The following is a 144179-nucleotide window of genomic DNA, read 5'->3' on the forward strand; positions in this document are numbered from 1 at the left end:
TAGCAGGCAGATTCTTCTCCAATGAGCCACCAGGGAAGCCCTAGAATATTATTATTATTGCTATCAATTTTACTGCCCGTTTCCATTCAGATGCACTTCAACATTAGCGATGTTGCAGGCAACATGGAGAATACAGCAGTAATTTAAAAAAATTACTCTAGTATTTTGCCATCTGGCAGTTGGTTAAAAAGCAACCTTCTGGTAAGAGAACAACTCGCACTGCGCTAAACCTTCGATCACGCTACTTCCTTTCAGATTCGCGCTGACGTATGCAGACGTCACGACGTAATGCGTCGTGCAAACGTCGGCGAGCGGCGCTGTTCTAGGTTGTCTGGTCCCAGCAGCTAGATGTGGGGTGTTACCTCCTCACGTTTTTTCCGCGGGTGGCCGAAGTGTGTTTGAATCTTGTCCGCCAGCTCTTAGCGAGGGGCAGTTCTGAAGAAAACGGAGCCTGGGGTGATGGCGCCATTGCGTCCCGGAACCTTCTCCTGACGCCTCGGTTGCGCGGGGGAATGTGGACGCTTGCAGGTCAGGGTTGGTGGCGCGGACGCGCGCTCGCGGCCTGGGTCACCGAGGCGGCGCGTAAGGGGCGTCTCTGGCCTCACCTCGCGCCGGCCCGGGGGACTGCAGCCGAGTCCAGGGCTCCGGACCGGTGCTACAGCTCTGCAGACCGCAAGGTGACCGCCTTGAGTCTCTTGTCATTCACGTTTTAAGCCTAGGGAGGGTGTTCCTGGTGAATTTGTGAGGGCTTCTTGGTACTGACTACTTGTGAATGCAGGTTGCACTGTTGTGAGGGAGACAGGGCTCGGAGCGCGGGGGTGCGCTTCGGTTTCGGACTCCAGTGCTCACCAGTGTGATCTTGGACAAGTGTCCTCACTTTCCTCATTGGTAATATCAGGATCTTTGTTTATGCGAGGGATTGTTCTCAGTATGTATTTAGTTTTAAAAGCGTATCGAGGAAGCTGCTAGTTCCATTTTCTTGCGACTTTAGCCACGTGACCTAGGCAAGTTACCTGACCTTTCTCTGTTTCTTCATTTGTTGAATGAGATGCTTATATTAAAAAAAACGTTGAGTGGCTGTGAGACTTGGCGCGAAGTGAGGTATAGAACTTTTAGTTCAATACCGAGAATCTAAGAAGTGCTGGGTATGCCTTAACTTCTCCTTATTATTTCGCCTTTTTTTTTTAAATTTTATATTTAAACTTTACAAAATTGTATTAGTTATGCCAAATATCATAATGAATCCTATTATTTCGTCTTAGCTAGAGCAGACGCATGCTCATTCTGTCCCTGTAGTTGGAGGAGGTGGGGCTTTTTGCTCCTCGGTCACGACGGACTCTGCGGTCCCACGGACTGTAGCCCGCCAGCTTTTCTGTCCACGGAATTTTCCTGGCAAGAATCCTGGAGTAGGGTGCCATTTCCTACTCCATGGGATCTTGTTGAACAAGGCATGGAAACCGCGTTTCTTGTGTCTCTTACACTGGCAGGATTCTTTACCACTCCACCTGGGAAGCTTCAGCGACCCTAAAACTATACTACGTTATAACTGTGAAAAGAAACAGTTTAGGCAGTAAAATAAAGTACTTGAATGAAAGTTATGAGTAACTGGAGAAAGAAAAAGACTGTAATTATTTAGTTTTACTCTTTTCTAAAATGCCTGTAGAATGGATTTATGTTGCAATTGTAAGACTAAAAACGGTGCAGTGGATGGAAAAATCACAGAGCAGACAATTCAGGTTTAGATTTTTGCAGAATATCTTTCAGGTATAGTTGCACTTGTATTGAAGCGCTTACTGGAAAAAAAAAAAAGGAAACAACCTCATGAAAATTTTGTATTTCGTTGTAATTTCACTTTTTTTTTGTTCATTATGAGATATAAATTTGATTGGAAAAATGAAACGTTCTGGGTCCAAAAAATGACGCATTCTATGTGCAACTGAAAATCACAAATTAACATTTTAAAGTATTTTAAAGATTTAAGTGAAAAGTGAGCCTTTTTTTTCCTGATAATACAATATTTTCCCCTTCTCTCTCCAGAGAAGTTGTTGTTAAGTAACAAAGTCATCTAAATTAAACTTTTGAAGGCTCTATTAGGAGCACAAATTTTTAAGTAGACCTGACTCTGTTGATTAAATATGTGATGGGGGCAAAAAATATTTTTTTTCATTCAGCTTCTCTGTAGCTTTTTTTATTTCAAGAAATTTTGTTAAACCAGGTGCTCCAAGGCTGTAGAGGAGTTCTAGGTATCTTGTGTTCTCCATTTGTGAAAATACATTCAGCTCCTCAGTGGCCTTTGAAATGGTAAAAATATTATAAGGGACTTTTATTTAGCCATATGGTCTGAATATGGTCATATAGCCTTTGTCAGTGAAACTAATGTATTTGATGAGCCCTGTTGTTATCCATGGAGAAGGCAATGGCACCCCACTCCAGTACTCTTGCCTGGAAAATCCCATGGAAGGAGGAGCCTGGTAGGCTGCAGTCCATGGGGTCGCTAAGAGTCAGACACCACTGAGCGACTTCACTTTCACTTTTCACTTTCATACATTGGAGAAGGAAATGGCAACCCACTCCAGTGTTCTTGCCTGAAGAATCCCAGGGGTGGGGGAGCCTGGTGAGCTGCCGTCTGTGGGGTCTCACAGAGTCGGACACGGCTGAAGCGACTTAGCAGCAGCAGCAGTTGTTATCCATTGCTTGTAATATGACTTTAACCATACATCTCTTTACTGTCAGAGAAATAATACAAACAGTATGAATGCTTTAAATAAAGTTGTTTTAAGAAGACTAAAAGAGTATTATTTAGTGTACTTGTTTTATATTGTAGACAATTTATACTCATAAATGTAATATTTCCCTCCCCTTTTCTAGGAAAAAATTGATATGTCTTGTTTTCCTGTTGAAAACACTAGAAATTTCAGTATCATTGCACATGTGGATCATGGCAAAAGTACTTTAGCAGACAGGCTCCTGGAACTAACAGGTATTTTCATTTTATAGTCTACACCTAATTAATGGCAATGAGTAGTTGATAGTTACTTTTACTGGCATACTTTTACTATTTTTTTTTTTTAATTTTGGTTTTAAGTTTATATGCAGTATTGTCTGTTTTTAAAAGCTTATAGAAATATCAATACACATTTCTATTTTTAGGGGCAATTGATAAAACAAAAAATAATAAACAAGTTCTTGATAAATTGCAAGTGGAACGAGAAAGAGGAATCACTGTTAAAGCACAGACAGCATCTCTCTTCTATAACTATGAAGGAAAGCAGTACCTTTTAAATCTTATCGATACACCGGTAAGTTTTTTAATATCAATTTTGTCTCTGTTGTTAAAGTCAGCTTTGTATTAATAGTGCAAGCATATCCTTTTTTTCAGTTTTTAAATTGAACATTAAACACTTCACTTTGCCTTTTTTTCCCCTCTGTGTTCTTAGATTAGTGAAATTATTTCACAAGAACAGGCTAAAAAGAAGGTTAATCACTTTTTATTCAGTGAAGTCAGTAGATTTGCCAAAATGCCTCTCTATAAGAAACATTTAAACTTAACATTTAGAGGTTTTAATATTTTTTGTTTCTCAGGGTCATGTTGATTTTAGTTATGAAGTATCCAGGTCACTCTCTGCTTGCCAAGGTGTTTTACTTGTGGTTGATGCAAATGAGGTAGGTACATTTAATTTTATATGATGTGATATGCTATTTCGTTGTTCCAAGATTTTTCTTAAGATGTTTGGAAATAGAATTTTTGTGTTTGAAGAAAGTAAGAATTATTTTATTATTTAACCAAAATTATGTTTTGGTCCTGTTAATTTTAAGCTTTATTACACTAAAATGGCCTGTGAAATTGACTAATTCATCCTTTAAAATTTTTAAGCTGATCAGAGGAATCATTCAAAAGATTTTTGAAGTATGTCATATATACATCTTACCAAAAAACCCCCCCAGTTTTAAGCACTTCTTAATCTGTGGTGTCAGTTTTTAGCAGAACTAGAAAATCTATCTTTGATGTCATTTTGGGTGTTTTTAAGGTAATAATTTGAGAAGTGCTACATTTAAAGAAACATGTCAATAATATTACCAAGTTCTCTGTTGTGAACATAACCATGAAAACATACTGAGATGAAAGTATAAGAGCCATGATATACTATTTATAGTAAGCTTTTGACATACTTCAATTTTCATGGACTTTTCATTCAAAACCCAAAGATTTTTTTGTTGTGTTAAATCCTCCCTAATCCTGTCAAGGACAGTCAGTCTCTACCTTAACATCCATATACTTGGCTTTATAAAATATGTCTCATAGTTCTTTAGGAGGCTTCGAGGTCCTTAAGGATCCATGTATTACTGCTTTGTTCCCAAAGCTTAACACAGTACCCTCTAAAAAATGTTTCTAGAACTGAAAGGAATTTTCACAGGGAATGATCCAGATGCATGGACTTATAGATACCATAGTTTGCCTTGTACCTTTGCTTTTGATGAAGATGTGTGGAATGGTCTTGAATTTCAGCTTTTGTGATGGATAATAGAATGATTATCTTAGTGTCTTGTGTCTTCTTCTTGTCTGCTTTTCTTCATAGGGTATTCAAGCCCAAACGGTAGCGAACTTCTTTCTTGCCTTTGAAGCACAGCTATCAATAATTCCAGTTATAAACAAGGTAATTTGTTAGCGCAACAGTGCCATTTATTTTTTTACTTTCTAAGGGTAAATTTACTGTTTGAGTATCACTTGTACTATTTTTTATATGAGAATCTTCAGGTATTTGTTAAATGGAATTGACTATTGAACATCATGGAGATTAAGGACGCAAAACCCCTGCGCAGTCAAAAATCTGCATGTAACTTTTGACTTCACACACAGTTAACTATTAATATCGTCATATTGACTACAATCTTACCAATAACTTAAACAGTTTGTTAACACATACTTTGTATATTATATGTATTGTATATAGTGTTCTTACAATAAGATAGAGAAAATGCTAATCAAATCATAAAGAGGAGAAAATACATTTACAGTACTCTGTTTATCAATACCCTGAGTTTACATCATCTTTTATAAGGTGAATCATCTCTCAGTACTTACATCAGTATTGTCTTATGTGATGACAAAACACCATAGATGTTATATGTATTACTGACACTAAACGTCAACAATTAAAAGATAGACTGAAAAGGAACTTCATATTTATTTACAGGTAAATGATTGATGCATTGATAACAATGAAGCATAAATATTGCTTTATGCTATGACATTATGTGATTGCTTCATGGTAACCTAGTCTATACACTAAGGAAAGATTCATTAAAGTTTTTATAGTGTACAATATTATAGTCATATTTATAACAGTATTGGAAACATTGTTACAGTAAAAAATGTTTATTTCTAATTATAGGCTGATATGCAGTTTCTCTAATTATGAGAGTCATACCGTATGGTAATGTAATTCTTTGAAAGCAAATTATAAAACAGAAAGCCAATACATTATTAATTTTATGTTAAATATTACTTATGCCTTTGTTAGGGATAAGTTATCCACCTCAATACTAGTCTTGCACCTGGTATTCTACAAGTGTAGTTTCACATATTTATTGAAAAAAATCTGCATATAAGTGGGCCCATGCAGTTGAAACTCCTTGTTGTTCCAGGTCAGTTGTATACTGGGATTTCTTTGAATTGCATACGATAAAATTTCAACTCAAACTCCTCTACCCTGGCATGTAATTGAGAAGATCAGATCAGATCAGTCGCTCAGTCATGTCCGACTCTTTGCGACCCCATGACAGCACGCCAGGCCTCCCTGTCCATCACCAACTCCCGGAGTTCACTCAGACTCACATCCATCGAGTCAGTGATGCCATCCAGCCATCTCATCCTCTGGCGTCCCCTTCTCCTCCTGCCCCCAATCCCTCCCAGCATCAGGGTCTTTTCCAATTAAACAACTCTTCGAATGAGGTGGCCAAAGTACTGGAGTTTCAGCTTTAGCATCATTCCTTCCAAAGAAATCCCAGGGCTGATCTTCAGAATGGACTGGTTGGATCTCCTTGCAGTCCAAGGGAGTCTCAAGAGTCTTCTCCAACACCACAGTTCAAAAGCATCAATTCTTTGGCACTCAGCCTTCTTCACAGTCCAACTCTCACATCCATACATGACCACAGGAAAAACCATAGCCTTGACTAGACGAACCTTTGTTGGCAAAGTAATGTCTCTGCTTTTGAATATGCTATCTAGGTTGGTCATAACTTTCCTTCCAAGGAGTAAGCGTGTTTTAATTTCATGGCTGCAGTCACCATCTGTAGTGATTTTGGAGCCCAGAAAAATAAAGTCTGACACTGTTTCCACTGTTTCCCCATCTATTTCCCATGAAGTGGTGGGACCGGATGCCATGGTCTTTGTTTTCTGAATGTTGAGCTTTAAGCCAACTTTTTCACTCTCCACTTTCACTTTCATCAAGAGGCTTTTTAGTTCCTCTTCACTTTCTGCCAGAAGGGTGGTGTCATCTGCATATCTGAGGTTATTGATATTTCTCCCGGCAATCTTGATTCCAGTTTGTGTTTCTTCCGGTCCAGCGTTTCTCATGATGTACTCTGCATAGAAGTTAAATAAACAGGGTGACGATATACAGCCTTGACGAACTCCTTTTCCTATTTGGAACCAGTCTGTTGTTCCATGTCCAGTTCTAACTTGCTTCCTGACCTGCATACAAATTTCTCAAGAGGCAGATCAGGTGGTCTGGTATTCCCATCTCTTTCAGAATTTTCAATAGTTTATTGTGATCCACACAGTCAAAGGCTTTGGCATAGTCAATAAAGCAGAAATAGATGTTTTTCTGGAACTCTCTTGCTTTTTCGATGATCCAGCGGATGTTGGCAATTGGATCTCTGGTTCCTCTGCCTTTTTTAAAACCAGCTTGAACATCAGGAAGTTCACAGTTCACATATTGCTGAAGCCTGGCTTGGAGAATTTTGAGCATTACTTTACTAGCGTGTGAGATGAGTGCAAATGTGCAGTAGTTTGAGCATTCTTTGTCATTGCCTTTCTTTGGGATTGGAATGAAAACTGACCTTTTCCAGTCCTGTGGCCACTGCTGAGTTTTCCAAATTTGCTGGCATACTGAGCGCAGCACTTTCACAGCATTATCTTTCAGGATTTGGAATAGCTCAACTGGAATTCCATCACCTCCACTAGCTTTGTTCGTAGTGATGCTTTCTAAGGCCCACTTGACTTCACATTCCAGGATGTCTGGCTCTAGGTCAGTGATCACACCATCGTGATTATCTGAGTCGTGAAGATCTTTTTTGTAGAGTTCTTCTGTGTATTCTTGCCATCTCTTCTTAATATCTTCTGCTTCTGTTAGGTCCATACCATTTCTGTCCTTTATCGAGCTCATCTTTGCATGAAATGTTCCTTTGGTATCTCTGATTTTCTTGAAGAGATCCCTAGTCTTTCCCATTCTGTTGTTTTCCTCTATTTCTTTGCATTGATCTCTGAAGAAGGCTTTCTTATCTCTCCTTGCTATTCTTTGGAACTCTGCATTCAGATGTTTATATCTTTCCTTTTCTCCTTTGCTTTTTGCTTCTCTTCTTTTCACAGCTATTTGTAAGGCTTCCCTAGACAGCCATTTTGCTTTTTTGTATTTCTTTTCCATGGGGATGGTCTTGATCCCTGTCTCCTGTACAGTGTCACGAATCTCATTCCGTAGTTCATCAGGCACTCTATCTATCAGATCTAGGCCCTTAAATCTATTTCTCACTTCTACTGTATAATCATAAGGGATTTGATTTAGGTCATATCTGAATGGTCTAGTGGTTTTCCCTACTTTCTTCAATTTCAGTCTGAATTTGGCAATAAGGAGTTCATGGTCTGAGCCACAGTCAGCTCCTGGTCTTGTTTTTGCTGACTGTATAGAGCTTCTCCATCTTTGGCTGCAAAGAATATAATCAATCTGATTTTGGTGTTGACCATCTGGTGATGTCCATGTATATAGTCTTATCTTGTGTTGTTGGAAGATGGTGTTTGTTATGAGCAGTGCATTTTCTTGGCAAAACTCTATTAGTCTTTGCCCTGCTTCATTCCGTATTCTAAGGCCAAATTTGCCTGTTACTCCAGGTGTTTCTTGACTTCCTTCTTTTGCATTCCAGTCCCCTATAATGAAAAGGACATCTTTTTTGGGTGTTAGTTCTAAAAGGTCTTGTAGGTCTTCATAGAACCATTCAACTTCAGCTTCTTCAGTGTTACTGGTTGGGGCATAGACTTGGATTACTGTGATATTGAATGGTTTGCCTTAGAAACGAACAGAGATCATTCTGTCGTTTTTGAGATTGCATCCAAGTACTGTATTTCAGACTCTTTTGTTGACCATGATGGCCACTCCATTTCTTCTTAGGGATTCCTGCCCATGGTGGTAGATATAATGGTCATCGGAGTTAAATTCACCCATTCCAGTCCATTTCAGTTCGCTCTTTCCTAGAATGTCGACATTCACTCTTGCCATCTCTTGTTTGACCACTTCCAATTTGCCTTGGTTCATGGACCTGACATTCCAGGTTCCTATGCAATAATTGAGAAGATAGTCTCCCTGAATTACATGGAGCAATGGGGCGCTGTTTCTGTAGGAAAGGGCAGGATAGGCCAAATAGTCTGTTATACTAAACTGTAGAGGAAAAGAAAAGGACATTATGAAGTAGGATGAAACAGTGTAACACAGGCCGCTTAACAGTTAAGTGCTAAACTGAGAACAGTGTTGATAAAGCTTAACTTTTATATTTTAAAATTAATAAATCAAGAATCTTAATTAAAAATTTGCATTGCATTCAGTTTTATTTTTTGATATTGAAGATAGGTTTAAAGGAAGCAAAGAAAGACAGTTTGTTGTTATAAGTTATATATAACACATAAAATCAGTGTACATGATGTTGTTATTGAGCTCTTCGGCTCTGAGTAGCTAATGACCTCAGTTTCTTGCTTGCTTTGCTGTCTGCCTTCTAATTTCAGTGGCCATGAGTGTTAAAATTTTATTACCTTTTTGTCATTATTTTTCTTTTAATACTTTTGAAAATAAAATTGTTAAGGGGTCAGTTAGTTCAAAAGCAAGTATGCGTCTATCTCCAAATATTAATATGTAATACATTTTAATTTCATTATATTAAGACGTGATTTTTTTCTTTTAAGATAGATCTGAAGAATGCTGATCCTGAAAGGGTTGAAAAACAAATTGAAAAGGTGTTTGATATTCCAGGTGACGAATGTATTAAGGTAAATTTTTTTTTTTAGAAGACTTGATTTTACTTTCCAAAATCTCAGGTAATTGGCTTAAGTAAAATTTCATAGTATTTGATAGCACATCATTATTATATTGTGAAATTATAATATTACAGCTTTACAAAGTTCTTTTTACTGATATTTCATTTGATCTTTGCCAAAAATCCTTACTACATGGTTAGGACAGATAGAAATTTCTCATGATACAGTTGAAAGGACGAAAACTGAAAGATTTTGTCACTTTAAGATTATAGATCTAGTTAGCTAATGTGCCAGGACTAAAATGTAGGTCTTTGGCAACTGTTTGTTATAATATGCCCTTTTGCCTCTATGGAAATGTTCTCCTTGAAGAGTAGGGTCAGACTAATTTCAAGGCATTGTAGATATCATTCTTAGAACTATATTTAATGTAAATCAAAGTTGATAATATTTTAAATTAAGATTTTTAAATTTACCTTTTAAATGATCAGATCAGTCGCTCAGTTGTGTCCAACTCTTTGCGACCCCATGAATCGCAGCACTCCTGGCCTCCCTGTCCATCACCAACTCCCGGAGTTCACTCAGACTCACATCCATCGAGTCAGTGATGCCATCCAGCTATCTCATCCTCTGTTGTCCCCTTCTTCTCTTGCCCCCAATCCCTCCCAGCATCAGAGTCTTTTCCAATGAGTCAACTCTTTGCATCAGGTGGCCAAAGTACTGGAGTTTCACCTTTAGCATCATTCCTTCCAAAGAAATCCCAGGGCTGATCTCCTTCAGAATGGACTGGTTGGATCTCCTTGCAGTCCAAGGGACTCTCAAGAGTCTTCTCCAACACCACAGTTCAAAAGCATCAAGTCTTCGGCACTCACCCTTCTTCACAGTCCAACTCTCACATCCATACATGACCACAGGAAAAACCATAGCCTTGACTAGACGGACCTTTGTTGGCAAAGTAATGTCTCTGCTTTTGAATATGCTATCTAGGTTGGTCATAACTTTCCTTCCAAGGAGTAAGCGTCTTTTAATTTCATGGCTGCAGTCACCATCTGTAGTGATTTTTGGAGCCCAGAAAAATAAAGTTTGACACTGTTTCTACTGTTTCCCCATCTATTTCCCATGAAGCGATGGGACCAGATGCCATATTCTTCATTTTCTGAATGTTGAGCTTTAAGCCAACTTTTTCACTCTCTACTTTCACTTTCATCAAGAGGCTTTTTAGTTCCTCTTCACTTTCTGCCATAAGGGTGGTATCATCTGCATATCTGAGGTTATTGATATTTCTCCCGGCAATCTTAATTCCAGCTTGTGTTTCTTCCAGTCCAGCATTTCTCATGATGTACTCTGCATATAAGTTAAATAAACAGGGTGACAATATAAAGCCTTGACGAACTCCTTTTCCTATTTGAGGCCAGTCTGTTGTTCCATGTCCAGTTCTAACTGTTGCTTCCTGATGATAGTTTAGTGTTAAACCTTTTAAATGATAGTTGAGTGTTAAATCAGTTCAGCTCAGACTCTCAGTCGTGTCCAACTCCTTGCAACCCCATGGACTGCAGCACACCAGCCTTCCCTGTCCATCACCAACTCCCAGAGCTTGCTCCAACTCACGTCCATTGAGTCAGTGATGCCATCCAGCCATCTTATCCTCTGTCGTCCCCTTGTCCTCCTGCCTTCAATCTTTCCCAGCATAAGGGTCTTTTCCAGTGAGTCAGTTCTTCATATCATGTGGCCAAAGTATTGGAGTTTCAGCTTCAGCGTCAGTCCTTCCAATGAATATTCAGTACTGCTTTCCTTTAGGATTGACTGGTATGATTTCCTTGCAGTTCAAGGGACTCCTAAGAATCTTCTCTAACACTATAGTTCAAAATATCAATCTTTGGCGCTCAGCTTTCTTTATAGTTCAACTCTCACATACATACTTGACTATTGGAAAAACCATAACTTTGACTAGACAGCCCTTTGTTGGCAAAGTAACGTCTCTGCTTTTTAATATGCTGTCTAGGTTGGTCATAGCTTTTTTTCCAAGGAGCAAGCGTCTTTTAATTTCATGGCTGCAGTCACTATCTGCAGTGATTGTTAAATAGCCCTAGCTAAACTGTGCTATTCTACATGCTTGTGTAGTAAGTATATCAGAGTAATAATGTCTAGCTTTTATTTTCAAGCTTGTTTAATTTTTAAAAAAGCAAGTTTCAGCTGATAAAGTGGATTTTTTGCTTATTTTTTAAACTTTAACACATTGGTTGGTTATATACAACTTGGAAAAAGCAATAGTTTTTTTTCCTTGGATACATACATAGAATTTAATGTTTTTTATTATGAAGAGGGACCTCATTGTAAGGCAGTCCTGAAATTATGGTATCATGATTGGAATTATGTTAAAATATATTTAGCTGAAAATTCATTCATACACTTAATTTGGTGTGTGCCAGCTAGGGATGCAGCAGTGAACAGTACAGGCAAGACATCTGTCTCGTTGTTTTTATATTCTACTTGGGGAGGCACTCATTAAATAAAAAAAGAAGGAAGTATAGTATTTAGTGAGTGAGACCAATGTTTTCAAGGGACATTCAACAGAGTGTATTGTTCCAGGTAGCATTACCATACCTAACAATGAAAAAAAGTCTTTTTCTTAGAGAAGAGCTATGATGCAGAGTAACTTAGGGAATTTTTCTCTGATGAACTGAGACTTGAAGAAAAAAAGAATGGGGAGAAATAATTTCTGAAAGAGCAAAGAGCAAGTGTAAAGGCTTGGAATGTTTGGGAAGGTTTGACATGTTTAAGGAACAGAAAGAAGGCAAGTTAGATGAGATGGCTTTGTAGGGAAAGGCAGGGGTCAAGTTATTCTGGGATTCTTGCTGTGCTAAAGAGTTTGAAAACGTTAAGATAATGAAAGGATTATAAAGCAAGAGAGGAAAACTGATCATTCAGAGAATGGATTAGAAAAGGGTAAGAAACTATACAGGGAAACCAGTTTGCAGTAGTAGTCCAGGGGCAAAATACTGGTGGCTAAGTATGTGATTCCGATATTTTAATAAGTGGCCAAATTTGATGTGTGTTTTGTGGATATGGTAGATTTTGCTGGTGTGTTATGTGTTCAGGTCAGTTGTTCACTTCTGTCTGATTCTATGGGACCCCATGGACTGCTGCACACCAGGCCTCCACATTCTTCACCAACCCCTGGAGTTTACCCAAACTCATTTTCATTGAGTTGGTGATGCCATCCAACCATCTCATCCTCTGTCGTCCCCTTTTCCTCCTGCCTTCAATCCTTCCCAGCATCAGGGTCTTTTCCCAACAAGTCAATTCTTTGCATCAGGTGGCCACAGTATTAGAGTTTCAGCTTCAACATCAGTCCTTCCAATGAACACTCAGGACTGATCTCCTTTAGGATGGACTGGTTGGATCTCCTTACAGTCCAAGGGACTCTCAAGAGTCTTCTCCAACACCACAGTTCAAAAGCATCAATTCTTTGGGGCTCAGCTTTCTTTCTAGTTCAACTCTCACACCCATACATGACTATTGGAAAAACCATAGCCTTGACTAGACGGACCTTTGTTGGCAAAGTAATGTCTCTGCTTTTTAATACGCTGTCTAGGTTGGTCATAACTTTCCTTCCAAAGAGCAAGTGTCTTTTAATTTCATGGCTGCAGTAACCATCTGCAGTGATTTTGGAGCCCAAAAAAATAAAGTCTGCCACTGTTTCCAGTGTTTCCCCAGCTATTACCATTAAGTGATGGGACCAGATACCATGATCTTAGTTTTCTGAATGTTGAGCTTTAAGCCAACTTTTTCACTCTCCTCTCTCACTTTCATCAAGAGGCTCTTTAGTTCTTCTTCACTTTCTGCCATAAAGGTGGTGTCATTTGCATATCTGAGGTATTGATATTTCTCCTGGCAATCTTGATTCCAGCTTGTGCTTCCTCCAGCCCAGCGTTTCTCATGATGTACTCTGCATATAAGTTAAATTAGCAGGGTGACAATATATAGCCTTGACATACTCCTTTTCCTATTTGGAACCAGTCTGTTGTTCCATGTCCAGTTCTAACTGTTGCTTCCTGACCTGCATACAGATTTCTCAAGAGGCAGGCCAGGTGGTCTGGTATTCCCATCTATTTCAGAATTTCCCACTTTTTATTGTGATCCACAGAGTCAAAGGCTTTGGCATTGTCAATAAAGCAAAAGCAGATATTTTTCTGGAACTCTCTTGCTTTTTTGATGATCCAGCGGATGTTGACAATTTGATTTTGGTTCCTCTGCGTTTTCTAAATCCAGCTTCATGATTCACGTACTGTGGAAGACTGGCTTGGAAAATTTTGAGCATTACTTTATTAGCGTGTGAGATGAGTGCAGTTGTGTGGTAGTATGAACATTCTTTGGCATTGCCTTTCTTTTGGATTGGAATGAAAACTGACCTTTTCCAGTCCTGTGGCCACTACTGAGTTTTCCAAATTTGCTGGCATATTGAGTGCAGCATTTTCACAGTATCATCTTTTAGGATTTGAAATGGCTCAACTGGAATTCCATCACCTCCACTAGCTTTGTTTGTAGTGATGCTTCCTAAGGCCCACTTGACTTCACATTCCAGGATGTCTGGCTCTAGGTGAGTGATCGCACCATCATGATTATCTGGGTCGTGAAGATCTTTTTTGTACAGTTCTGTGTGTTCTTGCCACCTCTTTTTAATCTTCTGCTTTTGTTAGATCCATACCATTCTGTCCTTTATTGAGCCTATCTTTGTATGAAACGTTCCCTTGATATCTCTCGTTTTCTTGAAGAGATCTCCAGTCTTTCCCATTCTATTGTTTTCCTCTATTTTCTTGCACTGATCATTGAGGAAGGTGTTCTTATATGTGTAAGGATGTGAAATAAAGAATCATGATGAGTTTGGGTTTGAGCAACTGGTTGAATACTGGTAATCTGTTAATGCAGAGAGGACTTGGGGAGGAACAGATAGTGGGAAAATTAAAAGCTCTCTTTTGCACATAGTGTGTTTGAAATGTCTAATAGACATCCAATCAGGATATTACATAAATCTACACAATTCTGGCATTTGTGGAGAGGGCTGAGTCAGAGATATTTAAGTCATAGTGTGTATGTGGCATTGATGCCATGGGAATGGATGCCATTTCGAAACTAGGGAGAAAATGTAAGTAGAAAAAAGATCCTAGAAACCATTCTACATTATTCTCAATTTGTAGAGTGTTATGAATAAGAATTTGAGAAGGATTAGAGAGGATTCAGAAGATGAGGGTGTGAGGATTGAGTTTTCAGAGAGGTGGGAAAACAAATTGTAGCAGGAGAGAAGGCAAAGAGGTTGTGGATATAGTGCAGATGGATTTGTATATTTGAATAAAGGAGTTTTTTATGTCTTCTATTTCCTTGAATGAAGTAAGAGGCAACGTTATCAAATGAGAGTGAATTGGCCACAGGGAAAGTGTGTAGATTGAAAAGGAAGGTGGTGTGAATTATCTTAATTAGTGTTAATGTGAATTTAGTAAAGGATGTGTCCTTGGACAGCCAGCAAATCTTAACTGCATATTGAGATCTGTGTCATGAACTTACAGAAACCAACCAAACCAGTTACTTGACTGTTCTCCACTAATGTTGAGCTGCTCTGATTATAAGCATAGAAAAGGCACATAGTCGGATGCAGTTGCAGTTAAGGTTTTATTAATACGAAGGGCTTATGATAGAGAATAGAAAGTAGTTGGATGGAATGAGTACAAATAGTGGGCCCTTGGAGTCTCAGCTGGGAAAAGAGGCAGGGGGCTAAATAGATAATGAAAAAAAAGTCCATTCAATAAATTAGAAAATGTGATCTTAAAGGATTGTTGTAAAGAGTGTACTAGAGTCTAAAGCATCATTCTTATTAGGAAGTAGTTTTTTGCCTCTCAGGAAACATTTGGCAATGTCTGAAGACCTTTTTTGTTGTCACACTGGGGAATAGGTGCTACTGGCATCTTGTGAGCGGATGAGAATCCATGGATGCTGTTATGCATCTTGCAGTGAGCGCATAGAACAGCCCCCCAAACAAAGAGTTATCCAGGTCAAAGTGTCCTTAGTGCTGAGTTGAGAAACTCTGATCTAGAGGGACTTTGAAGGGCAAGAGGAAGAATTCAGGGAACTGAGTTTGAATAAAGATTTCAAAGATAGTTCAATTACTGGTAATGGCAAAGGTGAGTCAGATGAGCATGTTTTGAGTGTTTTGGCTGCCTTTTCAGTGTAAGAACAATAGTGGTACTATACCTTACAGTTAGCCTTAGCTGTATGCCATCCACATATATTGTTTATTCACACAGCAGCCTTGAGGTTTATGTAAAATATGAATAATCACTTTATTTGTCGATGAAGAACTTGAAGCTTGAAGAAAACATGTATTGGCTAAAGTCATGTATTACTCATAGAGTCATAATTATAACCCAGATATTTTGAACTCTTAGTCCAGTGCTCTTTCAGTACCACAATCAGAATGCTTTTGTAGAGAAATCAGAGAATCATCTAACCGTAATCTAGAGAATCACCTAACTAATGGAAGGGCAGTTGTCAATAGATAATACGGTGTATGCTTCCTTTTACCAAGCTTTTCAAGCAAATTGATGACTTTTAGAGTTGTTTCTTTTTTCTAATCATACACTCAGTCACGGGATAGAAAAGTAAAGTCTTAAGTGTTTGTTTCATATACATATTTTCAGATTTCTGCTAAACTTGGAACGAATGTGGAAAGTGTTCTTGATGCAGTCATCAAAAGGATACCCTCGTAAGTATTCTGCTGCTCTTTGTATACTATTTATCTTTAATAGTAAAAGTCCATCAGTTTGATCTGTTATTTTAATTTACTTGTTATGACAAATATACTCTTTGTGGTCAGTGAGAATACATATTTAATTTATATCTAGTAACACATAGAAGGCAAATACAGATAGAAAAAAAAGATAATAGGGATCTCTTAATTATTGTAACAGACTTGAATACATTGGTAATTATTATTTTTGTTTTAATCCTGAATAAATATATTTCATCCATTTCATAAATAGTTTAAAAATGGTTATTTAAAATGTATTTAGGGTTTTCCTGGTGGCTCAGAAGGTAAAGAATCTGCCTGCAGTGCAGGAGACCTGGCTTCCATGCCTGGGTCAGGAAGATCCCCAGGAGAAGGAAATGGCTACCCACTCCAGTATTCTTGCCTGGAGAATTCAATGGACAGAGGAGCCTGACGGGCTATAGTCCATGGGGTTGCAGAGTTGGACATAAATGAGCAACTAACACTAACAAAATGTATTTAAAACTCAAGGGTGAATTAAAAGGAATATAAATATAGGCATTATACCTTACAGAAAGGTCCTTTTATTTGTGCTGTCAGTTAATCTTTCTCAAGTATTAGAGTAAATTAAGCATAATATTTGAATTAGGCATTTTGTTAAGATTTTATTATTTAATTTTAAATTATTAGTATTTGTTCTTTACTTATTTTTAATAGTCCTAAAGCGCATTGCAGAAATCCCCTGAGAGCCCTAGTATTTGACTCCACCTTTGACCAGTATAGGGGTGTGATTGCCAATGTAGCATTATTTGATGGAGTGGTTTCGAAAGGAGATAAAATTGTATCTGCACACACTCAAAAGACATATGAAGTTAATGAAGTAGGAGTTCTGAATCCTAATGAGCAGCCAACTCATAAACTGTAAGTAATATGCATTAGTAATTAAAAGACACTCGGTATGTGTTTCTGTTGCTGATTTTCTTAATTTGGTGTGCTCAGGATATTCCTAATTTGGTAACTTAGGAAAAAAAACAAAAAACAAAACTTGATTGTTTAATGCAACTATGTAGTGAATGCTCTTTCAGAATCTCATGGGTGAGGGACAGTAGGAATTTGATGTGTTTTTAATTTTTTGGCCATAACTGATTTTATTTTCTAGTTGCGACTAGGTCCAACATTGATGTATTTGATTTGACAGTGAAAGAGAGAGTTCTTTCATGCATATCCATACTTGATATCAATCTTTGATATTTAAATTTTTTGTAGTTAGATTTTCAGCATAGAATAGTGAAGAAAATTCGGTAATTATTTTGTTTAGTGTGGAATTCATGGTAAAACTTTGATTAGAATTATGACATGAGGTTAGCATAGTAGTGTACATTATTATAAAACTGAGTTCTGAGTTCACTTATAAAGTATTTATTGAGTGCCTATTCCATCAGTACTCTAGATACTAATAACATTGATTACCTTGGGCACATAGTTTTCTAAGGTCTTTATTTCCTCATTTGTCAAATTTAAGATTGAACCAGGTCTCATTTGATAGCTTAATGTTGTATGTCTAAAACTACCACTATTTTGTCATTTTTTATGTAATTGAAAGTCATAAGGTTTATTGTAATTTTACTCAACTATTTCTAAAGTTTGTATTCTTATTTACTTAAGTATAGTTGACATCACAGTATCACATTAATTACAGGTATACAGCATTGTGATTCAGTATTTTTATAGATTATACATCATCAAAAGTTATTACAGATAATAGCTAGAATTCCCTGTGCTATACAAAGTCTGTCTATATTCTGTCATATATATTGATCATTATTGCATCTTCAGTACGAATTTTGTATTTCATCCTAAATGGAAATTATCATATAGGAAATTTGCTTAAAAAAAAAAAAAAACTCTGAAATCTTTGGATTTGCTGTTTTCCTGCAAGAGGTACATCAAATAGGTATCAGATTTGTAGAGTTCACATTTTTATTTGCTAGGTTAAAAACATTGTTTTTGCTTTTTCTTCCTTTTTTAAAGGACATTTGTAATGTAATTCACTACTAAATATCACAAGGAGTGTTTTATGTTTCTGTATCTATCAGTTTCACTATTGTTTTATATGCAGAGATGGGCAGTCATGAAGACGGTCCCTAGGCTTGTGTTGCAGAGGTCCTTGGTCATGGATTGTAAGACTTGGAATGTTCTTTTGCTGACAGTTCTTAGAGCTGAGAATTAGAGAATTAACTAGAATGCAGCACCTAGTTTCAGCTTGGTGAGGTTTTGTTTGGAAAGTACAATCATTTCTTGGAGAAGTAGGGCTAATTGTGAGTATGCACATGAAACATTAAAATAGTAAATATTTCCATGTAATAATTTTATTCAGATATGCAGGACAGGTGGGCTATCTGATTGCTGGGATGAAAGATGTCACTGAAGCACAAATAGGAGATACATTATATTTACATAAACAACCAGTGGAACCCTTGCCTGGGTTTAAATCAGCGAAGCCAATGGTATTTGCAGGTGAGGAGCTCACATATTCAAAGGATAAGGGCCAATTTATTCTAAGCTGAAATAATAATTATTAGGAATACTCACTTTAAATAACAATCAATTCCTGTTTAAATAACAGCTACTCTGTTTTTAAAAAAATTTTTGTGGGTATGATATTTATATACCAGTTAATTATATATGGATGATACAACTTTATATGGGAGATCATTTCCTCCTAAATTTAAGAACTTCTTAAAAATATAGCCTCTTGAAACAAGCCCTCTGATAAATTAGAGGAGCACAGTAATATGCATTTCTTTCTTGTTTCACTAGGGAGTAGGTCATTATATTTGAAATACTCTTCTACATAGGGTGTTTTCATTACTAATTATCAGTGGACATTTACTGAGTGCCTTCCCCTTAGCTGGCCTTTCTTTAACAGTGTACTATTGTACTAGTGTCGACATAGCAGAGAAGAGTGTCACCTCATGTATATATAACTCCAGAACCTGTTACTTTGTGTGATATTACAGACATTTGAAAAAGGAAGACCTGATTGAAGGTTATTGGATTACTCTGTGCTGGGTATCCAGTCATTGTTTTTTCCCTTTTGTATCTCATTGGGAATTACAAATATTAATTTGTAATTAATATTAATGCCCCTGTTAAGACAAAGTCAGTCAGTCATTTAGAGTTTGAAGGACTTAAGTGGTGAGGACTTGGGTTTGATGTGAAAGAGAAACTGATGAATCAATTTTTGTTTTTATTTCTTCCTGTTATTTATCTGCTAATGGGATTTTTCTTTGTGGTTGTGGGATATCTTGCACTTTTGTTTCTTAAAATAAAGATGATGTATTTTCTTGATAGGTGTAATTCCCATTGTTCTTTTTTGTTTTCCCTATACTTTTTGCAAAGGCAAAAACATCACTTTGAATATGAATCTAGTGGTAAATTCATAGTTTATGAAACTTGCAAAATACTTTGAAGCCAATTTAATTTAATAGTCATAGTTTTCTTAGCAAACCAATATTTTGGTCAGTGAAATACAGAAAGTAATTTAAAAGCTAGCTGATTAATTTTGAGCTTTGCAGCAATGCATATTAGGTTTTCTGGGCAGAGTGTCACATATAATAATTAGAAATCATTGTGTCCCCAGGAATGTACCCTGTAGACCAATCTGAATATAATAACCTGAAGAGTGCTATAGAAAAACTGACACTAAATGATTCCAGTGTGGTGGTTCATCGGGATAGTAGCCTTGCTCTAGGTGCTGGCTGGAGGTAAGATTCAATTATGTTGTAGGATTCCATTTTTATTGAAAAATAAAGTTTAAATGGCTTACTGGTCTTGACCATTTCTGAAGATCAGTTCATATTAGTGTAAAATGAACTAAAACATGTCTGTTTGTCATTGTGGATGCTTATTGTATGGATCAGTTTTATAGCTACTTTAAATAGAATCCCAATGGAAGATTTTATCTTATTTAATGAATTTATGCTAGGTTTTAATTATGATGTGAATTGATTAAATGACTTTTGATTCCACCCCTCCCCCACAAAATAGTAATATCAAATCAAAGAAAATAGAGCCCATGGGACATAAACATTTTGGAGTCTGGCTTTTTCTCCCTCAGGTTAGGATTTCTTGGACTTTTGCACATGGAAGTTTTCAACCAGCGACTAGAACAAGAATATAATGCTTCTGTTATTTTGACAACCCCTACTGTTCCATATAAGGCTGTTCTTTCATCAGCAAAATTGATAAAGGTACTGTTGTGAACTAGCATACATAAGAAAACTAAATAAATGAATGTGTGTGTATGTATATGTAGAATATGAGAAACATTTTAGTATACCAGTAGCTGACTAGCTGTTAAAACTAAATATTTCTTGATTGGTAGTAATAAAAGTTGAATTATCTTATGATGGACAAGTTTCTTCAGAACTAATTATGCATATTTTTCTTAACCTGATGAAATCTCCACATTATCAATACTAGTCTGTTACTAAGAGTAAAAAGTAGAATTAGTTCTGAAAATACTGTTCTAATTTCAGCACAAAAAATAAGAGTGTGATTTTGGGCATAAGTAATTCATCTTATGATTAGTAAGGCATTCTTTCCTATATGGTTGTGGGAAATTTTAGATTTCAGGTTAACAGTAGAAACAATATTGTATTCAATCTAAGTTACAATATATTTGTTTTAAAGAGATATTAACTTTGGCATCTGTAAATATTTTCCAACAAAATTGTTAGGAAACTAATTACAGTGACATACATGGGACAGATTGAAATGTATTCTTACATCATATTCTAAGTGGTGTATAAAATGATTTTAGTAAATATCAATAATCAGAATATATTAATAATTGTTATTAAATGTTATTTTGGAGAGTTTTTCTCTTTTTAATCTAAAGTGTGTTAAGATAATATTCTAACCTTTAGGAATTCTTTTGTTTTTTATTAATTCCAACACATTCAATAACAAAAATTCTAACCTATGTTGGTAGAAAATTTAGAAACATGGTAACTACTAAGATTTCTTTTTAACTATTGGTGACTTTACTTATTTTTTAGGAATACAGAGAAAAGGAGATTACAATCATCAATCCTGCACAATTCCCTGATAAGTCAAAAGTAACAGAATATTTGGAGCCAGTTGTTTTGGGCACCATTATCACACCAGATGAATATACTGGGAAAATAATGATGCTTTGCCAGGTATAAATGTAATACAGTTTGATATAAAAGTACACTTCAGTTTTCTCAAACAGTGGTACCCAGCTTAGGTTTTGAATGGTTTCTGTCTCTATGGAGCCTGTCAAATTGAACAATAAAGATCTTTATATATTTATCTGTTTAGATATACATACATATAATTACTGTATTTTGACTTTTAAATAAGAAAACAGAGCCAGAATTTTTGATCATCTTGAATTTATATTTTAGCTTAAAGCAAAGAAATTTGATGCTTTTTTTTCATCTTGAGTAGCTAAAAATATAGTTTCCTTTCACCTTTTTTGACTATTTGAAATTGGGTATTATTTGAAAGACAATTACAATACTTTAGAGACCTTTGATTGAAAGGTATTCCTCATTTTGCTTTAGTTCTTGACACATTATAATAAACGATTTAATCCACAAATTTGATATAATCATAGTCAGCAGAAAGTACATATTTAAAATATTCTGACACATATTGGAAAGAACTCTCAAGTGATGACTAGTGGACTTGAATTTTTATTGTCTTGTACCAAAAAAGATGTAACTTTAGTTGCTTAATTTCTCTGGATCTAAATTTCTTTTATTTGTAAAATAAGAAATCAGAACTTGACTCCACCTGTAGCTAACTTGGTTTATTCATAAGTGAAATATTGTATAATTAAAAAAGAGACTTACTTGATTAAAAACAAAAGATTAAAGTTTTGGTAGGAAGTATATTATAATTGAAATACAAAATGATTCTCCCTGTATTATAAATATTTGTCAGCTGTTTTTATTGGGCCATTAAAGAAAGATTCCTTCATTTTGCCCACTCTTAAAAGTTGATAATTGACATCTGTCTATATTTATTAAATAAATCATTATGTGAATTATTCAAGCCATTTTTTCCTTCCCTTTTCAGGCTCGAAGAGCAGTTCAGAAGAATATGATGTATATTGATCAAAATAGAGTAATGCTTAAATATCTCTTCCCTTTGAATGAAATTGTGGTGGATTTTTATGATTCTTTGAAATCTCTGTCTTCAGGATATGCTAGGTAAAAATTTAATGGGAAACTCAAATATCTGGACAGTTTTTTTTAAAGTATTGTCCAGCAGGTGTTTACTGATATTCCACTTACTTAATCTTGGTGATCTAGTGACAGAAATTTTAGTGCCCTCTTCATAAGAAGAGATGTACTCTTGTAAGTTGATTAAAAATTGCATGTTATTTGAAAAAGCTACTGTGACCTAAGTGGCACTTTTAAAATGTATTTGAATGTTAAGTAATCCTAGGAGTATCTGTGTACATTTGGAAAATAGAAGTACTTGTTTAGAGAAATGCTAGGTGTGTCCCTATATTTGTGAACACTTCAATAACTTGGTCTTCCTAGGACTAAGTAGTCTGCATCATGAAACCCATTATCTTATCCCATAAAAGTACATGGAGGAATAGCCTGTTAAAGGAAGAGTATAGCATTGTGGGGTGTTTTTTGTTAGGGCAAATAACTGGATGCCCTTACTGTCCTAAAATCTTACATTCAGTTCAGTTCAGTTCAGTTCAGTCGCTCAGTCGTGTCCAACTCTTGGTGACCCCATGAATCACAGCACGCCAGGCCTCCCTGTCCATCACCAACTCCCGGAGTTCACTCAGACTCACGTCCATCGAGTCAGTGATGCCATCCAGCCATCTCATCCTCTGTCGTCCCCGTCTCCTCCTGCCCCCAGTCCCTCCCAGCATCAGAGTCTTTTCCAATGAGTCAACTCTTCGTATGAGGTAGCCAAAGTATTGGAGTTTCAGCTTTAGCATCATTCCTTCCAAAGAAATCCCAGGGCTGATCTCCTTCAGAATGGACTGGTTGGATCTCCTTGCAGTCCAAGGGACTCTCAAGAGTCTTCTCCAACACCACAGTTCAAAAGCATCAATTCTTTGGTGCTCAGCTTTCTTCAGTCCAACTCTTTGGATTTTCTTCACAGTCCAACTCTCACATCCATACATGACCACTGGAAAAACCATAGCCCTGACTAGACGGATCTTTGTTGGCAAAGTAATGTCTCTGCTTTTCAATCTTACATTACTGGATAGCATATACTAGGATATAAAGGAAATATATAATGGGGAAGTTGACAGAAAAGTGAATGTTCACATCTGGTAAAACACATGCATACATGAATGTGCGCATGCATACTTAAAATTATAATTCAAAGAAAAATCCCAGCATTTTGAAGAATATGCTGCAGTGACCTGGACGTTTACTTTGTGAAATGAGCTTTTCAATGAAGCGAGTCAGCATAACTCAGGATACAAAGTTATTTTTTCTAATTGGTCACCCAATTTTTTTTTTATGTCTTCTTTCAGACAAGACCTTGAGCAAATAAGTAGCGATGTAATTTAAAATGAATCTAGGCAGCATATTGTTAAAGTTACTATAATTAAAAGGATAATTACTAAGTGTTTATAACAGTTAACAACAGTCTTTGAATTCTAGCTTGCATTTGGGCACCGCTTTCTGAGTTAAGTGGTCTTAAAATCTTTTAGCTGGGAAACAACTTTCACATTGAGAGAACATGGCTTATTTTGAACTATTTAAAAATAATTCCAGCTTCCAAAATTAAGTAGTCCTTATGTTCAGGAATACATGAGTATATTTTTTCATATTCTAAAAAAATTCAAATTATAAAATTTGGGAGCATAGAAAATTTTAAAGCTGTAAACACAGTGAAAATCTCAGGATTATGTCTATGTCTTATCTCTTTATATTTTGCATAGTACTTAACATGGTACCTTTATGTAGTATATGATTAATGTTTATTGAAAAAAGAAAGGATTTGGGGAACACTTTAGGCAGTAGTCAGGTTTTAGAGACTATTAGTGTCACCTTGCGACCTTCCTGCTGAAAACCTTTCGAAGCTAAACATTTGCATTGTTTGTTTTAGAATTACGGCAGTAGGAATACACATGTTCTCATACATAACTGCAAAGACACGAGAGCATAATTGAAATTTTCTTTCTCATCAGACATTAGTTTTGTAAAACCTGTTTTGATTATTACTGTAAGCTTTGACCATATTGTTAGAAATAGTTGACACTTATTAAATGCTTATTGTGCTTAGGTAGGCTCTGTTAACACTTTTAATGTTCTAACTCATCATTTTAATGTATTAACTCATCATCAAAAATGCTCTGTGAAGGTTTATACTAAAGAGCCATATATGAAATTCAGAAGTCTCATTTATTAATGGCTACTTAGCACTGCCCTAGCATTTATTTAACTTGTAATAGAAAACTTAACAGAAACCCAACTCATGAGTCTGAGACTGTATATATATTCACTAGAATATACATTGTCTACAGCCAGCCTGCTTCTAGGAAGGAACATTGGGAAGGTGACATTTCTTTCAATGATGTACTTTCCTAGCCTGGTTTAGCAGTTTTTTTTTCCCCTTTCCTCAGTGGAGCATATTGATTTTTGTACCTGATTTCATAAATGTAAAAAGATAAGGAAGTTTGTTCTTTACTGTGATCAGGTCGGCCCATTTATCTGAAATTTATATGTAATTCGTTTGAAAGTTAAATTTTTGGGGAGTGATACCAGAGGAGGTAGAAAAAACATATTTTGAAAAAAAAAAAGTAATCTCTTGGGAAATATAGTGCTTATCTGTAACTTGGATATTTTTCTTTGTTAGTTTTGATTACGAAGATGCAGGCTACCAGACTGCAGAACTTGTAAAAATGGATATTCTACTGAATGGAAATATTGTAGAAGAGCTAGTAACTGTTGTACACAAGTAAGTTGAATAGTAACTAATTACAAAATGTGAAAGTTGCTATTTCTTTTTACTTTTTTATTTATTATTGGTTGCTCATTTTTATTTGACAGCTACATTTTGAAAATTAAAAGGTGTAATTAATTTCCATGTACTAGTTTTTCCTCCTTTTTCCATGCTTCTCTTACCAAACTGTTGACAAGAGAATAGAATTAAAATAGCCAAAAAGGATAGTGTCATGGAAAGAAATGTTGCCTTTACCATATAAAACAAAGTAAATGTTTTCTAAACTATGGTAGACTTAGAATTGAGAAATTAAAGTTTTTTTTTTTAATTTCCATTTCAAGAAATAGTGGTTGGGTAAAATAAATTATGGAACACCCATATAATAACCTATTATTTTAAGCCATTAAAAGTATAATTGTAGAGCAATATTTAATGGTGTAAAAATGTCTATTAAGTAAAAAGGTAGAATATATCACAAACACTGATCCAAACTGTGAAAAATATAAATATGTATTCAGAAAAATAACTATAGGTATGGATATATGTTTAAAAAATATTCAAGAATGTTTAACAGTGGTATTCTGTGGGTGAGGGAAGGGCATTAAGAATGGTTTTTATTCTCTGTGTTTTTCCAGATTTTCTGTAAGAGATCATGTTATTTTTGCTGTCAGAGGTCACATATGATTCAGAGATTAAGTGGTGTTTATTAAAGAATCCACCTGCCAATGCAGGAGATGTAGGTTCAATCCCTGGGTCGGGAAGATCCCCTGGAGAAGGAAATGGGAACCCACTCCAGTATTCTTGCCTGGGAAGTTCCATGGACAGAGGAGCCTGGTGGGCTACAGTTCATGGGATCACAGAGTTGGACACAATTAAGCTATTAAAAAACAACAACATGATAAACAAGTTCTATTTGTACCTCCTTAGTAACCTTTACATTGACTATGCATATTAACTATAAAACTACTTTTATTTAGAATATATGAATAGCTGCATTTTTTTCTGTCTCAGAGACAAAGCATACTCTATTGGCAAAGCCATATGTGAACGTCTCAAGGATTCTCTTCCTAGGCAGCTGTTTGAGATAGCAATTCAAGCTGCCCTTGGAAGTAAAATCATTGCAAGAGAAACGTGAGTTGAAATTCATTTTTGTTCCTTGGTTGGTTTTAGCAATGATATACATAAAAAATGAAAGAATATTAAAAAATTTAACATTGCCCTAAACTTTATTCCTACTTATAGAAATGTTAATCTCTTAATTCCACTAATTTAAGTGATGACTGCTACTTTGAATTACTTATATGACACTTTTGGGTGATAATTATTTACAGTTATTACTCTAATGTATATGGTTTAAGGAATTTTATTTCCACTCATTCAGTGACCCCACTCAATTTTCTGGTGAAGGAATTTCTGTAAAGTTTTATGGTTTGTTTTATGTCTTCAAGTAGATTATAAACCAATAGGAACTGGAATTAAAAATTAGGTTTTAGAGATATTCTTCCAAAAGAGAAAACTGAATTGATTTTTACTTGAAGCATTTAATATCACTTCCTTAGAGCTAGTCAGTGCATAGAGGGAAGGGAGGAAAGCTGATACCATGTTAGGCTTCAGGGGTTTGCAGCAGTCTTTGGGTGAGTTGTGTGCAGGTATTTGCAATGAATTTCATTTCCTAATACTATTTTGTGTTAGTTATTTTGTGTTTCCTAAGTACTCAGATTAGGCAGAGTGGAGTTTATAATCAGGGAACTTCCAGGAAAATGCCATTTAAAATAGCAAATAATCATTCAAACATAAGTGTGCTGAGGTAGAAAAAACCTTAAAGAAAAATACTTTTATATCTTCATTTGGAATACAAAAAAAGTGGAGTTATTTTCAAAGTTTTGATCCTCCATATTTCTCAGATACATTATGGAAATAGATTAGTATAGCTGCTTGAATGGCTGTATTAAAATTATTTCATTTCCCTTGAAATGGGTTTTATAAAATATATTGTTCTTCATATTCCTAGTCACTCTTGACCCACATTTGATAGTCAGTGGTGAGATAATTGGAGAAGGCAATGGCACCCCACTCCAGTACTCTTGCCTAGACAATCCCATGGATGGAGGAGCCTGGTAGGCTGCAGTCCATGGGGTCGCTAGGAGTTGGACATGACTGAGCGATTTCACTTTCACTTTCATGCATTGGAGAATGAAATGGCAACCCACTCCAGTGTTCTTGCCTGGAGAATCCCAGGGACTGGGGAGCCTGGTGGGCTGCCGTCTATGGGGTCGCACAGAGTCAGACATGACTGAAGCGACTTAGCGGCAGCAGCAGCAGTGAGATAATAACCATTTTAGTATTTCTGAAAGTAGTAGTATTTTTAAATTGAACTAGAAATGCCCTTATATAAATTTTCATCATCAAGGTCACACCAGTCTTTATTTTGGCCTCTTTGAGACTATCCACAAACCTCTTTTTTTAATTCTTAATAAAATCTGTGTTGATTTTCATTTTGAATTGTCTATTTTATTCCAAATACATGAAATACAAGAGCATGTAAGCTATCTAATGATTGTCTTTTGGCAATTTTACATAAGTATGACCTGATCTTACTATCTTTAGTAAAGGGGGGATTGTTTTTGAAAATAAGTACTTTTAAATAGTATAATTGTGTACTTAAGGAAAATTTTCTCTTTTACAGTGTGAAAGCCTATAGGAAAAATGTTTTGGCAAAATGTGTATGTATCTACGTGTGTTCTTTATCTATTTTGTAAGTTTAAAATTAGAGAGGGTATAAATACCTTGGGTTTCCACTGTTGGTTTTTGTAGTACTTTTTATCCCATCTATGTTTTCTTTTTAAACAGGTAAATGTCAGCTTGACTTTAATGATTGCATATTCATTTTGCTCACATTCTTAAGTATTTTCCTATCTTATTTTTAAAAATTTCCTTATGTGCAACTACCTAAGAATGTTTTCATAAGTTATGATCAGGATAATGTTTTGATTTTTAAGGAAGAATCTGAAGACAATGCCTGTCTTATAATGGGAGTTAAAATTGAAATCCACCTCTCCTACATTAATTTGCGAAGTTTGCTGTTTCTTCGGTTAAAAAAGATTCTTAACTCAGTTATTTTGAGAATTAAATGATAAATGCTTTTTCTAAATCTTTAACATTGGACTGACACATTTAAGCCTATGCAAGTTTCTGTATTAGACTACAGCTATATAATCCAAAATTTCAAGGCCTTGAATCAGTAGGGAGATTGATAGCTTTTCTTGACTTGCATAATCTAGTATTGGGGTTCCTTGAGAATCTTCATCTCCTTCAAAAACAAATAAAGCACTTATCATTCTTTGAGAAGATACTAATAGTAAATTTAGGATCTGCTAGGAAGGGTCTTAGAGGTAACTTTCCAAGTGTCTAATGGATAATAACTATAAAGTTGTAATTGTATTGATATCTCTAATTAATTGTAGGGTTATTTTTCTATGGAGTGATTTGGACTTCAGTTTCTTAAAATGTTTTTCAGTATGGTGGTGATATTACCCGAAAAATGAAGCTTTTGAAGAGACAAGCAGAAGGAAAGAAAAAACTCAGGAAAGTTGGCAATGTTGAAGTTCCAAAAGATGCTTTTATAAAAGTTCTGAAAACACAATCTGATAAATAATTGGTGGGAAAATATAAGGAATTTTCATAAATTAAAAATTGTGTATCTTTTAATTTTCCTTAGTAATTATAACATGTTGAACACAACAGAAGGAAAATTATAAAATTTGCTTGTTACCTTCAAAGTTTTCAATTTTAAATAACCTCTTGGCTTTTCTTTGAAAGACAGTAATGGGTGGATAAGAACTTAGATTCTGAAACCATATTGCATGGTTTCACATTTCTGTTCTACCACTCACTAGGCAAGGTGACCTTGACCAACTTACCCTTTCTTCATTTACTCTTCAGTAAAATCAGAATTATACTATTACTTCATAGGCTGTGAGTATTAAATAATATGTTTAAAATGTTCAGAAGACTACATGACACATAGTCAATGTTAAGTGATTCTTACTAGTTTTCAAACATGTTCTTTACACTAAAAGGGCTCGTACTTAAAGATTTGATCTCGTTCCAATCCCACAATAAGCTTGTTAGATGGATATATTTAGATGATATATATGAATCTGTTATTAAAGTCAAGTAACATATTATTTAGACCTGTGATCTAGTTTTTCATAAAATTTTTACAAATGTTATTTGGAAACCAGATAGTTTACATATATATTAAAATAAGGATATGAGCTGCCTTATTCTGAGAATTAAAATGCATTTATATAAAGGGATAGATGTTTGATATTAATAGCAACTGTCATTAATGACAGTCTAATAATTATTGTCTAGATTTCATAATTGAAACTAATTGAGACTGACTGAAGCTTTAAATAACTTAGTTAAGGTCACAGTCAGTAAATGGCTGTCTTACTTCAAAGCATGTCTTCTTAGTAAATAAACAAGAGGGCATACTGTATTATAGTAAGATAATTTAGCCATTGATTTTTGTCCTTTACTTTGAATGAATTGAATAAGGATAAGACTGTCAGTGATAAATTTTATACAAGGTTGTTATGAGATAATTATAAATTCAGATAGTGGCAACTTAGTTAAAATTGTGAATAGAGGTTAAGTTAACATGTGGCTTAGTCCTAGTTACATAAATTAGTCAACCATCTTCTTCTAGCTCTGGTAGATCAGATGGATTATGAGATCTCATGACAGTATTATTTTAATATAATTTCTGAGATGTTCTGTCATACCATTATGGCCGGGGGAAAGTTAGAAGTTGGTACCTGGCACATAGTATGTACTGTGTGTCTGCTATTTAACTTGTATGCTTACTGTACAAGACCTTGATGCTGGGAAAGACAGGATGACATGGCTTCATGGCATCATCAACTCAATGGACATGAGTTTGAGCAAACTCTGGGAGATAATAAAGGACAGGGAAGCCTGGCGTGCTGCAGTCCATGGTGTCGCAGAGTTGGACACAACTGAGCAACTTAACAACATAAGTATTTGTACAGCTTGATACTTTTTCTTTTCCCTTTAACCTCTGACTTTTTAGCAAACAGTTTTAGTAGTAGTACAAAAAGTATTTTTCAGATTTTTTTTTTTTTAGCATACTCTTCTCTCCCCAGCCACTTTAATGAAACATGATTTAGAGTTGTGTATTCCCCCAGAGTAGCAGTCCCCAACCTTTTCGGCACCGGGGACAGGTTTCCTGGAAGATTTTTCCACTGCTAGGGGGTGACTTGTGGATGATTCAAGCGCATTACATTTTTAATAAAATTTTATTTTTATTTATTTATTTTTTTTGGCTGTGTTGGGTCTTTGTTGCTGCATGGGCTTTTCTCTAGTTGCAGTGTGCAGGCCTCTCATTTCAGTGGCTTCTCTTGTTCTAGTATGCAGACTCCAGGGGTTCAGTAGTTGTGGTTCCTGGGCTCTAGACTGTAGGCTCAATAGTTGTGGCACCTGGGCTCTGCAGCATGTTGATCTTCCTAGATCAGGGACTGTATCTGTCTCTTCTGCACTGGCAGGCAGACTCTACCACTGAGCCACCAGGGAAGCCCTCATTTATTGTGTACTATTATTACATCAGCTGTACCTCAGATCATCAGGCATTAGATCTCAGAAGTTGGGGACACTGCCCCAGAAGACCTTAATTACTAAGATTTTTCTGTACATCAAAATATCATAAACCGTTAGTATTATAATAGACACCATTTATTGAGTTTAGCATGTTGACAGCCACTGTGCTGAGCTCTATAGACATTCCCTAATTCAATCTACACAACAATGGAGGTACAGGCAATATTACCCTATTTCATAGGGGAAGAAGCTCAGACTTATGTATTCCCCAGCAACATCAAAACAGTGGTTTCTTTCTTCAGACCACAATGCTTAGCTACCGTGCTTTATTGCCTCTTGTGGAAATATCTTCAGTAGACTTAATTACCAGGTATGGGACTGGGAGATACTACTGATTTCACCAATTATTCAAAACGATTTACAATACTCAAGTCTATTAAAATTTCATTATCTAGAATTAAAGCAGCATATTTTATCCTAACAGTCCTATTTATTTTTATTTTTTAATTTTCTATTTAAATATTTTTAAGACTATATTTCAATCACATAGGCGATTAAGCAGGTATATAAGTGATGCTTCTACTAGGTGGACTTATAAAAAGCAAAATATGAAGAGTGAAAAGGAAGTATTTTTTACTCCCTAAGAAGCAGAATTAAGAAGCTGTATAGGCAGAGGCATTGTCTCTTAAATCTAATTGCATGATGACAACAAATAAAAAGTATTAATAAATGCAATCTCATAGCTACTATTAATTGTTAGAATATTTCAGATGCATGTGTTCAATTTTACTTCTGGAAATAAAATTTAGATAACTTAATATTTGTTTATTACAAGCTTTATTTGAGTTATAGAAAACAATATACTTTTATTTGTAATTTAATGATGCAAATTGTTACGCAATCTAAAATAGTTTACAGTAATTCCTTTTATATTTCATCATATCCTTTTATACAGTATATATATGTAAGGAATAAAGCTAATCGTTTAATAGGTTTAATAATTTTTCTTAAAAAAAATTTCCTTCAGTGTGTTTCTAGGTATAAAGCTCATAATTGCCAAAATACATATATTAAGTGCATGAACCCAAGTCATTAAATAAAACTAAGGTCACATTTGTAAAAAGAGAAAAAAAAGTGCTAAAGACGACAGTGCACAAAAAACATGCACTTAATACATACGTTCCAAAAGGACATAAACTGTAGTTTTAGGCACTGCCATCTCTTCAAATTTTCTGTACCAACAATATCTAATAGGACTTTTGATGTCCAGATGCTACTGTAGAAAGATGACCAAGGCAACCACGTGCAGAAAGCTTGTGTGTAATGCAGAGAAAATAAAGACAGCATTCGGAAGTAAAGGCTTGCAATGATAGTTGCATGATACCTGAAAGGCTTGGAGTGTCCTGTTATTAAAAAGTTACAGTCTAATAATGCCACTGGAGTCATATGAATGATACTTGATGTACAGAAGTCACCTTTAAAATGATTTACAATTTGTAAATAGGCAGACATTTCTGTGGTGTTACATTGACAATGTGGCTTCTGTAACAAGTAGCTGATCAACCATGAGAGCCAATTATTTCTCCTAAACCCTAGTATAAAATGGACACATTTTAAATATGGAATGTTTAACATAGATATTAGACTTCAAAAATGACAATATTCAAAAATCCCCCAAGTTTTAATCATATTGCATAGCTGAAAATTCATATATGTATAAAAGTGTTCTGTTCATTCAAGCAGAATTTTGATCCAATCTCCTTCAATTTCCTTCTTTCATACTGTACAGTGGATCCACAAGTTTATTGTGCACATGCATTAAACCTTAAAGAAAAAAAGCACATTTCTAGTTTTATTTCTAATTTGAACTGTATCTCATTTACTTTAGAAAAAGAAAGACTTAATAAAATACAACGTATATTAGCTACCACCTAATACAAAATAGTTGTATTGGAAATATGCAAACAAAAATGTTTCAGACTGTTTAGTTTTCCCTTCTCCAGAGGATCTTCTTGACCCAGGCATCAAACCTGGGTCTCCCATATTGTAGGCAGATTCTTTACCGTCTGAGACACCAGGGAAGCCCCCAGTACAAAATGGTTGTATTTATTGGAAAGATGCAAATAGAAATGTTTTGGAATGTTTAAACTACCTAGCAAGTATCAATTTATGGTTATGAAGTCGTAGATCTAGAATGGGGTATAGGTTCTTTGTAAGTAACCAAAAGTAAGAGCAGTTTTGGCTTTAGAATTTCAGTATGACAAAATAAAAGATTTGAATACTAATTACATCTAAAGTCTATTGAGTTTGACTCTCTGAGAAGCTTAGAGTCAAACTCTAGTCACACTCTATTGAGGAGCTCAGAACTGTTGTTACGTTAGTTCTCCAACGTATTACCCTATTCACTCATATGGCAAATTATTTTTCACTTTTTTACATGAGTGTTTACAATAGGGGTTGATGACAAGTCACTCAGACAAATTTACCAAAACAATGTAGAAGATAACCTACATTAAATATTAATTTCCAAGTAAATTTAAATTTCATCTTATAATTGGCATGCTTGTAAACTCTCCTTAATTATTAAAGCTTCTTGGGGAAATCTTCCAGTTACTCATGTCTTTGGGGAAATAAATGGTCCCAATTAATCAACTAAAGATTTTATTTGGAGGTCAGAGAAATCAGTTAAATTTACCACGCTGTTAAGAACATGTAGACTGGGAAAAGGGACTAATGTGGTTTTCTTAAGAAATGGAATTACTAGATTGAGGACACAGGGTACTTGCTAGTAAGGAAGTATTGTTTATCAAAAGACTGCAGAATCACTCTAAAATTCAAACTGTGAAGACCCATTTTTAAGAGCTAAGTAAAGGGACATGTAAAGAACACTAAAGTCCTACTACATGTAGTAGGAGAAAAACCAGGAGTGGAACAGTCCTGAGAGAAATATTCACTAGTGCAGTTGAAAGAATGTTAATTACTCAACAGCTTACTTCAGTGTCTCATGAGCACCTCAAACTTGTTGACAAAGTCCAGATCCATTTTCCCCTTCTATACCATTTCTTTAAAAATATTAGTATATGGTATCATCTATCCTTTGCTGAGCTGCTAACAGCAGACAACTGAAATTCACTGGTGATGTTTTTTCTTTTAAACTCAGGAGCAAGACTGGTTGACATTCCTTTCAAAATACATTGCAAATACAAATACAAATACAAAATACATTGCAAAGTAGCTATATTTCTTCATCTCCATAGCTAGTTGAAGCCACTTTCCTCTCTAATCTTACTACCAGCTCAACACCTATTTGCTAATTTTCCCTTGTCTAATTAAAGGAAAAAAAAAAAAAAGAAACTAGATTATACCATTCCCCTACTTAAAATTCTCTTATTGCTATGGTTACTTAGAAAATAATTTAGATTTTAATCTATTGTCTTTGTTTATCATTCTGATCTCATGTCCTTCCACTTTCCCCCTTTTATGTCACACTCAACCCTGCTTTGTTGCTATTACCTCAGAAAGGCTAAGCTTGGTCACAGTGCCCGGTCTTTATACTTGCTGTCTCATTTAGCTGGGAATGCTTTTCTCCCTGAGCAAAGCATGATTTTTCTCCTGTAGGCTTACTGGGTCTCAGCCTAAATGTCACCTTATAATGAACTACTATTTCACGTTCTTTAGAACAATTTGCACTCTCAGAAAATAAACAGGTTCAGGACCTTAAATTTACTGCTCTAAATTCTGGGTCTATAAAGATCATGATACACAGTGGAAGCTCAGTAAACATTTACTTTAAAAAATCTGTGACGGTTCAGTGAGATGGCTTCTGGGAAGCTTTTTTTTTTAATATAAACAAAATGAATTTAGAATATATATTGTTAAAAAGGAGAAAGGGAGAGAGTGGAGGCCAAGATTCTGTAACTCAAGGTCCTTAAGACTGAAAAGTATCAAGAGCAGTGGCAGAATGGCTAGACATGGAAGGATGCTTAATCATTAACGATAAATTTAGAATCTTGGAGGTAAGACTGGAGGGACTGAAGTTAAAGTGTTCCACGCAGCTGGAGAGAGAGAAGGGTCAGAAGGTTAAAGTGAGTAATGGGAACAGTTGGAAGACAGCAAAGCAAGGAGCACAATTAACCCAAGAAATGAAAGAATTATGTATAAAAAGAACTAAACTAAGCATAAAGGCACTTGATAGGTTCTGCCACCACCTCAGGAATATGACAGCTATTTAGCTATCTGGCCTTATATATAAAATGAAGTAACCTCTGCTCAAAAGTTCAAAATAGGAAGCAAGGTACTTAGCATAGCGCATAAAAGGCCTATAATGATGTTTGGTTTCTATGTCTTAGATAATGTAATCTCTAATACTTGAATATAGTTTCTATAGTGACAGTTCCGTAAGTTATTTAGCCTTCCCTTCCATGCTTACCAGTGCTTTGAAGATAAAAAAGCCTATGATAAAATCCATGAGAATGTGGACAAACCAACAAATACTTCATTCATTCAACTGTTTCATGCAAACTATCTCTGAAGCTAGATTTTAAATTACTTATTTACTGGCATGTGTTATTTGCTCAAAAAATGTTAATACATAAGAATATTTTTCTCAGGGCTAGTAACTCCTCTCCTCCAATATTCTTTTGAAAGGCCACTGACATGTGAGACCTCATTTGCCTTTTCACTAAATTTTTAAAGTATAAGTGAGCCCCATTTTAGCTTGTACTTTCAAAACAATATACTTTGTTTTCTATTCTATTAAGAGGAACTTTCTCTGCTACTGTGTTAGTTCATCCTTGCACCTGTGCTGTTGATTATGCCATTTTCTTGAAAACTAAATGCTAGGCATCTTCAACAGCTCTCAGTCCCATCAGCTCAATTAAAGTTTTCTTCAAGTACTATAAAAATATAAAAATCTCCTCCTTAATGTACCTTGGATTTCACAGTGATTTACATAATTTAGGTCTTAAACTCAAGTGGTATCAGTGTCACGTGTTTATCCATCTACCTGCCCAACTTCCTAGAATTTACCAAGTGTCTCCAATGTACTAGGTATCCTTTGAGATGCTGAACTAATGCAGTGAACCAAAACTAAAGTCCCTACCTTTATGGCACTACATTTTATTGATATTTTCTCAAATCACTTAATGAGCCAGTTTTTATGAAGAATGCCAACTACCTTCAGGCAGGGAACCTTATACTTCTTTTGAGTAATACCACAGGAGACAATATTTTTGAAGGCACTGTAACTCATGTTTCCTGGCTGATGACATTAACTGGAAAATAAAATTTACATTTCCTAAAAATGAACATTAAAGGGTAATTTTTTATACTGCAAAAGTTATCTGCTCATGAAAAAAATTTACCAGATAATTATGACTAAATAGAACCAATCTTATTTAAAACAAGATTTAACTGAAAAGTTTACAAACAGTATGTAAAAAGCAGCAAAGTGGAGACTGGAGAGACCTGAGAGGAGACAACAGAGACAATGGTAATCTCAACCATGTAGTTTAGAAGATACATGTCTTCTAGAGTATCAGCTCTTAGAGGATCGTCCTACTTGATATAATTCACCTACCATTTGCTTAAAGCTTTGACCATGGTAAGAATACATCAGAGCTTAAAAATGCACAATTTAAAACATCAGGATAAACATTACAAAGCCAAGTCATTCATAGTTTTTTTTTTTAAACTAAACACTAAGATAAAGCAACTTGTACATAAGATGACTTGTACATTAGATAAAGCAACTTCCTATACAAGAATGTGATAAAAACAAGTAATTGCCACTTAAATCATAAATAGAAATAAGTAAATTCTAATGAGAGAATGATGAAAATGTATAGACTTCTGACATGTTGCCTGAAGAAGAAAAGCTAAATATAGATTTTATGGTTTGGTTCAATCTGAACTCATTCAAGATCTATCAAGCTATTGGAGTAGGGCTTAAAAAGGATAAAACAAAACAAAATGTTCACCATGATGATAGTGTCTTGAAAATATATTACTTCAAGGATATAACACATAGGTTTTATTTAAAAAAAAAAAAAAAAACTGGAATAAAATTATTAAAATGCTTTCCTGTGATCTATATCTTTCAAAAGATATACTGAAATAAATTTCCATTTGCTAATGAATTTTATTGTTTTAGATGTAGTTAAGATTTCTTTAGGAGCTAATAATTAGAACCCTTTAAGATTCCTATTGATACCTTTAAAGGGATGGTAGAAGAATAGTGGTATGAATGGTATTTGAAGAATTAAAGATAACTATGCGATTCATTTCCTTCAGTATATCTAGCAATAATCTAATAATGAGGACATGACAAATATATAAAATTACATTTATAACGTATAGATTTATGAAGTCAACCATTCTACCTTGTATCAAAATTCCTTACTGTAAAATGAGGTCTATATATAGCCCAGAACAATATCTCAAATCTATTTTTCTCCATATTGAAGGAGGCATCCTGACAGAGGCTGATGTCCTCAATCTCTTCAGAAATATGTTCAGCTTCATAATTTGTAAGTGACTTAACATCCCTACTAAGCCTGTTAATTCACCTATAAGTGGGATTATAAGAGTAGCCATGTCATAGAATTTTGAGAATTAAGTACATCAGTAAGTATATTATGTTTAAAATAGCACCTGGTAATATAAGTATTGGCTGTTATTATTTTCTGATAAAAACCAGACCGATCAGACAAGGGGGGTTTATCTGGGAATTACTCGTGCTAGAAAATGGCAATGTTAAATGAATCTCCTCTAAACTGGCATTAAAGTATGTGGATATTGAAGACTGCTTCTGTTAACTTTGTCAAGGAATCTAATAATTGTGATGAAACCTGGACTACATGGAAATATATGGGTAAAATGCCATCAAGAGCTCTATCTTATTCATAACCCATAACTGAGCTATTCTCTGTTTTTATCTGTCAAATTACTAATTACAATTTTCAGTTTAGTTTGGTATATTTGTGACTTGGTAAAAAGCTGGTAATTTAACTGATAAATATATAAATGACTAAAAGTAATCTAAGTGTTTAACAATAAGGGAAACATTTAAGTAAACTATATAGCCATTAAAAATACTTCTGAAGAATATTTAGTAAAACAAGAAAATTCTCACAACAGGTTAAGTGCAAATACAAAGTTCTATATCTATGATCAAAATTTCATGTTAGAAATGAGACTATTTTCCCTGTTTGCCAAACTTCATTTGTATTACAGTCAAGATTTTTTGACATTCACACACTCGCATGAACCATGAGTTACTGATTTCCTTTAAACTGAATTTTCAAGTTATTACTATATTTCATGAATATGAGATGCTGAAAAAGTATAAGACATGCTATTATTTTATGTACAACTAAGGAAAACTTGCGCCCAGATAAACTATATGAAGTCAACTTTAAACATCCCAATTTCAAATTAGATAAATGTGAAAAAAGCAGTATCTTAAAGCTAATAAAATACAGTAACCTCTTTAACCTTGTCAAAGCAACGATATCCATGAAATACAAGTTTGGTTGGTTCAGTATATATTTTTTCTAATATATATTAAACACCTAGTTATTAGAGTAAAAAGATTAAAAATATATTTTCATTCATATAATATCACCAGTACACTTACTACATACTTTGTGAATTACTGACCTATATATATGACTAATTACATCATATTCAGTCACATTAAGTTTTAATTGTTATCTACAATGGAACATTCGCCCAATCTACTTTTGAAACTTCAATGCTCACCTTTAAAGTATTTCACAGTTTTAACTCTTAATTCTAAAGTAGCATCTTCATCACATACAAAAATAGTTCGGGGATGCTGCTGGAAAGCTGAAACAGTCCACATGTGATTGACTCCTTCTTCTATTGCTTTGTAGAGAGCAAATGCCTTGTGTGCGCCTGTAATGAGGATCATTACCTGAAAAATCATGAACAATTCTTAAAACACGTTCAAATGACTAAGAAGCTCTATTTTTTAAAACAGAGAATTTAGCACCAATATTTTTCTGAGGATTGAAATAAAAATAAATAGCTCCGTATTTCTTCATAGTCCAAGATTATTTATTTCTACTCTTTAAGGTAATAGGCAAGCACAAAGTAAACAAAGTAAAATAGTATCTTGTAATGGAGTATTACTAAATATACCATAATGCCTATGATATTTAACACATACAATAGTGATGTGCAGAAGAAACCTGGGAGAATAAAGAAAAAGAAACAGGCTGTTTTGTAAAAGCAGAGTTACATAAATTACATAACCAGGAATGATTTACCAAATTGCTCTAGTCCAGATAAGTAATAGATATTACTTTGGAAAAGCAAAGGACTCTAAAACAATAGATATTTTAAAAGTAATCTAGAGTCTGAAGACTGTTCACTGAATAGATTCTATATAAAGCTATTTTGGAACAAAACTAGATTTAAAGAAGGATTCAGAATCTACTTAAATATAGGAACTATCCTTTTTTTCTCTTAAGACTCGTATGTGTTACATAATTGAGACCCATCCTTAGGTACAGAAAACCCAAGCTCTTGGTCCCAAATCCCTAATAGCCTATGAGATAATTCAAAGAACATGTGCAAAAGTGATTAAGTGTACAGATGTCTTAAAGAATCATTTAACATTTTTAGCAGTAACTCAATCCTATTTTACAAGTTAAAAGTTTACAAAATAAACCTTTAAACATTTTTTCTCTTTACAATTGTTAACTAAAAAATGAATGTTAAGGTGGTTATAATTCTAAAATATCTATAATGACGTAAAAATTCTATATTTCATATTTTATTGCCAGACCTTCTAAAACATGGAGGAAATTAAAGATTAATAAACCAGATATTACTGTATTTCTTTTATCAAGATTCACTACTTTTCATTTTGGAGCTATATCTTGAAAAATATCAAAGCCCAAAAATGCATTTAAAATGCATATGAATTTCTACTGTTTTTATTGATACTTCTTATTCTTAAGTATAGAAATCTCAGTTCAATGAAGAATTAATATGCCTATAATTAAAGGCATTTTTAAATTAAAACCACCTATAATTAAAAGCACCTATGATTAAAAGCATTCTTTTAAACATTAAAAATGCTTGATATAATAAAGTAAGCACAACACTGATTAGTGGCTTTATTAATTAGTTTTCCTTATTGGAAATTAAAGACACAGGAGTTAAAACAACAACAACAAAATATTTAAGTTCTTTGCCCTGTCTTCTATTCAGCATCTTTGGAATTAGAACCCAAGAATCAGGGTCCCTCAAGTGATTATTATGCAATCTGGCATAAATCCTTATACTAGCATTTGGAAAGTCTGTTTAAAGCAACTTTAACACTATTAAATGGGAATATGTAGTGATAATTGCATGATAGATATTTATTGAAATGGACATTATTTCATTTCAGGAGTTTTAAGATGATTTGGTGGTTTCAAAGTTAAACACTGAACATAGCACTTTCTATGAATCATCTCATTTAACTCCTCAAAACAACAGCATGAGAATAAATACTATTCCTATTTTCCTATTTTATAGATAAACTGAGGCACAGATACTCAGTACCTTGCTGAAGGTCTTGGTAAGGCTACTATATAAACAAGAAGTCTGATTCCAGCAACCACATCCTTAACAACTACAATAAGACATATATAACCTTTAATTGAGAATTATGAAGACATATCTGGAGAATCAGGAATTGAAAAACATTGTTCTCATAATGTAATCTGATGTTGCTAATGTGATCATTTCTACTCTATCTGTTCCACTATTTTCAAGGAATAAGAATAAATGTGAACAAGATTTAAGAGTAGCTCCTGTCTGAAACCAAGCCTTTAAGGATAAGCAGAAAAGGGGGCATTTCAGACAATTATGGGTGGTCAATGAAAAGCTAGAAATTTGGTAAGGCTGAACCATAGGGTAATGAATGGAAGTGGCTAAAAACTGACTGAAATTTGAATATGAGTCTTTTCATGCCAAACAAAGGGGCTGGATATCATCTTGTGATGAAGTAGCAGGGAATCAGAGACTCATTACATACACAAGTAATAACTAAATTATGTTTTTTTTTTTTTTTTAAATTGGGCTGTAATATAGAGAATGGGATAGGTAAAGAAAGGAGATAGGCATGAAGTTTACGATGGGTTTGCAATAATCCTAAAAAATAAAAACTGATATAGACCAGAAGTAAGGCAGTTCTGATGAGAGCTGGTCCCTTAATTTATCTCTAAGTTAAATGGTGGAATGTAGTGATTGATAAGATGTGAAGAAGCCTAAATGACAAAAGTTTCAAGCTCAGATAATTTTCATGGAGAGTGTTTCTATTCACCAAGGGAGGCAAAGACAATTTTGGTAAAAGATGAATTTTGAACAATTAAAGGAGTCACTTGAAGATATGAATTCTGCAGCTTCAGAAAAAGAACTGGCTAAAGATTGGTAGTTATCACTGTATTGAACACAGTTGATCTTTCTGGAATAGTACTAAACCTGCTGAGAAGAGTATTACAAAGTGAGACTGCTATTGATGTGTTAATTAAACAAACAAACAAAAACATGCACACAAAGAGGTCACTGAAAAGACTGCCCCAAAGTATGCATAAGGAATATACAGTGCTAGGATGAGAACCCAAGGCAGATGGAGGACTGACTGGGAAACAATGGGTCAGAAAGGAAGAAGAATAGTAGTTTTATGACAGAAGAAATAGGAATAGATGATGAAAAAGAGGCCCAGTAGGATAAGACTTGTAAAAGGATGATGGTTTTAACAGTTAAGAAATCATTGGTGATGTCTCATATTCAGTAAGTCAACAAAATCAAAAGTGGATTTTTAAGTTTTAATGGTCATCACAAAAATAAATATTCAAATTATTATATATAACAATTTTAAAGATGCTACAACAGTTAAAAACAATTTTGTGTCTTTTCTTTTTGAAACATCAAGGTTGTATATTGTCACCCTGCTTATTTAACTTATATGCAGAGTACATCATGAGAAACGCTGGGCTGGAAGAAGCAAAAGCTGGAATCAAGATTGCTGGGAGAAATATCAATAACCTCAGATATGCAGATGACACCACCCTTCTGGCAGAAAGTGAAGAGGAACTCAAAAGCCTCTTGATGAAAGTGAAAGTGGAGAGTGAAAAAGTTGGCTTAAAGCTCAACATTCAGAAAACAAAGATCATGGCATTTGGTCCCATCACTTTATGGGAAATAGACGGGGAAACAGCGGAAACAGTGTCAGACTTTATTCTTTTGGGCTCCAAAATCACTGCAGATGGTGACTGCAGCCATGAAATTAAAAGACGCTTACTCCTTGGAAGGAAAGTTATGACCAACCTAGATAGCATATTCAAAAGCAGAGACATTACTTTGCCAACAAAGGTCTGTCTAGTCAAGGCTATGGTTTTTCCTATGGTCATGTATGGATGTGAGAGTTGGACTGTGAAGAAGGCTGAGCGCCGAGGAATTGATGCTTTTGAACTGTGGTGTTGGAGAAGACTCTTGAGAGTCCCTTGGACTGCAAGGAGATCCAACCAGTCCATTCTGAAGGAGATCAGCCCTGGGATTTCTTCGGAAGGAATGATGCTAAAGCTGAAACTCCAGTACTTTGGCCACCTCATGCAAAGAGTTGACTCATTGGAAAAGACTCTGATGCTGGGAGGGATTGGGGCAGGAGGAGAAGGGGACGACAGAGGATGAGATGGCTGGATGGCATCACTGACTCGATGGACGTGAGTCTGGGTGAACTCTGGAAGTTGGTGATGGACAGGGAGGCCTGGTGTGCTGTGATTCATGGGGTTGCAAAGAGTCGGACATGACTGAGTGACTGAGCTGAACTGAACTTTTTGAAATTACCTTAAAAATATAAGCATTACCTTAAATCTCAGTAAAAATCAATTTTAATACTTCGAGGGTAAATTTGGCTTTTGTCAAACAGCCAAAAGTTAGTAAAAATCATATCTGATAGGTTAGGGAGATAGCCAAGCTGTGGATAGAACCTGTCTAAAATGAATTATGGGCAAAAATAACTCATTTAAACTGTTTCTAACAGTAACTGAATAATATATGTGACAGGCAATGTACTATGTTAGACATACATAACCCAATAACGCTTGGAGATTATAAATTAGTGAGGAAAAGATATTAAACAACTAAACACAAAAAACAATTGTAAACTGCAAAAAGTGTTATAAAGAGAAAGAACAGTACAGTAAAACAGAATAAAAGTAATTTTGATTATGAGGATTATGGTCAGAAGAGGGAGCTCTGAAAGCTGAAAAGTGGTGCTATTTTAGTTAAGCAAGGACTACAAAAAGTATAACATTTCACAATTAACATCAGTGTAAGGCCTCAAGGTAAGAAAGGAGTGAAAATTGAGGGCAGTGACCTCTGTGGTTCACGATCTAGTAGATAATTCCTAAGTCTTAAGAAATCTGTAATAACTCACAGGTGTCACTTCCAACATGTGTATGGAAGGTCCTCATTATCTGAGCTGCCTAAATGTGAAGATACTCATTGATGCACTGAAGACTTAATCTCCCAGTCAAACCTACTTTCCACTCAACAGAGGCATGCCCCACACATGGATCCAAATTTTACATGTACTTGCAGTTATTGGAAACAACATTGAAGAATAGTTCACATCAGAGTTAAAACTACTAGCAGATGAAAATCTATACACATTAAGCTCATTAAAATTGAAGATAAGCAAATCATTAAGTATAATCATGTGATACTTCTTTCAAAAGAATGTTATGAAAAATCTAGCGGCATTATTTACAATAGCCAAGACAACAAGAACAACCCAAGTGTGCATCAGCAGAGGGTTGGTGTAAGAAGATGTGGCTTGAGTGTACACACACACACACACACAAATATTACTCAGCTATTAAAAAAAAATGAAATGGTGCCATTTGCAGTAACATGGATGAACCTAGAGAATATCGTACTAAGTGAAGTAAGTCATACAGAGAAAGACAAATATAGGACTCATATGTGGTGCTAAAAAATAATACAAGTGAATCTATATAAAACAGAAACAGATTCACAGACACAGAAAACAAATTTATGGCTACCCAAGGGAAAGGGGGATAAATTAGAAATATGAAATTAAAAGACACAAACTATGTAACAAGGACTTACTCTATGTAGAAATGATCTGAAAAAAAAAAAAAAAATATATATATATATATATATCCGAACTGAATCACTTTGCTGTACACTGGAAACTAGTACGATATTGTAGGTCAACTATACTTCAATTAAAAAAAAAAAAAGAATGATATATGATAAAGCATTAAAGCCCTTAGGAAAATGATGAAGCCCTAGTTTTGTCATAATTTTCTCTATAATCATGCTGGGAATAAATACTATGAAGTGAATGGCATCATGTAATTTTGTTGGAAAACATGAACAAAAGAAAAAAATGTCTGAAATAACTCTCTCTTCTAAGAATTAGTGTAAGAATTGCATTATAACTTAAATCTTGCTAAATATAAGAATCTTTTCCTGTAACTCTCAGTTTTATATTTTAGAACTGAGATTGCTCTGAATTATTTTCAATTTATTTACTAGGAAAAAGGTGTTTTTCATAAACCAGTTATTATTTTCACATGAAAAACTCCTACATTCTGAATGACAGTTCTGTTTATGTATTCAAGCCTAGATATATTTATATCAAGATCAGTTACTTATTCACCATACGTCGTCGATACTCTTTCCCTTGAACCTATCCAATCCTGCTGCCAGAAAGGGATGGAGTTTTGAGGTTTCCATATAATTTAACTACTTATAATCATGAGCTGACTATAATTTGGTCTGTTATTCTCAGGGCAGGAAATAAAAGATGAATTAAAAACTAAAAATATAAGAGTCTACTGTTCAGAACTCTTACCTTCTTAAACATACCAAATTTAGAACAGATCACATCTTAGAGGGGTTCTTTATCCACTGGAAACCAACTAAGCTATGCTTCTACAGTCAAGAAGCACATGACACTAAATTACTTTCAGCCTCCCAAAGCAGTTTAATGTTAATTAGAACTGCATCTTTCCTGTAACAAGTCCTTTTATATAAAGTGTGATGTTAGGACCTCAAATTGTGAAACAGGAAGAGGCAACTGAAGCAGTACCTCCAAAGAGGTGGTGCCTAATTTTTAATTTCCAGCTCCAAAGACTTAATTTACTTGAATTCTAAACATGGCAATGAGCCTGACAGCAATCACTGAAAGCTAAACAACAATTTATATTGCAAATATGATTAAATCAAAACATCACTTATTTGACAACATAGTTTCTCCAAAATCTACAAACATCAAAGGAAAAACATCAAAGAACATTTAATTCTTACTTCTCTAGCATCCATCACTGTCCCCACACCAACTGTTAGAGCCATAGTTGGCACTTTTGATAAATCTCCGTCAAAATATTTAGCATTTGCCAAAATGGTGTCCATTGCTAGAGTCTTTAATCTTGTTCTTGATACTAAACTGGATCCTGGCTCATTGAAAGCAATATGACCATCTGGACCAATTCCTTTCAAAAGAAATACATACATACACACATATACACATAAGTAAATAAGGTTTCTCACATAAAGTAAATAAGTTTTCTCAAAGTTAAACGTGATTTTAAGACCAAAGAAATAGTCATAAACACACTTACCTTATTTTATCTGACAGCTGAATTTCTAATGCTGCAGTAAGATATCTGTTCCTATATTTGATTCAACAAGTATTTCAATGTTTTCCATATGCTTAGCATTGAGCTAGCATGATTCTAATAGCAAAATTAAGTATCACTTTATATTAGAATAATACTTTATAGTGTATAAAGCATTTTCACATGCATCATCTCAACATCAGACATATTTAACAATCTTGTAATAGAGTCAGATTATGCATATCTATTTACCTCATCTCCCCCACCTATTTTTTAAACTCAAAGGAAACTGATGCTCAAGGATAATATATAACTTGTTCAAGGTAATAATTTAGTAAATAACTAAGACAAAACTCAGTCTAAATCTTCTGATTCCTAACCTAGTAGTCTTTATAGTCACACTTTAACTTGCTTGCTTCTTAGTCTAGATAGGGCAATTAACTACAGAACCTCTCTATAGTACAGTTTATAAAATGTCTACATTGGACAAGTTATTATCTAAGGCAATAGTTTTCTTCAAACTTTTTTTGACTGTAACCTATAGCAAGAAATACATTTGACATTGCAATCTAGTACACATATAAATACAATTAAAATAAGAACCGCATGAAATACTTACTCTTACTAGGAGTCATTCAAGCTACTTTTGATTCCATTCCATTTCATTTACAAAAGGGAAATGCTGAATGTGACTGACCATACTGATTTCATTAGCTAATAATCTGTGACTACCACAATTTGAAAACACTACTTTGAGGAGATCTACTACCAGCTCTAATACTCAAAACTGTCTCTAAAATATAGGTAAGAATATGATATTTCTTATTTGAAGGAAACTGGAGATAAATCTTTTTATAAAATTAAGAATCTTTCTGTGTAGTTATTACTAAATCAAGTTTTACATACATGGACCCTACTTGCTAGTCAGATTTCTGGCAACTTCAATCAAAAAATAAACCCACAAGTTCTCTGGGTCAAAATATCTGTCATATTTATATTCTGCATATTTAATGATATACAACCCACTCCAGTGTTCTTGCCTGGAGAATCCCAAGGACGGCAGAGCCTGGTGAGCTGCTGTCTATGGGGTCGCACAGAGTTGGACACGACTGAAGTGACTTAGCAGCAGCAGCAGCAGCAGCAGGTGTATCTTATTGATTCTTAATACATAATTCTAAAACTTTTCCACAGGCTACAACAAGGTAAAATATGACAAAGAGTAACCTGGTTTTGAAGGAAGAAAGAAATGAAAACCTTAGGAAGCAGGTATCAACTTATTTAGTCGCTAAGTCATGTCCAGCTCTTTGCAACCCCATGGACTGCAACAAGCCAGGATCTTCTCTCTGTGGGATTTCCCAGGCAAGAATACTGGAGAGGGTTGCCAATTCCTTCCCCAGGGGATCTTCCCAATCCAGGGATGGAACCCACATCTCCTGCATTGGAAGGCAGGTTTTTTACTACTGAACTACCAGGGAAGTCCAAGATACGAACTACCAAAGCACAATGCGTGCTAAGTTGCTTCAGTCGTATCCGACTGTTTGCAAACCCACAGACTGTAGCCTGCCAGGCTTCTCTGTCCATGGGCTTCTCCAGGCAAGAATACTGGAGTGGTTTGCCATTTCCTCCTGCAGGGGATCTTTCCAATCAAGGGATCAAACCTGGGCCTCTTACGTCTCCTGCATTGGCAGGAAGGTGCTTTATCACTAGCACCAGCTGCAAAGCCCTTAATCTAAGGGAATCTTTAGTAATACAGGATTAACTTTTAATCTAGTATATAAAGCCCAGACCTATATGTGGTTAATATGCATGCTTTGTTTCCACTATTAAGTATGTATGTGCTTGGGAATTTTAAACCATAGATATCTCTCTCTCTCTAGATTTGTAAAACTGTTCTGCCTTTCCTCTTCAGTATAAATCTGCACACTTTTATTTATTTTTCTCTATAGAGGAAAAGATAGAAATAGGAAAACAAAGAGTTCCAGAAAAAATAGAAGTCCTCCAAGATCAATTCTAGTGGTCTCACTGGTGATTTGAGTCATACAGAAGTGTACAGCAAAGCTGAAATTAACCACAAAGGCTCATGATGGAGAGGAGTCAATACAGCCCCTTAATGACCACGAGTAATTACCAAAAATTGAACTTCCGGATATAAAACTGTATTTTTTAAATATTCAGAATTTTTTATAAAGCTTTATCAAATTTTCTTTAACATAATCATCAATTCTAAAAACCATGCTTAATTTTTATTCAGTCTTTGAGTCTATACTAAGATATCAACACCCTTATGAAACATCCCTAAAACCTCTGAGTCCGAGTTGTGTGTCTTCCTTGTGTCTATAGTTCTGTGGGCTAGAAGGTAAACTTCATGAAAGTAAAGACTTTTTTTTCACTACTATATCCTGATATTTAGAACACATGACACATAGAAGGCCCTCCATAAGTAACAGATGAATAAATGAAAGGAGGCTGGTATTCTTTGGTATGTTCAGTATAGTTTTTTCCTCCTCCTTCCCTTCTCTGATCCCCCTACAACAGGGCCTAGATCAATTATAACACCCTATATCTCATCTCTTTTAGGCAGAACTATAGTGGTCTAGAGATAAGTACTTGTGCTAAGCTGAAACAATCAGAATTTCTCTCTAGAAATCTGAAATTTGACCAAGGGATACAAAAAGAAAGAAGTCATCTAGAGCTGAGGCATTTGATGATAGCACTGCAGGAGAGGCTCAGGTGAGTCCTTGCTTCGGTGATCTGAGGCTCTTGGTTCTTGTTCTTCTAAAGACGTATTTTTTCAACTCTAGTATCAATTCTGTGAATTACTCCAGAATCATCCCAATAAACTCACTTTTGGTCCCATTAGCAGATTATAGTTACTTGCAAATCAAAGAATCTAATCATGTAACCAAAGTAGAGGGTTAAAATCTTCCCATCATCTTTTAATTTTACCTTTTAAGCACAAATTATCTTAAGATCATTTTAAAGTTAATAATGCATTTAGAATCTATTTATAGATTTCCATGTTTGTGTATTTTATTGTTGGATCAGAAATTGCATGATACACCTTATTCTTTCTCCCAACACTCTCTCGTCAGAGGAATTTCTGGGAGTGTATTTTTCCTCCTTTCTCCTATCTATAGAGGGACAGGAAACTCTTGTTCCATTTCCTAGGAGTGAGCTATGGTGGGTTACTCTGCAGCTCTTCTCTGGTCGTCTTATTTCCAATTCAGAGGGGAGAAGTAGGCAACCCCATTCTAGCCTCAAGCCCAACCTGCCATCTCTAATTCAACTTTACCTTCAATAAGGCTGATATTTTGATCCCATTTGGCTCAGTTCTTAGTGTTTTTATTAACCAAACCCTGGAACAAAAGAAGGGTAAGTGGTAAGACCCAGATACCAAGCCTCATCTTGAAAATCCAATGATAACAACCTAGATCAACAAAGGCAAAGAATCAAATGAGATTCTTTCATGAGACACATCCAGTAATGGGGTATTCCAAACAGGGAAAAGTCCAAAGAACATGTAATAAGCCAACTCTTCATTCTCTACATACTATGTCCCTTGGATGATAAATACGAACTGTCAGACCCTGGACTGGCCCATGACTACAGTGAAGGTGTTAATGGAAGAGGAAAGGAAATCTTAGATTCGGTTTTGTTTTTTTTTGCAAGGGGAGAACTAGAGGAAGTTTAAGACAAAAATTGGTTAAAAAACAATATTAAGTCATTTTTAGTAGTAAGAGTCATTAATAAACAAATAATTATGATTATGTGCTATTAGTTTCAAAGGGAGAACTAAGGTGGGTTATTTGAGGAAATGCACCAAAAAATTTAGCTAAAAAGAAACAAGAAGTGACTTAAAGCTATGAGGAAAAAGGAAAGTTCTACTAGAAGTATCTGAAAAGCAAAACTAAACGCTAAACATTACATTAAGCTAAAATATTTTCTGGAAAGTAGGCAAAGGGAAAAAATGGACTTAAAGAGTTCTTATCAAGTTTTTCCCCCCAGTAAATTCTATTTCCTGGCATTAAGATGCCAAAGGATTTGTCTCAAGAAGCCTTTTGTAAGATCAATGAATTAACAGGAAAAAATAAGCCCTCCATTAAAGTAAAAAAATACTATTTATGTTATCCATGTAGTCATTTTTTAATACTGAAGTTTTAATAACTGCTGTATCATTTTGTATAATGGTATGAGTGAAAAGTCGCTCAGTCATGTCTGACTCTTTGTGACCCCATGGACTGACTATACAGTCCATGGAATTCTCCAGGCCAGAATACTGGCTGCTGCTAAGTCACTTCAGTCGTGTCCGACTCTGTGTGACCACATAGACGGCAGCCCACCGGGCTCCCCGGTCCCTGTGCTTCTCCAGGCAAGAACACTGGAGTGGGTTGCCATTTCCATCTCCAATGCATAAAAGTGAAAAGTGAAAGTGAAGTCGATCAGTCCTGTCGGACTCTTAGTGATCCCATAGACTGCAGCCTACCAGGCTCCTCCGTCCCTGGGATTTTCCAGGCAAAAGTACTGGAGTGGGGTGCCATTGCCTTTTCCAAGAATACTGGCGTGAGTAGCTGTTCTCTTCTCGTATAATGGTAAATGAGTGAAAATGCTTCTTGACATAACTAAGATGAACAAGTTAGGTATATTATTTTATAGTAATTTTACCTTATTTTGGTATACAGTATAAAATCTAAAGAATACATCAGTAGTGCACACAAACATTTCAAATGTCTATTGTCTTGCCTTGGTATTGGTAGGTTCAAATGATAATTATCCCAGAATTGAGCCATATGGACAAAACTAGAATGCAAATATTTTCCAGGAATACTGAAGTAATATTAGTAAGTTTTATTTAAAACATAGATATTTTCTATTTTGGAAAGCAAGAGTCTAACTTGAATTCTTGCTCAAATAAAAACCATCCCCTATATTTAAGGCAGTAATTGATATTAGTTCTGCTTGGTAGATAACAATTTCCTCAATGAGAAAAACTTCATTCTTGCCAGATATCCTTAGAGGTAAATCAGTAAAATAGCAGGACATTCAATATGTTAAGAAAAAATTACTTTACAAACTATACCTCAGAGATAAAGAGTAGAGTAACACTTAATGGAATGCCAACTATATACCAAGCACTTCACTAGGCATTTTACACATTATAAGATGGTTAATTCTTATCAATTTTGAAATGGTTAATATTAATCCTATTTTACAAAGGATGAATTATACTTAATTAGTATACTGAACTAATTTACTGAAGTCAATAAATTTCCCAAGATCTTACAGATAGTAGGTGGCCAAAACTGGATGCTAGTTTTTGTCTAACTATAAAATACAATTTTCCTCAAAGGCAACCAAACACCCCAAAAATACCTGACCACCTCAACCATAAGTTAACCTCAATACAGGCCTAATTCATACAATTTTGAGCATCTTCTAATAAATCATAAGACATATCTAGATCTAACATATGTCTACCTCTAGATATCCAGTGTTAATTTAGAGCTCTTAGTATGTCTAGATGAATACTAAAGAATCTGGCAAAAAAAAAATTTTGGGTTTCAGTTTACATGATGTTGTACTATTCAGATGCTGCACTGTGATGACAGAAAATCATACTGTCATTACAAAGGTACAGACTCTTTCACCTCTCTTCCATGGTAGATCAGGAAGACACAATATACACACACATATGTATACGTGGGTGTGTGCGCACACGTGTACATAGACATTTTAAATGGAACTTTATACATTTATTTAGATCTTATTAAGACAATTATAAAGCTCAATTCATACTAGCTAAAGGCTGATGATAAACAAAATCTGACATTCTAGACACATTTCTTGGTGAAATGAAGCCATTTAATGGTCAGTAGAAAAATGTTAAAATCCACCTGTACCATATGCAAACTTTTAGAGATTTAATGCTGTAATTTGATAAGAAACCTGGGTTGTAATTTTAAAGAAACAGTAAAAGAATAAGAGTATCATTTAGGAAAAGAAACACATCATTCCTTTTCTAAGATGTGGTAAAGTGTCAGTTCTAAAGAGGTAATTATAAGACTTCAGCAGGGATTAGGAGCTATTTCTCAAGCCACAATTTAAACAATTCCCCCTGCAACATTCAAATTATTTTTTGATGAATATAAAGTAAAACAGAAATCAATAGCTAAATAAATGGGTATTATAGGCAGTCACAGATGTTCTTTACATTACACAAAGGTAAGTTTTTTTTTTTAAATTTAAAGCACCTAATCCAAGTTCCAACAAATGACTAATGACAAAATGTTTTACGTACCTCCAACAAAAAGATCAATTCCTCCAGCTTCTTTTATTTTCTTTTCAAATGCATCACATTCTGCTTGCAAATCTGTAGCATTCCCATCAAGGATATGAGCATTATTAGGATCTATATCAATATGCTTAAAAAAGTTATTCCACATATAAGAATGGTAGCTTTCAGGATGATTTCTGGGAAGTCCTAAACACAAAGTTAATGAATAAAAATATAACTATTTTCAGAAATAAATCTAAAGTTGACTTTTTTGATTAAGCCACTAATGCTATTTATATAATCTTTCTATGCCATATTCAATTTAAAAGCATTTTTATATGGAATAAATGCTTATTATGTCAGGCATTATTTTAACCACAGTAAATGTATGTATTAACTCAATGTGTACAACATCTGTGGAAATACTAGTATGAATCTCACTTTATAGATGAACAGAAACACTGAAAAGCTAAGTCACTTTCCCAGGGTCAGGGAGCTCATGGAGGTGCTGGAACATAGAAATCTAGTTCATGTGCATTTAATCACTATATTCCACTTTTCAAATATAAAATTTAACCAGTAAGATTGATTTATGTCTTAAAATTCAATATAAATTAAGGGGCTGCTGCTGCTAAGTCGCTGCGGTAGTGTCCGACTCTGTGCGACCCCATAGACGGAAGCCCAGCAGGCTCCTCCGTCCCTGGGATTCTCCAGGCAAGAATGCTGGAGTGGGTTGCCATTTCCTTCTCCAATGCATACATGCACGCTAAGCCACTTCAGTCGTGTCTGACTCTATGTGACACTATGGACAGCAGCCCAGCAGGCTCCTCTGTCCACAGGAGTCTCCAGGCAAGATACTGGAATGACTTGCCATTTCCTTCTCCAAATTAAGTGGTTACACAACTGAAATCTTTGTCCATTTTCCTCTTCTGTTATTTCTATTTGCATGCAAGGTATACTTAACTACGACGGTTCTTTGGCAGTCATGCTACCATTAAAAATATACACCTATAAAATGTAAATGTTAACACAGAGTTCATATGTTTCCAGTTCAGCAAGTTATGCTTAGTTGCTCAGTCGTGTCCGACTTTTTGTGACCCCCATGAACTATAGCCCGCCAGGCTCCTTCTCTATGGGATTCTTCAGCCAAGAATACTGGAGTGGGTTGCTATTTCCTTCTCCAGGGGATCTTCCCAACCCAGGGATCGAACCAGCGTCTCCTGCACTGTAGGTAGCTTCTTTACCCGCTGAGCCATCAAGGAAGCACAAGCAAGTTAACAATGAATAAATTATAAAAGCTTCAAGGCTACAAATATAAATAACCTTGTATTTGAAAAAATTTTACTAATTACTTTACATACATATTAATTACTTTATCCCCACACTGGTTTTAACTTTGTTTTGAGGAAAAAAGAAAAAAAAAAAAGAATGAGAAACGTCAATGAATTGGCTCAAAGTTGATGGAGCCAGGACTGGTAAGTAGCACAGCTGAAGATTAGTGCAGATCTTCTAATTTCCACTCCTATGGTCCTTCCACTGTGTCATGCTGTCATTACATAAATATAGACATTTTTACATAACCTTCCAACCCCACTACAAGGTGGTAAGTTATACTCTAGAAATATAGTCATTCAAAACAAATTTAAATAATATGTTAATATTCTCAAAACATATTCAATTTAAAATATAACATGTCCAAATAATATATTCAAACAATATAGCTTACCTACATATTCATCCATGTTAAAGGTCTTCACATATTTAAAAGAAAGGTCTCCATTCTTGTGATATTCTATAAGTTTTTTATAACATCCTAAAGGTGTACTTCCTAAAACAGATAAAGATTCCATTTTCCAACAGTCTAATTTTTAAGAGTGTATATTAACTTTATTCTCATCTTACTTAATGGTATTTTATACATATTAGGCAAACGATTATTAGTTTAAATACATATTCGATTAATGAATATATGTTGAACTATCTCTTTACAAGATACCCTAAAATTTTAGGAAATCAGAATTTGCTGAATAAAGCTGAGAATCTGTCAGCTTAAATTACAGCTAAAATTCTTACATTGTTGGATATCTGGAATTAATGGTGTATATTCCAAGACTAGAAACTTCTGGAAAGCACACATTTGAATTAAAAGAAAAATAAACATCCCACTGATAGAGAAAAAATCTTTATCTAGGGAGGGATTGTAGCACAAACCATATGTAAATAGGTCAAGTGTTGACCATTTAATGAAATCAAAGGGGAAACCAGAGCTGAGTTTAAATATTACCTCTACTTTCAAAATAGAAAGTGGCAAGGATTGAGTGAGGAACCTTATCCTTTTTTAAATGGAATTCCTGCTTCTCATTTTGTGTTACTGTCAACATATATCAGCTAAAATGTATAAAGTAAAATGGTTTCTAGGAAATGGGATCTTGGCTTTGGATACTTTATCTGAGCTCTTAGTATTATTGTTTTATAAATGTGATTCTTTCATATGTTTTATAAAATTAAGATCTGATTGACAAGAGCTCCATGAAATGACACAATAAAGATAAGTGAATTCAGCACCTTGCGGATGTTTTTCAAAATTGCTTCATTTTTTTAAACTACAAATTCAAAGACTAAACTGACTGCATTCTTATAACATTCTTATAACAAACAACCTGGCCCACACAATCCTGGTCACAGTATTGGATTTTTAACCCACCTACCATCACAAAGCAAAATAAAACACAGACACACAAAGTTTCTATTCAAGAAGCAGGGAGAAGTATGGCAGAACTGAACAGCATCTGGCAAAACAAAACAAACAACCAAAAACAACAACAACATCAAATACAGAAGAAATCTGGAGTAGTAAAAAAAACTGCCTCTCATTTAAGATGATACGATAATAGAAGTAGCTAAATATCACACAGACAGGTTCAGAGAACAGAAGATTAATAGGTTTTCTTAAAGTTAAAACCACAAATTGTTTTAAATTGTCATTAATAATTTAAAATTTATGTTGTCAAACTTTCTAATTCCTTATCAAAGAACTACAGCCCACTAACATGAGACCAGGATAAAAGATGGACAAGTATACTTTTCTTTATTCCTTTCTAGGAACATAACAAATTTTCTATGTCTATCTTTTGATGTCAAGAGAAGAGTTATAGGACTCCCTCCATAGTTTAAGAGCATATGAAGAAAAATTTAAAAAGTTTTTACAATAGTGATGACAAAAATACATTCATTTTCTACGTTTTAATCAAAATGGCTGAATAGAAAAACAATGAAAGATATGATCCAGGGTGAACTGGTGAAAGAAACTTCATTTTAATATATTTGCTTTGCAGTACTCATTTGTGATTCATGGGGTTGCAAAGAGTCAGACACGACTGAGCGACTGAACTGAACTGAACTGAACATAATTAATTCAGTAAGTGTTTACTATGTTTCAGATAAAACAAAGATTAGGACTCTTTCTACCATGGAAGAACTCACAAGATATGGATAGACAAGTACTAAATAACCATAACACAAGGAAAAATATTATAAAATAAACTATAAGAGATCTGGAGAAGCATAACGAATCAAAGGAAAGACTACAGTCTTGGTTGTTGAAAGGAGGATCAAAAATAGCATTTCAATGGAGTCTTTGAAGAAGAGGTGAAATTCCCACAATCAAAGAATGGGGTAAGTCTTGACTGAAAATAGAAAAAAGATGGGGGAGGTTCAGAGATGACATTTGTATGCCTACCATGTACTAGATGCTACACTGGTGTTTCATCTGTTAGCTAATGTAGGTCTCACAAGTCTGGGAAACTGGCATCATGTTTCCCATTTTGAAGGTGAAAGAACTGGGTCAAAAAAATTAAGGAATGTGTGAAATATCACACACATGGTAGTGAAGTCAGAGATTTAAGAGATTCTGCCTGGTTCTGGAGCTCACAAAATTTTTATTATACAGCACATTAGCAACACTAGTGAAAGGAAAGCCAGCAAGTTCAGGCCTGTTCTTTCAGTTATTCAATTACAAGCAGTCTAACTTGCCTACCATGATTCAGTGTAGGGGAATGGTGGGAGTTAAATCTGGGAGGCAGCTCAGGCCCACAGCATGCAGGCCCTTAAATGTCATGCTTGTCAACATCACTTCAATAAATACATACTGAAGAGATATTCCCCAGAACTGTGCTTGACTGTACTTGTATGAGTGTGCATGCACAGTTGTTTCCGACTCTGCGACCCCATGGGTTGTAGCCTGCCAGGCTGCTCTGTCCATGGCCTTTTCCAGGCAAGAATACTGGAGTGGGCTGCCATTTCCTACTCCAGGGGATCTTCTCCACCAAGGAATCAAATCCGAGTCTTCTGTGTCTCCTGCATTGGCAGACAGAGATTCTTTACCACTGTGCCACCTGGGAAGCCCCAGAATTGTGCTTGGTGCAGCATAATTATAATACAGCATGTTATTTACAATTACAGAAATGTATGTTCACATTTCAAAAGCACAGGGGTGAGGATGGGGCATGATTAACTGATTAACACTGTCACTGGTCAATGAAGGAGAAAAGAGATAAATGTCAACAGAAGTTTTTCAGAGATCAACCTTTGGCAGGTGTATTATTAAGTAGTTATGCTATCCAAAATAATGCAAAAGGGTTGTATATTTAAATACACACAAAAAATGTTTACCATTGCTGGTGTTTATGACTCTGAAGTCTTTCTGTCCCCACACTCAAATTACTGTTTATTGCTTCACAATTAACACAGAGTGATTAAGGCAGCTAGTCTGAGCATGGCCTAGGTTCATACAAGGCAAACGGATACAGAGGTCTTATTCAAACACTGCAGCTCACATATCAAAACTGGGGGTGCAAAAGGGCCCACTTCCAGTGTACACAATTAAAAAAAAAATTGCTCTTTGCCATTCTCACCAAGAACTACTGTCATAGACCAAAAAACAAAACAACAAACAAAAATAACAACTTGGTGAGTCAGAGTACCCTTCATGGAAATTATGCAAGTGAAAAAAATTATGACTGTAGCTTTTATGAGTTGACATGTATAGGGGAAGGCAAAAAAGGAGAAAATGCTGTTTAAATAAAACACATTTATGAGAATCTTAAAGTTATATAGTGTTTACAATATATAAAGGACTTTCTCTTATTTGAGCTGCAAAACAACACTGTAAGCTATTAATTTCCTTACTTTCATTAGGTAAGGAAAACAAAAATTAGGGTGTAGAATAAATGCCCTGCAGTCATCAAAACAATAACAGCTCTCATCCCAGAACCAATACTCTTTTCTGTGGAAGTCAAAACATCAAATAAAAGTGCCATGGTATCAATGACACTACTTGGTTATTTTTAAAGAAAAAACCTTAACAGAGAACTAAATCCAGCAAAATATATAATTAATGCTTATGTTCCTTCTGTCATGAAGACAGACACATCAGTCTTCAATTTTTCAGTTATATTTCTAAAATAGAAAGAAAATAATCACAGAAATAGCAAAGAGCTAATAAGATGATATGGAGAAGGAAATGGCAACCCACTCCAGTACTCTTGCCTCGAAAATTCCATGGATGGGGGATCCTGGTAGGCTACAGTCCATGGGGTGGCAAAGAGTCAGACACAACTGAGGGACTTCACTTTCTTTCTTCTATAGTTCTCTTTTGGAGAAGGAAATGGCAACCCACTCGTGTCCCTGCCTGGAGAATCCCATGAACAGAGGGGCCTGGTGGGCTACAGTCTATGGGGTTGCAATGGACATGACTAAGCAACTAACACAAACACACACACACACACATACACACACACAATAAGATGACATGAGGTAAAATTAAGAGGCAATAGTACATACTTTAGGTACCTCTTAATAATCAATGAGAAAGCTAATCTCCTAAGAAATTTCTTGAATAGTGAAAGCAACACCTCTAAATACAAACAAAAAACTACTAGGAAAAAGGGACAAAAAAATATCAAGACCCTTACTTGAGCTATATTTCTGTATTTCCTTTTGCATTCTGGAGTGGTAGGTGAGACAGAATTTTAACAAAGAAAATAGTAATGGAATTTAGATACTAGATATGGAGAATCTATATCTATATATTTGATTTTATATGCTAATATGTTAAATCAGTGATATGACAAGAAATAAAAAGGAAACATTCTACCAAGGAAAATCCTTCAATCTCAGAACCTTGAGTATCTAACATGGAAAAAAATGGTATATTACCTGTTGGCAAACCCAGTGTAAAATATCTGTCTTGTCCAGGTCTGAACTGAATGATGCGATTACAGATGTATTTGGCTGCCCATTCACTAGCCAAGTCATAGTTATCAAGAATTACAAGCCTCATTATGGTGACGCACAGCTTCCAGGACAATAAGTTCAAACCTGAGAAAATTTCATTGTATGAGTACTTTAAGTAATTAGCAGATAGTCAAACAGAAGCATAATACAGTGATGGCTTTAAAAAGGATATTACTTAAGAAAGACATGCATGTATACAAATACAATCTGTACTTTTAAAATAGCAGTAATAGCTGCTCTCTACTGAACAGACTTCAGGTGCTGGGCAGTGGGCTAGGTCAATTAAGTACAAATATTAATCCTTAGGACAAGCTTCTAAGGTAAATACAATGTCCAGTTTCAGAACACAATTTGAGTTCACATAGTTGTTAAGTGACAAAGTCAAAATTTTTATCAAGGCAAATTTACTATAAAGACATCACACTGCATTGTCTCCACAGGGGTACTATATAAGGCAACATAAAACAAATCTAAAGGCAAACAAAGCAGCACTCATTTATTGATTGCAAGTTAATGGCAGTAGTGATTACTCAGCACCTTATGGGTTACTTACTAAAATCCAGAACTCTCCCTACGAATGATGTAATAACCAAACCTCTCTTCTGGTAAATAATGTTTTTATAAAAGTAACACCTGCACTTTAAAAAATTTCAATCAATACAGAAAGGTACAAAGAATTTGAAAAAAAAAAAAAAAAAAAAAAAAGACCCAAATCCTGCCACCTCGAAATAAAGTTCATTACTATTAGGTATACATCATTCCATACATCTATATAATGCACATATACAAATGGGATGTATATGAATAATTTCTAACCATGGTATCATACTAGACATTCTATTTTTAACAAAAAGCACTTAATTTTCTGCCTTCAACAGAAGCAAAAGAAAATATAGTGAACTAAAAAAACTGCAGATCTCTAGGCAAAATAATTCTTCACAAAAAGCAATTTCAGTTCCTAAAAGAATATTATAAAGTTAAGAAAAAATATTATACAAATATTAAGAGAGAGGAGTCACTTTAAAACTGTATGATTCCATTTTGGACAACATGGCTTGACCTGCTACCATGAAATACGTGAAAATTGCTTTCTTCTACTTCCGCCCACCCGATTTCTGTAAGATGTGTTATTTTTATATTGTCTAGATTTATAACATTTACACTGTGCTTTAAAACCATAATTTCCAGATTTTAATTCTTAGCTTTGTATTTAAATGGATGTTACACCAATTCTTTCACAAACGGCTTCAGCAGTCCTGAATTTTGAATTCAAACTTTACATACAGTAGTAAATCAAATTCTTTACATTGGTGGGGATAGGAGGTCTTATAATAATGAATGCACTGAATCTAAATATGTCCTTAGGAACATATGATTTAGAAGTCTGGCATAACAAAAACTTACAATCACCATGATCTAGAATTCTGGCACAGTAACAAGAGATAAACAACATTTACAAACAATAATTCACACAGTCCATCAAATGGACTTAATTAATTCAGTCCAGGAAATGGACTTGGCCTCTATTAAAACTCATTAATAATCTAGTGGTAGAAACTACTTCAAAGTTACACCAAGGAATCAGAAACATTTCCAAGCTGTTTTCACCATCAAGAAATATAATTATTTCTAATAAGAATATTCAGCAAAATGACTACTGATAATAAGAGGAAAAAAAAAAACCTGTAAGGTGAGGAGGAGGAAATGTCATGAGAGTTTTGGGGGCATGCTATTTCTTTTCTCAGTTCTTTCGCCCTTGTGAGGGAGGGCCTATTAAATACTAAGCACTAAGCTCTGTAGACACATAAATGACTAAGATAAAGATCCTACTATCAAAGGGCTTAGACTCACTTAATAGTCTCTGGTGTATTAAAAGAACTTATCATCCTCATTCTTCAGATATAGAAAACTGCAACTCAGAAGTTTATTACTGAAGTTATAAAGTTATTAAGTGGTAGAGGGTCTATCTGACTGAAAGACACATGCTCTGCAAAAGTGTCTTATAAGGAAGAATCACTTAGGATCCCTGTTAGAAAGATTCCCAGGACCTTTCCCTGGACATAGTGTTGCAAAAGATCTGGAACGGGATCCAGGGAATCTGCACTTACACAAACATCACAGGTGATTCTCACAATCAGGATAAATTTGGAAAAGAACATCATACACAATGACTTCATTGTACAGAAGTTCAAGTAAGCCTTTCAGACTGAGCACATTGTTTTCTTCAACTCTTGCGTGTGCCCAGAGTTCACTTCCAAAAGTTCCAAATGATTCACCTGAGAAAAGTTGAATGTTTTTGCCACATGTGTTCAGATTTTTAAATGTGTCTTTTTCCAGTTTTCCCCAATCCTCAGAGATCCAAACGGATGCGGTTCTCGACCATTCTCTAGCATCTTGACTCTACAGCACTCAAAAAATGACACAGCACCACCTCTGTCCTCATCTTTCTCAGGTGCTGATTCACTTTGGGTGTGCATCCCTTCGACAAAGAGCTGACAAACACAAACCTCAGAACATTAATGCTGGGTGGGAACTCCTGAACAACTTGGGTTACACATCTATTTTATTAGAATCTATACTAGAATCTAGAATCTAAGCTTCCAGAAACCCTGCTATGCCTTTTTCCCCTACAATACACTATACCTGACTTCAAAGAACCTCTGAAGCCCGGCCTGGAAGGAGGCCCTCTGGGAAGTGGGGGGTTTGGTCCCGACGAGGGGGAAGAAAAAGCAGCGAAGGCTGTGGTCCCCGCCCCGGAAGGCGAAGGCTGCAAACTCAACCTCACCTGCCTGGCTGCTGAGCCCATCCCTCCGCAAACCATAATGAATGCAAATGAGGATGACTATCGCGCAATTGTAACAAGTGTCAGGAGAAGGCCCCCAGGGAGGCACCCTCCCGGAGGCTCAGTTCCGAAGAGGAAAACCTGATAAGTTAGAGGGGGACAAGGCTAGGGAACTCTACGGCCCTCGCCTTCAGGCTCCCGGGAACCCCATCCGCCCGACGTCCCCGTCTTCGCATGTAGCCCACCGGTGGAGGCAACGACCAGGCAGGTCCCCGCCCGACTCCCCTTCATGGTCCTTCCCCGTGGCTCACCTGTTGACCCACTGGCTCTTCCAACGCTGGAACAGCTAAAACAACCAACACCCAGCAACCCGGAGCGATCCCAGCCAGCGCGTGTAGCGCGGAGCCTCAGGACCCGGATGTAAACCCAGGCGCACAAGAGACCGCGGCGCGTCCCGCGAATCCTGCGCATGCGCGCGCCTCAGGCTTGCTAAGGATAGCCGAATAGAGGTCCTTGTGAGTTGCGCCAAACAGGAAGGCTTTGCTTACGTGAGTCTCCAGTTCCTGCGGCATCGCTTAAACAGTGCTCGTTTTTTTTTCATTTCTCAAGGGTTGAATGGCAGTAGGTTTTTTGGGTTTATGAGATTTAGCACATAGGACTGCAGTGCTCATGCATAAGCATTTATAATAAAGAGCAGTATGAATTTATGTCTCTCTTACCCCAGGCTATTGAGTGTGTACTTTGCAAGCATAGTGACATCTAACCGCTTCTTATCAATAAGCTCATCAAAGTTAAATTGGGTATGCTGCAGAAAGGCGAGCCTTGGAGCGGCTCAGTATGCCTAAACTTCAAAAGGAGACTGATGAAGTACAAACTTGTGCTAAGTTTCTAGTAAAGGGGTAGAGGAAGCAGAATCTGATTTGAGCTCAGTATCATAGATCTTTGTTCATGAGGGCAATGGAAGGAACCGGGGTTGGGGAAGTTATTGTTTAAGAAAGCAATCAACACTCGAAAGAAAGGTCTTGTGGCTTCACTAGGGCCCATTAGAAACAGTGCTTAGAGTTATGTTTGGAATTAGAATCTGATTACCATTATCAGCATGGGGTGATAGGCAGACTCAAGTTTCCTTGGACGCTGCAAAGTTAGGACAAATGTTCCCAGATTCCTTATCTGAACTTCTGCTCCTGAGCTGTGAATCCAGCCTGCACCTCTGGGTCAAATGAATCCCCCTGGCTCACATTTTTAAGGCAAGAGTGGTGGTGGTGGTTTAGTGTCTAAGTTCAGCTCTCTGTGATTCCATGGACTGTTGCCTGCCAGGCTCCTCTGTCCAAGGGATTTTTCCAGGCAAGAATGCTGGAGCGGGTTGCCATTTTCTGCTTCAGGGGATCTTCTCTCAGGGATTGAACCTCCGTCTCCTACATTGCAGGTGGATTCTTTCCCTACTGAGCCACCAGGGCAAAGAGTGGATTGTTCTGTTCTCAGAGATAAGTTCAAATAGCAAAGTTCCTCACAAACATATACTAAGGGACAAGGATTTTTAGCACTATAGTCTTGAGTTAGCTTACAAAAGCTGTTAACCCCTCCTCAGTATTATAATTTATCATCTAACAAAAATCAATTTTGTATCCACTGTAGTAAAAAACAAATGTGCAAATAATAAAAAGAGCCTTGCAGAAAATATTATTGGCGCATAAACGGGTAATTGTGAAGTGTATTCTTTCTCAGTGGTTTTACTTCTTCATGCTTTTCTAACACTAGAAAAAAGTTCTGTCTCTGCTGTTAGTGTTTGGCAATGGTTACTTCTGCTTTGATTGCACAATATCATGTCCTATCTTCCTTTTCAAGTAGGTGTTTCTCACCTCTTGCAAGGCATATGCCATTTCATTGTATAAGATTAAAACAATGTTACTGCCATTAAAAGCAAATTATGTAAAACTAAACAGAGAAATTGTTTTTGGCAAAGACAGGAACATTTGTCCATTCAATAAATATTTACTGATTATGTGGTTTTGTGCCAGACATCAGCATGAGAAGGACAGACATATAGTCCTTGCTTTTTGTGAACTAAGAGCCTTGTGGGGATACAGCAAATCCTAATAAGGGAAAGTAGTCTGAGAGTACTGAGTAGCCATGGGACTTTAATGGAGACGTTCCTTTGTGTTTGGGGATGACTTGGTCATAGAAAGGACCTGTGTCTTGTCCTCGAAATAAAGCCCCAAACAATGACAAGATTAATAGAAAGGTACCCTGAACCAAGGTTTTGGATGAAAAGTTTGGTAGGAAAGTTCTCACAGGTTGTCACCCAGCAAAAGGGACAGACTTAACAGTGGCATAGGGGAAGACTATAAAGGTGACTATGTGGGTGACAGGAAAGATGCCTGATGACAGCCCTGGTCTACTCCGGGTTACAGAAAGAAGCATCAGACAGCAGTCACCTTGTGATCATGAGTAGCTGACATGGACCTGAAATAGGGTTTCAACATGTACCAATGGAGGGCAATGGACAAAAGCTGTTTTGGCAGACACCAATTGGGATATATACTTTAGACAAAAACACACAGGAAGAGGTGCCTATCCATGCGGTTGGTGTCAGAGAAGAGAAAATAGCCCCAGAACAGATGCCTCTATGGACGTAGACAACAGGAGTCTCCCCACCTTAGATGTCATCCTGAGTCAAAGATGGGGAAGATGGATATTCCGAAGTGACGGAATTTACACTTAAAAAGACTAAACAAGGAAACACTAAAACAGTTAAATGGACCTGAAAATAACTTTTAAGTTGCCTGGTCTCATGAGACTGGGACTAAGGTAAAATTTTAAGTAAAAGTTATTTAGTACATTGAAACTGTATATTATATAGATATATCACAGAAAAATAAGAAATGGCACATTGGAATTTATGGCCTATGAAATTTTTTGTATTCTAAAGAATGTTTTAGCAATGTATACCCTGATTGGATTTGTATGTAAAACAACAGTCACCCTGTATGCCTGTAAAGAACAGATTGAAGTTGGGTCAGAAATAGATCAGGGAAATCTGGATTTTTCCAGGAAGCATACATAAAAGGACCCTATAATCTCAGAAAATAATTTGTATGAAGGTCTGCAGGCAGGAAAGTAAAAGGCATGCATATGGAATTCTGAATAACTTCCGTGTAGCTGAGAGTAGGATGTATTTCAAACATGAGAGAAAAATGAATCTGGAAAGAGAGATGGAGGACAAATGAAGTACCTTGTAGGCTATGCATGGAAATTGGGCTTCATATTGTAAGCAGTGGAGAACAACTTAAGCTTTATGAAATGTAACAGGAAACTAGAATATTGTGTTAGGAAGAAGGAAGTAGAATGGGTGGGGATTCTATTTTAGTCATAAGAATCCAGACACAAAAAAGACTCTAGGCTCATTTTGTATTTTCTTTGCCCCAGCACTGGTACTAGGCATTTCACTAATGACTGATAATTTTTAGTTTTAGTTTGTTTTGCTATTTTATCAAGAATATAGTACTTGCCAAACACTACTTGAATCTCTTAAAATGACAGTTTGGTTTACCATTTTACTCTGCAAGTGAATTATGGTGATTGATTTTTTAATGTTAAATATACCATGCATTACTGAGATAAACTTGACCAGGCTGAGATAAACTTGAGAAAAACTTGATGGTTTTTCTTGGTCATGGTCATGGAAGCAACTAAATTTTTACCTGTAAAGATTGTTTTAACAAATGCCTCTTTCCCTACGAAAGGTCAGTTGCTCAGTTGTGTCCGACTCTTTGAGACCCCACAGACTACAGCACACCAGGCCTCATCAACTCCCGGGGTTTACTCAAACTCATGTCCATTGAGTCGGTGATACCATCCAACCATCTCATCCTCTGTCATCCCCTTCTCCTCCTGCCTTCAATTTTTCTCAGCATCAGGGTCTTTTCCAATAAATCAGTTCTTCCCATCGGGTGGCCAAAATATTGGAGTTTCAGCTTCAGCATCAGTCCTTCCAATGAATATTCAGGACTGATTTCCTTTAGGATGGACTAGTTGGAACTCCTTGCAGTCCAAGGGACTCTCAAGAGTCTTCTCCAACACCACAGTTCAAAAGCATGAATTCTTCAGCACTCAGCTTTCTTTATAGTCCAACTCTCACATCCATACATGACTACTGGAAAAACCATAGGTTTGACTAGACAGACCTTTGTTGGCAAAGTAATGTCTCTGCTTTTTAATATGCTGTTTAGGTTGGTCATAACTTTTCTTCCAAGGAGCAAGCATCTTTTAATTTCATGGCTGCAGTCTCATCTACCGTGATTTTGGAGCCCAGAAAAATAAAGTCTCTCACTGTTTCCATTGTTTCCCCATCTATTTGCCATGAAATGATGGGCCCAGATACCATGATCTTAGTTTTCTGAACGTTGAGTTTTAAGCCAACTTTTCCAATCTCTTCTTTCACTTTCATCAAGAGGCTCTTTAGTTCTTCTTCTCTTTCTGCGATAAGGGTGGTGTCATCTGCATATCTGAGGTTATTGATATTTCTCCCGGCAATCTTGATTTCAGCTTGTGCTTCATCCAGCCCGGCATTTTGCATGATGTGCTCTGCATATAAGTTAAAGAAGCAGGGTGACAATATGCAGCCTTGACGTATTCCTTTCCTGATTTGGAACCAGTCTGTTTTTCCATATCCAGTTCTAACTTTTGCTTCTTGACCTTCATACAGATTTCTCAAGAGGCAGGTCAGGTGGTCTAGTATTCCCATCTCTTTAAGAATTCTCCACAGTTTGTTGTGATCCACGCAGTCAAAGGCTTTGGCATAGTTATAAAGATGAAGTAGATGTTTCTGTGAAACTCTCTTGCTTTTTCAATGATCCAATGATGTCAACAATTTGATCTCTACTTCCTCTGCCTTTTCTAAATTCAGCTTGAACATCTGGAAGTTCATGGTTCACGTTCTGTTGAAGCCTGGCTTGGAGAATTTTGAGCATTACTTTGCTAGCATGTGAGTGAGTGCAACTGTACAGTAGTTTGAGCATTCTTTGGTCTTTCTTTGGGGTTGGAATGAAAACTGACCTTTTGCAGTCCTGTGGCCACTGTTGAGTTTTCCAGTTTTGCTGGCATATTGAGTGCAGCACTTTCACAGCATCATCTTTTAGGATTTGAAATAGCTCAACTGGAATTCCGTCACCTCCACTAGCTTTGTTTGTAGTGATGCTTCCTAAGGCCCACTTGAGTTTGCATTCCAGGATGTCTTGCTCTAGGTCAGTGATCACACCATTGTGATTATCTGGGTCATGAAGATCTTTTTTGTATAGTTCTTCTGCGTATTCTTGCCACCTCTTCTTAATATCTGCTTCTGTTAGGTCCATACAATTTCTGTCCTTTATTGTGCCCATCTTTGCATGAAATGTTCCCTTGATATCTCAATTTTCTTGAAGAGATTTCCAGTCTTTCCCATTCTATTGTTTTCCTCTATTTCTTTGCATTGATCACTGAGGAAGGCTTTCTTATCTCTCCTTGCTATTCTTTGGAACTCTGCATTCAAATGGGTATATCTTTCCTGTTCTCCTTTGCCTTCTGCTTCTCTTCTTTTCACAGCTATTTGTAAGCCCTCCTAAGATAATAATTTTGCCTTTTTGCCTTTGTTTTTCTGGGGGATGGTCTTGATACCTGCCTCCTGTACAATGTCAGGAACCTCCATCCATAGTTCTTTAGGCACTCTATCAGATCTAATCCCTTGAAACTATTTGTCACTTCCACTGTATAATCATAAGGGATTTGATTTAAGTCATACCTGAATGTCTTAGAGGTTTTTTCCCTACTTTCTTCAATTTCAGTCTGAATTTGGCAATAAGGATTTTATGATCTGAGCCGCAGTCAGCTCCCAGTCTTGTTTTTGCTGACTGTTTAGAGCTTCTCCATCTTTGGCTACAAAGAATATAGTCAATCTGATTTTGGTATTGACCATCTGGTGATGTTCATGTGTAGAGTCTTCTCTTGTGTTGTTGGAAGAGGGTGTTTGCTATGATCGGTGAGTTCTCTTAACAAAACTCTGTTAGCCTTTGCCCTGCTTCATTCTGTACTCCAAGGCCAAATTTGCCTGTTACTCCAGGTGTTTCTTGACTTCTTTCTTTTGCATTCCAGTCCCCTATAATGAAAAGGACATCTTTTTGGGTGTTAGTTCTAAAAGGTCTTGTAGGTCTTCATAGAACTGTTCAACTTCAGCTTCTTCAGTGTTACTGGTTGGGGCATAGACTTGGATTACTGTGATATTGAATGGTTTGCCTTGGAAACAAATAGAGATCATTCCATTGTTTTTGAGATTGCATCCAAGTACTGCATTTCAGACTCTTCTGTTGACTTTTATGGCTACATTGTGTTGACTCCATTTCTTCTAAGAGATTCCTGTCCACAGTAGTAGATATAAAGGTCATGTGAGTTAAATTCACCCATTCTAGTCCATTTTAGTTCGCTGATTTCTAAAATGTCAATGTTCACTTCTGCCATCTCCTGTTTGACCACTTCCAATTTGCCTTGATTCATGGACCTGACATTCCAGGTTCCTATGCAATATTGCTCTTTATAGCATTGGACTTTACTTCCATCACCAGTCACATCTACAACTGGGTGTTGTTGCTTTGACTCCGTCTCTTCATTCTTTCTGGAGTTATTTCTCCATTGATCTCCAGTAGCATATTGGGCACCTACCAACCTGGGGAGTTCATCTTTCAGTGTCCTATCTTTTTGCCTTTTCATACTGTTCATGGGGTTCTCAAGGCAAGAATACTGAAGTGGTTTGCCATTCCCTTCTCCACTGGACCACGTTTTGTCTGAACTCTCCACCGTGACCTGTGGTGGCTTTAGCACTAGGTAAAAACCCTGAGTTGGACAAAATAAAAGAAGACTTTTAGAGGCTTCTTCCAAGGTTCATCTACCTTAAACAAAAAGTGAAAGCATTTGTTGCTCAGTCATGTGCAACTCTTTGGGATCCCATGGACTGTAGCCCTCCAGTCTGCTCTTTCCATGGAATTCTCCAGGCAAGAATACTGGAATGGGTTGCCATGACCTTCTCCAGGGGGCTTCTTTTTTCAGGGATTGAACTCAGGTCTTCTGCATTGCAGGCAGATTCTTTACCTTCTGAGCCACCAGGGAAGTCCTTCCTTAAATAGATTAAATAATAATGGCTGTTTCTTGGGAATGAGATATAAAAGTGGTTCAGTCCAGTTTTAGCTCCATATAGTACTGGGAATGTAGGATTTTGTTTTTGTTTTTCCAAAGGCTGTCACTGATCTGAGAGCAGGGAATAGGATGAGGGTAAATTAAAACATACAAAACTGACTGTTCTTCCTGATGATCAGCTACCTTTCATAAAAAAAGCCTTCCCTATGTTGCTGAAAGTCTGTCACTGTTTCCAAATTCTCAGAAAGTTGGTTTTGATGGTTTGTCAGTTTTCTTTTTGCTTATATGGAGGGGCAGAGTTTTCACTATATTTATCCTGCTATTTTTGCTGATATCCTCAGTTGATTACTTTTTGAGTGAGCAGTGTTAGTTTCTCTTACAAGGAACTTTAAATTTTATGTTGCCAAAATTATTGGCATAGCATTGGTTGTAATATTACCTTGTTATCTCTGCATTCCATAGTGATTTCAACTCCCTCATATCTGATAATGTAAACTATACCTTCATTTTTTTTTTCTTTCTAATCACTGTGGTTAGATGTTTATTAGTTTAATTGATCTTTTCAAAAAACCAAATTTTGGGTTAATTGGGTTTTGCATTGCTTTCTTGTTTCTATATCACTATTTCTATTCTAATATTTATTATTTCCATCTAATCTCTATTATTTCCCAAGGTCTACTCACTCAGGATTGAATCTGCTCCCCCACCCTGCCTTTTTTCCCTTAGTTTCTTTAAGTGGAAGCTGAGATCACCGTTTTGCAACCTTTGTTACTTTCTTATATAAACTTGTAGTTCTATGTATTTCCTTTCTTAAAACTGCTTTAATGTCATCCCACAATTTTTTATATCTTTTTTTTCATTTTAATTCAGCAGAAAATTCTTTCTAATTTTTTTTGGTTTCTTTTTGGCCTATAGGTTATTTATAAGTATATTCTTATTTGCATATTTTCCAGAAGCTTTCTGTTTTTTATTTCCATTTTGCTTCCTTTTTGATCAAAGAACATCCCTTGTATGACTTGATTATTTTTAAATATGTTAAGACTTGTTTGTGGCCCAAAATATGGTATGTATTTATGTGCACTTGAAAAAAATGGGATTTCTGTTTTGGCCTAGATTATCTATTAGATAAAGTTAGTTGATGGTATTCAAGTCTCATGTCTTTACTGATTTTATGTTAATTATTTTATAAATTAATGAGACAGTAGTGTTGAAATTAGACAATTATTGTGGTTTTGTGTATTTTTGTTGCCATTTTATCAATATTTGGTTGATGTCTTCTGGTGCTCTCTTATTAGATACATAAACATTTAGGTTTGTTTCCTACTCATGATGAATTAATTATTTTATCATTATGAAAGGATCTTCTTTATCCTTAGTAGTATTCTTTGTTCTGCAGTCTTCTTTGATATTGATATCACCATTAGAACATTTTTTATTTGCATTTAAATGGAATAATTTTCTATTACTTTCCTCTTAGTTTATTCATGTTTTTTATGCTTAAAGTTGTTTTTTTTTTTGAAAGCAGATTTATTGAGGTATGATTGATATACAAAAATTGCATATATTTAATGTGTATAAGTTGATGAATTAGGGCATATGCATACACCTATGAAACCATCATCACAATCCTGGAAATAAACATACCTATCACCTCCAAAAGTTTCCATATGTTCCCCATCCCTGCCTTTAGTTAACATGAGATCGATCCTCTTAACAAAAACTTTGAGTGCACAGTACAGTATTGTTAATGTAATAGGCACCATGTTACATAGGAAATCTCTGGAACTTAACTTCATATACATTGATAGCAAATCCCCATTTTTCCCTGCCTCTTGCCTCTGGCAACCTGCAGTCTATTATCTGCTTCTATGAGTTTGACTATTTTAGATATGTTGGGCTTCTGTTGTGGCTCAGGGGAATCTGCCTGCCAGTGCAGGAGATGTGGGTTCAATCCCTGGGTCGGGAAGATGCTCTGGAGAAGGAAATGGCAATCCACTCCAGCATTCTTGCCTGGGAAATCTCATGGACAGAGGAGCCTGGTGGGCTACAGCCTCTGGGGTCACAAAGAGTTGGACAAAACTTAGCGACTAAACAGCAATTTTAGATGCCTCGTATATGTAGAATCATGCGTTATTTGTCCTTCTATGACTGACTTAATCCAAGTTAACATAATGTGCTCCTGGTTCATTCATGTTGTTTCATATCGCAGAATTTCCTTTATTTTAAGGTTCAGTGATATTTTACTGTGTGTGTATAGCACATTTTTTTAATCCATTCATCTGTTGACAAACATCTGGATTGTTTCCATATGTTGGATATGGTGAATAGTGGTTCAGTGAACATGGGAGTGCAGGTTTCTCTTGGAGATCTCCTTTCAGTTCTTTTGGATATATACCAAGATGAGAGATTCCTGGATCATATAGTAGTTATATTTTAATTTTTTGAGGACTTTTGATACTGTTTTACATAGTGGTTACACCATTTTATATTCATACCAGCAATTTCCAAGGTTTCCAGTTCTCCACATTCTTATGAATATTTGTTATCTTTTTTGGGGAATTGAAGGGGATAATAGCCATCCTAACTGGTGCAACCAAATATCAATTGTGGTTTTGTTATGCATTTCCCTCTTGATTAGTGGAGAAGGAAATGGTAACCCACTTCAGTATTCTTGCCTGGAGAATTCCATGGACAGAGGAGCCTGGTGGGCTACTTAGAGTCAAAGAATCTGACACAACTGAGCAACTGAGCATGTACGCTTGATTAGTGATGTTGAGCACCTTTCCATTTTGGTCATTTTTATCTCTTCTTTGGATAAATATCTATTCAAGTCCTTTACTGCTGCTAAGTCGCTTCAGTCATGTCCGACTCTGTGCGACCCCATAGATGGCAGCCCACCCGGCTCCCCCATCCCGGGGATTCTCCAGGCAAGAACACTGGAGTAGGTTGCCATTTCCTTCTCCAATGCATGAAAGTGAAAAGTGAAAGTGAAGTCGCTCAGTTGTGTCCGACTTTTAGCGACCTCATGAACTGCAGCCCACCAGGCTCCTCCGTCCATGGGATTTTCCAGGCAAGAGTACTGGAGTGGGGTGCCATTGCCTTCTCCAGTTATTTAATTACATTATTTGTTACTTTGCTATTGAGTTGTAGGTATTCTTAATATATTTTGGATATCAGTCCCTTAACAGGTATATGGTCTGCAGATATTTTCCCCATTCTGTAACTTGCTTCTAATGTCAAATTGCTTATTTTTATTTTTGTTGTTTTGCCTTTGCCTGTGCTTGCTTTTGGTGTTATCTTCAAGAAATCATGGCTAAAGCAATGTCAAGAATCTTCTCCATGTTTCTTCTAGTAGTTTTATAATTTCAGGTCCTTTGTTCAAGTATTCAATCTATTTTGAATTGATTTTGGGGTTCAATTTCATCATTTTACATGTGGAAATTGGCTTTCTTAGCACCATTTGTTGAAAAGATAGTTCTTTCTCTATTGTGTACTCTTGACTCCCTTGTCAAAGATCAGTTGACTACTTGTGCTTGGTTTCATTTCTGGGCTGTCTATTCTGTTCCATTGGCCTGTATGTCTATGCCAGTTCCATACTGTTTTAATTATTATGTTTTCAAATTATATTTTGAATTTGAGAACTATGATTCCTCAAGCTTTGTTGTTTTTCTTCCAGATTGCTTTTGCTATTTGGGGTCTTTCTGGCTTAATATGCATTTTAGGATTGTTTTTTCTATATATTATTAAAAATACCATTGAGATTTTGATGGGGATAGCATTAAATCTGTAGATTGTTTTGGGCGGTATAGATGTTTTAACAGGTTTTCAATCCATTAACATGGGATTCTTTCCATTTATTTGTGTGTTCTTTAATTTCTTTCATCTGTGTTTGTAGTTTTCAATGTTTATATCTTTCATCTGCTTGGTTAAGTTTATTCTTCAGTATTTTATTCTTTTTGGTACTATTGTGAATGGGATTGTTTTCTTAATTTCCCTATAAGGATAGGTCTTTGTTAGTGTAGTGAGCAACTGATTTTTGTATGTTGATTTGATATGTTGATTTTATGTCTTGCAACTGCAATGAATTCATTTATTAGTTCTAACAGTTTGTGGATTCTTTAGACTGCATATAGGATTAGATCATCAGCAAATAGCGATAATTTACTTTTTTGTTGATATTCTCAGTGCATCTTTATTTCTTTTTCTTACCTAATTACTCTCACTGGAACTTCTAATATAATGTTTAGAAGTGGCGAGAGTAGACATCCTTGCCTTGTTTATGATTTTAGAAAAAAAGCTGTCAGTTTTTCACCATTTAATATGATATTAGCTTTGGGTTTTGTTATATATGGTCTTTATTATATTGAGGTAGATTATTTCTGGCTTTCTGATGACTCAGCAGGTAAATTCTTTCTATACCTTTTTTGTTCAGAATTTTTTATCATGAAAAGGTGTTGAATTTTCTTAAATGTATTTTCTATATCTGTGATGATAATCATGTGATTACTATCTTTTATTCTGTTACTGTAGTGTATTATGTTAATTAATTGGCATATGCTGCACCATCCTTGAATCTCAAGGATAAATCCACTTGGTCATGACATGATTTTTAATATGCTGTTGAATTCAGTTTAGTAGCATTTTGATGAGGTTTTTCTTGTATGTACTTTGTCAGGAATATTGACCTGGACTTTTTTGTTTTCTCTTATGTTTATTTGCACTCTAATATTTATTGTTTCTTTCTTCTGCTGACTTTGGGCTTGGTTTATTCTTCTTTGTCTAGTTCTTTGAGATGTAAAGTTAGGTTGTTTATTTGAGCTCTTTTCTTTTTATAATGAGAGCATTTATCATTATAAACTTCCTTCTTAAAACTGATTTTTTTTCAACCTTTAAATATTGTTATGTTGTATTTTCATTTATATTTGCTTCAATATATTTCATAATTTCCCTTTTTATTTCTTGTTTGACCTAATTTTGATCTAGGAGTGTTGTTTAATTTTTACATATTTGTGAATTTCCTTCTGCTATAACTTCTAGTTTCATTCCATGCAGTCATAAAATCATATTTGATATGATTTTAGTCTTCTTAAATTTGTTAAAATATATTTTGTGACCTAAAAAAATACAGGATATATTCCATCTCAAACACTATAGTTTTCACCTCCAAAAATTTGATTGGAGTTTTTTGGGTCTATGTTTTTACTTAACACCTTCATTCTTTCCTTTAACATCTTGAGCGTATAGAATATAGATAACTTTTTAATGTTCTTGTCTACTAAGTCTCTTATTTGTGTTATTTCTGGTTCTTTTTCAAATTAATTGATTTTTCTCCTTATTATGGTTCATATTTTTCTGCTCATTTGCATTTCTGATAATTTTTAATTTATTTTCACATCATGTATTTTACCTTTTTACCTTTTCATGTGCTGGATATTATTATTTTCTAAAAATATTTGGGTTTTGTTCTGGGACATGGCTAAGCTACTGAGAGACAGTATGCCCTCTTGGGTCTTGCTTTTAATAAACTTTTTAAAATATTTTTTATTGGAGTAGATTTACAATTTTGTGTTGTTTTTAGGTATACAGCAAAGCGAATCTGTTACACATGTACATATATTCACCCTTTTTTAGATTTTTTCCCCATATAGGTCATTACAGATTACTGAGTAGAGTTTCTGTGCTATACAGTAGGTTCTTGTATTTTAATCATGATTTTTAGACAAAATCATGTCCAACTCTTTGTGACCCAATAGATTGCAGTATGCCAGGCTTCCCTGTCCTTCACTGTCTCCTGGAGTTTGCTAAAACTCAGGTCCATTGAGTCAGTGATGCCATCCATCCATCTCATCCTCTGTTGTCTGCTTCTCCTCCTGCCCTCAAAGGTTCTTAGTAGTTATCTATTTTATATATAGTATTGTGTATATGTCAGTCTCAGTCTCCCAATTTGTCCCACCCCACCCCAGCCCCTGGTGACCATACATTTGTTTTCTGCATCTGAGACTTTACTGCTGCTTTTCAAAATATTTTTTTCCCATGTGGGTCATTATAGTGCATAAGTAGAGTTCCCTGAGGTTTATGGCAGGTTATTGTTAATTGTCTATTTTATGGATAGTAGTGTGTGTATGTCAGTCCCAGCCTCACAGTTATCCCTCCCCCACCGATCCCCTAGATAACCTAAGTTTGTTTTCTGCACCTGTGACTCTATTTCTATTTTGTAAATAAGTTGATTTTGTACCATTTTTTAGATTCTAAATATAAGTGATATCATATGATATTTGCCTTTCTTTGTCTGACTTACTTTAATCAATAAGACAATCTCTAGATCCATCCATGTTGCTGCAAATAGCATTATCTCAGTCTTTTTATGGCTGAGTAATATTCCACCATGTTTGTGTATATATGTATGTGTGTGTGTATGTATGTGTATATATATATACATATCCCACATTTTCTTTATCCACTCCTCTGTTTCTGTTAATGGACATTTAGGTTTCTTCCATGTCTTGGCTATTGTAAATAGTGCTGCAGTGAACAAAGGAGTGCATGTATTTTTTCAAATTATGGTTTTCTCCAAATATATGCCCAGGAGTGGGACTGCTGGATCATACAGTAGTTCTATATTAAGTTTTTTTTAAGGTACCACCATACTGTTCGCCATAATGATTGTACCACTTCATTTTCCCACCAGTAGTGTGGGAGAATTTCCTTTTCTCCATACCCTCTCCAGCATTGTTTATAGATTTTTTTAATAATGGAAATTCTGAAATATGGGAGGTGATACCTCACTGTGGTTTTAATTTGCATTTCTCTTATAATTAGTGATGATGTTGAATATCTTTTCATGTGTTTTTTGGCTATCTATATTCTTCTTTGGAGAAATATCTATTTAGATCTTCTGCACGTTTTGATTTTTTTTTCTTGTATTTAGTTGCGTTCAGTTAAGTTCAGTTGCTCAGTCGTGTCAGACTCTTTGTGACCCCATGGACTGCAGTACGCCAGGCTTCCCTGTCCATCACCAACTCCTGGAGCTTACTCAAACTCATGTCCATCGAATCAGTGATGCCATCCAACCATCTCATCCTTTGTCATCTACTTCTCTTTCCTTCAATCTTTCCCAGCATCAGGGACTTTTCCAATGAGTCCGTTTTTCACATCAGGTGGCCGAAGTATTGGAGTTTCAGCTTCAGCATCAGTCCTTCCAATGAATATTCAGGACTGATTTCCTTTAGGATGGACTGGTTGGATCTCCTTGCAGTCTAAGGGACTCTCAAGAGTCTTCTCCAACCCCACAGTTCAAAAGCATGAATTCTTCAGCACTCAGCTTTCTTTATAGTCCCAACTCTCACATCCATACATGACTACTGGAAAAACCATAGCTTTGACTAGAAGGACATTTGTTGGCAAGGTAATGTCTCTGCTTTTTAATATGCTATCTAGATTGGTCATTGCTTTTCTTCCAAGGAACAAGCATCTTTTAATTTCATGGCTGCAGTCACCATCTGCAGTGATTTTGGAGCCCAAAGTCTCTTACTGTTTCCATTGTTTCCCCATCTGTTTGCCATGAAGTGATGGGACCAGATGCCATGATCTTAGTTTTCTGAATGTTGAGCTTTAAGCCAACTTTTTCACTCTCCTCTTTCACTTTCATCAAGAGGTTCTTCAGTTCTTCTTTGCTTTCTGCCATGAGGGTGGTGTCATCTGCATATCTGAAGTCATTGATATTTCTCCCTGCAATCTTGATTCCAGCTTGTGCTGCATTCTGGCATTTCACATGATGCACCCTGCATATAAGTTAAATAAGCAGAGTGACAATATGCAGCCTTGACGTACTCCTTTCCTGATTTGGAACAAGTTTGTTGTTCCATGTCCAGTTCTAACTGTTGCTTCTTGACCTGCATACAGATTTCTCAGGAGGCAGGTCAGGTGGTCTGGTATTCCCATCTCTTTAAGAATTTTCTGCAGTTTGTTGTAATCCACACAATCAAAGGCTTTGGTGTAGTCAATAAAGCAGAAGTAGATATTTTTCTGGAACTCTCTTGCTTTTTGATTGGCCAGTGGATGTTGCCAATTTGATCTCTGGTTCCTCTGCCTTTTCTAAGACCAGCTTGAACATCTGAAAGTTCATGGTTCGCATACTGTTGAAGCCTGGCTTGGGGAATTTTGAGTATTACTTTACTAGTGTGTGAGATGAGTGCAATTGTGTGGTAGTTTGAGCATTCTTTGGCATTGCCTTTCTTTGGTATTGGAATGAAAACTGATCTTTTCCAGTCCTGTGGCTACTGCTGAGGTTTCTAAATTTGCTGGCATATTGAGTGCAGCACTTTCACAGCATCATCTTTTAGGATTTGAAATAGCTCAACTGGAATTCCATCACCTTCACTAGCTTTGCATTAGCTGTTTGTATATTTTGGAGATCAATGCCTTGTTGGTTGCTTCATTTGCAAATACTTTCTCAAATTCTGTGGGTTGGGCATGGGTCTTTTCATTTTATTTATGGTCTCCTTTGCTGTGCAAAAGTTTTTCAGTTTAACTAGGTCCCATTTGCTTATTTTTGTTTTCATCCTCATTACACTAAGAGGTGGATCAAAAAAGATCTTGCTGTGATGTATGTCAGAGTGTTCTGCTTATGTTTTCCTCTATGAGTTTTATGCTGTCTGGCCTTATGTTTAGGTGTTTAATCCATTTTTATTTTTTATAATGTTAGGGAGTATTCTAATTTCATTTTTTTGCATACTCTGAGAAGATAATTGGGGGGTTTAACTTTTTTTTTTTTAACTTTTTAATATAGGTGAGGTTTTCAGTCATTTGGCTATAAAGAAAGACTGGGAAACTTGAAGCTACCTTTGCATAACAGGCTCTTTGTTTTAAATCAGATTTTAGGTTTATTTATGATTGCTTGGAGTTTGATATACTTGGAGGAGGGGTTAAAGTTACCATGCATAAGACTAACTTTAATTGGAGGTTCCCAACTGCCAAACACTGAGCAAGAATAAGAGAATACTCTTAGAATAAAAATTAAAGGGGTTGGGCAATTGGTTGAATGAGAAATGCACAATGGTTATCACACTTAAACAGCCTCCTGATGCAGAGATATGGTGATTTAATGGTTAAGGGTGAAACAGTGGACTCTGTGTAAAAGATTAAAATGCTAGTATGGGTAATCATTGATTTAGATGTTTCATTGAAATAAAATTTTGCAACATCTGCCTACTATGGTTTATATCGTATCTTATTTACTTTTGTTATAGAAGGTTTCATCCTGGGCCATAAGATTTCTCATCTGTCTGCAGCAATCACAGTCAAGTTGCTGTTTCTTGAAATTAAAACAACTTTTGTTTTGAAAACCACAAAAACTAAGCTGTATAATTTAAGAAACTTAGGTAAGTTCTGAGATTTTCAGATTTCTTTAGATAAGAATCATAAAATTGCAGATGTAAGAATATATAATAAGATTTAGGGAATTTTAATTTTAATAACCAGAGAAGGCAATGGCACCCCACTCCAGTACTCTTGCCTGGAAAATCTCATGGACGGAGGAGCCTGGTAGGCTGCAGTCCATGGGGTCGCTAGGAGTCGGACACGACTGAGTGACTTCACTTTCATTTTTCACTTCCATGTACTGGAGAATGAAATGGCAACCCACTCCAGTGTTCTTGCCAGGAGAATCCCAGGGACAGGGGAGTCTGGTGGGCTGCCGTCTCTGGGGTCGCACAGAATCAGACATGACTGAAGCGACTTAGCAGCAATTTTAATAACATAGACTAAAGCACTCTTGTCTATAATTTAATAGGGAAAATTGTCCTGGGATCATAAACTGTGAGATTATAGCTTCAGAGGCTTCTCAATGACAACTAACACCAAGATTAAATAAGAGCTTTAGAATTAAACATCACAGAGTCATTGTATTGAGGTTATATCTTTGTAAATAATAGCTATATTACTAAATCAGTGTATTATGAAATTTTTACCACTAGAAGTTAAGGATAAAAGTTTAGGTGTAAGATGAATCAGTGATTTAAGATTGTAGACAAAAGAAATTAGTGGCAATATATTTTTTAAGCTGATAAAACTATTTGTAGTATGTAATGAAATGCTTAATCTTCATAGAGATTTTCAAATGGAATGTAAAATTTTATCATAATTAAAGTTCTAAATAATCTCTGTGAGGATAGGGACCTTATAAGTCTTGTCCACACAGGTGAACTCAGCACCCAGCCTAGCACCTGGCACATAGGAAGTGTATGCTGCTGCTGCTGCTGCTGCTGCTGCTAAGTCGCCTCAGTCGTGTCCGACTCTGTGCGACCCCATAGATGGCGGCCCACCAGGATCCGCCATCCCTGGGATTCTCCAGGCAAGAACACTGGAGTGGGTTGCATTTCCTTCTCCAATGCATGAAAGTGAAAAGTGAAAGTGAAATCGCTCAGTCCTAGAGTTCCTTTTATTTCGATTTAAAGTCGGAGCTGCTATTCCTCGCTCAGACACAAGAGGGCATGATTGAACCTGATATAGGAGAGGATGTGCTGATACTCTTGAGAATTGGGTTTTGTTTTTTCCAGTTGTTCTCTATGGCATAGCAGGTAACTCTGGTTTTCATGGTGGCTCAGATGGTAAAGAATCAGCCTACAATGCAGGAAACCTGGGTTCAATCCCTGGATCAGGAAGATACTCTCGAGAAGGGAATGGCAACCCACTCCAGTATTCTTACCTGAGAATTCCATGGAGAGAGGATCCAGGTGGGGCTACAGTCCATGGGGTCACAAAGAATCAGACATGACTGAGTGACTAACACACACACATACACACACACACACACACACACACACTCGCTGATCTTCTGTAGCATAGCAAGCTTTCATGATGGCTCAGCAGGTAGTAATCCACCTGCAACACAGGAGACACAGAAGACATGGGTTCAATCCCTGGGATACCCTGGAGGAGGAAATGGCAACTGGATCCAATATTCTTGCCTGAAAAACCCCATGGACAGAGAAGCCCAGCGGGCTGCAGTCCATGGAGTTGCAAAGAGTCCAACACAACTGAGTGACTAAGTATAAGCATGAGCGACATAAAGGACTATTAAAAAGCTGAACTTTACTGAAATTTAAATTTACTACAATATAAAGCTTAATAGCCACTTTCATTCATAGTGTTTGAGATATACCGGAGAACTGAAAAAACAAAAAGCAAAATAGAATGATATAAAATTTTAAGATTTTTAAAATATAGCAATATTTCCTCACAAACTTGGCCTATGTCTCAGATCACTGCCATAGAAATCAGGCTTCTATTTGGATAGTATATTCCTTACATTTTATTTTTGCCCACTTTTGTAAGTAGTGAACAGAAGCAGATTAGTGTAAGAAAATTAACCTTGATAAAGAAAATGTATTCTTTAGCCATATAAAGTTATTGCAAAATTCAGACTTAAATTGAAGAAAGTATGGAAAACCATTAGACAATTCAGGTATGACCTAAATCAAATCCCTTATGATTATACAGTGGAAGTGAAAAATAGATTCAAGGGATTAGATCTGATAGAGTGCCTGAAGAATTATGGACAGAGGTTCTTGATATTGTACAGGAGGCAGCGATCAAGACTATCCCTAGGAAAAAGAAATGCAAAAAGGCAAAATGGTTGTCTGAGGAGGCCTTACAAATAGCTGAGAAAAGAAGAGAAGCAAAAGGCAAAGGAGAAAAGGAAAGATATACCCATTTGAATGCAGAGTTCCAAAGAATAGCAAGGAGAGATAAGAAAGCCTTTCTTAGTGATTAGTGCAAAGAAATAGAGGAAAACAATAGAATGGGAAAGACTAGAGATCTCTTTAACAAAATTAGATATACAAAAGGGAAGGTTTTATGCAAAGATGGGCACACTAAAGGGCAGAAATGGTATGGACCTAACAGAAGCAGAAGATATTAAGAAGAGGTGAAAAGAATACACAGAAGAACTGTACAAAAAAGATCTTATGACCCAGATAACCATGATGGTGTGATCACTCACCTAGAGCCAGACATCCTGTGATGAAAAGTCAAGTGGGCCTTAGGAAGCATCACTACGAACAAAGCTAGTGGGGCTGATGGAATTCCAGTTGAGTTATTTCAAATCCTGAAACATGATGCTGTGAAGGTGCTGCACTCAAAATGCCAGCAAATCTGGAAAACTCAGCAGTGGCCACAGGACTGGAAAAGGTCAGTTTTCATTCCAATCTCAAAGAAAGGCAATGCCAAAGAATGCTCAAACTACCGCACAATTGCACTCATCTCACACGCTAGTAAAGTAATGCTCAAAATTCTCCAAGCCAGGCTTCAGCAATACGTGAACCGTGAACTTCCAGATGTTCAAGCTGGTTTTAGAAAAGACAGAGGAACCAGAGATCAAATTGCCAACATCCAATAGATCATTGAAAAACAAGAGAGTTCCAGAAAAACATCTATTTCTGCTTTATTGACTATGCTAAAGCCTTTGATTGTGTGGATCACAACAAACTGTGGAAAATTCTTAAAGAGATGGGAATACCAGACCACCTGACCTGCCTCCTGAGAAATCTGTATGCAGGTCAAGAAGCAACAGTTAGAACTGGACATGGAACAACAAACTTGTTCCAAATCAGGAAAGGAGTACGTCAAGGCTGCATATTGTCACTCTGCTTATTTAACTTATATGCAGGGTGCATCATGCGAAATGCCAGAATGCAGCACAAGCTGTAATCAAGATTGCAGGGAGAAATATCAATGACTGCCGGGGACCAGCCCCAGCTGATCCAGGGTATTCGAAGGAGAGACGGCATAGGCGAGGGTCAGGAAACAACTGCTTAATTAAACGTTAATTAAGGAAAAGAATAAGGATAGCTCAGTAGGAAAATTCAGTGGAGAAAAGAGGCTGAGTAGCTTGGTTTACGCGGGGGACCAATAAAACTTCAAGACAAGAAGTTTGCACCACTTACGTAGGCCGCAGGCGTCCTTCCGTTCTCCCGAAGGAGAGGAGACACTGAGGCCTCCCCGGTCGGATCTTAGAAGCCCAGGCATAATTAGTAAGCATGGTGGGTTCCGCGCTCCAGATGGAGACTCAACCAGAGTGAGAGAGAGAGAGAGACATGGGGAGACCAGTATTTCGAGAAACTGATCCCAATTCTTTATTTTCCATGGTCTACTTTTATACACTGAGGTGTTATGCAAAAGTCACGCGGGGTCAGCAGTCCTGACTTTTATCAAAGTCAGGTGCTTCATACAAATGTATACAGAGGTCTTAGGGGTGTTACATCATCTTCTGGCCAGGGGGCCTGCTGACAATTTACGACCCTCTCCTTGTGACAGCGGTCAGTCAACCAGGACACTTATTTCTCCAGGGGTGATTATTCTTAAAACAGACGCCACCCAAATAAAGTTACATTCCTATAGGGTGAGGGTGTAGTGGGTTTTAGTTAAGGAAAGAATTTACTTAGCCTAAGGTCTAACATGATTGATATCAAAGGTTAATACTTATTTCTTTTATATATTCATTAATGTGTGTAAAGGCAGGGGATATGGAGACTTAGCAACAAACATTGGCTCAACAAATGAAAAACCCTTCACCAATACGATTTCTAATCAGCCCATTACACTTATACTAATAATTTTCTAACTTTTCTAAAGAACCTGTTTTTAGAAGGTTTAAAGCATCTCGTGCCTCTCACAGTTGGGAGGCTGTGAGCAATCACATTTGGCCGGACAAGCCTGTCAGGCAGGCTAGAGAACCTTCAGAGGAGTTTGTAGGTTAAAACACTCCTATCACGCCCAGGAATTATTATTAACTGGAGCTCTAAGTTAACTCCTTCTCCGAAAGAGGTGGTGGGGGACAGCCCCCCGTAAAGTCAGAGGTGTAGGTGAGAGCACAAAGTAGTAAAGTAGGCAGGCTCTGGTTATGGGGGTAGATGCTTGAGGATTTCCAGGGGGACTCCTGAGGCTCGATCCCGCCTTTGCGTATGTCAAGCCTCCTTCCTCATGACCTTTGCCATGGGCGGAGTGCCTCACGCCGGCCCCCAACAAATGACTTCAGATATGCAGATGACACCACCCTCATGGCAGAAAGCAAAGAAGAACTGAAGAACCTCTTGATGAAAGTGAAAGAGGAGAGTGAAAAAGTTGGCTTAAAGCTCAACATTCAGAAAACTAAGATCATGGCATCCGGTCCCATCACTTCATGGCAAACAGATGGGGAAACAATGGAAACAATAGGAGACTGTTTGAGCTCCAAAATCACTGAAGATGGTGACTGCAGCCATGAAATTAAAAGACGCTTGTTCCTTGGAAGAAAAGCTATGACCAATCTAGATAGTATATTAAAAAGCAGAGACATTACCTTGCCAACAAATGTCCTTCTAGTCAAAGCTATGGTTTTTCCAGTAGTCATGTATGGATGTGAGAGTTGGGACTATAAAGAAAGCTGAGTGCTGAAGAATTTATGTTTTCGAACTGTGGTGTTGAAGACTCTTGAGAGTTCCTTAGACTGCAAGGAGATCCAACCAGTCCATCATAAAAGATATCAGTCCTGAATATTCATTGGAAGGACTGATGTTCAAGCTGAAACTCCAATACTTGGGCTATCTGATGTGAAGAACGGACTCATTGGAAAAGACCCTGATGCTGGGAAAGATTGAGGGTGGGAGGAGAAGGGGCTGACAGAGGATGAGATGGTTGGATGGCATCACTGACTTGATGTACATGAGTTTGAGTAAGTTCCAGGAGTTGGTGTTGGACAGGGAAGCCTGGTGTGCTGCAGTCCATGGGGTTGTAAAGAGTTGGACATGACTGAGCAACTGAACTAAACTGAATGACAAATAAGTGGAATTTGAATAGTAGTCCCCAATATTTTATATGTTGGAAAGATGGAGGGTGTTTTATTGACCAGCCTAGACTTAATAGGTGACTGTGCTGGTTCTATGAAGATCAAGGCATAGACACTTCCTGAAAGTTGTATATTATAATTGTATAGCCATTATCAATAAATGGGCTTCCCTTGTGGCTCAGACAGTAAAGTATCTGCCTACAATGCAGGAGACCTGGGTTTGATCCCTGGGTCGGGAAGTTCCCCTGGAAAAGGAAATGGCAACCCACTCCAGTATTCTTGCCTGGAAAATCCCATGGATGGTGGAGTCTGGTAGGCTACAGTCCATGAGGTTGCAGAGTCGGACACGACTGATCGACTTCACTTTATCAATAATAATTCGTCCATCTTACAGAGGAGGGCTTGCATGCCCTAATTAAAAAATAGTCTAACAGATAATGCCCCAGAACCACTTGTCTATAACTAATTCCCTATATATTTATCTTCCTTGGCAGAGGTCACTGTTCCACATTTGTGGCTGAAATTGATAGACATTCTTCAGTTTCTTATTTGATATCCGGGAAGCATTTGGTGGCATTTGCCTCTCTTCTGTCTTAAAATATTACTGTCTCCTGTTTTCTTGATTACTTTCATGAACTTTCCTTTTCAGCCTGTCAAATGGGTTTCTCTTTCAAAGCTTCCCTTTTTGGCCCTCTTCTCTAATCTTATTCTATCTAGACACTTTTGCTCTATGACTTAGGTTATATTGTCCCCAAAGTATATAATTCTAGCTTAGCTCTCAAACTTGAGCTCTGGGCTTTCCAATGAGAAATTCAAGTGTTTTCAAAGAGATCTAATCATTCCCTACCCTGAACCTATTCTTTCACTGCTTTGTCCATGAATGACAATACCATCTGTACAGTGATCCAAGCCAGGTGTCTAAGCAATCATTTTGTGTCCTTCCTTTTCAGCTTCCATATCTAATCAGACACTCTGAGAGATACTATTGGTTGTCTGTCCAGCAGCCAATTCCAACCCTCTCTTCACTATTGTTATAACCTACCTCCCACTATAGAGGCTGAAAGAGCCAGATTTTCTTCTCTCAGCTTTCCTTGCACTCAAGGTATAGGCATTTTCCCCTATCTGATTAATGGGATTATTTGTTAAAAAGCAAAGACGTCACTTTGCTGACAGGTCTGTATAGTCAAGGCTATAGTCTTTCTAGTAGTCAAGTATGTTTGTGAGAGCTGGACTATAAAGAAGGCAGAGTGCTGAAGAATTGATTCTTTGGAACTGTGGTGCTGGAGAAGACTCTTGAGAGTCCCTTGGATTGCAAGGAGAACAAACCAGTCAACCTTAAAGGAACTCAATCCTGAAAACTTATTGGAAGGACTGACACTGAAGCTGAAGCTCTAATACTTTGGCCACCTGTTGTGAAGAGCTGACTCATTGGAAAAGTCCCTGATGCTGGGAAAGACTGAAGGCAGAAGGAGAAGAGGGTGACAGAGAATGAGATGGTTGGATGGTATCACTGATGCAATGGACCCAAACTTGGGCAAACTCCGGAAGATGGTTAGAGGCAGGGAAGCCTGGCGTACTGCAGTCTATGGGATCACGAAGAGTCCAACGTGACTTGGTGGGTGACTGAACAACAACAACAAAGGAAAGATCTTCCTCTCTTATTAAAAAGCAAAGAGATGCCTGTACAATGGATTTCTCCCCTTCTTCCTGTTATGGGCATTGCTGTTTGAGAATCTGATGCACAAGTCTGCAGCTTGAGGCCATGAAAAATAGAAATACTACATGGAGAAGTCAACACAGAGTTCTGACAGGCATGTGGCAACTGTGCCTAACTTTGTTCCTCTTATATAAGAAAGTGACCCCCCAATTACTCTCCTACTTACAGTTGAAATTTTCTGACTTAATGTTAGAAAGATCCACCTTGAAGGCCGATTGATTTTAACTCCTAAACATCTCTTAAATCTTCCTCCATCTTTCAGTCCTCTTGTTTAACACCTCTGTTGGGTTTTTTCATTTCTTGCATGGATTGCTGCCACAGCAGCCTGGCTGGTTTCTCTTCTTCTATTCTTCTTTCTTTTTCTCCAGTCCAGCTTTCCCTCAGATATCAGAAGGATTTTAATTTCAAACTTTAGGTCATATCACACCTCTTCCCTTGTTACAAAATGTCCAGTGGTTCCTCTTAACTAGTAGTTCAGGGGTCAAACAGTTTCTAAGTGTCAGCTAGTATTTCAGCTGCTAGATCAGCTCGTCACATTTCCATAAATGTGGTTGGTAAAGAAATAATGAGTTTGAATGGATCTAGATAATTTACTCCAAGAAGGCAATGGTGACCCACTCCAGTACTCTTGCCTGGAAAATCCCATGGGCAGAGGAGCCTGGTAGGCTGCAGTCCATGGGGTCGCTAAGAGTTGGACACGACTGAGCGACTTCACTTTCACTTTTCACTTTCATGCATTGGAGAAGGACATGGCAACCCACTCCAGTGTTCTTGCCTGGAGAATCCCAGGTATAGAGGAGCCTGGTGGGCTGCCATCTATGGGGTCGCACAGAGTCGGACACAATTGAAGCGACTTACCAGCAGCAGCAGCAGCAGACAATTTACTACTCATGGGACATCAGGTAGCATGAGCTTCCCCTTGCTCTCCCCTCTTCTTAGGGGGGTGATGCGAAGTGGATCCTGGTGGACATTGCACACATAATGGGTTTAGGTCACAGCTGAGCTTAGGAAACCACTTTTATTAGAGACTTGCAAAGGCAAGCCAATCTATTGTTTGCTTCCAAGGGAGACATTACCTTAAGTATCTTGATCAGGAAACAAATCTGTCCTTCAACCTAGAGAGAGACACTCTCTCTAGCCTCCAGGGTTGTTTGTTGTATAAACATACTTGAAAAGATAACCTGAAACAATGTAGAAATGCAGTGGAGAATTGCTCCCGACAAATAGGAACTAGGTTTGAGAATTAAACAGATCTGGAATTAAATTTATATGTAAATTTATATGAAATTAAATGGTTTCAGATTTATTTCTCTAGTCCCAGAGTCTTCCCAAAACTCTAGTCTGATAAATTCGACTTCCTACTTAATAATTTCTAATTGACTCGAATGTCTGATAAGAATATCAAATGTATGATATCCAAGTCTAAGCTCCTGGTATTTACCACCAAACCACTTCGTCCCAAAGATTAATGGCAATTTGTCTTTCTGGTTGCTCCATCTTCAAATCTTGCTCTCATTTTTGACTCCTCTCTTTCTCTTACACCCTGTATTCAATCTATCTGCAATCCTGTTGACTCTGCTTTCAAATATGTTGAGAATCTGACAACTTATCACTTTTATACTGTTATCACACTCATGTGAAGATATGTTGTAACCAGTCTCCCTGCTTCCTTTTTTCAGATTGTTCTCAGTATAGTAGCCTAAGGGATCCTGTTAAAAACATGTCCTTCTAGGATCAAAATTCTTATCTGGAGCAAATGCTGAAGGCCTGACTGTGAACTACAAGGTCCTGTATTATCTGCCCCCTCCAACAGTGTATCCAGATCTCATCTTCTGTCGCTCTTCCCTTTTCTCACTCAACTTCAGGCACATCAGCTCTCATCTCAGGACCTTTATACTTGCCATTGATTCTCCTTTAAGTGCCTTCCCCTTAGATATCTGCTTGTCCAACTCCCTCACTACCTCTAAGCAATGACTCAGACGTTGCCTTCTCTCATGTATTCTCTGGCTACTTGACAAATACAGTTGGATGGCTAACAAGCATGTCAAATGTACTACATTGAACATGAGGGCCTCCCTGAACATCTTACTTCAGTCTTCACTCCTATTTCACTTATACATTTCGTTTATCACTACCTACCAAACTGTGTGTATGTGTATATATAAATACATTTAATTTTTATTTTGTATATTTTCTGTTGCTCTCTCTAGAATTTTATATTTTTTGAAGGTAGATATTTTTATCTGTTGTCTTCACTACTGTAGTCTCAGTATCTGAAACATGCCTCACACACAGTAGGTGCTCAAATAATTATTTGTTCAATGAATGAGCTTTGGCTTTATCTCTTATTTTCCTCAGGCTTTGGAAAAGTTAACCTAAGCCTTATCTTTCTTATCAGTAAAAAGGGAAAAACAATAGCACTCCCTTGTGGAGTTATTGTGAAGGTTATATAAAACACTTAGCATGCATAGTGCCTGGCACCCAGTAGGCACTCTGATTCCCTAGGGATGGAGGTACTGCACCATCCTCATTCCAGTTTGTATTAGCCATGAAACTTCATAGCATTCTGTCTTACATTCTACATTAATTGTTGAAGTTATTGTCTAATTCTTGTTTGTCTGCCTACCTTGGCATTTGACTTATAGGAGGAACTGGAGAATCCCAGGGACGGAGGAGCCTGGTGGGCTGCCGTCTATGGGGTCGCACAGAGTCGGACACGACTGATACGACTTAGCAGCAGCAGCAGCAGCAAGGGAATAAAGAGCTTCCCAGGTAGTACAGTGGTAAAGAATACACCTGCTAATGCAGGAGACACAGGTTCAATCCGTGGGTTGGGAAGATCCCTGGGAGTAGGAAATGGCACCTCACATTCTTGCCTGGAGAAAGTTACAGGGTCAGAGGAGCCTGGTGGGCTGCAGAACCTGCGTTTCCTGCATCTCTTGCATTCCATTCACAAAGAATAGGACACTACTGAGCACATTCCATGCACACACAGGTGAAAAAAGTAATTTGGTAGGTTACAGTTTGCTGAACCTCAGAACTAACATAGAATGGGGAGGAGGCTGGTAAAATCATAAGGAAAAAACTGAGGTTTAGTGGGATTCACAGCATTGCCAGATCTTAGCTGCTAATGATTTTTTTGTTGTTTAGATAAAAATGAGTCTCACATTTTCTGAATGGTACTGAAATGAAAGCATTTTTGAAACAGAAGAAATCCATGTACACATGAACAATATGTGAGTTCTTCAATTCCAATTGTTGTGACCTTTGCAAGCATTTAAACACATTTTTACCATTTTAAAGAAATTGTGCTAGAAGTGTGATATCACCTTTACTCTTCTCATTCTCTTGTGCTTCATGTATGTACATATTATTGGTAGATCAAGCAAAGAATGCCTAACTTTGTTAAGCTGTTTGTTTTTAAAGAAGAGATCAATTCACGATACAATGTTTGTCTTCTCAAAAATAAAATAGCTCATTATTATGTGCTATTTGAGGATTTAAAAATACATTTTGCTTCTAAATTTGTGTCTGAATGACATTAATTAAAATAGCTGTAGAGTCATGGTTTAATATTCAGTAAGTCTTTGGTAACGTCTTAGTAATTATTTTGACAAAGCAATTTATAGAAAGCATCACTATTTCATCAATTTAAAATTATCATCTTACAAGTCAAAATAGTTTGGGAGTACTGATAGGTGATTGAAATAAAGATATTTGATAAAGAGGGAGCAGTTGCTGGGCATCTGGGGAAAGTTGGAACAATTTTTCTTGGCGTATTTATTTCCTATTGCTGCTGTAAAAGTTACTACAAATGATATATTAAAGGAGCACAAATTTATTATCTTACAGTTGTGGGAGTCAGAAGTCTGAAGTGTGTTTCATTGGGTTAAAATTAATGTGTCAGCAGAGCTGCCTTCCTTCCTGGAGGGAGGAGAGTTCATTTTCTTGCCGTTTCCAACTTCTAGAGGTTTCCTGGATTCCTTGGCTCACGGCCCCTTTAATCTGCAAACCTTTCTCCATAGGCCATCTCTCTTGTTCTGATGGTTCTGCTTCCCTCTTCCACATTTAAGGGGCCGTAAGTATTAATTACACTGAGCCCAGCTGGATAATCCAGGATAATTTCCTTACTCTAACATCAGCTGATTAGCAACCTTAATTCCATTTGTAACTGTAACTCCCTCATGCCACGTAATGTAACATATTTACAGGTCCTGGGGATCAGGATATGGACATCTGTGAAAGTGAAAGTCGCTCAGTCATATCTGACTCTTTGCAACCCCATCGACTGTAATCCACCAGGCTCCTCTGTCCTTGGAGTGGATTAATTGGAGACAGAGGCCCCAAAATTGTATAAGATTGTACCATAGTTATGGTTGTTTCTTTAGATAAAGAGTTAAGGAGTGAATGCACACTACAGATTTAATACTTGCTCACATCTCATTTTGCTTTTTAAGAAGTTCTGATCATTTTAGAAAGTTCTGATCATGCTTTGTTCCAGATTGAACCCATCTCTGGAAATTACCTTCTTTAACAGTACTTATTTTGCTGCTGATTTGCCACTTCTATTTTCTAGTGAATGATTTTGCACTTATCAATAATATATGCCAATTGATTGGATATTAACTTTCTAGTACTCAATATCTCTTTATTGTTATCTTCTGGTAGGCAGAGAATGATTTTTTTACTCATTATACTAAGTTTAGTTTGCACAGATTTCTACCCACCACCAGGGGAGAGGGGCTGCATTTGAAATAGCAAGAGATGCAAAAATGAGCAAACAGTAGTTTTCACACATTTAAAAAATTTACAGAACTTTATCTTCAAATAACATATCTTCAGATAACAAATCTGTAGACCATTATTTGAAGCAGATGAAAACTGTTTTGTTGGCAGACAGAGAGCTCTAACCTCACTCCTCACTTGCTACTCTTAGCAAATCCATCTTGAAAAAGAGTAAATTCATGTGTCTTAAGGGAAGGTACTAGGAAGTTGAGGATGAAACAAATAAAAACTTTTATTTTGTATTTATTTTTATTAAAAATGTTTTTCCCAGCTTTATTGAGATATAGTTGACATATAGCATTGTATAAGTTTAAGGCGTACAGTGTAATGATTAGCTACATGTATATATTGCAAAATGATGCCACAACAAGGTTAGTTAACACATCTATCACCACACGTAGTTAAAATTTGTGTGTGTGGTGAGAACTTTTAAAACCTACTGTCAGTAATTTTCAAATACACAGTACAGTATTGTTAACTATACTCCCCATGCCATACATTACATCCCCAGAATTTATTCGTCTGGAATTTTGTACCCTTTGACCACTTTCACATTTCCCCCCACCCCCAACCCCTGTCCTTGGCAACAAACAAAAATTTTAGTAGAAGACAGAGTGTCCAAGGTAGACAAAGAATGAGGTACAATGTGGAATGGAAGTTCCGGAAATAGAAAAGTCATAATAAGCTGCTGGAATCTGTGGTGCTGGGGTCATGACTTAAAGTTCAAGTAAGGTTTTGGAAGAGCCAAGATAATAAAAACACTTGCTCCTTGGAAGAAAAACTATGACAAACTTAGCTTATGAAAAAACAAATACATCACTTTACCAACAAAGGTCCACATAGTCAAAGCTATGGTTTTTCCAGTAGTCATGTATGGGTGTGAGAATTGGACCGTGAAGAAGGCTGAGTGACCAAGAGTTGATGCCTTCAAACTTTGTTGCTGGAGAAGACTCTTGAGAGTCCCTTGGACAGCAAGGAGATCAATCCAGTCAATCCTAAAGGAATATTCATTGGAAGACCTGATGCTGAAGCTGATGCTCCAAGCCTGATGCAAAGAGCTAACTCATTGGAAAAATACTCTGATGCTGGGAAAGATTGAGGGCAGGAGGACAAGGGGGTGACAGTGGATGAGATGATTGGATAGCATCACTAACTCAATGGACATTAATTTGAGCAAACTCAGGGAGTAGTGAAGGACAGGGAAGCCTGGTGTGTTACAGTCCATGAGGTCACAAAGAGACATGACTGAGTCACTGAGCAGCAATAAAAAAAATAATAAAGAAGCAGCACAGGCAGAACACAGAGCTGAGTGAGGGCAAAGAAACCAAGGAAGACAGGGTATGATTGTAGATAGCACATTCACCAAGAGAGTAGCACTGGCTGAATTTATGAGAAATTGAGAAATTTGAGTCAAGACATGAAATGAGGAAGGCTGGAGGAAAGCCTTAAATAGCAGCGTGAAGGAATTGAGTTTATTTTACTTGTTCATGGGAAACTTGCACTAAACATTGTAGTCAGGAATTAGCAGCAGGTTGGATTATAAAAGTGAGCCTCATTTATGAAACCTGTTGATAGTTTCCTTTGAGTTAAGCAAAGAATGCACACTGGTGAGACGTGACGACTACTTTGACTTTCTGTTGTGCAGTACAGTGTGTCCTAGCTTGTGACAATGAAAGCTCTCAGTCATAGCCACTGACTCCAAAGACTTTCTTTCTTGCAACCCACTCTGCTCTTTTCTGTAACAGCACACATGAACTTTTCCTATTCCTAGAAGGACCGTTAACTTGGTTTAAACACAGAGCTCAAGTGACTATGCAACTTATTTATGTTATATCCTTGACAGTGGTTTCATTGTGGTGAATTCCCACAATACGACTGATTTGGCAGGTGTGAGCAGGACTTTACACATCTTTAGACCTCAAAGGAAATCATAGCTTATTTTTCACACATTCTGTCAGTGTTTGTTATAAATAAGTTCAGTAGATTCCACTGTCATATCACACAATGTATTGTTTTTCAGTAATAACTTTTTCTTTTCATTGAGTCTTAAACTGAGTATTTCTGTCACATTCTTTCAGTTGTTATTACTGTGTTATTTGTGTAGATTTCTGGTTCACACCACTGAAAAAAACACTCATGACAACTTTTATTCACTTTCTGTGGAACACCACTGAAGGGCCCTGTTGGCCCTATTTCTGTATATGGCACCATCATTCCTTCTGTTTCTTAGGCAAGGAACCAGGGAGTCATCACTGATGTTTTCTTTTCCTTTCTCCAATTCATTTGATTTTTAAAAATACGACAATTATCCACACTCTCTGTCTGAACACCATTTACAGTGTGACATCAGCTCTTTCATTAAGGGAGGGATCTACTTCTCTTCTCCTTGAGTCTGAGCAGGCCTTGTAAAATCTTTGGAGAAATGCCTTGTTACCTACTTTGATTCACAGATGATGTGCTGTTTCTAAGCCTAGGCATCAAGCAGCCCAGCAAACTTCTGTTGCCCTCACATATCCTGCCCAGGTCTGTTCTACCACTAGGAGAACAGACCTGGGCTAGCCTGCTGGATGACAGAAGACCTTGCACCATGAATCAATGGATTCATCCTGACTGAGGCCCCAGACATGTGGGAGAATCCAGCCAATATTAGTAGAGCTGTCTTACAACTCATTCACCAGTTGGCTGAGGCACATGAGCAAGGTCCTTCCAAGCCTTCCTGGTCCTCGCTAGTCCATCAACCTACTCTTGAGATAAAGTCTTGTTATTTGAAGCCACTAAATTTTGGGTGGTTAGTTATGCAGCAAAAGCTAACTCATTCATGCTCCTGCATTTAATTGTTCTCTGAGTATTATAACTTCTACCTCCTTAATATAATTCCTTTGAATGTTGAAGTTCCCTGGAGGTCCAATGGTTTGGACTTGGTGCTTTCACTGCCAAGGGCACAGGTTCCATCCCTGGTCAGAGTGCCGAGATCCTAGAAACCATGCAGTGCAGCCAAAAGAAAAAAAGAAATCTTCCTGATTTCTTTGCATTTCATTTTTGCCTTCTTTGTTACCTTCTAAGTTTTAATCCTGCCTCATTTCTACTACCAGAATACTCATTTTATTCTTCTACTTAAAACTCGTTAATGGCCCATCAAAAGTAATAAGGTGCACACTGCTGAAAGCAGTCACCCTGATAGCTAAGAGCCCAATTTATTGTCTTGGACACCCTGGTGGTGGTGGTGGTTTAGTTGCTAAGTTGTGTCCAACTCTTGCGACCTCAGGGTCTGTAGCCCACCAGTCTCCTCTGTCCATGGGATTTCCCAGGCAAGAATACTGGAGTGTATTGCCATTTCCTTCTCCAGGGGATCTTCCTGACCCAGGGATCAAACCTACGTCTCCTGTATTGCAAACAGTCTCTGGCATTGCAGGTGGATTATTTACTGCTGAGCCACCAGGGAAGTCTCAAACTCCCTGGCTCCTTTACTTTATTGCTGTGTGACCTGGGGCAAGTTACCAAACCATTCTGTGTTTCAGTTTCCTCATGCTTAAAATGGAATAAAAATGAGACTTTTAAAGTAGAGTCTAGAATAGAACCTGTCACATCATAATTGCACAAATTATATGCACTATGATTTTTACTCTTTAGTATGAAAGTGAAAGTCATTCAGTCTTGTCTGACTCTTTGTGACCGTATGGACTATACAGCCCATGGAATTCTCCAGGCCAGAATACTGGAGTCGGCAGCCTTTCCCTTCTCCAGGGGATCTTCCCAACCCAGGGATTGAACCCAGGTCTCCCGAATTGCAGACAGATTCTTTACCAGCTGAGCCACAAGGGAAGCCCATGAAATAAGACCATTCATGTACTGGCTCTTTTATTCTCCCTTTACCAGCTGAGCCACAAGGGAAGCCCATGAAATAAGACCATTCATGTACTGGCTCTTTTATTCTCCCTCTAGAGTCATGTGTCATTCATTATGACTTCTTCAGAACGCAGTCAAAACCCTTGGTTCTTCCAATATGTACCACGTTGTTTAAAGCCTCCATATTTTTATTCACGTTGCTTCAATGTTTCCAATACCTGGTCCCTGCCTCTCTTTTCTCTGGCCTCTAGTCCCCTTCTCTGACTATATCAACTTCTCTTTCTATGCTTACCTCAAGCAGTGCCCTCATACTGAAGTCTTTTCTAGACTCTGCTGCTGTAATCAATTAGCCATTCACGCCCCATAGTATCCTGCGCATTCGCCTCGCATGGTATGTCTCGGCTTATTTACTTCATACTGTTGGTTCCTTTAAACAGTGCCCTATTTGTGCTTGTTTCTCCATCACCTAGAACAATGCCTGACACTTGGTATGAACTTCATAAATGATGATTATACATTTAGGACATTATAAAGTCACAGAGGAAGTAATTCAGAAGAAATGAATCAGGCTCTAATTTTGTTTCCAAAATGCTAAAGCCACTGGTGCTCTTGGAGTAACTGCAGATTACTGTAGCCAAGGAGGCTATTGGGGAGGGGTTGAATGTAGGCAAGAGCGTTGCAGTAGGGCACCGGTGGGTTATGCTTGTGGATCTTAGAAAACTTGGAAGGTGGTACTATAACTAGAACCCTGAGAAAAAGTTGAAATCTGGGAACGTGGCATTACTAATAGAGGCATGTGGACATTGCCTACTTTGGTCAGAACAGAAGGATTCCTACCACTTTAGTCTCTATGGAATACAGTTTAAAAATTGGGATCCTTAACAGTAAGGTAAATTTCAAGTTACATATGCTATGTGCTGACTTCATGTTTCTTATATATTTTTTGTTAATATTTTCTCTTCTTGTAATCTTAATGTTCTTAATGCTAGAAGGAAGGGTGGAAAGCTTCTGATCATACATGCTATAGGATATACTGTCAGGAATGTTGGGATGGGATATATTTCATGAAGTTTTTGTTTCATGAATTTAGTGACCCAAGTTTATTTCCAGTGATTAAAAAAGCACTCCAGTAGAGTCTGTTTGTAAACCAAACATCATGTAACACAGTGGAGAAAGTTGGAACTGCATATTACTCAGTAACTGCCCACAGCTCTCCCCCCAACAAAGGGAAACCATCATTCTATTTTCCATCTCTGGGTTTCCCAGGTGGCTCTAGTGGTAAATAATCCACTTGCCAGTGCAGGAGATGTAAGAGATGTGGGTTCAATCCCTGGGTGGGGAAGATCTCTTGGAGAAGGTGATGGCAACCCACCCCAGTAATCCTGCCGGGAGAATGCCACGGACAGAGGAGCCTGGCAGGCTACAGTCCATGGGGTGCAAAGAGTCAGACATCACTGAAGCGACTTTGCACACACACACACACGTGCACACTTTCCATCTCTACTGTAAGAACTTGTCAGTGGAATCATACGGTATTTGTGATGCGCTTATTTGGCTTGGCTTAATGTCCTCAGGGTTCATCCATGTTATAGCATAATTTCCTTCCTTTTTAAGGCTGAATCATAAATCAGCCTTAAATACATACATGTAAATGTATATAACATGTTCTGCCTCTCCAGTCATCCATCAACAGATGCTTGGGTTGCTTCTAAGATTCAGCTATTGTGAATAATGTTACTATGAATGTTGGTTCATAGTCATCTCTTTGAAACTGTGCTTTCAATTCTTGTGGCTAGATATCTGGAAGTGGAATTGCTTGATCATATGGTAATTCTTCTAAATTTTTGGGAAACTGCCGTACTGTTTTATACAGCTGCTGCTGCTGCAGCTAAGTCACTTCAGTTGTGTCCAACTCTATGTGACCTCATAGACAGCAACCCACCAGGCTCCCCCGTCCCTGGGATTCTCCAGGCAAGAACACTGGAGTGGGTTGCCATTTCCTTCTCCAATGCATGGAAGTGAAAAGTGAAAGGGAAGTCACTGAGTCATGTCCGACTCTTCAGTGACCCCATGGGCTGCAGCCTACCAGGCTCCTCCGTCCATGGGATTTTCCAGGTGAGAGTACTGGAGTGGAGTGCCATCGCCTTCTCTGGTTTTATACAGCAGCTGAAGCTGTACCATTTTACATTTCCCTCAACAGCACAAAATGATTCTCTATATCCTCATGAACACTGTTGAATTTATGTAGTAGTCATCCTAATGGGTATGATGTCTCATTGTGATATGTATGGGGTGAAATTTCATGGTAATTTTGATTTGTATTTACCTAATGTTTAGTGCGGTAGTTTGAGCATTCTTTGGCATTGCCTTTCTTTGGGATTGGAATGAAAACAGACCTTTTCCAGTCCTGTGGCCACTGCTGAGTTTTCCAAATTTGCTGGCATATTGAGTGCAGCACTTTCACAGCATCATTTTTCAGGATTTGAAATAGCTCAACTGGAATTCCATCACCTCCACTAGCTTTGTTCGTAGTAATGCTTTCTAAGGCCCACTTGACTTCACATTCCAGGATGTCTGGCTCTAGGTCAGTGATCACACCATCGTGATTATCTGGGTCATGAAGATCTTTTTTGTACAGTTCTTAGAATGTTCAAACTACTGCACAATTGCACTCATCTCACATGCTAGTGAAGTAATGCTCAAAATTCTCCAAGCCAGGCTTCAGCAATACGTGAACCGTGAACTTCCTGATGTTTAAGCTGGTTTTAGAAAAGGCAGAGGAACCAGAGATCAAATTGCTAACATCTGCTGGATCATTGAAAAAGCAAGAGAGTTCCAGAAAAACATCTATTTCTGCTTTATTGACTATGCCAAAGCCTTTGACTGTGTGGATCACAATAAACTGCGGAAAATTCTGAAAGAGATGGGAATACCAGACCACCTGACCTGCCTCTTGAGAAATCTGTATGCTGGTCAGGAAGCAACAGTTAGAACTGGACATGGAACAACAGACTAGTTCCAAATAAGAAAAGGAGTACGTCAAGGCTCTATATTGTCACCCTCCTTATTTAACTTATATGCAGAGTACATCATGAGAAATGCTGGACTGGAAGAAGCACAAGCTGGAATCAAGATTTCCAGGAGAAATATCAATAACCTCAGATATGCAGATGACACCACCCTTATGGCAGAAAGTGAAGAGGAACTAAAAAGCCTCTTGATGAAGGTGAAAGTGGAGACTGAAAAAGTTGGCTTAAAGCTCAACATTCAGAAAACGAAGATCATGGCATCCGGTCCCATCACTTCATGGGAAATAGATGGGGAAACAGTGGAAATAGTGTCAGACTTTATTTTTGGGGGCTCCAAAATCACTGCAGATGGTGACTGCAGCCATGAAATTAAAAGACTCTTACTCCCTGGAAGGAAAGTTATGACCAACCTAGATAGCGTATTGAAAAGCAGAGACATTACTTTGCCAACAAAGGTCCGTCTGGTCAAAGCTATGGTTTTTCCTGTGGTCATGTATGGATCTGAGAGTTGGACTGTGAAGAAAGCTGAGTGCCAAAGAATTGATGCTTTTGAACTGTGGTGTTGGAGAAGACTCTTGAGAGTCCCTGGACTGCAAGGAGATCCAACCAGTCCATTCTGAAGGAGATCAGCCCTGGGATTTCTTTGGAAGGAATGATGTTAAAGCTGAAACTCCAGTACTTTGGTCACCTTATGCGAAGAGTTGATTCATTGGAAAAGACTCTGATGCTGGGAGGGATTGGGGGCAGGAGGAGAAGGGGACAACAGAGGATGAGATGGTTGGATGGCATCACTGACTCAATGGACATGAGTCTGAGTGAACTCCAGGAGTTGGTGATGGACAGGGAGGCCTGGAGTGCTGCGAATCATGGGGTTGCAAAGAGTCGGACACGACTGAGCGACTGAACTGAACTGAACTGAATGTTTAGTGAAGCTGAACATATTTTCATGTGCTTATTAGTCATTTATGTATCTTTGGAGAAATATCTGCTGGAGTTCTTTGCTTATATTTGAATTGGGTTGTTTGTTTTTTATTGTGGAGTTTTAGGAGTTCTCTATCTATCCTGGATTTGACCTTTATCAGATATATGAGTTACAAATATCTTCTCTGATTTTCTGAGTTGCCTCTTTACTTTGTTGATAATGTCTTGTGATACACAAAGTTTAAAAATTTTCATCGAGTTCAGTTTGTCTCTTTTTTTCTTTGTTTGCCTGTGCCTTTGGTGTCATATCCAGGAAAGTGAAAGTGAAGTCTCTCAGTCGTGTCCGACTCTGCAACCCCATGGGCTGTAGGCCACCAGGGTCCTCCGTCCATGGGATTTCCCAGGCAAGAATACTGGAGTGGGTTTCCATTTCCTTCTCCAGGGGATCTTCCATGGGATTGCCCAAGCAAGAATACTGGAGTGGGTTTCCATTAATGTCTTCAGGGGATCTTCCTGACCCAGTGATCGAACCCAGGTCTCCCACATTGCAGGCAGACGCTTTAACCTCTGAGCCACCAGGGAAGCCCACCAAATCCAGGAAATCACTACCAAATCCAATGCTGTGAATTTTTTGCCCTGGATTTACTTCTAAGAATTCTGTAGTTTGAAGTCTTATATTTAAGTAAGTATTCTGAGTTTTGTTTTGATTTGTGGTTTTAGGTGAAGGTTTTACTTCATTCTCTTGCATGTGAATATCTAGTTCCTCTTCTACTTGTGTTGAAGAGATCTACTGTCTTTTGCCCATTGAATAGTCTTGGCTACTGTGGTTGAAAATCATTTGACTGTAGAGGCAAGGGTTTATTTCTGGGATTTCTGTTTTTCACTGGCCTATGTGTCTGTCTTTATGCCAGTACCACACTCTTTTGATTATGATAGACTTTTCATAAGTTTTGAAATCAGGAAATGTGAATCCTCCAGCTTTATGTGTCTTATGCATTTTTGTGACACCCTTTCCCATGGAAGCACTTAATAGATACTTCAAACACGTGTGGATTTAATGATGGAACTGCAACTATTATGTAATGTGGGACATGCTGAGAGACTTGCTCTCACCTTGCAAACCTAGAATACTTTTCACAGAACTATTTTCAACAGGAAGATATCAAACATATTTTTCATAATATAAAATTGCCTAATACTGCTTACTGGAAGCTACTATTCTGGTGAAGAATAAATTGATTTATTCTCACAATGTTTTGCCCTCTTTTATATTCATTAAAATTCAGGTGATTGTTATTACAGAAAGAAAATCTTTTTCAGTTTAGTCATGGATTCTGAGCATAAAGTTTTTCCAGTGCTGAAAAATTGATCTGACACAATTTTTTATCCATAGCAAAATAGCATGATCTCTTATTACAGTTTTGACTCAACATTATGGTATGGATTAAAAGTCTAAGGAAATATTATAGAGGATGTTAACATTGTATTTGGCAATGCCATGATATAAAGATATGAAGACAAAATGATTAGAATCCAGGGAAGTAAATATCATAAGTGATTGTACATTATAAATCATCTTAGTAAAAGAAGTCTATGCATTGTAGTTTTATTAAACAAAAATTCTGTTTGTTTTTAAATTTATGAGCATATCATTCATCATCTTTTCAATTTTTCTTAAAGTAAGAGTTTCAAAATTTAAGGCATCCGAAAATTCATTGTGTTAGTTAAGGTAAGGCTTATGTGCTGTTATTAATAGAACTAACAAAATAGTTCAGTGGCTTAGAAAACAAGTTGCCTTTTTTCTTTGTACTATATAGCCTGTGGTGAGCATTCTAGGTTAGCCTATAGCTATGCTCTGGGCAATCTTTCAGAGTACCAGCTTCCTTCTCTTTTGTTTTTGATGATTCCCTGAGGTATTGTCTTCTCCAGCTTGAGTGAAGCTGGTTTCAGGCACTTCCTTATTCTAGTTTGTGAGAAGAGAACCGGAACACAGGAGCTTAGTGCCAGGTTTTATAGGTCAGGCTGGGAAGGGGTAAGTGTCATTTCTGCTGGTGTTCCTTTGGTGACAGCTCAGTCACTAAGCTACATGTGGCTACAAGTTGTTGTTGTTCAGTCACTCAGTTGTTTTCAGTTCTTTGCAACCCCATGGACTGCAGCACTCCAGGCCTCCCTGTCCTTCACCATCTCCCAGAGGTTGCTCTAATTCATGTCCACTGACTTGGTGATACCATCCAACTATCTCATCCTGTTATCCCCTTCTCCTCCTGCCTTCAATCTTTTCCATTGGAAATGGTCATTTCCAGTGAGTCGGCTTTTTGCATCAGGAGCCAAAGTATTGGACCTTTAGGTCTGATACTATAAAGGACCTTCAGCATCAGTCCTTCCAATGAATATTTAGGGTTGATTTAAGATAGACTGGTTTGATCTTCTTGCTGTCCAAGGGACTCTGAAGAGAGTTTTTCAGCACCACAGTTCAAAGGCATCAATTCTTCTGCACTCAGACTTTTTTTTTCTTGTCCAGCTCTCACATATGTATATGACTAATGGAAAAACCATAGCTTTGACTAGACAGACTTTTGTTGGCAAAGTAATGTCTCTGCTTTTTAATACACTATCATGGTTTGTCATTGGTGTCTTCCAAGGAGCAAGCGTCTTTTAATTTCATGGCTACAGTCACAATCTGCAGTGATTTTGGAGCCCCCCAAAATAAAGTCTGTCACTCTTTCCACTGTTTCCCCATCTATTTGCCATGAAGTGATGGGACCAGATGCTATGATCTTCGTTTTTGAATATTGAGTTTTAAGCCAGTTTGTTCACTCTCCTCTATCATCTTCATCAAGGGACTCTTTAACTCCTCTTTGTTTTCTGCCATAAGGGTGGTGTCATCTGCAGATCCAAGATTTTTGATATTTCTCCCTGCAATCTTGATTCCAGCTCATACTTCATCCAGCCTGGCATTTCTTATGATGTACTCTGCATATAAGTTAAATAAGTGGGTGAAAATATACATCCTTGACATACTCCTTTCCTAATTTTGAACCAGTCCGTTGTTCCATGTCTGGTTCTAACTGTTGCTTCATGACCTGCATACAGGTTTCTCAGGAGGCAGATAAGGTGGTCTAGTATTCCCATCTCTTTAAGAATTTTCCACAGTTTATTGTGATCTGCACAGTCAAAGGCTTTAGCATAGTCTTTGAAGCAGAAGTAGATGTTTTTCTGGAATTCTCTAGCTTTTTCTATGATCCAACAGATGTCGGCAATTTAATTTCTGGTTCTTCTGCCTTTTCTAAATCCAGCTTACACATCTGGAAGTTCTTGGTTTACGTACTGTTGAAATCTAGCTTGAAATATTTTGAGCATTACTTTGCTAGCATGTGAAATGAGTGCAATTGTGTGGTAGTTGGATATATTCAGATGGATATATTTTTCCTTTTCTCCTTTGTCTTTCGCTTCTCTTCTTTTCTCAGCTATTTGTAAGGCTTCCTCAAATAGCTGGGAACTGGGAAATAAGGTCCTAGGTAGGCAGTCATGTCAGCTCTAGCTCTCTTACTATGTACAAAAGGGAAAATCAACTTTGGATAACAGGCAGTGTCCTCCTCAGTCACTCAGACCAAAGCTTTCAGTTTCCTAATGGGAGAAGGGAGACTGGAAAGCCATTGTCGCTTACCACCTATGTGATCTTGGCCTTGAAGCCTTTACCACTCATTTGACCTTGAATACTTCACCTTTACCACTTACCATTATGCGAACTTGAGCACATAATTTCTGCTACTCATCACCCAACTGACCTTTAACAATTAAGCTTTGTCATTTATGTCCTATGGACTTTGGACACATAGTCTCTACCACTTACCATTTATGCGACTTGGACTTGTGACCTCTATGATCTAACACCTTTGTGACCATCTTCTTGTAATTTCTACCACTTTAGCACCTATGTGACCATGGCCTATAACCTTGATAAGCATCTTTTTCTCATCTTTACTTCATAGGATTGTGTTAGACAAGGTAATTAATATAAAGACATTAGAAAAATGATGAGCACATAGTGTTGGATAAATATATGCTACTGTTTGCTGCCATTACCACCACTGCTAACTCGTTAATACTATTTTGTATTATCTAGTTAACAGAAAGCTAATAAACATGATAATTCATTTTATACTGATCACATGGAAGAATGTTTTGGGACCTCTAGGTTATTAATGTGGATTTTGGTTATTGCGAAGCATAGAAATGCTCCTGAATTAAAACGTTATAGTCAGTATAATGATACCTTTACAAGCATTTAATGTATACTCTTATGGTATATAGTATAGTCTCAGATTAAATGGGAGAGTAACATATTTGCATATTATGGCTTTATTTGGTAGTCATAAGATCCAGTGACTCATTTATTGGATATGGGCCTTGTAGGGGAAATTAAAACATCAAAAGTGGGATAATTTATTCTGAATATAATAGAGTTAAATCAACTGTCAGTGTATTTTATTCATCCTTTCATTATGCTAACCTCCCAGGGAAACTAAGTGATCCTGATGATTATTAGCTCAAGGCATAAACCATTTAGTTGGAAACAGAAGTCCAAGAACTAAAAACTCCAAATAGCAGTTTACCAGATTTTCCAAAATGAAATTCAGTTAATTTGTAAATAGGTCCTTAAATGTAAATGATTTATCCCTTTCCAAATGGAGTCAAATGACTTGGACAGTTGAAAAGTCCTTATGAACTAAAGAGAGAAAACAAATTAATGTCAAAGTCACAGTGCATTTTCATGTATTTTACAGACATCACAGAAAAAATGTCAAACATTCAGCTTCAAATGACACCATAGCTTTCTTTGTCCTTTCTTTGTATTACCTATAGTTTCCTTAGAGAGTGTGCTGATACCTCAGTTACCCATACTTGTTGGTTGCATGTACGATGTGATTTTCAGAGAGACTGCTTGTAAATGTGCAAGTTTTGATGTATATTTTAAATCCTAGCAATAATTCAAAGAAATTATCATAGAATGCAGAAGATTTTTGATATTTGTAAATTATGCACACACACACAAATTTAATGAATTTATACTCTGTTGAAAATGGACCTGAGAACAAATGAAGTGTTATTGCTGGGGATGGAAATAATCAGAAAATACAAGGTGACTTCTTAGAAAATAGGAGCTTGGACTATATTAAGACTAAGCAGCCAAATCAGTGGTGGCTTGGCAGATGTCAAGAACAAATCCACCACATGTTTTATTTTTTTTTTTATTTTTTTTTTTTTTTTAATTTTATTTTATTTTTAAACTTTACATAACTGTATTAGATTTGCCAAATATCAAAATGAATCCGCCACAGGTATACATGTGTTCCCCATCCTGAACCCTCCTCCCTCCTCCCTCCCCATTCCATCCCTCTGGGTCGTCCCAGTGCACCAGCCCCAAGCATCCAGTATCGTGCATCGAACCTGGACTGGCAACTCATTTCATACATGATATTTACATGTTTCAATGCCATTCTCCCAAATCTTCCCACCCTCTCCCTCTCCCACAGAGTCCATAAGACTGTTCTATACATCAGTGTCTCTTTTGCTGTCTCGTACACAGGGTTATTGTTACCATCTTTCTAAATTCCATATATATGCGTTAGTATACTGTATTGGTGTTTTTCTTTCTGGCTTACTTCACTCTGTATAATAGGCTCCAGTTTCATCCACCTCATTAGAACTGATTCAAATGTATTCTTTTTAATGGCTGAATAATACTCCATTGTGTATATGTACCACAGCTTTCTTATCCATTCATCTGCTGATGGACATCTAGGTTGCTTCCATGTCCTGGCTATTATAAACAGTGCTGCGATGAACATTGGGGTACTCGTGTCTCTTTCCCTTCTGGTTTTCTCAGTGTGTATGCCCAGCAGTGGGATTGCTGGATCATAAGGCATGTCTATTTCCAGTTTTTTAAGGAATCTCCACACTGTTCTCCATAGTGGCTGCACTAGTTTGCATTCCCACCAACAGTGTAAGAGGGTTCCCTTTTCTCCACACCCTCTCCAGCATTTATTACTTGTAGACTTTTGGATCGCAGCCATTCTGACTGGTGTGAAATGGTACCTCATAGTGGTTTTGATTTGCATTTCTCTGATAATGAGTGATGTTGAGCATCTTTTCATGTGTTTGTTAGCCATCTTTATGTCTTCTTTGGAGAAATGTCTATTTAGTTCTTTGGCCCATTTTTTGATTGGGTCATTTATTTTTCTGGAGTTGAGCTGTAGGAGTTGCTTGTATGTTCTCGAGATTAGTTGTTTGTCAGTTGCTTCATTTGCTATTATCTTCTCCCATTCTGAAGGCTGTCTTTTCACCTTGCTAATAGTTTCCTTTGATGTGCAGAAGCTTTTAAGGTTAATTAGGTCCCATTTGTTTATTTTTGCTTTTATTTCCAATATTCTGGGAGGTGGGTCATAGAGGATCCTGCTGTGATGTATGTCAGAGAGTGTTTTGCCTATGTTCTCCTCTAGGAGTTTTATAGTTTCTGGTCTTACGTTTAGATCTTTAATCCATTTTGAGTTTATTTTTGTGTATGGTGTTAGAAAGTGTTCTAGTTTCATTCTTTTACAAGTGGTTGACCAGAGTTCCCAGCACCACTTGTTAAAGAGATTGTCTTTAATCCATTGTATATTCTTGCCTCCTTTGTCGAAGATAAGGTGTCCATATGTGCGTGGATTTATCTCTGGGCTTTCTATTTTGTTCCATTGATCTATATTTCTGTCTTTGTGCCAGTACCATACTGTCTTGATAACTGTGGCTTTGTAGTAGAGCCTGAAGTCAGGTAGGTTGATTCCTCCAGTTCCATTCTTCTTTCTCAAGATCGCTTTGGCTATTCGAGGTTTTTTGTTTTTCCATACAAATTGTGAAATTATTTGTTCTAGCTCTGTGAAGAATGCTGTTGGTAGCTTGATAGGGATTGCATTGAATCTATAGATTGCTTTGGGTAGTATACTCATTTTCACTACATTGATTCTTCCAATCCATGAACATGGTATATTTCTCCATCTGTTAGTGTCCTCTTTGATTTCTTTCACCAGTGTTTTATAGTTTTCTATATATAGGTCTTTAGATTCTTTAGGTAGATATATTCCTAAGTATTTTATTCTTTCCGTTGCAATGGTGAATGGAATTGTTTCCTTAATTTCTCTTTCTGTTTTCTCATTATTAGTGTATAGGAATGCAAGGGATTTCTGTGTGTTGATTTTATATCCTGCAACTTTACTATAGTCATTGATTAGTTCTAGTAATTTTCTGGTGGAGTCTTTAGGGTTTTCTATGTAGAGGATCATGTCATCTGCAAACAGTGAGAGCTTTACTTCTTCTTTTCCAATTTGGATTCCTTTTATTTCTTTTTCTGCTCTGATTGCTGTGGCCAAAACTTCCAAAACTATGTTGAATAGTAATGGTGAAAGTGGGCACCCTTGTCTTGTTCCTGACTTTAGAGGAAATGCTTTCAATTTTTCACCATTGAGGATAATGTTTGCTGTGGGTTTGTCATATATAGCTTTGATTATGTTGAGGTAGGTTCCTTCTATTCCTGCTTTCTGGAGAGTTTTGATCATAAATGGATGTTGAATTTTGTCAAAGGCTTTCTCTGCATCTATTGAGATAATCATATGGTTTTTATTTTTCAATTTGTTAATGTGGTGTATTACATTGATTGATTTGCGGATATTGAAGAATCCTTGCATCCCTGGGATAAAGCCCACTTGGTCATGGTGTATGATCTTTTTAATGTGTTGTTGGATTCTGATTGCTAGAATTTTGTTAAGGATTTTTGCATCTATGTTCATCAGTGATATTGGCCTGTAGTTTTCTTTTTTTGTGGGATCTTTGTCAGGTTTTGGTATTAGGGTGATGGTGGCCTCATAGAATGAGTTGGGAAGTTTACCATCCTCTGCAATTTTCTGGAAGAGTTTGAGCAGGATAGGTGTTAGCTCTTCTCTAAATTTTTGGTAGAATTCAGCTGTGAAGCCGTCTGGACCTGGGCTTTTGTTTGCTGGAAGATTTTTGATTACAGTTTCAATTTCCGTGCTTGTGATGGGTCTGTTAAGATTTTCTATTTCTTCCTGATCGAGTTTTGGAAAGTTGTACTTTTCTAAGAATTTGTCCATTTCTTCCACGTTGTCCATTTTATTGGCATATAATTGTTGATAGTAGTCTCTTATGATCCTTTGTATTTCTGTGTTGTCTGTTGTGATCTCTCCATTTTCATTTCTAATTTTATTGATTTGATTTTTCTCCCTTTGTTTCTTGATGAGTCTGGCTAATGGTTTGTCAATTTTATTTATCCTTTCAAAGAACCAGCTTTTGGTTTTGTTGATTTTTGCTATGGTCTCTTTTGTTTCTTTTGCATTTATTTCTGCTCTAATTTTTAAGATTTCTTTCCTTCTGCTAACCCTGGGGTTCTTCATTTCTTCCTTTTCTAGTTGCTTTAGGTGTAGAGTTAGGTTATTTATTTGACTTTTTTCTTGTTTCTTGAGGTGTGCCTGTATTGCTATGAACTTTCCCCTTAGGACTGCTTTTACCGTGTCCCACAGGTTTTGGGTTGTTGTGTTTTCATTTTCATTCGTTTCTATGCAAATTTTGATTTCTTTTTTGATTTCTTCTGTGATTTGTTGGTTATTCAGCAGCGTGTTGTTCAGCCTCCATATGTTGGATTTTTTAATAGTTTTTCTCCTGTAATTGAGATCTAATCTTACTGCATTGTGGTCAGAAAAGATGCTTGGAATGATTTCTATTTTTTTGAATTTACCAAGGCTAGCTTTATGGCCCAGGATGTGATCTATCCTGGAGAAGGTTCCATGTGCGCTTGAGAAGAAGGTGAAATTCATTGTTTTGGGATGAAATGTCCTATAGATATCAATTAGGTCTAACTGGTCTATTGTATCGTTTAAAGTTTGTGTTTCCTTGTTAATTTTCTGTTTAGTTGATCTATCCATAGGTGTGAGTGGGGTATTAAAGTCTCCCACTATTATTGTGTTATTGTTAATTTCTTCTTTCATACTTGTTAGCATTTGTCTTACATACTGCGGTGCTCCCGTGTTGGGTGCATATATATTTATAATTGTTATATCTTCTTCTTGGATTGATCCTTTGATCATTATGTAGTGACCATCTTTGTCTCTTTTCACAGTCTTTGTTTTAAAGTCTATTTTATCTGATATGAGTATTGCTACTCCTGCTTTCTTTTGGTCCCTATTCGCATGGAAAATCTTTTTCCAGCCCTTCACTTTCAGTCTGTATGTGTCCCCTGTTTTGAGGTGGGTCTCTTGTAGACAACATATGCAGGGGTCTTGTTTTTGTATCCATTCAGCCAGTCTTTGTCTTTTGGTTGGGGCATTCAACCCATTTACGTTTAAGGTAATTACTGATAAGTATGACCCCGTTGCCATTTACTTTATTGTTTTGGGTTCGAATTTATACACAATTTTTGTGTTTCCTGTCTAGAGAATATCCTTTAGTATTTGTTGGAGAGCTGGTTTGGTGGTGCAGAATTCTCTCAGCTTTTGCTTGTCTGAAAAGCTTTTGATTTCTCCTTCATACTTGAATGAGATCCTTGCTGGGTACAATAATCTGGGCTGTAGATTATTTTCTTTCATCATTTTAAGTATGTCTTGCCATTCCCTCCTGGCTTGAAGAGTTTCTATTGAAAGATCAGCTGTTATCCTTATGGGAATTCCCTTGTGTGTTATTTGTTGTTTTTCCCTTGCTGCTTTTAATATTTGTTCTTTGTGTTTGATCTTTGTTAATTTGATTACTATGTGTCTTGGGGTGTTTCGCCTTGGGTTTATCCTATTTGGGACTCTCTGGGTTTCTTGGACTTGGGTGATTATTTCCTTCCCCATTTTAGGGAAGTTTTCAACTATTATCTCCTCAAGTATTTTCTCATGGTCTTTCTTTTTGTCTTCTTCTTCTGGGACCCCTATGATTCGAATGTTGTAGCGTTTAATATTGTCCTGGAGGTCTCTGAGATTGTCCTCATTTCTTTTAATTCGTTTTTCTTTTATCCTCTCTGATTCATTTATTTCTACCATTCTATCTTCTAATTCACTAATCCTATCTTCTGCCTCTGTTATTCTACTATTTGTTGCCTCCAGAGTGTTTTTAATTTCACTTATTGCATTATTCATTATATATTGACTCTTTTTTATTTCTTCTAAGTCCTTGTTAAACCTTTCTTGCATCTTCTCAATCCTTGCCTCCAGGCTATTTATCTGTGATTCCATTTTAATTTCAAGATTTTGGATCAATTTCACTATCATTATTCGGAATTCTTTATCAGGTAGATTCCCTATCTCTTCCTCTTTGGTTTGGTTTGGTGGGCATTTATCCTGTTCCTTTATCTGCTGGCTATTCCTCTGTCTCTTCATCTTGTTTAAATTGCTGAGTTTGGGGTGTCCTTTCTGTATTCTGGCAGTTTGTGGAGTTCTCTTTATTGTGGCGTTTCCTCGCTGTGTGTGGGTTTGTACAGGTGGCTTGTCAAGGTTTCCTGGTTAGGGAAGCTTGTGTCGATGTTCTGGTGGATGGAGCTGTATTTCTTCTCTCTGGAGTGTAATGAAATGTCCAGTAATGAGTTATGAGATGTCTATGGTTTTGGGGTGACTTTGGGCAGCCTGTATCTTGAAGCTCAGGGCTGTGTTCCTTTGTTGCTGGAGAATTTGCTTGTTATGTCTTTCCCTGGAACTTGTTGGCCCTTGTGTGGTGCTTGGTTTCAGTGTCGGTATGGAGGCGTTTGATGAGCTCCTGTCAATTAATGTTCCTTGGAGTCAGGAGTTCCCTGGAGTCAGGGATTGGACTTAAGCCTCCTACTTCCAGTTATCGGTCTTAATTTTACAGTAGTTTCAAAACTTCTCCTTCTATCCAGCACCACTGATAAAACATCTATGTTAAAGATGAAGTTTCTCTACTGTGAGGGTCACTCAGAGAGGTTCACAGCGTTACATGGAGAAGAGAAGAGGGAGGAGGGAGTTAGAGGTGACCCAAATGAGATGAGGTGGAATCAATAGTGGAGAGAGTGGGCTAGCCAGTAGTCACTTCCTTATGTGCACTCCACAACTGGACCACTCAGAGATGTTCACGGAGTTATACAGGTAAGAGAAGAAGGAGGCAGGAGACAGAGGTGGCCAGAAGGATAAAAGGGGGAAATGAAAAGGCGGGAGACAGATCCAGCCAGTAATCAGTTCCTTAAGTGTTCTCCACCGTCTGGAACACACAGAAATTCACAGAGTTGGGTAGAGTAGAGAGGGGTTAGGGAGGAGATACAGGTGACCTGGTGGAGAAAATGGAGAGTCCAAAGGGAGAGAGAGCAGTCAAGCCAGTAATCTCGTACACTAGTGAAAAATGGGTCCTGAAGATTGGGTTCTTAAAGGTACAAAATTGGTAACAAATACATAAAAACAAAAATTAGAAATTAGAGTAGAGTTTGGAATTTCAAAAATGCGATGTTAATGAAAAGGAGAAGGAAAAGAAAGAGAGAAAAAACGAACAAAGAAAAACAAACAAGGTCGTGAAAGTAATAAAGAAACTACAGGTACAAAATTGATAACTAATACCAAACAGCAAAAATTAAAAATCCAGAGTAGAGTTTGGAATTTCAAAAATACAACGTTAAAAAAAAAAAAAAAAAAAAAAAAAGAAGAAGAAGAAAAATAAAGAGAGAAAACAAACAAACCAACAAAAACAATGTCGCAAAAATTATAAAGAAAATACAGGTACAAAATTGATATCAAATACCAAAAAGCATAAATTAAAAATCTTGAGTAGAGTTTGGAATTGCAGATATACGATGTTATATAAAAGAAGAAGAGAAAGAAACAGAGGAAAAAAAAAAAAGTCACAGCAATTATGAAAAAAACTATAGGTACAAAATTGATAACATATATCAAAAGGCTAAAATTAAAAATCTAGAGTAGAGTTTGGAATTTCAAAAATGCAATGTTAAAGAAAAGAAGAAAAAGAAAAAAGAAAAAAAAAAAAAAAAAAAAACCACGGTCAAAAAATTATAAAATATATATATGAAGTTTGCTGAAGAAGAAAAAAAAAAAAAAAAAAAAAAAAAGGGTCTTTTTTTTTTTTTTTTGCAAAGTAATAGTTATAAAAGTGAAAATTAAAGGACAATAGAGGACTTAAAAAAAATTTTTTTTTAATTAAAAAAAAAAGAAAGAAAGAAAGATTGATCGTAAAAATAGTAAAAATATATCTAGGTCTTTCTCTGGTTTTGTTGTGAGTATTGTGGGTTCAGTTCATTTTTGGCAGTTCCTTAGTCCGACTTATATTTCTCAAGGTCTATAGGCCCCTTCCTATGTAATCCGTAGTAACCACAGGGTTTTAATCTATGGCCTGTAGCTTCCAAGGCGTTTCCCTCTGTTAGAGCTTCTTCTGTTTGCTGGTCTCTTCAGTGTCTGGTTCCTGCCCTGACACAAAGGGGACGGTTGAGGACCCTATTTTTTTTTTTTTTTTTTTTTAATTTAGGCTCACTTGTTCAGCCGCGCTGTGGGGAGGGAGGGAGGGATGCTGCAAACAGATAACACTGGCGTGCGCTCGCAGTGCCTCAGCCACACTGGGTCTGCCCCCGCTCACGGCGCGTGTAACCTCCCTGCCCACACTGCTTGGGCTCTAGGTTGTTCTGCCGGGAACAATCAGAGGCCGGCCCTGGACTGAGCTCCCAGGTCCAAGCCGCTCAGGTTCAGGCACTCGGGTAGTCCTCAGAGGCGCAGACTCGGTTGGGCCTGCGTTTTGTGTTCTTCCCAGGTCGAGCAGCTCAGGCGATGAGGTGCTTGGCGGGCGCCAATGCTGCGACTTATCGCCTCCCCGCCACTCGGTTATCTGGGTGTAAAACCGGCGCACCTTCTCAGGCAGATGTTGACCGTCCAGACCCCCAAGAAGTTTTAGTTAGCAAAGAAGCCTGCTTACAGTTTTATAGATAGTGTCTCTCTGGGGCTGCGATTGCCCCCTTCCGGCTCTGGTTGCCTGTCACCGGAGGGGGAGGTCTGCAGCCGGCTATCTCTGTTCAGTCCTTTGTTCTGTGCGCGGGCCTGGCGGTGTCTTAGGTTAGGGCTGGCTTTTCGCGTGGTAGATATCCCACAGTCTGGTTTGCTAGCCCAAATTATTTCACTCAGATAGCGCTCAGGACATTCGGCCCGATTCTTACTCTAAGGGACACAGCCCGTGCCGCACTTCCCTGCCCAGCCCCCGCTTGCTAATGCCGTGTGCAGGCATCTGCGCTGCTTCTCCGCTGGGGGAGTTCCCGTAGGGCTCACAATCCGCGATTTTTAATTGTTTATTTTTTTTTTTTTTTTCTTTTTTTTTTTTTTTTTTCCCCTCCCTTTTATGTTGCCCTCTGTGCTTCCAAAGCTCGGCACAGATTCGGCAGTGAGAGGGTTTCCTGGTGTTTGGAAAATTCCTCTCTTTTTAAGACTCCCTTCCCGGGACGGAACTCCGTCCCTCCCTCTTTTGTCTCTTTTTTTGTCTTTTATATTTTTTCCTACCTCCTTTCGAAGAGTTGGGCTGCTTTTCTGGGTGCCTGATGTCCTCTGCCGGCATTCGGAAGTTGTTTTGTGGAATTTACTCGATGTTTAAATGCTCTTTTGATGAATTTGTGGGGGAGAAAGTGTTCTCCCCGTCCTACTCCTCCGCCATCTTGGCTCCTCCTCCCACCACATGTTTTATATAGAAATGTGAAAATAAGAATGCTGAAGTCATTTCAGTAAGTACTCCTGGAAGATTTAAGCTTTATAGCTTTATTAGTGGAGACATTTAGAGCTGTTTTGCAAAATCAATGGAGGTGTGAAAAGAGACTGAATTTTTACATTTAGTTATGATATATTATGAAGTAAATTAAGTAATATGAAGTAATATTAAGCATTATAGTATTTAAGAATTTGAGGAATCTTCAGCTTATGTTCTCTGGGATGGCAATATTTATTTTGTCAAATAATAATTATTTCACTCACAACTGACCTCTTATTCACTAAACACATACTATCAATCTGTAAGCCTAGACATTGGATTCTGTTCTATCTGGATTTTGCTGAAGTGGTACTAGCATGAAAATGTAGTTTAAGGTCAGTTATTTAAAAAAAAATTCTACCTTATGTTTATGTTTATGGCTTTAAATCAATTTGCAAGTTAATTTTCAGAGTATAGTGAAAGTGAAAAAAGTCATTATAATTGAACAACAATATTTGATAGTCCACAGTTAGTAACTTTCCACTTTTCATGAGGGATAGTTTGTGGAAATGCAGGAGAGAATCATGCAGTTTCTTTAATTTTATTTTAGTAAAGGTATGTTTCCTTGACACTAATATTGTACTGTTAGTCAAAACGTTAGTCAAAACCTGAGCAGCATCTTATTTTATTTCTTCAGTTTGCAGATAATAAAAAGTTTTGCCACTGGGGGGCACTATTTATCAATATTTTGACAAACCAATTCTTTGATGATAAAGTGATGTCACTGGATAACTAGTGTGCAGCTTACAGTTTAAAGAAACATTGCTGCAGGAAAAGTCTAAATTTAGATGGAGTTTCCTAGGGACTAAAATAGCATCTTTCATAAATTAAGTGATTCCACAGAGCCAATGATTTCTCTAGAGATTTTATTCAGAGGTAACTAAATAGTAATTACGTTCAAAATAGCTATGTATGTATTTTAGGAGACTTAAAAATGCTTTACCAATTTGAGGCAGTTATGGGCTGGATGCTTTCACAGTCCCCAGGGAATGATAGAGGAGACACAGAGCAGGGAAATGGATGGAGTGTGCCCAAGGAATCAGGCAGGAGAGCTAGGTTCTTCTCTGGCTCCATTATTGTCTGGCCAAGGCCCTCATTCAGTCTTTATGCCCAGCCTTTTTCCCCTTTGTAAAATGAAGATGGAAGGTGCTCCGTGATTTCAATACTCTCTCCTAGTCCTGTCTTTCTAAGAGTCCTTGTCAATATCTGTCAGGTTTTAAAGTTTTCAGATAAAAGGGAATGAACCTATTTTTACTCTTTCATCTCCATGGTAGAGAAATATCAAGACAACAAAGCAAAAGTGCTATTTTTTCATATATTGTGACAGCAGAATGAAGTGACTATCACTAGAAGATTTCCTTTTTCAGTGATGTAAAGGGGAAACTGACACCCTGGAAAGTCTATAACATTTTAGGTCAGGTTGATGTGCTTTTCATCAGTTTTGCTTAAATAATTATTATTTTTATCAATGCCTTTTTTTTTTCCAATTATTTATTTGCTGCTGACTGATCCAAAAGAGTAAAGATTCCTGTCCCAGGAGTGGTGAAATTCTTTTTCTTTCCCAACTTGCAGCCGAGAAAGCTGTACTCTCACTGAACGCTGTACCCTCCATTTTTAGGCTTGCAGCTGTTTCAGTCTCCAGGACTAGCTCAGTGTCAGGTGTCCCCTGATCCTGTGTCTCACATCTATCAATGATAAAAAGTAACTAGTCTTGTAACACATTCTTAAAAAGAATTCTACACATTAAATTTTCTTTATTATAACAATCCTGCAAAATAAAGAAAGTTGTATTACCTACCCCATTTTGGATTTCTGGAAATTAAGATCCAGAAGGAGTAAGTGATTTATCCAAGTGATTTGTACAGTTGAATCCAGTTTTTCAGTCTCCAAATGTTTTCCTTCTGAAGACCCGGGTTCTCTTTTATACTGAGCTCAGTTCACAGAATTCTGTTCTGGCATATTTTCCTATGTTTGAAGCTCTGGACTAGTAGATTGTCTTACTATGCCGTCTACTGTGGACTGAATTGTGCCTCCACAAAATTCTTACGTTGAAACGTTACCCCCCAGTAACTCATAATGAAACTGTATTTAGACTGGGCCTTTAATGAGATGGGCTTCCTGGGTGGCGCTAGTGGTAAAAAACGCACCAGCCAATGCAGGAGACATAAGCAATGTGAGTTCAATCCCTGGGTCAGGAAAATCCCCTGGAGAAGTAAATGGCAGACTTCTCCAGTATTCCAGCCTGGAAAATCCCATGGACAGAGGAACCTAGTGGGTTACAGTCCATGGGGTCCAAAAGAGACGGTCACGACCGAAGTAGCTTAGCACACATGCACTCCTCTCCTTTAAAGGGATGATTAAGTTAAATGCGGCCATTAGTTTGTACTCTAATCCAGTTTGACTGGTGTGTTTATAGGAAGAGAAATTTGGACACATGTAGAAATACCAGGGAAGTTCGTGCACGGAGGAAATACTGTGTTAAGACAAAGCAAGGAAGTTGACCATTTACAAACCAAGAAGAGAGGCCTAGGAAGAAAACAAACCTACTGACACCTTGATCTTTGACTTCCAGCCTCCATAACCATAAGAAGGTTAAGTTCTGTTGTTAAAGGTACCCAGTCTTCTGTGCTGTTATGTTTTTGGAGCCTTATCTGAATAAGACACCGTCCATTCATTCACTCATCCTTTTGAATATTATGACCTAGTAGCTAACATGCCAAGCACTGTGTTGCTCTCTGGGATACAGAGATAAAAGATATAGTCCATGTCTTCAAAGCCCTCATAATCTAGTGTAATGTGTACTTACAATAGTGATCTGGAAGGAGGGGGAAGCAAACAGTTAATACTATAAAGTATGCCTGGCAGAGACATCAAAGAGAATCATGGAAATTCAGAGAAGTAGACTTTGTCTCAGCCTGAGTTAAAGTTGGATAGACACAGAGGTGGGGAGCCCAGAGAAGGTATCTTGAAGAACAGTTAAAGTTAAATATCCCTTCCCCCTACAAGCCATTTCATAGGATCTAGTCATGGTCCTGAACTCCACATGGGTGAGGACCAGTTATCTGCTAAGATATTCTTGATTTCAAATATATGCATAGGTTTTCAGGATTGTTTGGCTCTGGATTTTCTTTTCTGCTACTCTGTCAACAAACCCAATATGGCTCAGATACCTACTGTTTGCCTGAAGTACCTACACCTTCCTTTCTGTCAAAGTCCCTTTGAAGAAGCCATGTCTCAGCACATGTAACTGGTTCTTACCATACCTTGTGAAAACTTGTAGTTCTGTGTTCTAGACATGTGACAGTTTCTCCTGTCCAGCAGAAGTTAACCAGGCCATTGTAGACTTTGTTCTAAGATCTAACAGTATCTGTATAGAATAACGCAGAAATTTTATATGTATATACATGAATTGTGGTTGAAGCCAGACCATAGGCTTCCTACCAAATAGCTATTTATGGAGTCATCATCTTTCTGTCTTAATAAAATTAGAGATAAACGTGACATCATTAGTTTGACTACCACTGGTATGAATAATGAGAAAATATTGTCTATCGTGATATAAGTTTACAGTGTTTATAGTAGTGTAGGGCTTGAGAGAGGATTTCATCATGGAACTTGTGGCTATTCATATGGAAAAAATTTTAATATTCATATGGAAAAAATTGAATTTAACCCCTTCTTTGCACCATATGCAAAAATTAATTCTAGGTATATTTTAGATTTAAGTTTGAATGGTAAAATAACAAAACTTTTAGCTCACTTGAAAGAATTCTGAGCATCTTTGAGACTAGACTTCACAATGTTATCCTATTTGTCTGCTTTCGTGACCATGCATTGAGTGATGGTGACAAGGTGTCCTGCAGAGATGCCTGAACATGTTAAGAAGAACAGAGGTTCTTTTCAGAAAGAGAAGAAGAGAGCTAGAGTTTCAGACTTCATCGCGAGCTGCTGCTTAGTTACATCCACTGAATTTATTGACATGGCTGCCAAGTTCCAACAAAAGGCTAGTGACAGTATCTAGGCATAGCTAGTATGACTATAGTAATTGGGAGTGATGGCATTTCTCTGGTCAGGCAGGAGGCCGAGGAAATGAGCCACATCACCACACATGATGCCCACCAGCAACACCTGCATGGTGCTCAGGGAGTTCAGGGGAGTCACTTCCTTACAGACTTGGGTATTTTATCCTGCAGGGAGGTTGGCTCAATGAGGGCCTGGGAATCTATAGAGGAGGGACAGCAAACTCTTAGGGAGGTAGGAAGGAGACAGGCCATCCACAGGTCTTTGAAGGCCTTGGTCGGGGTACATTCACTGTAGTCCTCCACAGCACCTGGTATGGGACCTGATATCCATGCTGGCCGAGATATGGGACAAGACATTTATGATGTTGGACAGTCCATTGTTGATCTGGGGGAACAAATAAATCCTAGGAACAAGAATAGACCCTGGGAAAGACCGAAGACAGGGAGCTTGAGAAAGCAAAAGCCTATCTCAACTGGCTGTAAATTGTCTGGTAAAGGTAACTGGAAGGAAATGTGGTTTGACCTCATTGCTGCAGGACCCCCACATGAAAAGACAGACCAGCAAACCAATGCTGTGTTGTTGGCCTGTGAAATGCCTTAAAACGTGAACAGTAGTTCAGATCTGCCCCGTTTACCCCTACTTCTCCACGTGCTCCATCAGAGGTGTCAGGGCATCGTTCTATTTGGGATGAATGACTCCCATGCCCTGGATATAAGATGCAGGCTGTAATTGTCTCCAGGTGAGGGCTATTAGGAATGACTGGTCCCCATGTTGAGCTCACTATTCAGTGTCCCCCAGAAACAAACAAAAGGCTCTAGTTAATAATGGAGCCAAATGTACTATAATCCATATAACCCTCAGAACTTTCCTGGCCCCCCTCAGTGGTTCAGTTCAGTTCAGTTCAGTCACTCAGTCATGTCCGACTCTTTGCAACCCCATGGACTGCAGCATGCCAGGCCTCCTTGTCCATCATTAGTTCTCAGAGTTTCCTCAATCTCATGTCCATTGAGTCGGTGATGACATCCAACCATCTCATCCTGTGTTGTCCCCATCTCCTCCCCTGTCTTCAATCTTTCCCAGCATCAGGGTCTTCTCAAATGAGACAGTTCTTCGCATCAAGTGGCCAAAGTATTGGAGTTTTGGCTTCAACATCAATCCTTCCAATGAACATTCAGGACTGATTTCTTTTAGGATGGACTGGTTGGATCTTTCAGTCCAAGGGACTCTCAAGAGTCTTCTCCAACACCACAGTTCAAAAGCATCAATTCTTTGGTGCTCAGCTTTCTTTACAGTCCAACTTTCACCTCCATACATGACTACTGGAAAAACCACAGCCTTGACTAGATGGAGCTTTGTTGGCAAAGTAGTGTCTCTGCTTTTTAATATGCTGTCTAGATTGGTCATAACTTTCCTTTCAAGGAGTAAGCGTCTTTTTATTTCATGGCTGCAATCACCACCTGCAGTGATTTTGGAGCCCCAAAAAATAAAGTTTGCCACTGTTTCCACTGTTTCTCCATCTGTTTGCCATGAAGTGATGGGACCAGATGCCATTATCCTACTTTTTTGAATGTTGAGCTTTAAGCCAACTTTTTCACTCTCCACTTTCACTTTCATCAAGAGGTTCTTTACTTCTTCCTCACTTTTTGCCATAAGGGTGGTGTCATCTGCATATCTGAGGTTATTGATATTTCTCCTGGCAATCTTGATTCCAGCTTATGCTTCTTCCAGCCCAGTGTTTCTCATGATATACTCTGTGTATAAGTTAAATAAGCAGGATGACAATATACAGCCTTGACGTATTCCTTTTCCTATTTGGAACCAGTCTGTTGTTCCATGTCCAGTTCTAACTGTTGCTTCCTGACCTGCATACAGATTTCTCAAGAGGCAGATCAGGTGGTCTGGTATTTCCATATCTTTCAGAATTTCCCACAGTTTATTGTGATCCACACAGTCAAAGGCTTTGGCATAGTCAGTAAAGCAGAAATAGATGTTTTTCTGGAACTCTCTTGCTTTTTCCATGATCCAGAGGATGTTGGCAATTTGATCTCTGGTTCTTCTGCCTTTTCTAAAACCAGCTTGAACATCTAGAAGTTCATGGTTCACCTACTGCTGAAGCCTGGCTTGGAGAATTTTGAGCATTACTTTACTAGCATGTGAGATGAGTGCAATTGTGTGGTAGTTTGAGCATTCTTTGGCATTGTCTTTCTTTGGGATTGGAATGAAAACTGACCTTTTCCAGTCCTGTGGCCACTGCTGAGATTTCCAGATTTTTGGCATATTGAGTGCAGCACTTTCACAGCATCATCTTTTAGGATTTGAAATAGCTCAACTGGAATTCCATTACCTCCACTAGCTTTGTTCATAGTGATGCTTCCTAAGGCCCACTTGACTTTGCATTCCAGGATGTCTGGTTCTAGGTGAGTAATCACACCATCGCAATTATCTGGGTCATGAAGATTTTTTTTTGTACAGTTCTTCTGTGTATTCTTGCCACCTCTTCTTAATATCTTCTGCTTCTGTTAGGTCCATACCATTTCTGTCCTTTATCGAGCCCATCTTTGCATGAAATGTTCCCTTGGTATCTCTAATTTTCTTGAAGAGATCTCTAGTCTTTCCCATTCTGTTGTTTTCCTCTCTTTCTTTGCACTGATCACTGTGGAAAGCTTTCTTATCTCTCCTTGCTAGTCTTTGGAACTCTGCATTCAAATGGGTATATTTTTCCTTTTCTCCTTTGTTTTTTGCTTCTCTTCTTTTCACAGATATTTGTAAGGCCTCCGCAGACAGCCATTTTGCTTTTTTGCATTTCTTTTTCTCGGGGATGGTCTTGCTCCCTGCCTCCTGTACAATGTCATGAACCTCCGTCCATAGTTCATCAGGCACTGTATCAGATTTAGTCCCTTAAATCTATTTCTCACCTCCACTTTATAATCATAAGGGATTTGATTTAGGTCATACCTGAATGGTCTAGTGGTTTTCCCTACTTTCTTCAATTTAAGTCTGAATTTGGCAATAAGGAGTTCATGATCTGAGCCACAGTCAGCTCTGGGTCTTGTTTTTGCTGACTGTATAGAGCTTCTCCATCTTTGGCTGCAAAGAATATAATCAATCTGATTTCAGGTTGAGCATCTGGTGATGTCCATGTGTAGAGTCTTCTCTTGTGTTGTTAGAAGAGGGTGTTTGCTATGACTAGTGCATTCTCTTGGCAGAACTCTATTAGCTTTTGCCCTGCTTCATTTTGTACTCCAAGGCCAAATTTGCCTGTTACTCCAGGTGTTTCTTGACTTCCTGCTTTTGCATTCCAGTCCCCTATAATGAAAAGAACAACTTTTTTGGGGTGTTAGTTCTAGAAGGTCTTGTAGGTGTTCATAGAACTGTTCAACTTCAGCTTCTTCAGCATTACTGGTCGAGGCATTGACTTGGCTTACCGTGATATTGAATGGTTTGCCCTGGAAATGAACAGAGATCATTCTGTCATTTTTGAGACTGCATCCAAGTACTGCATTTTGGACTCTTTTGTTGATTATGATTGTTCCTCCATTCCTTCTAATGGTTTCTTGCCCACAGTAATTGATATAATGGTCATCTGAGGTAAATTCACCGATTCTAATTCATTTTAGTTCACTGATTCCTAAAATGTCGATGTTCACTCTTGCCATCAGTGTTTTTCAGTCTGTCTACCCTCTGATGGAGCTTATTGTGATTTTGGTTTTTCAGTGGTTGTGGTTTTCAGTCTGTCTACCCTCTGCTGGGGAAGGATAAGAGGCTTATGGAAGCTTCCTGATGGGAGAGACTGAGGGGAAAACTGGGTCTTGTTCTGATGGGCAGGGCCATGCTCAGTAAATCTTTAATCCAATATTCTGTGATGGGTGGAGCTGTGTCCCTCCCTGCTATTTACCTGGGGCCAAACTATGATGGAGGTAATGAAGATAATGGTGACCTCCCTCAAAACATCCCAGGCATGTACTATTATAGTCCATGCCCCCAACCCTGCAGCAGGCCACCACTGACCCACGCCTTCACTGGAGACTCCCAGTCACCCACAGGCAGGTCTCCTGTGGGGTCACTGTTCCTTTCTCCTGGGTCCTAGTGCACAAGGCGCTGTTGTGCCCTCCAAGAGTCTATTTCCCAGTCCTGTGTAAGTTCTGGCAGATCTATGGTACAGTTAATGGCGACCTTCTCCAGGAGGACTTATGCCATACCCACACCCAGAGCCCCTGTCCCTGCAGCAGACCACTGCCGACATGTACATCCACAGGAGATGCTCAAACACAGTTCTGTCTCAGTCTCTGTGAGGTCCCTGGGTCCTGGTGTGCATAAGGTTTGTTTGAGCCGTCTGAGCGTCTCTGGCGGGAATGGGGTTTGATTCTAAACGCAAATTCGCCCCTTCTACCATCTGCTGGGGCTTCTCCTTTGCCCTTGGATGTGGGGTATCTCCTCACAGTTGCTCTAATTCCTACCATGTTACTGGGGTATCTCCTCATGCCGTTGTTCCTGACCTTGGACGTGGGGTATGGAGGACAAATGGTTATGGTCAGTAAGGTCTCTTTGATGTTGTAAGCTGGGTGTTTTCCCCTATGAGAATATAAGGTTTTTATCATTCCAATATCAGGTAACATAGTAGGCACTGACATTTTACAAGGTCAAACTCTGCCAACCTCCCTGGTGGCTCAGAGGGTAAAGCATCTGCTGTGATGCAGAAGACCCAGGTTTGATCCCTGGGTTGGGAAGATCCCCTGGAGAAGGAAATGGCAACCCACTCCAGTATTCTTGGCTGGAGAATCCCATGGACAGAGGAGCCTGGTGGGCTACAGTCCATGGGGCCACAAAGAGTCAGACATGACTGAGCGACTACACTTATTGGTAAATTCTACCTCTGGGTTAAAGTAATCAAACCAGTGCTGAGGGAAACACCAACTGGGAACCAGTAGATCTACCACACCAAGGAAGAGTGTTAACTGTCAAACAATATAAATTTCCTGGAGGGGATAAGATAATAGGAGGAGATATCCTGTAACTGCACTGAACAGGTATTGTACACCCTGACCATATGTATGTTGAACAACAATTTTAAAGACAATAGCATAAAGATGAATGTGCATGAAAGTCAGTCGTGTTTGACTCTTTGCAACCTCATGGACTGTAGCCTGCTAAGGCTCCTCTGTCCATGAAATTCTCCAGGCTAGAGTACTGGAGTGGGTAGCCATTCCCTTCTCCAGGGAATCTTCCCAACCAAAGGCTCAAACACAGGTCTCCCACATTGCAGGTGGATTCTTTACCATCTGAGCCACCAGGGAAGCCCATAAAGATGAATAGGGAAAGGGAAAGACAGAGTGACTGGTGGAGATGGTAGGTTAGGTGGTGGTGTTTTGTTGATGGTTGTCAAAAAGATGATGTTTGATCAATATCTGAAGGTAACTTAGGAATGAGCCATGTAGATACCAGGAAAAAGAGGATTCTAAGCAGAATGTAGCAAGTGCTAGTGGCCCGAGGTGGAATTTGCTTGGTGTGTTAAAGCCAGAGTCCAGTAAACCTGGAGGAGAGTGAGAACCAATAATGATGGCCTTAAGGCCCACGAGTTGTCATGAATTATAGGTAATGGAGTTGGAATTTACTCTAAATTTTGAAGTCAAAGGAAGATTTTCTTATATGCAGAAAAATATTTAAGATAGATTTTTGCTAAACTTTCTGAAATTCCTAAAACTGATTAATGGTTCTAGTTCTAATTCTGCTGGGCTTTATAGTCAAAAGTGGAGAGAATTAAACTTTTATGTAGGAAACAAATATAGATAAACAATATTATGGGGAGGTATGTGTTTCCCAGAAGTCAATGATAATAGCATTCTAAATTGATAAGTAATAATAATATAACTCTATTCCAGTTGTTCTGAACTGTATGTGGAAGCATTTGAGCACTTTTAATTACTTCAAGGAGTTAGGGTAAATATGAAAATTATTTCTTAATATCGCCTCTTATAATAAGCATTGTATATTTAAGCACTACTAAACTCAGTCAAAATAAATGTATTTTCCATTCTGAACTTGTAAGACCAGGCTTAGTTTGAATTTTTGCTCTTTCACATACTTACTCTTTTACCTTGAGCAAATGCCCACAGCATCTTTGAGTCTCTGTTTCTTTATTCCAAAAATGGGCATAATAGTCTCTAATTCATAGATGATTTCTGGTAAGCAATTACCCCAGTTTTTACCACATAGTAAGCATTTAAAAATAGTTGTAGTTATAATAACTATATATTTTTTGTCTCTCCTAGTTTTGTTACATATTGTAACTAAATAGATTACAACATTTGTATTCTTTTCACTTAGTTCAGTTCAGTTCAGTTGCTCAGTCATGTCCAACTGTTTGCGACCCCATGAATTGCAGCATCACCAACTCCTGGAGTTCACCCAAACTCACGTCCATTGAGTCAGTGATGCCATCCAGCCATCTCATCCTCTGTCGTCCCCTTCTCCTCCTGCCCCCGATCCCTCCTAGCATCAGATTCTTTTCCAATGAGTCAACTCTTCACATGAGGTGGCCAAAGTACTGGAGTTTCAGCTTTAGCATCAGTCCTTCCAAAGAACACCTTTCTAAAGGACTGATCTCCTTCAGAATGGACTGGTTGGATCTCCTTGCAGTCCAAGGGACTCTCAAGAGTCTTCTCCAATACGACAGTTCAAAAGCATCAATTCTTTGGCACTCAGCTTTCTTCACAGTCCAACTCTCACATCCATACATGACCACTGGAAAAACCATAGCCTTGACTAGACGGACCTTTGTTGGCAAAGTAATGTCTCTGCTTTTCAATATGCTATCTAGGTTAGTCATGACTTTCCTTCCAAGGAGTAAGTGTCTTTTAATTTCATGGCTGCAATCACCATCTGCAGTGATTTTGGAGCCCAGAAAAATAAAGTCTGATACTGTTTCCACTGTTTCCCCATCTATTTCCCATGAAGTGATGGGAACAGATGCCATGATCTTCGATTTCTGAATGTTGAGCTTTAAGCCAACTTTTTCACTCTCCTCTTTCACTTTCATCAAGAGGCTTTTGAGTTCCTCCTCACTTTCTGCCATAAGGGTGGTGTCATCTGCATATCTGAGGTTATTGATATTTCTCCCAGCAATCTTGATTCCAGCTTGTGCTTCTTCCAGCCCAGCATTTCTCATGATGTACTTTGCATAGAAGTTAAATAAGTAAGATGACAGTATACAGCCTTGACGTACTCCTTTTCCTATTTGGAACCAGCCTGTCGTTCCATGTGCAGTTCTAACTGTTGCTTCCTGACCTGCATATAGGTTTCTTAAGAGGCAGGTCATTCTGTTCACTAAAGCATACTTATTAATGTTTATTGATACTCTTCAATTTTTAATAAATCCTGAGGATCTGAAAATAATATGTACAAGAATAAAACAAAGAAATCCTATAAATGGAAATAATTTAGATAGAAAAGAATATTCTTTTATACAAATCAATTAACATGAAATTTTAATTTCAGAATAACCAGCCTTTGCTTAGTATTATGAGGACATTTTGTTGTTGTTCAAAGAATGTTTGACAATACATATTTTTTCTTGACTCACCTGGCATTTGCAAATAATACATGTTCAGTGAATGCTTGACAAAGAAATTGCATGTGTGTGTGTGTGTGTGTGCATGTGCAAGAGAGAGAGAGATTTTTTTTAATGAAGTACCAGTGGGACTGGTGTATGTTGCAGATAGGGTGGTAAGCCAGTGCAGCCACTATGGGAAACAAAATGGCTGTTCCTCAAAAAGAACTGTTACATGATTCAGCAATTCCACTTCTATGTATGTACCCCAAAAATTGAAAGCAGGAACCAAAACATATATTTAGAGCAATGTACATAGCATTCACAGTAGCCAAAAAGTGAAAACAACCCAAATATCCATCATCAAATGAATGGATAAAGCAAATGTTGTATATATATACAATAAAATATGATTTGGCCTGAAAAGAAATGGAATTCTGATACATGCTACAACATGGACAAACCTGGGAAACATTATGCAATTTGAAATTAGCCAGAACTTTAAAAACATTGTATTATTCTACTTATATAAAGTGCATTGCTATTGCTAAGTCACTTCAGTCGTGTCCGACTCTGTGCGACCCCATAGACGGCAGCCCACCAAGCTCCCCCGTCCCTGGGATTCTCCAGGCAAGAACATTGGAGTGGGTTGCCATTTCCTTCTCCAATGCGTGAAAGTGAAAAGCGAAAGTGAAGTCGCTCAGTTGTATCCAACTCCCAGCGGCCCTATGGACTGCAGCCTACCAGGCTCCTCCGTCCATGGGATTTTCCAGGCAAGAGCACTGGAGCGGGGTGCCATTGCCCTCTCTGATAGCATAGGCAAATTCAGAGCAGAAAGTCTAACAAGGCTACCAGAGGCTGGGGGAAGGTGAAAATAGGGAGTTTCTGTTTCCTGGGTACAAAACAAAGTTATGAAAGTAGATAGTGGTGATGGTTGTAAAACATTGTGAATGTACTTAATCCCAGAGAATTGTATGCTTGAAATACTTAAAATGGTAAATTTTTTGTTTATTTTACCTCAGTTAAAAAGAAAAAAATAGTTTAGAATTTTAAAGCGTAAAGTATCTTCAAAAGAAATTGACTTTTAAATGCCCAGGTAAATACAGTTGATTTTAGTAATGCATGTTGGATTATACACTCAATTATTGAAAACTTATGACATGTTAGGGTTGTTTTCCCAGCTTGTTTCCTAGAACATTATGTACCAGCCATGCAGTTGGGGTAGAGGGGTACCAGGTGTTCATATTTTTACACTCTCCAGAGTTGTTTTACCTTATTATGGTGGTATGGTTCTTCTAGTTGCAGGCATTGCTTCAGAGATGGGTAGGTGCCCAGGCATAAGATAATATATTAAGAGTTACAGTATTAATACCTACAAAAGGAGCATAGCTGTAAACTAACTACTACAACTACCAAAGACTTCCTTTCTCCAAGAAGTGGAGAGTTGACTGTGTCATGAACACTTTTTTACTTTTTTAAAAAATTAAAGCATAATTGGCTTAAAATATTTTAGGTGTATAGCAAAATGATTCATTTATACATATATACATAAACATATGTGTATGTGTGTATTTTTCTGATTATTTTCCTTTATAGATTATTGGAAGATATCACAGGATACTGAATATAGTTCCCTGTGCTGTACAGTAGGTTCTTGTTTATTTTATTATCTATTTTATTTTAATTTTATAATCCCAAATTCCTAATTTATGCCTCCTCCCTCCCCATTTTGGTAACCATATGTTTGTTTTCTATGTCTATGAGTCTATTTCTGTTATGTAAATAAATTCACTTGTATTATTCTTTTCATTCCACATATAATGGTATCATATGATACTTGTCTTTCTATGTTTGACTTTCTTCCCTCAGTATGATAATCTCTAAATTCATCCATGTTGCTGCAAATAGCATTATTTCATTCTTTTATATGGCTGAATAATATTCTATTGTGTATATATGTGTGTGTGTGTATGGCATTTTCTTAAAATATATCACAACTTTATAATAACTGCAATCATATAATTGTTTCTGGCTATTAAATACTATTGTCTTAAAAATTCTTATAGGGGTGCTGTTTCAAGATCATGTTACCCTATATTTTCCAGATATAAATAAACAAGTTACATAAAATCTGCTGTTTAATTTTATTGGTGCACTTAATAAGTTATTCAAGTTTGTCCAACAAAGATAAAAGTCTTTTTACTAATGATTCATAAAATTGTTTGAACTTTAAATTTTCTCTTTTAATAGATAGATGTGCACTCATCTGTGAGAATTACAGTTTTTAAATTTTAGGTACTATATTTATAATTATTTTTGTAGGTTATTATTTTTGTGTGTGTTTGTTTTCTTACTGAAGTATAGTTGATTTATAACGTTGTATAAGTTCCAGGTATACAGCAAAATGATTTATGTATATACATATATATTTTTTCAGGTTCTTTACCCTTATAGGTTAATTCAAAACACTGAGTATAGTTTCCTGTGCTACAGAGTAGTTGTTTCTTGTTTATTATCTATTTTATATATAGTAGACTGAGTGACTTCACTTTCACTTTTCACTTTCATGCAATGGAGAAGGAAATGGCAACCCACTCCAGTGTTCTTGCCTGGAGAACCCCAGGGATGGGGGAGCCTGGTGGGCTGCCATCTATGGGGTTGCACAGAGTCGGACACGACTGAAGCGACTTAGCAGCAGCAGCAGCAGCAGCAGCAGTGTGTATATGTTAATCCCAAACTCCTAATTTATCCCTACCCCTCCTTTTCTATTTGGTAGCCATACGTTTGTTTTCTATGTCTGTGAGTCTATTTCTGTTTTGTATATAAGTTCAGTTGTGTCACTTTTTAAGATTCCACATATGAATGATATCATATATTTGTCTTTCTCTGGCTTCACTTAGTATAGTATATTTCACTTAGTACAGTAATCTCTAGGTCCATCAATGTTTCTGCAAATGGCATTATTTCATTCTTTTTTATGGGTGATAATATTCCAGTGTGTGTGTGTGTCTGTGTGTGTGTGTGTGTGTGTGTGTGTGTGCTTGTATCTATATATATCTCTATCTTATATATATATCCAAGTCATGGCTTTTGTAAATAGTGCTGCTATAAATGTTGTGGTGCATGTATCTTTTTGATTATGGTTTTCTCTACATATATTCCCAGGAGTGGGATTGCTGGATTGTATGGTAGCTCTATATTTAATTTTTTAAAAAACCTCCTTATATTCTCTGAAATGGCTCTACCAATTTACATTTTCAACAGTGTCGGGTGGTTCCCTTTTCTCTATACTCTCTCCATCATTTATTATTGGTAGACGTTTTGATGATGGCTATTCTGATCAATGTGAAGGTGATAACCTCACAGTAGTTTTAATTTGTATTTCTCTACCACATATTCTTTATTCATTCATTTGATAGGCATTTGGGTTGCTTCCATGTCATGGCTATTGTAAGTATTGCTGTTGTGAACATTGGGATGCATGCATCTTTTTAAATTAGTTTTTCCATAGATATTTTTATGACCTAGCATCACAGAACAGAACCAGCCAATACTAAACACTATGTTCCAAGTAAATTCACTGGCATGTTATGAAAAATTAGAGGCTCACCTATCTTCTGGAAAGGTGTCAGATACTTTGGTATTTTTTTGGAATATAAAAATAACTTGAGAGCTACTAGAAAAACCACTGGCAAACAGAAGGAGAAGCATGCAAAGCTATAAAACATTACTGTGTTTTCATTTTCTTTGTTTAATATGCTAAATTCAAAGTAGTGCTGGGTGTATACCTAAATTCATTTAACCTAAACTCTGAATTTTGCCCAAGAACAATCAGAACAAGGTCCACCTTCCCCCGCAGAACTCCTTACTTACAGCAAGAGAATCTTCTAAAGCAAATGGAGACAAATTGTTCTCAGCCTGGAACTAAATCACCTTTAGTGGAGGTGGAAAAGGCCTTTGACTACAAAGAATACAATAGCTGAAGTTATTTTGGTTCTGTTTCTCTGCTCAGTAAGTGAAAGCTTGCATCCTTTCTCCTCCTTTCCTCTCTTTCCCATTATCTTTCAAAAGAGGAATAGCCAATTCAAGATAAAGATAAAATAAAGATGATGGGGACAATTGAATTAGATATAATCTTAAAGAGACAGTGTTTAAATTCTAGATTTTATGTTTTAGTTTTCCAAGTTTGTATAAAGTTCAGTTTAATTTAGCTTTTGTAAAGGTACAGTACAGGCTTTCATATACAAGGAGAGGTATTAAACTGGAGTTAAGGAGGTGAAATTACTTTCTATAAATACATAGAAAGGAGGTTATATTGTTAAGTGCAAGAATCTTAATATTCCATATCTGAATATTTCAATCACTTGACCATTATCAGTCTAAATGTCTAATTATGGGGAATAAATTGCCAAAATTGTTATGTATTTTTCTAAATAGTGCTTGGTAAGTCAGGAAAGGCATTCAAGGGGACACAAATGGTTGGAGGTTTTAAAAGAATAAACACAAAGAAGTAACTGGAAGCAAAATCTAGCCAAAATGTTGAGCAGATGTGGAAACTACCATTTGATAAGGATTTTGTGCTTTTTATTTTACATAATGTACATGACTTCTAATTTCCTGTAGACAAGGAAAATCTAGGATTCTATGTTTAGAAACTTAATGGCATGTCTAGAGGAATTATTTCTCTAGGATTAGAGAGAAAAGGGAGATGTGTGGGCAATGAGGAGAAAAGTTTCAGTTCCTTCAGAAAATGATCTAAATTTCTTAATGAAAAAACCCCTTGAAGCACTCCAGCAAAGGTGTGGGGTGTGTGTGGGAGGGGTCAGGGTAGGAGACTTGAGGCTCCACTGAGGATCTTCCAGTCCAAGCGATCCAGGGTGACTAAAAGCTCTGTGTACAAGACTTAGTCTACCTTGTTTGTAACTCCTTTTCCACCATTTTTTTTTCATTTGACTGTATTTGTTATGTAAATAAAATGATAATAAGAGCAACAATTCTGAAAGAAATGAATTCACTCAAAAATCTATCTCTTAAATCATTTTTATTTGGCTTTTATTGTTTGTTTTTTCCTGTTCCTTCACAATATTTTTTGTTCATATGCACCTATGTCATTTAAAAGTAGTTGTGATCACTTCAAAGATACTGTCTTGACTTCACCACAGAATTTCACCCTAGCATCTGTTTAAAAGAATTATTTCATCTTCTTGTTAGCTTTAAAATCATCTCATTAATGGCCATGACTGCCTCGGCGTGCTAGTGCTAAGTTGCTTCAGTTGTGTCCAACTTTGTGCCAGGCTCATCTGTCCAGGGGATTCTCCAGGCAAAAATACTGGAGTGGGTTGCCATTTCCTCCTCCAGGGGATATCTGACAACTAAGTTTTATCAGTCTTTTGTAGCCACAAATAATATTAAGAACAAGTAATAAAAATCATTTTTAGAGAGTAAATGTTTTTGCAAATATATATCAAAAGCCAGAGGTACAGGGTGGGACATTAAAGCTTCAGCTAAGAACAACACTTCTGAGAAAGGGCAGAAGTATGTAAAAGAGACATAGAGGAGAAATTATCGAGGCTCCTTGTGAAACAATGGAAAATGAGTGTGCAAAGGAGCCAATAATACTGATATGTTCAGCACAATTTAGCTTTTTTGCCCATTTATTATTTCTTATTTTAAACTTTTTCTATTTTTTTCTTATTTTATTTTCTTATTCTTTCATTTTTCTTATTTTTTCTTTATAAAGATTTAAAGAGGAAGCATATTCCTGATAATAATTGTTCTTGATAAATTGTGCCAAATTATTTCTCAAAGAGTTTCTCATTGATTTTGCCATTAACATTAGAGTAGTCAATTCTTCCAAATGTTATTAGCAGCTTCCATATATTACACAGCATTTAAATGAACTCAACAGAGTTTTTCACGGTGAGAACAGAGTGAGAAAAAAGGATTGCCTGAATTGTTTTGGAGGTAAAGAGAATGGATATATCTGAGTATAGTTATGCTTGCTAGTTTTATTGTATCCTTCATTACTGAACTATTGTGTTATTGGTTAAAAAATCTCTTCTCTAGGAACCTCTTCCTGTCCATTCATGGTTGTAATGAAAGTTGCCATATTATTGCTACACAATTTTATTATTTTCCATTATCATCATTGGTTGGGCCAGAGATGAGACTGTGACCCATTTGGGCTATTGAGTCTTTCCTGGAGAATATAGGTGGACATTGGAATCAACTTATCCTTGGTTCCAAGACTGTAATATGGGAGGCCCATGGGCTGTTGGTTGTTTGTTTCATCATATGGATTGTGAAGGAGGATAAGCTTGTGTAGGGGAATAGCCTATAAGAGGAATATCTAGAGAAAGAAGCAGACACTGGTTGGAGAAATAAGCTGATGGCACTGGGTCTCATTCCAATTCTTTGATGCTGTTTAAATCTTGAATTCTGCCTTCTTATTTACTCTTTAGGCCTTCTGGATAGACACACAATACTCTTGTGCACTTTTCTACCTGTGGTAACCAGCTGTGGAATCTTACCTTAGAATCTCATGCTTCTCAGAGATGAACTTGGCTCTTGGTTAAGCCTCCATTAACTATCAGTTAATTCTATTATCCCTATATTTTTGGAAAAATAATTATCTTATAAACCAATAAGTTGCAAATATAGGTTAATAGTTTAATACATGTTCCCAAATCTGGTAAATCAGAACTTTCCAGAAAGATACTATATTTTTTTATTTCTTTGTTATGCCAGTTATTTCAGAGAACTTAGGGAGAATCACTCAACAAAACTTGAGACACTGGAATAGTCTGATTGGCCTCTCTCTATTTTCTGACTTTCCTCTCTGCCTGCCTCTCTCTGTCTCTGGACTGACTACTTCTCTTTTCTGTGCTGCATATTTCTGCTTTTCCTCAGCTGCTGTATGTGGTCCATTTCAGATGCGGGGAGAGGGGAATCTATACAAAAGCTGACAAGTGATTTCCATATTTGGTCAGAACTAAACAATATAACTCCAGTTGAACTTCATGATCACTTGGTAAAAAGTGAAGTCCCATTATCTCCTGCTAACACCAGTCTTCACTCTTCATCTACTTACAGCTTGCTACATCTGGACACAGTCACATGATACGTTTATTTCACTTTTAGATCCACTGCTAACCAACAAATCTGTCAATATTCCCTGTTCCACTGGATGAGGGAAATGTTTCCCCCGACCCCTGGCCGTGAGTCATGTACAAACAGACTGGCTAACATGGCATCAGGTGCTCATTCCTGATCCAGTTCCAATGACAGAAAGTGTGGATTTGCAAAGAGTGAGCTGTGGTCATATAGGCATAACAGAAATCCTCTTAGCAGAGGGACTGGGCAGACATGATGTTAAATGATTCAGTTTCTTAAGTGAAATCTCAATTGATCTTTAAAAAAAAAATTTTTTTTAATTTTTGTTTTTTAGCTTCACTGCACAGCTTGTGGGATTTTAGTTCCCAGATCAAGGATTGAATCTAGCCCCATGGCAGTGAAAACTGAGTCCTAACCACTGGACTGCCAGGGAATTCCCTGAAATCTCAATTCTCAGTTGATCTTAACCACAGAATGAGCTAAGAAGAGATAACTTTTTTTTTTAAATTTAAAAGATGACTTAATTCCTTTGTTTCTTCCTTCCTTGTTTTATACAAATGTTCACACACACACACACACACACACACACACATGCACGGACACACATATATGCACAATAGTTAGCTAATGATCCTAATTTTTCAGAATTAACCATGTAGTAACTCCAGTTGTGGTCTCTGGTGTTTACTCAGCTCTTTGGAGGCATTATTAGTCTTAATTTTCTTTCTTTTTTTTGCCTTCCCCTTCTCCATCAGGAAATAATATAGGATAGAAGGATAGAAAGAGCACTTAGAGATCAGCAACTTAGATTCCCTGACAATCACCAACGAGATAAATGTCTTTGAGAACCCATCTAGGTTTATATAACTCCCTCTCTCTCTCTATATATATATGTGTGTGTGTGTGTGTGTGTATACATATATATACACACACATATATACATATATATTTACAAATGTATATTTATAATGCATTTTTATGTATAAATATACATATATATTTATAAATACATAATAATATAGTAGTGTTTATAAATATATTTAACATATGCAAAAGGAAAATGACTCTACTCAACACATGTATTTATAAAATTGTCAATTTCCCAAATATAAATTACTATGGGTTCAAAGTTTTAAGTAGCAATACCAAAATGAATAAATTATCATCTATAAAATTTACAATGTCTAGAAATTTTGGAAGGATGTCTGGACCCAAAGGAGAATAACATTTCTTTTTACTGAGATGAAGAAGCTATTCCTTCCATGAGTCCTCATAGAGAGGGCACCATATAAAAGTAATAAACAATATTTTTAATTATCTCCTGAAAACAATTACAGGAGTTTCTGTCATGATTAAGAGAATGGTCTCTGAAAATTTGGCTCAAGTTTTCATATCACCATTTTGAAACTGAGTGACCTTGAGCAAATTACTCACTCTCTCTGTGGCTCTGCTTCCTCATTGTTAAAACAGGGAAAATAATCGTTAACTCAAATGTGTTGTGAGGATTAAATGAAATCTCATACGTGTGACTCTTAAAGTAGTGACTGGCACATAGTCAACACTTACAATAAACTATCATTATTTCTGAAATACAGTTCATTATATTTTTAAATCTCAAAATAGATAATAGTCTAACACCAAATAGCATTTCTGTCACAATAAGGTTTTGAACAAGCCAAAAGTTTCAGAGTTCTGTGACAATCAGACTCAATCCAGGGAGATGTTTTAAAGTAGGCAAATAAATGGACCACCTGTTCTTCAGACAAGCATCTGTAAATAGTTTTGTTCAACTTAGTTTTTGATAGCTATTGATCAGCAGTGATTGTGTGGTTATATTCTTTGACAGGTACATGGAGTGCAGCTTTTCTGAGTTGTTGATTAAGTACAAAATTCATGTTTTGAAAGGGCTACAAGATTTAAAGTTGAGAAGCTCGATAAAAGCATGTCTTAATAGAACCCTCTATCTCTCCAGGGAGATGGGCAGAGGTTACCTATGGAAAATAGCAACATTCTAGTTAAAATATAACTTGGGATTTGACCCAGTATCTAGATGGAGGTGTGATTGAGGCTCACACGTTTTAATCAGAAAGCAGATGTACAATGATTTCACCTGAAAATGTTTTGAAAGCAGATATAAACAAAGGCTCACCTCAGCTGTAAATAAAAACTCAGTGACATCCTCATTTAATGTTTAACCTTGAGCAATATCCCTTTCTTGTATGTGCACCAAATGTATGCCAAAGTAACTGAATGGATTTAACATACTGCATAAGTTTATTGATTAAGAGCCACTTAAGAGTTATAGAACATGAACTCAAAATAACCATTTTGTTTATAGAATGTTTCATGGTACAGTTTATATTTGAAATTGCTCTGGTGGCTAACTGTAGCCTCGGGTGTTGGAAGGCAGTTGTGAAATCAGGAAGGTGCATTAGGATACTAAAGCAGGAAAATAGGTGAGATGTTTATGGCTCATGATGAGTCAGTTTGGAGATTTGTGAAAGCCCCTGCTAGGGAGCCCACGAGTTTCATCCCCAGTCCTGATGTTCATATCACCAGTTTCAGAAGACTCCTTTAAGGAATATGAGAAATAAAAGTAAAATATCATAAAATGATCTTTTAAACCTTCGAGGTGCTTTTTAAAGCAAGCTATACACAGCTTGCCAGGGATTTGAACTGGTATCAGAAATTAGAGTTTTCAGTAGTAAGAGTCAAGTGACAGTCCCTTTGCAGATGACATAGATAAGGATGACCAAAATACTCTTCTTTTTTTTTTTTGCCAATTCTTTGCTCTGAATTCTGGAGACTTTAAAGTTCACAAAACTATCAAAGTGAACATACAGTTATATGGAACCTCCAAGTCTCTTACTGAAAAGTGATATCAGAGAAAAATTCTATCAGGGTTCTTATTTTTGGCTGTTCAACTAGCCATGTTTCAGAAAACAAAATCATAACCTTTGAAGCCTGCATTCCAGGGAATCTACTACACTAAGATTAGAAAACCTGTAAAGCAATATATTTATATTGCCCACCTGGCAATATTAAGAAGTATAACCAATATAGAGCACTTTTTAAAGGAAGATAAGGTCATATTGCCAAAATATTAATATTAAATTCAGGACTTTATTGAGAACTTGGAAGAATCTGAACTTTATCCTATTTGGAAGCTAACATATCAGCCTGCTACAGTTTTATGTATACTGGTTTGTTGTTCAGTCTCTTAAGTCATGTCTGACTCTGCAACCCCATGGACTGCAGCACGCAAACCTTCCCTGTCATCCACTATCTCCAAGAGTTTGCTCAAGTTCATATCCAGAGTTGGTGATGCTACCCAACCTCGTCCTCTGCCACCTTCTTCTCCTTCTGCCTTCAATCTTTCCCAGCATCAGGGTCTTTTCCAATGAATCAGCTCTTTGGATCAGGTGGCCAAAGTATTTGAGCTTCAGCTTTAGCATCAGCCCTTCCTATGAATATTCAGGGTTGACCTCCCTTAGGATTGACTGGTTTGATCTCCTTGCAGTTCAAGGAACTCTTAAGTCTTCTCTAGCACCACAATATGAAAGCATAAATTTTTCAGCTCTCAGCCTTCTTTATGGTCCAACTCTCACGTATGTACATGACTACTGGAAAACCCATAACTTTGACTATATGGACCTTTGTGGCAAAGTGATGTCCTTGCTTTTTAATACACTGTCTTGTCATAGCTTTTCTTCCAAGAAGCAAGTGTATTCTAATTTCATGGCTGAACTCACCATCCAGTGATTTTGGAGCACAAGAAAAGAAAATCTGTTACTGCTTCCACATTTTCCCCTTCTATTTGCTAAAAAGTGATGGGACTGGATGCCATGATCTTAGTTTTTTGAATGTTGTGCTTAAGCCAGCTTTTTCACTCTCTTTTACTCTCATCAAGAGGCTCTTTAGTTCCTTTTTGCTTTCTGTCATTAGAGTGGTATCATCTGCATATCTGAGGTTGTTGATATTTCTCCTGGCAAGCTTGATTCCAGCTTGTGAATCACCCAGCCTGGAATTTTTCATGATGTACTCTGCATGTAAGTTAAATAAACAGGGTGACAATATACAGCCTTGATGTACTCCTTTCCCAATTTTGAACCAGTTCATTGTTCCATGTAAGGTTCTAACTCTTCTTGACCCGCATATAGGCTTCTTAGGAAACAGGTAAGGTGATCTGGTATTCCCATCTCTTTAAGGATTTTCCACAGTTTGTTGTGATCCTCATAGGCAATGAATTAGAAGTAGATGTATTTTTGGAATTTCCTTGCTTTTTCTATGAGTCAATGACTCTTGGCAATTTGATCTCTGGTTCCTCTGACTTTTCTAAATTCAGCTTGAACATCTGGAATTTCTCGGTACACATACTGCTGAAGCCTAGATTGAAGGATTTTAAGCATAATATTACTATCATGGGAAATTTGTGCAGTTGTCTGACAGTTTGAACATTCTTTGGCATTGCCCTTCTTTGGGACTAGAATGAAAACTGACCTTTTCTAGTCCCGTGGCCACTGAGTTTTCCAAATTTGCTGATATATTGCATGCAGCACTTTAACAGCATCATCTTTTAAGATTTTGAATAGCTCAGCTGGAATTTCATCATCACCACTAGCTTTGTTTGTGTAATGCTTCCTAAGGCCAACTTGACTTCACACATCAGGATGTCTGGCTCCAGGTGAGTGATCACACTATCATGGTTATCCCAGTCATTAAGACCTCTTTTTGTAGTTCGTCTGGGTAGTTTTGCCACATCTTCTTAATCTCTTCTGCTTCTGTTAGGTCCATACCGTTTCTGTCCTTTATCATGCCCATCTGGCATGAAATGTTCCCTTCATATCTCCAATTTTCTTGAGATCTCTAGTCTTTCCTGTGTATTTTTTCCCTCTATTTCTTTGCATTGTTCACTTAAGAAGGCCTTCTCTTCTTGCTATTCTCTGGAACTCTGCATTCAGTTGGGTATATCTCACCCCTTTTCCCTTGATTTTCACTTCTTTCCTCAGCTATTTGTAAAGCCTCCTGAGACAGCCACTTTGCCTTCTTGCATTTCTTTTCCTTTGGGATGGTTTTGGTAACTGCCTCCTGTACAATACAATTATAAATCTCCATCCATATTTCTTCAGGCACTTTATCTACCAGACCTAATACTTTGAATTTATTTGTCATGTCTACTGTAGAGTCACAAGTGATTTGACTTAAGTCATGCCTGAATGGCCTAGTGGTTTTACCTACTTTCTTCAATTTAAGCCTGCATTTTGCAATAAGGAGTTCATGATCTGAGTCACACTCAGCTCCAGTTCTTTCTTTTTTTTCCCTGACTGTATATAGCTTTTCCATTTTCAGCTACAAAGATTATAATAAATCTGATTTCAGTATTGACCATTTGATGATGTCCATGTGTAGAGTCATCTCCCACGTTATTGAAAAAGGGTATTTGCTAAGACCATTGCATTGTCTTGGCAAAGTTCTGTTAGCCTTTGCCCTGCTTCATTTTGTACTCCGATGCCAAAGTTGCCTGTTATTCCAGGTGTCTCTTTACTTCCTACTTTTACATTCCAATCCCCTATGATGAAAAGGCCATCTTTTTTTTTTTTTTTTTTTTCAATGTTAGTTCTAGAAGGTCTTGTAAGTCTTTATAGATCCGTTCGACTTCAGCTTCTCTGACATTAGTTTTCTGGGCATAGACTTGAATTGCTGTTATGTTGAATGGTTTGCCCTGGAAACGAACTGAGATCATTCTGTCATTTTTGAGATTGCACCCAAGTATTGCATTTCAGACTCATGTTGACTAGGAGGGCTACTCCATTCTTGCCCACAGTAGTAGATATAATGGTCATCTGAATTAAATTTACCCATTCCCATCCGTTTTAGTTCACTGATTTCTAAGATGTTGATGTTCACTCTAGCCATCTGCTTGACCATGTCCAATTTACCTTGATTTATGGGCCTAACATTACAGGTTCTTATGCAATATTGTTCTTAACATCATCAGACTTTACTTTTACCACCAGACACATCCAGAACTGAGTGTCGTTTCCACTTTGGCCCAGCAGCTTCTTTCTGTCTGGAGCTATTAGTAATTGCCCTCCACTCTTCCCCAGTAGTATGTTAGATACCACCTGACTTGGGGAACTTATCTTTCAATTTCATATCTTTTGCCTTTTTGTACTGTTCCTGGGTTCTTATGGCAAGAATACTGGAGTGGTTTGCCATTCCCTTCCCCAGTGAACCACGTTTTGTCAGCTTGCTCTCTGCCTGCTACACTTTCATGGATATTGGTAGGAAACATGAAAGTCTTGAGTCAGAGACAAAGGATTTTATTAACTGTAGGCAGGGCATACAGCATGAGTCTTAATTTGCAATGACCCCTTGCTGCACCTCCCCCGCCCCACCAAGTTCCACAGGAGCAATTTTGAGGTGGGCCCTGGTGGATGCTTTTCAATTGGCACATTTGCACCACAGCTGAGGAACCTCAAGCTTAGTAAACCTCAATCTTTTGTAATATGGATTCAAGCAAACCTGCCCAATCCTTGCTTTAAAGATAGATACTATCTTTATTATACTGAATATTTAATTCTGCCATCTGCTTCAGAGACCATATATCTATCTCCCATAGCTCTTTGCTATCCAAAATACTTCAAAAGATAGCCCAGCAGTTTCTGTATGTCTGCTCATAAGACATACACAAACATGAGAGACAGACGGAAAATTTTGTCCCAAGAATGGTTATGAAAAAAGCCACAAATAAACATTAAAATGAAATTTTAAGTATAAATTTAGATGTATAGTTCATTTGCATGATGCATTGTACATGATACAAGATACATTTATCTTCATTGTAAAAAAAATTGTAAAAAAATTATAGCTGTCTATGTCTGATGTCAGACTTTTATCTCATTTAAGCACCTGGTTTGAGAAGCTATTCTGTGTATATGATTAGTTAGCTTTAATTGGGCTTTTCCATCTTGATACCCAAAGAGATAAGTGTTCTTTTGGGGGCCTTCAAAACAGTAGACAAAGTTCAGCCAGACATCTTTCTGACAGTTCTATTCTGTCCCCTCTGCCTGCTTCTGTTCTCCTCTACTTGGCTTTTCATTACATGGTATAAAGCTAGTTTAAAGGTCCTGTAGCCTGTAGGGACAGAGAAGGCAATGGCACCCCACTGCAGTACTCTTGCCTGGAAAATCCCATGGATGGAGGAGCCTGGTAGGCTGCAGTCTATGGGGTCGCTAAGGGTTGGACACGACTGAGCAACTTCACTTTCACTTTTCACTTTCATGCATTGGAGAAGGAAATGGCAACCCACTCCAGTGTTCTTGCCTGGAGAATCCCAGGGACGGGGGAGCCTGGTGGGCTGCCGTCTGTGGGGTCGCACAGAGTCGGATACGACTGAAGCGACTTAACAGCAGTAGCAGCAGCCTATAGGGAACAGAAAGGGGGTGTTTTGTTTTGTTTTTGCCATGCTGTTCTGTGCAGTCTTATTACCACATGGGAGATCTTAGTTTCTTGGCCAGGAATCAAACCTTCATCCCCCTCCATTGGAAGTGTGGAGTCTTAACTACTAGACCACCAGGGAAGTCCTGGAACTTGGTGTTTTTTAATTCCCTCTGTGTATGATATTGAGAAAAATTATGACCATATTGGAAATTATATGCAGAACCCAAAACAGCATGATCTAAAAAGTAGCAATTTCCCTGAATTATATCCCTTATGTTGTCTTGCTGTTCTTTCTCCCAACTGTTTAACACTGTATTAAATGAATTGTAATTATACTTTCCTCTTATTTCACTTTCCTATCCGTTGATCTGACCATTAAGCTCAAACCACACATTTTAGATTTTATAATGTACATTAAAATTAAATTCCTTTAAATAAATGGAACATAAGTAAATAAAATGTTAATTACTATATTTTTAAAAGCTAAAAATACATGTTACATGACAATGGAAATCATTAAAAAGAAACTGCTATCAAATTAGGGTTGGATGAAGCAAATGTAAATTTTTAGAAAACGAAGGGATAGGAAACACTTAAAAAGTTGTTGTATGTAATGCAACTTACAACTGACTCTAAGTTGTCTTCTAGTTTTAAAGAAACCTGTAACTGGAAACCATAGGGCTTTTATTTTTTATGTGGTTTATTCATAAAGAAGGCATCAAATTGCAATTTGCAGGCTTCTATATAAAGATGAGGTTTTGGTCATATATCAAAAGATTGGTGAAAGCTGTCTGTCAGTCTGTTCCTCTGTCTGTCTCTTCTGAATTCTCCATTTTAACCAGCATATTCAACTAAGTGACAAATCATGGTGATAGAAGTTATAGGGGTTCCTTCTCCCCTGATGGCTATGGTGGCGTGGGCACACTTCTGCTCCTCCAGAGGTGTTTGCATTTGAATATTCTGATCCAGTTTGTGCTAATGTAAAATATAATCTTTTGAGGGCAATTTCTTTCTACCTATATTACTCAGGAAAGAGACTTATTACACGAAACTAGTCAAACTATGTATATAGCTTTGTGTTTGTTATTTTTTTGTTTTGTTTTGTTCTTTGCTTTTTTCACTTAAAATTGAACTATGAGCATTATCATTTAGTTTTGGAAAATGTGATTTTTGGATTGCATGTCATTATGTCCAATACAGTGGATACTGTATATTTAAATTTACTTAATTATATTTAAATTTGCTTAAATACTCAAATTTTGGCCATTTAGGTTGCTGCAAATTTTAAATTTCAACAGTTTAAAACTGTCAGATATCTTCTGTGATTACTCTTGTGCTTATGGTCCAGTTATTCCTTTGGATAAATTACAGAGTTTGAATTGCCCATCAAATGGTATGAAAAATTCTAAGGTTCTTGATAAATATAGCCAAAGTCCTCTAAAGAGCTTGTTCTAATTTAAATTTCTTCTAGGCAGCTTATTGCATCCTATTGAACAATAAATATTGACATTTTATAATCTTTGTCAAATTGTTAGGCAAAAATGGTGTTATTCTACTTTATGGTACATTTGGATATAAGAGGAACATTCCCCAACATGTTTATTGATCATTTGTCATTATTCTCCTGTGAATTGCATGAATTCTACATTCTTCAAGAATATATGATTGTAGTTTATCATGTTTACTGCAAATATTTTCCATACCTTATGCTTGTCAATTTTATCAAGTTTGAAAATGCACAACACTCCAACAAAGCTAGAAATATAGAAATTTCAATGTTACTTTTTAAGCACCAGACTTTAAAAAAAAAATCAGGGAAGATTTAAATGATTAAAGGGCTTGTTTGTAATTCAGCTCAGTTCAGTTTAGTTCAGTCGCTCAGTCGTGTCCAACTCTTTGCTTGTAATTAACTAAAAGTAAATCAAGCAATCCTTAAATTACTTGATTAAACTTTATGAGTTTTAAGGACCATCATAAAAAGTTGAAGAAAATGATGACTGATTATAACTTTGCTGTAGGAAGATACTACTTTTGTAGTATGGAATATGATTACTCTCTTGAAAAAGAAAATCAGAGGAGTAGGTTTATTTTTCTTTGTCATTTAGCCATCCAAGAAAACTTCAAACATCCACAGTGCAGTTATATTATTGACATTGGGTTGTTATGTTTTTTTAGTTGTCTGTGTGATTTTGTGAAAGATAAGATCTCTTTAAGGCTGAGCATACTGCAGACAATTTTCCCAAAAAAAGTAAAAGAAAACAAAAAAAAAGCTTGTTACATTTCATAAAAGAAGCATGATACATATTTTCCAATTAGATGTACACACTGCTGTATTTAAAATGGATAACCAGCAAGGACCTAAGGTATAGCACAGGGAACTCTGCTCAATATTATATAACAACCTAAATGGCAAACAAATTTGAAAAAAGGTTAAATACATGTATATGTATAACTAAATCGCTTTGCTGTACACCTGAAACTATCAATCATTGTTAATCAGCCATGTTCCAATATAAAATACGAAGTTTTTTAAAAAAGTAAATCTCAGCAGAAATGTAATCACTTTCATCACAAGAAAAAGAAGTGAGACATAAATAGGTATATGGACTGTGTTGCACAGAGTAAATCCATATTACATTATGCAATCAAGGTTTAGGAAGTTTTGGAAGCACCAGCCATGCAAATTTACCTGGTTAAGAAAAAAAAAAAAAGAGGAATCTAGAAAAGGAACTTTGAAAAATCACTGCGAGTTACTGAAATTTTGATATAGTAGAAAGATTTTTGGGGAATTTTTTTTTCTACTGTACTCACATGGAGGTACAGAAACTTTTCTAACAATCTGTGGAAGGTTTGCTTTTCTTCTTATGGGGTCTGGGCCCATCCTCTGCTGCCACACTGCCCTTGTGCAGATGTTTTCTATGCAAATGCATGAGCTTTCACTTAAGGCAGGTTTACTGTCATCTCTTATCTCATGTCCTTGTGTCTTGCTCTGCCTTTACTCCTTTTCCTGTAGTTTGGAATGAAACAGCTGCCACAAACTTGTCTGAAACCTCCTTTAAGGTTTCAGAGCTTCTGGGGCCAGTACAGAACATATGAGTGAAAAAAGAGGGGCAGCTACTTGTTTCCAACGGAAGTTCACTCATTTGAATTTGAAATAGCAAAGTCAGATTCAGGCAAGGAGGAAAGAAAAAAGGTATCTGACAAGTAAAGAATTGGCATTCAGAAAATCCATCATTGGGTGAACTGGATTTGTAACACTTTTAAAAAATTGAGGTAGAATTGACATAAGGTGAAATTCCCAGATCTTAAATAGACAGATTGATAAGTTTTGATAAATATTAACACACAGCAGAATCCTTAACATAAAATTGGATAAAGAAGAATTTATGGATTTGAGTGGGGATGATGAGAACTTGCCATTAGCATTGTTCCTAGAAGTATAGAAAAAGTGGCGGTCTGTGCTAAAGGAAGTTGAAATGCTGAAATTGCCATGTAAATGTGGAGAAAGAGACTAAAGTCTCAGAGGAGTAAGAATAGTGGAATGGGTATACTATGTGTGGCCAAAAAACCTTCCAGATGATTATGTTCCATAGGTAAGCTCAGAAGACATGCCATTCCCTAAGGCCATGAGGAATGTCCTGGTGAGTGCATTAGCTTCCCTAAAAATGTTCACTGATAACTCCCCTGTAGCCAGGACTTCGTGTAGGTTAAGACATTAACAACTAAGCTCCCTCAGGACCATGGTGATGAGAGGATTCTGAAACAATGAAAGGTAGATGGTGGTGCTTAACCATTAGAAGTTAGAGTATCAGTTATTGTAGTCACTGCAGTGACAGCCTAGAGAGCTTGACACAGAGTTGGGAAAAGGTTACTTGAATACAGCATCACAACGGGAAAAACATGTGGGCATCCGGTAAGAGTACTGGTAAAACATATACAAAGAAAATGAGAATGGACAAGCAGGAGACTGAGACAGTCACCTAACACAAGTTCTCTATTTTCAGACCAGGAATCCACTGAAGAAGGCATCAAGCCTCTAGGGGGAAGTATGCTGAAACACAATTCAAATACTTACTACACTTACTCTTCTAGTCCTTCAATATTACCTATGGTCATTTACTCACACAGTGACACACAAGGTAAAGGCATACGCAGGTACTTGAGAACTCTTGGATATTATAGGGTCTCAGTTGACCTTGATACTCTGTCTCCATGGCCCCCTGTTAGAATAGAGACATGTGAGACCAGGTGAAAAATGAAATGCTGACCAAGGTCCAGCTTATGATGGGAACAAACTCACCTCACGGTCACTCCCTGGATATATATTGGAATTGACATATGTGGCAGTTGACATCGTCATATACTGGGTTTATGGTATGTGGGTTAATAGCCAAATGAAATGCCCCCTCCCCAGCCACGATAGTAAATCAAAAACAATAGAATATCATAGGAGATGGAGTATGGATGGAGGAGGTTAGAAGTTCTATTTAGGACTAAAAAATGAAGGGGTGGCAATACTCCTGTGAGTTAATCAGTTTGTCTGCATGCTAAGTTGCTTCAGTCATGTCTGACTCTTTTTGACGCTATGGACTGTAGCCCTCCAGGCTCCTCTATCCAAACAATAATACTGCAGTAGATTGCCATGCTCTACTCAAGAGGATCTTCCTGACCCAGGGATCGAGCCCGTGTCTCTTATGTCTCCTGCATTGGCAGGTGAGTTTTAGCCACTGCAGAAACTAGATGAATACTGTGCATCACTAAAAGTTCAAGTAAATTGTGGTTTCCATATGTATGACACACTACTGCCCACTTAGTGCTGCAGAAAATTCATTCTGAATTTCTAGAAATGAGAAGTCTTATCTAATACAAAAATCTACAAATAAAGGGATGGTCCTGATTGTGTTAATGACTTGTTTTGATGGTTGACAAATTCCTTTTGTATGCTCAGAAAGATGCCATTCACCTCGTTCCTACTTTCTAAAACACCTTACACTACTTTCTTGGCAGGTATTTAGAACATGTGCACATAAACCATATGTGAAAAATGGAATAGTGTGCTCTGTATTAATTTTCTAGGCAGCAATTAGTTGAGGTTGTATTTGTTCTCATAAAACTGTTGAACTACTGCTCAAGGTTGGCTCAGTTTGATGGAACTGATTGATTTCCTGGCAATATTTTCCATTTTTCTACCCCATGGTGATAGCACCTGAGTCAGAAATATGCTCAGCCTTGCTTTCGTTCTTGACACTTTATAGTTGTGACCATGTTAATTACTATGCTGTCGAATTGCGCAATGGGGACACTCTAGTACTGAGAGTGATTACAGCCTTGCCTTCTTCAGGAAGACTTTATTGGAAACTATGTGCAATTTGTAATTAAAGTTCTAGTCATCCTTGATAAATGTATCTTTTTCTAAGTATAAAAGTCTATTGCACTTTCATCTTGGTTAAATATTTTGCAAGTTAGGTGTATCTGGGGATAGGATCCTAAGAATCTCATGTTCTTTGGTTTGTGACAGGAATTAAAGATAACAACATTGAAACTGTTCCTTATCCTTATAAAACCTTTAAACACATGAAATAAAATGCATTCAATATAAAAATAATTTGTATCTTTGTATTTAAAATATATTTTGTTCAAGACTACACAAAACAAAGGGCTTCACCAGTGACTCAGATGGTAAAGAGTATGCCTGCAATGCAGGAGACCCGGGTTCAATCCCTGGGTCAGGAAGATCCCTTGGAGAAGGAAATGGCAACCCACTCCAGTATTCTTGCCTGGAGAATTCCATGGATGGAGGAGCCTGGCGGGCTATAGTCCATGATGTCACAAAGAGTCTGACATGACAAAACAAAATTATACAGTTAAGTGGATTATTATAAAATGCAAAATGAACCACCAGGAAATCATGTCCACCATCAGTGACTAAACCTTGGATCACCATCCCTGCCCCCAAAGTAAGGCCTCTTTGACTTTCATGACATAGACTTTCTTTTCTTTGTTTTTTGTTTTTTTTTTTCATTGAAGCACAAATCTCTAAACATTATATTATAGTTTTACCTGTTGTGGAACTTCATGTAAATCAAACCATACAATAAATCTTTAATTTTTTATGACTTTTCTTGCTCAGTGTTCTGTTTGTGAGACTCACCTCTGCTTGTTGATATATTTAGATTTAGTTAGTTCATTTTTATTGATGTACTCAATAGTACTCAAGTACTATTGCTTGAGTACTCCACAATTTGCTATCCACTTTATGTTGATAGATATTTGGGCTTTTTCCAGTGTGAGGTGTTTGTAAACAGTATGTATATTTGTAGATGTCTTTTGCTGCATATGTGCACACATTTCTTTAGTATATACTTTGCAGTGGAATTCTTATTATAGTGTGTACATGTATACAAGTTAGCACCTGACTCCAAACTGTTTTCAGAGTGGTTGTCCCATTTTATTGTCTCATCAGCAATGTATGGCAGTTCCCGTTGGTTTGCACTCTTGCTAACATGTGGCTGTAAACCTTAATTTTAGCCATTTGTGTGTTTTTAATACCTCTTTGTGATTTTAATTTGCATTTTCCTGATTTTTCTAAGAGAAAATATTTTCATATATTTATTAGTGACTAATATGTCTTTGTGAGGCACCTTTTGCACTCTTATTTTCTCTTTGGATTAACTAGCTTTTCCTTTTTGATTTGTAAGAGTTCTTTGGTATTCAGATGTGTGTTTGTGTGTGTGTCACATCTTCTGTACATTGGTTTGCCTTTCACTCTCTTGATGGTATCTTTTGAGGAATATGAGTTCTTAATTTTTATGTAGCTCAATTTTTAAATCTTTTTCTTTATGTTTACTACTTTTTGTGTTCTATTTAAAAAACTTTTTCTTACAGTAAGGTAAGGAAGATATTCTTTTATATTATTGGTATATTCTGAAAATTTATAATTCCTTTATGTTTGTATCTACATAGCCCTAAGTTTTCATATTTATATATGATGTGAGATAAAGGTATATTTTGTTTTTTTTTTTCTCAAATTGTATCCAGTTGTTTTAAGGTTGTTTATTGAAAAGTCTGCCTTTCCCACATTGTTCTACTTTGCTATCATTATTTTGAATTAAATGTTCATATGTGTATGAATTCCTTACTGGGCTCTTTTAAAATCATTAAAGTTATCTGTTTGTATGTGTGTGTGTGAAAGTCACTCAGTCATGTCCGACTCTTTGCAACCCCATGGACTGTAGCCTGCCAGGATCCTCTGTCCATGGAATTCTTCAGGCCAGAATACTGGAGTCGGGAGCCTTTTCATTCTCCAGGGATTTTCCTGACCCAGGGATTCGAACCGGGTCTCCTGCATTGCAGGTGGATTCTTTACCAACTGAACTATGATATCCTGACATTAATATCACACTTTTAATT

At 37.1% G+C, this 144179-nt stretch overlaps 2 protein-coding genes across 4 annotated transcripts; one reads left to right on the forward strand and one right to left on the reverse strand.

Moving 5' to 3' along the window:
- Window positions 1-265: 265 nt before the first annotated feature.
- On the forward strand, window positions 266-31395 carry GUF1 (GTP binding elongation factor GUF1). Of its 3 annotated transcripts, XM_055588447.1 has the most exons (17): window positions 266-677; window positions 2869-2980; window positions 3151-3299; window positions 3583-3663; window positions 4578-4655; window positions 9170-9253; window positions 15931-15995; window positions 16716-16919; window positions 18376-18515; window positions 19642-19765; window positions 20119-20251; window positions 21062-21205; window positions 22110-22243; window positions 24873-24974; window positions 25971-26090; window positions 27646-27682; window positions 28477-31395. In XM_055588447.1, the coding sequence occupies exons 1-17, from the start codon at window positions 513-515 to the stop codon at window positions 28612-28614; spliced, it is 2010 nt and encodes a 669-aa protein (XP_055444422.1). In that variant the 5' UTR covers window positions 266-512; the 3' UTR covers window positions 28615-31395. The 3 variants fall into 3 exon arrangements, with proteins under 3 accessions (XP_055444422.1, XP_055444423.1, XP_055444424.1); XM_055588448.1 differs by lacking the exon at window positions 27646-27682; XM_055588449.1 differs by lacking the exon at window positions 16716-16919 and having other exon boundaries at window positions 268-677.
- Window positions 31396-31401: 6 nt separating this feature from the next.
- On the reverse strand, window positions 31402-61053 carry GNPDA2 (glucosamine-6-phosphate deaminase 2). Its single transcript, XM_055588450.1, has 7 exons — window positions 60909-61053; window positions 57738-57899; window positions 53248-53349; window positions 51546-51728; window positions 44940-45124; window positions 38343-38517; window positions 31402-32405 (listed from the first exon to the last, which is right to left on the reverse strand). Exons 2-7 carry the CDS (start codon window positions 57859-57861, stop codon window positions 32344-32346), a joined length of 831 nt encoding a protein of 276 aa, XP_055444425.1. The 5' UTR covers window positions 57862-57899; window positions 60909-61053; the 3' UTR covers window positions 31402-32343.
- Window positions 61054-144179: the final 83126 nt, after the last annotated feature.

This window comes from Bubalus kerabau, chromosome 7 (genome assembly GCF_029407905.1).
Source record: "Bubalus kerabau isolate K-KA32 ecotype Philippines breed swamp buffalo chromosome 7, PCC_UOA_SB_1v2, whole genome shotgun sequence".
Lineage (NCBI taxonomy): Eukaryota > Metazoa > Chordata > Mammalia > Artiodactyla > Bovidae > Bubalus > Bubalus kerabau.

What these genes read in the sequence shown, in the direction of transcription:
- GUF1 (XM_055588447.1), top strand. Translation starts at nt 513, where the DNA reads ATGTGGACGCTTGCAGGTCAGGGTTGGTGGCGCGGACGCGCGCTCGCG. An exon ending in GCTCTAGGTGCTGGCTGGAG is followed by an intron (nt 19,766 to 20,118) that starts GTAAGATTCAAT and finishes TTTCTCCCTCAG; the next exon opens with GTTAGGATTTCTTGGACTTT. An exon ending in AAAATCATTGCAAGAGAAAC is followed by an intron (nt 26,091 to 27,645) that starts GTGAGTTGAAAT and finishes TCTCTTTTACAG; the next exon opens with TGTGAAAGCCTATAGGAAAA.
- GNPDA2 (XM_055588450.1), bottom strand. Translation starts at nt 57,861, where the DNA reads ATGAGGCTTGTAATTCTTGATAACTATGACTTGGCTAGTGAATGGGCA. An exon ending in CAGTGATGGATGCTAGAGAA is followed by an intron (nt 38,518 to 44,939) that starts GTAAGAATTAAA and finishes ATGATTTTTCAG; the next exon opens with GTAATGATCCTCATTACAGG. An exon ending in AACTGTGAAATACTTTAAAG is followed by an intron (nt 32,406 to 38,342) that starts GTGAGCATTGAA and finishes TTTTTCTTTAAG; the next exon opens with GTTTAATGCATGTGCACAAT.